Source organism: Oncorhynchus mykiss, chromosome 17 (assembly GCF_057628025.1).
Source record: "Oncorhynchus mykiss isolate SJ-2025 chromosome 17, ASM5762802v1, whole genome shotgun sequence".
NCBI lineage: Eukaryota > Metazoa > Chordata > Actinopteri > Salmoniformes > Salmonidae > Oncorhynchus > Oncorhynchus mykiss.
In genome coordinates this window covers 14,277,443-14,421,621 of record NC_143038.1, presented here as the reverse complement: position 1 = coordinate 14,421,621, position 144,179 = coordinate 14,277,443, and the positions used below count along the sequence as shown (strand labels likewise).

At 42.4% G+C, this 144,179-nt stretch overlaps 4 protein-coding genes across 9 annotated transcripts in view; 2 read left to right on the top strand and 2 right to left on the bottom strand.

The window, feature by feature from the left end:
• LOC110493756 (catalase) overlaps window positions 1-1,851 on the bottom strand; it is a 9,892-nt gene extending 8,041 nt beyond the window's left edge. The window contains exons 1-2 of the mRNA XM_021568213.3: window positions 1,754-1,851; window positions 309-480 (exon numbers count right to left, since the gene is read on the bottom strand). Of these exons, the coding sequence (XP_021423888.3) occupies window positions 309-480; window positions 1,754-1,819 (238 nt within the window). The 5' untranslated portion in view covers window positions 1,820-1,851. The remainder of the gene's footprint in view (window positions 1-308; window positions 481-1,753) is intronic.
• A 14,622-nt stretch (window positions 1,852-16,473) lies between these two features.
• Window positions 16,474-31,293, top strand: LOC110495167 (opsin-5-like). Its single transcript, XM_021570493.3, has 6 exons — window positions 16,474-16,803; window positions 17,810-18,015; window positions 29,343-29,442; window positions 29,588-29,692; window positions 30,024-30,247; window positions 30,553-31,293. The coding sequence occupies exons 1-6, from the start codon at window positions 16,641-16,643 to the stop codon at window positions 31,066-31,068; spliced, it is 1,314 nt and encodes a 437-aa protein (XP_021426168.2). The 5' UTR covers window positions 16,474-16,640; the 3' UTR covers window positions 31,069-31,293.
• A 14,163-nt stretch (window positions 31,294-45,456) lies between these two features.
• Window positions 45,457-130,690, bottom strand: strn (striatin, calmodulin binding protein). 6 transcript variants are annotated; one of them, XM_021568211.3, is made up of 18 exons: window positions 130,293-130,690; window positions 95,291-95,394; window positions 89,703-89,779; window positions 86,049-86,130; window positions 65,753-65,923; window positions 65,302-65,437; window positions 62,710-62,869; window positions 58,366-58,476; window positions 56,457-56,600; window positions 56,027-56,163; window positions 52,816-52,991; window positions 52,310-52,357; window positions 51,934-52,055; window positions 51,414-51,581; window positions 50,182-50,322; window positions 49,636-49,737; window positions 49,371-49,457; window positions 45,457-49,086 (listed from the first exon to the last, which is right to left on the bottom strand). In XM_021568211.3, the coding sequence occupies exons 1-18, from the start codon at window positions 130,512-130,514 to the stop codon at window positions 48,917-48,919; spliced, it is 2,358 nt and encodes a 785-aa protein (XP_021423886.1). In that variant the 5' UTR covers window positions 130,515-130,690; the 3' UTR covers window positions 45,457-48,916. The 6 variants fall into 6 exon arrangements, with proteins under 6 accessions (XP_021423886.1, XP_021423885.1, XP_021423887.1 ...); XM_021568210.3 differs by having other exon boundaries at window positions 89,691-89,779; window positions 130,293-130,683; XM_021568212.3 differs by lacking the exon at window positions 58,366-58,476 and having other exon boundaries at window positions 89,691-89,779; window positions 130,293-130,683.
• A 742-nt stretch (window positions 130,691-131,432) lies between these two features.
• Window positions 131,433-132,534, top strand: map1lc3c (microtubule-associated protein 1 light chain 3 gamma). The gene is made up of 4 exons (XM_021568208.3): window positions 131,433-131,567; window positions 131,650-131,705; window positions 131,795-131,901; window positions 132,160-132,534. Exons 1-4 carry the CDS (start codon window positions 131,507-131,509, stop codon window positions 132,365-132,367), a joined length of 432 nt encoding a protein of 143 aa, XP_021423883.1. The 5' UTR covers window positions 131,433-131,506; the 3' UTR covers window positions 132,368-132,534.
• The last annotated feature ends 11,645 nt before the right edge of the window (window positions 132,535-144,179 follow it).

Sequence of the window (144,179 nt, the reverse complement as noted above, 5' to 3'; positions counted from 1 at the left end):
TTAAAATATGATAGGCCTGTCTAGGGAAGTGTTTCCCCCATACCCTTACTTTGTGAGGGTCCAACAAATCTAGTGGCGTAGATAGTCCCTCCCTTTCAGGGGACCAAAAGTATTTGGGACAAATTCACTTATATGTATATTAAAGTAGTCAAAAGTTTAGTATTTGGTCCCATATTCCTAGCACACAATGATTACGTCAAGCTTGTGACTATACAAAGTTGTTGGATGCAATACGTTTGGAGCTCACTGTATATAGCATAAATGCCAATCAGTTTCGATGAAATGTATTGGTAGTGCTTGACACCCACCGCCTCCCTTGGCATGCACCACCCTCTCTGGGATGCGCTCGCGGTCAAAGTGGGCCATCTCGTCTATGAACGGGGTGTCCTGCACTAGGAGTGGCCCCCGGGGACCCGCTGTTATTATATTCAACTTGTCCCCTATCGGGTGACCAGCCCCAGTGGTCAGGTTGTCTGGCCTCTGAAGGGGAAGAAATGACATAGCCATCATACAGAAGACACTGCACTACAATTTTTTTTATTTACACAGTCATTAGGCCTAGTCTCTCACTTTTCCTTTGGTAACAGAGTAGGTCCTTTCCCTGACTCCACATCAGCTGCACTTACACAGTTTATTAATTTACTTGCTCTCAGGAGACATAACTACACACACATTAAGACTAGGAATGTACAGGAATACTTTGTGCACCTGACACTTAATAGCCTGGGCGCAAGACTCAATGGTCCCATTAGGAATGTGTGATATAGGTACAATTCTGACATTATACAGGTCTAGTGTTTTGTACTTTGAATGATCAAACATCAGCTTCATTGCACAATTGCTCCAATTCAATGTGTGCATTATAAAATAGTCTAAAAGCCACTTAAAAACGGTTCTCATCTCTCATTTGGCCTTGTTTACTTAAAATCTTGCTTAATGTTTACCCGTTAAGCCTACCCTTCCTGCACCAATAATTAGGTAACCATGAGTTGACATGGCTAAAGTCCAGGCTAAACTATAGCAAGACAATGACCAAGATACATTTGCTATCCCAACAAATCAAGGTCCATATATTCCAGTTATTGCAAAGAATCACTGATTATTTTATTCTCAATTTGCAATATTTTCAAGTTAAACCAGCAAAATACACTCAAGCAATCAACTTCTTGGCATTTAAGTGAGGTAATATAGTTGACGCTAAATAAATCAATAAAAAAATAGCTTCTCTGCAGTTGTGTTATTTCAATACATTAGATCAAATTAAAATCACATTTTATTGGTCACATACACTCATAATAACATCTGCTAAACATGTGTAACGAAAGTATGGGAGTAAAAGCTAGCTAAACTTGGAATTCTATTCAACAAATATCAAGAAAGCCCGAACTGCACGGGTTTCCACTAGTTTAAGAAGAAAAATACTAGAAATGTGCGGGGTTATTGACTTTGTGATTGTGGGTGTAGCAGCTAATGAAGACCAGCTGCAAGTGCAAGATAGCTAGCTAATAAGTAGTAATAGGCTAACGTTAGTTGTAGGCTGCATGATCAAAAACAGACACAATTCAAAAACAAATGTGCATTCTTTGGTCGTGGTATTGAACAGTACCATGGTTCTGTAAAGGTGTTGATAACTAGCTATCTAACGTTAGAATTATAGTTAAGTAGTCCAGGAGGAAAAATGCGACCTTGGATGATCGCTCACCATTTCTAAACAGAATTGCACAACACAAACTAAGCATAGAAATAGACAAACCTGAGCGCTTCGGTCCTCTTTCCATAGCTTCAGTTGGTCGGTTGCTTTCCCTCTATCCTCGTCCATCTTGAAGGCAGAAGTTTTAACCACAACTGCGTGGGGGAAAAAAATATTTCTGAGTGCTAACGTTATTTAGCCACTGTACTTTGTACGATTAGGGTCCTCCTGCTTGTTACCCGACTCCTATTCGATGCTGGATCACCAGCTACTTTCGGACCAAAGGGCAAAAAATAATGTACCCCTTGCTGCCACCCATCACACCATTAAAAGGTGGTGTTGCAGAACTAGGCGGTGTTAAACATGTAGCCCGACCCAAGACCCAAAGGTGGGCGGGATATTTCTACGAGTGGTCAATCATTGGTTCACGTTGTCTAGTCGAACTAGAAGCTTGCGATCCAACTCAACCCTCACGTGAGGCAACATACTAAATGCATTTAAACATGTGGAATATGTACATTGCTAGTTGGCCAGTTTGGCAGGGATTCATTTCATATTTATCAGATTATGCTGACCACATTTACTAAAGGTATCACAAGAGCAGTTACTATATATCTGCTGTGTGCACTCATGTTGTGTTGTCACGGAAACATACGCACACAGACAGAGAGATAGCTGTATTCCCTTTTATTAATAGTCTGTAGTCAGTAAATTTATAGAAAATACAAAAATGACTGTTTTACTGCTTGTTGAGATTTGTTAAATTGAGTGGACACAAGGCTATTTAGCCATTTCAATTGGGAGCATAGGTTGTGAAAGGCAGAAAGGGGTGACTGGATGGATATAGGTGGCTTCAAGGGAAGAATCATGGACCTTTTTATTTTAACTCAATATTCACATCCAAAGAACATAAAATAGTCAGGAGGCAGAGTTGAATGTATTAGCTTAATTCTGTGAAAAGTGGGAAGCATACAGTATACTTCTATGTTATTGTAAGAATCCACTGTTCCATGCACTTAGAAAAAAAGGTTCCAAAAGGGTTCTTTGGCTGTCCCCATAGCGGAACCCTTTTTTGGTTCCAGGTAGAACCCTCTGTGGAAAGGGTTTTACATGGAAGCAAAAAGGGTTCTACCTGGAACCAAAAAGTGATTTTGAAAAGGTTCTCCCGTGGGGACACCAGAAGAACCCTATTAGGTTCTAGATAAGACCTTTTTTTCTAAGCATGTAGGTTGCTGAGATGTTACCTCCAACAAAGAATCCACAAAAACCTTTTTGAAAATGAAAGAATAGATGCTAATTGGGATCCTTGCTATGAGCATAACTCTGACCCTAAACTTAACCCCAACCTAACACTTACCTTAACTCTTTTAAATCTGAACTTCAATAGAGTGACGTCATAGATAGGGTATTACAAGCATCCCACTGATAAGGAAATGTATTTTAGTAAATGATTAGAATGTTACAGTCCTGAAACCATATGTCTGAAACCATGTGATTGTATGAAATTAATTTGAATCATTAGATTATTATAATACATGTGTGTAAGTGTTAGACTCATTCAATGATTATATTATAATACTGTGCGTGGTTTTAGTCGGAATCAACGTTTAGGGAACAATGTGTCTAGTGTTTTGAGAACAGACTATCTGTCTGAGCCAGATCCGAGGCGACCTTGGCTGGGACACTGAGTGCTCCCCAGTCCCAGGTCTCTCCCTATCTTAGGGGAGGGTAGGAAGACACTATTCTCACGTACTCCCCTAGGCTTTATTGGCGGGCGGATTTAATGGTTGGTGTGGAAGTATGTGTGTCGCTATAAATTGAAGGTCCTGTACTGTACATGTCAGAACATTCCCGTGAATAAACATTTCACTTTGGTAAACTGGGCTTCTGTCTGTTTTCGTTTCTATCAGTATCTTACAAATACTGATATAACAGACTGAGGGTAACATAATTTAATTGGTAAATGAACAGGAGTATAGAATTCTCCTGACACCCACTTAGCATATTTCCTGCCCCCTCTGGGTGTGTTTGAGGTGATAACTGTTAACAACACCTATTACACAAATGGACAGAAGTGCAAAATCATAAATTTTATTTTTTTCCATTATTCATAGATTTTCAGATATTAAAAACAAAAACAGTACAACCCCAACCCCTCATTCTCCCATCCATCCACCCCCTCCCTCCAAGGTATCTATAAAAGATAAATAGGAAAGAAAAACCAAAACAAACAATGATAGAAACAAAACCAATGGGGGAAAAAAGTTATACAAAAATTATTATCAGCACAAATGGCCACTAGAACAGACATGACTGCTTACCAAACTATGCAAGTTACACTAAGTAATAGACAGACTCTCCACGCACTGTATTAATGGGGACCAGTTTAAGTCAAACTTTTGTTGGGACCCATGACATGATGACATCACCTCCAGATGACATCACCTCCTTAACCCACTGCATAAAGGAGGGCAGCTTTGCAGACTTCCAGTGAAAGAGGACAAGGTGGAGACCTGGCAGTGAGCTAGCAGCGAGGTAGCATTCTGGTCTAGGGGAAGTACCCCAAAAATGGCAGTGACCGGGTTGGGGCTAACAGTTGTATCACACATATGTGAGAATGTCTAAAAAATGGGGTCCCAGAGGCCACAAAGATTGGCATGACCAAAACGTGTCCCACAGTCGCTGTACTCTGGTGGCATCTCAAACACTTGGAGTCAATATTTGGGTATATTTTTGCCAATCTGTCATTTGAGTAATGGAGATGGTGCAAAACCTTAAACTGAATAAGCACATTCCTTATGCAAAATGTTGTGTGGATACGCTCAACACTTTGTTGCCATATCATTTTATAAAATCGCAGCACAAAGGCTTACAGTGTGGAATGAGCCACAGTCTAGGGGATTCTTGTCTTTTTTAAGCAAAACCAAAATAGTTGCCTGGGTAAAGTGTCTGTGGCAGTTTCTGACTAGAAAGGATTTCATTGTACATTGAGCTGAGGATAGGGGATAATTTAGAGGAAAATTCTTTATAAAATTCAATATGGAAGCCATCAGGCCCAGGGGCTTTACCACTCTGCATGGACTGGATTACCAGAGTAGTTTCATCATCACCTATTGAGGCATCCATGTTGGTTTGTTCATCTGAATTGAGTCAGGGTATGTCCAGATGTCTCGTATGCATGCATTTCTAGACTGTGTCATGGAAGAGCATCTGACGAGTAAAGAGCAGAATCAAATTGCTTAAATTGATGGTTGATTTCGTTGGGATTGGTAGAAGTTACATCAGCTGCAACACAGATTTCAGGTATGGTGCTGCTAGCAGCGGATTGTCGAAGCTGATGAGGTAACAACTTACCAACTTTCTCGCCGTGTTCATAGAATTTTTGCCTCAACTTAAACAGAAGCTGCGTCGTTTGTTTGGTGGAAATATTGTCAAATTCCAATTGGTGTAGCAGTCTCTCTTTGTAGAGTTCAGGAGTCAGAAGAGATGCATATCTGTTGTCCACATCTAGAATGAGTTGAGATAGCTCCAATAAGCATTTGGTGCTCTGTTTGTTGTCACACACTATATATGAAATAATTTGGCCCCTTAGTTATACTTTTAACAACTCTCACACAGTAGAGACACGTCAGGGGTGCAGTTTATCTGTAAAAAGACAGCTACGCGTCTTCATTTTGTGCATGGCTTTCTGATGATCAAACAACGAATGTAACGGAGTTTCACGTTTTTGAATAGCCTAAAAACGTAAAATAGACTAATAATGAGGGAGAACAAACAATATCAATAGCCTTTAAAGAAATCGAATGACAAGTTTAATCTTATTAAATGCGAGGTTGAAAATCAAATGGCCAATAACCTCTGTCATGCCTGCTCCAGCTCTTCCCCGGGTGCCAGGCTGCCCTGCATTACGCACACCTGCCTTCCCTCGTCACGCGCATCAGCGCAATTGGACTCACTCAATCTCCTGTTTATTACCTCCCCTATATTTGTCAGTTCCCCAGCTCTGTTCCCCGCTGCTGTCTTTGTGTTTCCCAGTTCTGACGCTGTTCCTGTCCTGTTGCACGTCCTTTCCTAATTAAATGTCAACTCCCTGTACCTACTTCTATTCTCCAGTGTCATTCCTTACAGAATGCCGCAGCCAACACACAAAGCATCGGGGAGTACTTGCGTTCCGGTTGGTGGTGACGCCGGTCCTGGGTCGCCGCTGATGGAACCGGGTGTGCCTAGCCAGCTCATTGGGCTTCCACGCCCTAGCTGGCTCAAGAGGTTTCCTTGCCCCGGTTGGCTCGGAAGGTGCCCATCCCTTGTCGGGCCTCAGCCGGATCATTAGGTCTTGTTCGCCCAGAGGGCCCAGGAGTTTTCTTGTTTTGTTGGTGATGTCGAGCTTGGATTTCGCCGCCGATGGAACCGGGGGTGCCTAAGCCAGCTGGTCGGGCTTCAACATCCTAGCTGACTCGAGAGGTTGGCTCGGCAGGTTCCCATCCCACGTCATGCTCCGCCAGATCTACAGGCTTCCACGCCGCAGCGGGATCGACAGGCGTTCATGCCTCAGCCAGATCGTCAAGCTCCTATGCATCAGCTGGCTCGCCAGGCTCCCACACCCCTGCCGATTTGTGGGGAGTTTACCCCAGCCGGCTTTCCCAGCACCCATGTCTCGGCCCTGCTCGCCCAGGTGGGACGCTGGATGGCGCTCCTAGAGGGGGGTACTGTCACGCCTGCTCCGGCTCTTGTTGCCCTGCATTACGCACTCCTGCCACCATCATTTACGCACATCTACCTTCCCTCGTCAACGCGCATCAGCGATATTGGACTCACCTGGACTCACCCAATCTCTTGTTTATTACCTCCCCTATATTTGTCAGTTCCCCAGCTCCTCGCTGCTGCATTGTTTGTCGTCTATCTTTGTGTTTCCCAGTTCTGACGCTGTTCCTGTCCTGTTACATGTCCATTCCTAATTAAATGTAAACTCAGCGTACCTGCTTCTATTCTCCAGTGTCATTCCTTACACTATCCTCCTATTGGCCAATCGTAAAAGCTTTAAGACAAGTTAAAGTTATGAACAGGAGTTTATTTCCCAAATAATCTATTTTAAGAAAATGTTGTCCTCAAGTTGTGGTTTTCAAAAAGAACAAGGATGCAAGTATATAGCCTAAACAATTCTCAATCACAGAGACTGAGCAAACATCATTTATTTTTCTACTATTTTACGAGGCAAATCAAGAGGGGCGATAGCATCGTGTAGCACAATGTTTTATGGGTACATAATCACGATAGGATAAAGGTTGACATCGCCCAAACCTAGACTGAGTGATAGTCATTGTTTACCCAGGTAGTCAAGGAGCTCAGGGTCCACAGCCTTCAGCAGCAGGCTGAGCTGGAGAAGCTGCTGCTTCATGGCCTCCTGAGACTCCTCAAAGTTCTGGTGCTGAGGGACAGAGAGAGAGAACATTAGAATGTTATGGTTTTAGCAATCTTACAGTACGTGGTAATACATGATTATGTGACAAGAGAGTAAGGTGCTTACCACCATCTCCATAAAGCCTGTCAGACACCAGAAGGACTCCACCTCGGTCTGGGTGATGAACAGGAGAGGAGCCGAGAGGTCACTCATCCCCTGGACATAGCCTGCAGGGAGGGAGAGAGACAATAGGAACCACAAGGTGAGAGGAGAGTCAGGTGTGAGATCTTGAAATGTGATACAATGGGTTTCAACTTTCAAGTTTAAGGCCAAGGGAAGTGGCTTACCCAGATCAAAATTGAACATGCAGTATGTCATCAGCACGTTACCCCATCCTGTACTCCCTGATCACCCATGACTATGTGGCCCCCACGCACGTCTCCAACTCAATCATCAAGTTTGCAGATGACACATAAGTGGTAGGCCTGATTTTCAACAATGTGGGCCTTGGTGGAGTGGTGCAGGGAAAATAACCACAACGTCAACAAAAACGAAAGAGCTGATTGTGGACTTCAGGAGACAGCAGAGGGAGCACCTCCCCCATTGACAGGCCACAGTGGAGAAGGTGAAAAGCTTCAAGTTCCTCAGCATACACACCACTGACAATCTGAAATGGTCCACCCACACACAGTGTGGTGAAGAAGGTGCAACAGTGCCTCTTCAACCTCAGGAGGCTGAAGAAATTTGTCTTGGCCCCTGAGACCCACAAACTTTTACAGATGCACCATTGAGAGCATCCTGTCGGGCTGTATCACCACCTGGTGCAGTCATTACAGGGGCATCAGAGCTGGGACAGAGAGACTGAAAAACAGCTTCTATCTCAAGGCCATCAGACTGTTAAATAGTCACCACTAGCCGGCCTCCGCCTAGTAACCTGCCCTGAATTTTAGTCACTGTCACTAGCCGGCTACCACCTGGTTACTTTACCATCCATCTTAAAGGCTGCTGCAATATGTACATAGTCATGGAACACTGGTCACTTTAATAATGTTTACATACTGTTTTACCCACTTCATATGTATACTGTATTCTAGTCAAGGCCTATCTTGTTTAACTATTGCTGTACATATACTATTCTTCAGCTATACTACATATTCTATCCATATACTGTCCATATTGTCTATACAGTGCATTTGGAAAGTATTCAGACTGCTTGACTTTTCCCACATTTTGTTACATTACAGCCTTATTATAAAATGTATTAAAAACAGGTTATTAGACATGATTGCACATTTATTACAAATAAGTATTCAGACCCTTTACTCCGTACTTTGTTTAAGCCCCTTTGGCAGTGATTACAGCCTTAAGTCTTCTTGGGTATGACGCTACAAGCTTGGCACACCTGTATTTGGGGTGTTTCTTCCATTCTTCTCTGCAGGTCCTCTCAAGCTCGGTCAGATTGGATAGGGAGCGTCGCTGCACAGCTATTTTCAGGTCTCTCCAGAGATGTTCGATCGGGTTCAAGTCCGGGCTCTGGCTGGGCCACTCAAGGACATTCAGAGACTTGTCCTGAAGCAACTCCTGCGTTGTCTTGGCTGTGTTCTTAGGCTTGTTGTACTGTTGGAAGGTGAACCTTTGCGCTACTCTGAGGTCCTGTGTCACACTCTGATCTGTTTCACCTGTCCTTGTGCTTGTCTCTCCCTCCAGGTGTCGCCCATCTTCCCCATTATTCCCTGTGTATTTATTCCTGTGTTTTCTGTCCGTCTGTGCCAGTTCATCTTGTTTGCCAAGTCAATCAGCGTTTTTCTCCTAGCTCCCGTTTTACCCAGTCTCTGATTTTTCTCGTCCTCCTGGTTCTGACCCTTGCCTGTCGTGACTCTGAGCCCGCCTGCCTGACCAATCTGCCTGCCACGTACCTCGAGCCTGCCTGCCGCCCTGTACCATTTTGGACTCTGACATCGTTATGAACTCTTGCCTGTCCCTGACCTTCCTGTTGCCTACCCCTTGGACTATAATAAACAGAGCGAAAATCATCTGCCTCCTATGTCTGCATCTGGGCGCTCTAGAGCAGGTTTTCATCAAGGAGCTCTCTGTACTGTGCTCCATTCATCCTTCCCTCGAGTCTCCTAGTCCCTGCCGCTGAAAAACATCCCCACAGCATGATGCTGCCACCACAATGCTTCACCGAAGGAATGGTGCAAGGTTTCCTCCAGATGTGACGCTTGGCATTCAGGCCAATCGTATTTTCATTACACCAGAGAATCTTGTTTCTCATTGTCTGAGAGTCCTTCAGGTGCCTTTTGGCAAACTCCAAGCGGGCTGTCATGTGCCTTTTACTGAGGAGTGGCTTTCGTCTGTCCACTCTCCATAAAGGCCTGATTGGTGGAGTTCTGCAGAGATGATTATCCATCTGGAATGTTCTCCCATCTCCACATTGGAACTCTGGAGCTTTGTCAGAGTGACCATCAGGCTATTGGTCACCTCCCTGACCAAGGCCTTTCTCCCCCAATTCCTCAGTTTGGCCAGGCGGTCAGCTCTAGGAAGAGTCTTAGTGGTACCAAACTTCTTCCATTCAAGAATGATGATGGAGGCCACTGTGTTCTGGGGGACCATCAATATTGCATACATTTTTTGGTACGCTTCACCAGATCTGTGCCTCGACACAATCCTGTCTTGGAGCTCTACGGACAATTCCTTCAACCTCATGGCTTGGTTTTTGCTCTGACATGCATTGTCAACTGTTGGACCTTATATAGAGAGGTGTGTGCCTTCCCAAATCGGCTTTTTTGGTCCTCCAATAATCGGTATCGGCGTTGAAAAATCATAATCAGTCGACCTCTACTAGCATGGACCATGTTAGTTTGTTTGTGAAGTGTGGACACCAAGGAACTTGAAGCTCTCAACTTGCTCCACTGCAGCCCCTTAGATGAGAATGGGGGTGTGCTCGGTCCTCTTTTTCCTGTCGTCCACAATCATCTCCTTTGTCTTGATCACGTTGAGGGAGAGGTTGTTGTCCTGGCACCACACGGCCAGGTCTCTGGCTTCCTCCCTATAGGCTGTCTCGTCGTTGTCGTGATCAGGCCTACCACTGTTGTGTCATCGGCAAACTTAATTATGGTGTTGGAGTCGTGCCTGGCCGTGCAGTCATGAGTGAACATGGAGTACAGGAGGGGACTGAGCACGCACCCCTGAGGGGCCCCCGTGTTGAGGATCGGCGTGGCGGATGTGTTGTTACCTATCCTTACCACCTGGTGGCAGCCCTTCAGGAAGTCCAGGATCCAGTTGCAGAGGGAGGTGTTTTGTCCCAGAGTCCTTAGCTTGTTGATGAGCTTTGAGGGCACTATGGTGTTGAACGCTGAGCTGTAGTCAATGAATAGCATTCCCACATAGATGTTAATTTTGTCCAGGTGGGAAAGGGCAGTGTGGAGTGCCATAGAGATTGCATTATCTGTGGATCTGTTGGGGCGATATGCAAATTGGAGTGGGTCTAGGATTTCTGGAACAAAGGTGTTGATGTGAGCCATGACCAGCCTTTCAAAGCACTTCATGGCTACAGATGTGAGTGCTACGGGTCAGTAGTCATTTAGGCAGGTTACTTTCGCTTTCTTGGGCACAGGGACTACCTAAAGGTTTCTGCCAAGGAACACAAGCATGTTGACCTTTTCTGGCTTTAATAGACTGCGGAGTGGGGTAACAATATTGCCTGCTGTGGGCCTACTGAAAACACGTTCAGACGGAACGGTACCACCCATCACCATATGCTTGCTTTATATTTATTTATCTGCACACAAGAAAATACAATATTGGTAAGGTGATTTCCACATTGTAGTTGAATGATTCGATTTTAAATTGGTGGTTTGTGCATGACACAGGCTGCATTACACATTGTTTACATCGTTGATATACAATCGTATACCGGCGATGTTGGGACAGGTTGATGGGACGATGTGTCATTCCAGTCTCCACCCAACCCTAATCTACATAATGGGACAGTTCCAAGGACAGACTGGGATGGGATGGGATGGGATTAGAAGCTATTTAATTGTTAAATACGAGACAGCCAGGTTCAACAAACGGCACCGTGAAAAACAAAATTCATCTGGCTGCACACTGGTTGGAGTATGTTCCCAAAACTGCTGTTCTTATTCCATGACAGACAATGGTTTGACCATTGTAATGATAGAAAAATCCCCCCCCCCCAAAAAAAAAAAAAACTTGCCATTGAGAGTAATCCTCTCCACTGCAAAAAAGGCAGTGAGTGTTGACAAAGAGGGGAGAAAATCATGAGTTTCTCCTCGCTCTAAACTTCATTGAAGATTAATTTGAGAGGGAAACAAAATGTCATGTTTAAAATCACAGAGCTACAAGTCATCCATTCACGAACACTTGCTGACATTAGCATAGAGATGGTCGGCTAAACAAATAGGCCCTTGTTGACCACGGTCAAGTGGAGCCCAGAGTATGTATCGTTTTAAGCTGTGTGTGTTTGTGCTAACTGCTTTGATCTCTGTATATCGCGATCACGTTACAAATGTATACTAACATTAAATAACCTTGAAACAACACTTGATTATCAAACACCCCCCTCAGGCTGACAGTCTCTCAGAGTGAGCAGTGTATCTGGGGTTCCCTGTAGAGGCAATCTGCTCATCTGATGCAGTGGTTAAAGTGGAACTGACAGCGTTTTTAACTACTTTACAGTTCTGAAACAAACAGACAATCATAATAGTTAAAAAAAAATATACAATTCCTAGTTTATGCTACAAAACCAACTTCATAAGAGGTTTTTAAAATAGGTTCTATTTGATTAATAAAATCCATGACTTACACTAAGGCATTGTTGGCTGAATAGATGGATGCAAATCAATGCATTATTAATATAATTCACCAATACATTTCTTGGTAATCCAAATAATATTGCTCTCACGTTGTAAATCACAGCTGGCCTGGAACATTGTTTGCTGCCATTCGTGATGCATTGTTTCAGTTTCAATGACTCACTATTTGGAACAAAAAAGGACGACTATAACTCAGGCTGGGAATGTCAATACAATAAAACTAGCAATGTGAATCATAATGTGGCTAATGGGCCCATGTACGTGTCATGGCCGAATAGGACACAAGCGAGTTAACAGTTGAGTCATCTATAAAATTACAGCCTGATGTTCTTGCATAGGTGAATTCAACTTCAATTGGGCTGCTTTTGTTAGTCCCGTTTACAGCGTGCAGCAGAGGGAAAGTGTGTAGACACATGCCACATTCCTGGCTGGTCTACTAAAATGTTGCAGTCTGGCTTCAGTTTTTAAAGCTTGACAATGAATTACCAAAAAAACTAAACCTGCAACAAAACACCATGCAAAGGTGAAACATGTAGGCCTTTACAGCAACATTTGAGCAGTAGTCAAGGCTGAGCTAGCTAGCTGCTGGGAGGATGTCATGTTATTGGAGGAGTGGGTGAGTGACCGACTTCCAAATGGGCAATGACCCCAAGCATACTTCCAAAGTTGTGGCCAAATTGCTTAAGGACAACAAAGTCAAGGTATTGGAGTGGCCATCACAAAGCCCTGACCTCAATCCTATAGAACATTTGTGGGCAGAACTGAAGAAGGGTGTGCGAGCAAGGAGGCCCACAAGCCTGACTCAGTTACACCAGCTCTGTCAGGAGGAATGGGCCAAAATTCACCCAACTTATTGTAGGAAGCTTGTGGAAGGCTACCCGAAACGTTTGACCCAAGTTTAAATTGTTTAAAGGCAATGCAACCAAACACTAATTGAGTGTATGTAAACGTCTGACCCACTGCGAATGTGATGAAAGAAATAAAAGCTGAAATAAATAATTCTCTTTACTATTATTCTGACATTTCACATTCTTAAAATAAAGTGGTGATCCTAACTGACCTAAAACGGGGAATTTTTCCTAGGATTAAATGTCAGGAAGTGTGAAAAACTGAGTTTAAATGTATTTGGCTAAGGTGTATGTACATTTCTGACTTCAACTGTAAGTGCTCACTTGTCATAAAATGTTTTTAACAAGTGTCATATTGTCCCTATGGGTGTGTATGAACAGATTTGAATACGATTTCATGTTGCTAAAATGCTGTCAGTTCCCCTTTAAGCTCTGATCACCTAATGCTATTTGCGCCATTAAATTGACATGGATCCCTGTCCGCCTCCCGACACCCTCAACCCTACGCTTCCTCCCCATACACGCCACAGGAGGGGAGTCATTAACACCCATCGCTAAGGCCAAAAGGCTTCCATTTGCACCCCCATCAGATGGAGAGAGAGGGCAATTCGTATACGACCACATTAGAGGAGAGAAGAACAGATATCCTGTAGTGATACAGTAAAGGTGATACTGTAGAAATAGAATGGAGAGAGGGAGAAAGAGAGTGAGAAGAGAGACAGATGAGCACATTCAACGTGCTTTCAGCTGGATATAACACCTACTCTGACAACTAATGGTGTTACATTTCTCATGTAAAAATGTCTTCGATATAATTGGTTCACAAGCAATGTCCTTTGAGTTGCCATGGTAAAATTAAGCTTTGGAGGAAGCTTCCTAAATTGGCAGCCTAAACGGAGGCATTGTACAGTAGGAAATGCTCTGTACAAGAAAACTGAAAACTCTTTAGGTATTTATGGCCGACAGTGCATTATTTACACTTATGTACACTTGTTCTGCGATTGCACAACTCTCTACTCCAGGTAAAACATATGTAGCCCCAAGGCACAGATCTGGGATCTGTTCACTGTGCCATAGTTTTACGTTAAACATTACACTACAGCAACATGTCTCATTAGCTCAGTAAGCTCCTAATGGGCCTGACCCAAGGAGAGCAGTCTTGACAGTGAAGGGATGACCTATGTACACAGTTTGATGTCTCCCTTTACAGTTCAAGGCAAATAATTTGGAGCGTCTCCCACTATACAAATGTCTACCAGCTACTGCATGTATTAATCCACAAACCGGGCCTTAAATACAGTTGGCATCTTATAATGACACAATTCACAATCAACACAACATAGGCTATTCATGATGGTTTTGTTATTGCACTGAGGTTACCAAAGAAAGGTCAAACTAAACAAAAAGTATGTAGATTGTTTCAGATTTGACATCTTACAGGGGCCAGATGTAAAAAAAAAAAAAGGTTAATTGCAGGGGGTCCGGACATTTTCCATATGCGATTATTCTTCGGAAGAACTGTATAAAAAAAGCAACGCACACACACCAATAAAGCACTTTTCTTCAAATGAAATGTTGCTAAAGTAATTAGGAAAGAAGTGGAGAGTGTTCAACCAACGAGTCGAGGTGCAACCAAAACATTTGATCATCATTGAAAAGGAAAAGGCACAACGCTCGCTCACCATTTTTATTTGATTTGAATAACTATTAAAAGCTTCTTAATTAAAAGTATATCGGTTTTAAAAAGTAAGTCATTTTAAAATCATCTGAAAGCTAAGTATCTCAAATCAGCTAATGTAAAATTCCAGGCTGAAGGAAGTATGCTTTGAATTAAATTTCCCTCAGTCATTTCCCTCACACTCCCTTTTAACGAGTCCTTGTGAGCATCAGAGAGGAAACTAGAAGGCATGTTCCTGAGAGTCATAGCTCTCAGGAATGGGGTCATACTATTTTGTAGCTTAAACTGTTTAAACACTAGAGCCAAATTCATAGGAAGAAAAAATTATCAACATGCCACATAGGTGCTTGAAACCACTAGAAACCACACCATAGACAACGACAATAGTGCTTGTAATTTTGGAACAGAACTTCAGATTTTGGCAGATATTTTTTTGCATTTATTTTATTAATGTTCAATATTGATCAAAGGCCCAGTCTAAATTAATAAACGGTCCGGATCTGGCCAGCTGAATAGCCCTGCTTTATGTCTACCATGTTACATTTAGCTTTTTGAGGATACAATATATACTAAGAAAAAATATAAATGCAACATGTAAAAAAAAAAAAAAGATTTAACAGCATGATCATTACATAAGTGCACCTTGTGCTGGGGACAATAAAAGGCCTCTTTAAAATGTGCAGTTTTGTCACACAACACAATGCCATAGATGTCTCAAGTTTTGTTGGAGCGTGCAACTGGCATGCTGACTGCAGGAATGTCCACCAGAACTGTTGCCAGAGAATTGAACGTTCATTTCTCTACCATAAGCTGGTTCCAACGTTGTTTTAGAGAATGTGTCAATACGTCCAACCGGCCTCAGAACCGCAGATCATGTGTAACCACACCACCCCAGGACCTCCACATCCAGCTTCTTCACCTGCGGGATCATCCGATGGGGGTGCTGAGGACTACTTCTGCCTGTAATAAATCCATTTTGTGGGGAAAAAGTAATTCTGATTGGCTAGGCCTGGCTTCCCAGTGGGTGGGCCTGGCTGCCAAGTGGATGGGTCTATGCCCTCCCAGGCCCACTCAAGGCTGCACCCCTGCCCAGTCATGTGAAATCCATAGAGCTGAATGAATGTATTTCAATTGACTGACGTATATGAACTGTAACTCAGTAAAGTCGTTGAAATTGTTGTATGTTGCGTTTTATATTTTTGTTCAGTCTAATTTATTGTCCATTTAGATGGAAATTCAGCATTCAATTCACACATGCAACAAAATGCATACATGCAGTATAGGAAACTGGAAAGTTAGCACACAAAGTTGAAAATGGAACCTTTAAGAGCACTAAACTAACACAGTTAACACAACATCTAGCAACAAAATTTGTGTAGCACTATCTGTACATTATAAGGCAGTATAATAGCCTATTTTCATCTCCTATAGATAGAAAACTTAATCTGAAAAAGATTATTAATCCATTTTTTTTATATTTAAGCATTCACTTTTAAATACATTTTCTAAAGGCAAAAAGCTAAATTAGACAGACTATTTTAGTAAAATTATTCTAATAGTTCTAATAATAATAGAGTTATAACAATTTTCGCCCAATGCTATAATTACATTTAATAATATATACAAGTGTCAAAAAGTAGGTTAATATGAATAAATGTAGGTTTAATTGACCTGATATGTGCAAGAGCTCTCATTTTCAGCACCCTAGACAGCGGTTTTAGGCTACATGGAAATCCTTGTCTGCAGTCGCTGATTTGCTCTCAATTTGACAGCAGCGCGTCCCTGTAAAACGTGTAGGTTGGCAACTGTACTAAAACTTTTCATTATACATTGGGTTATATTAAATTGGGTTGGTCATGTAGTAAATAAAACCCACGACAACTTGTGCTTAGCCTACAACTTCACCCAAATACAATAACACACAGACGCTTCCTTAGTTGCAAATCAATTTCCTCGAGGAGAAAACAACATAGCTCAAATCAGAAACAACAAGTGATTCCCCCCCGCAGGGTATCAACCTCAGAGCATAATTGGGATTAGCGAAGTACACGTCATCCCTCTCAGGCAACACACTGTGCGCCGACTAATAATATTAGACTGGATTTAGAGAAAGAGGAGTCGGTCAAGTGTTTTCCCAGAGGACGCACCTTTGTGTCTTTGCAAGGCAGAGAGCTGCGCAGCTCCTTGTATGACTCGGCAGCTGGAACGTTCGGACAACAACATGTCAGTCAATAATGCTTTTCAAGTGGCTAACATTCCATGGAGGAATAACAATTTTACCATGTCGAATAAAGACCCACCTTTCTCGGATCAAGGGGAGACCATTATAGGAATATACCTGCTGGTGCTAGGTGGGAGAACTTGTAGTATGTAGTTGGAATGTAATTTCGTTTTTGAAATGCAGCTTTGCTTTTATGCTGCAAATACTTGCTTTAGTTTTGCTTTCATGGCAAAAAAATCTGGAAATATGTCACTAATGGCTTGTTTACCACTTCATCATTTATCTTTTATTACCTAAACGTTAAGGTAAGATGAATGACAGTACATTTGACCAATTGTCAAAATAAAATATTCAGAGTGTAGCCTACATTTATCTTGTTCATTTTTACTCTCCCAAATTTTGGCATCGCAATATACAACAATTGGATGAAGAGTTCGATTGCACTGCAGAATACAAATCACCAATACCAGAAACCTTTGTTATTGCAGTTGTTATACTACTGTTACTGTCATTGTAGTGTATGGGCAACGGTTAGTGGATTTGGTGCTATAAGTAGACCAGGACAAATCTTCTCCTGGTAAAGAGGGGTGGATCCTGCAGTCATTCAGATCCCGCCTAAGCTGTGGAAATCGTCAATCAAGAAGGGATGGCAGCCAGCCAGCCTGACCTTCTTTAAGAGAGGGCAGAAAGACTTGTAATTACCTGTTATTGGGTGCAAATTGATTTAAATTGATCCTGACTTTTGAAACCAATAGGGCGACTGTAATTTTATTTACAGTATAGGTAGGCTACTCAGTGCACCTACTATTAACTCTAAAGGAAATTTAATGAAGGAAGGTTTATGCTCCTTTTGGTATTTGAATATGTAGTGTCTGAAGAGAAGGGCAGTAGGTTAAAATCACCGATGAGGCACTTTGTCACCTCAATGCTTCATGCTGCTTTATGAGCCGCATTTTGTATGGTGTGACTACAATTCCATGACATTTCACAAAACTGACAAGGCCTTTGCTCGTTTGATAGTGTGGGACACGCTGGTGATAGATGGGGTGAGCTTCCATCCACGTAGCGCTTTTAGTGTCTGGAAAAGAGCTATAAAGCCAATCGGTTTGTATGTCAATGGGTTTTCTCCTCGTCAGGTTGGATGTCGTGGTTCGGCAACAGTATCGTGATCTTCGTCCTGTACAAGCAGCGTGTGTCACTGCAGCCCACGGACTATCTGACCTTTAACCTGGCCATCTCCGACGCCAGTATTTCCGTCTTCGGCTACTCCCGGGGGATCCTGGAGATCTTCAATGTGTTCCGGGACAGCGGATACCTGGTTAACTCCATCTGGACATGCCAGGTAGGCAATGAAGATATCTGGTTGGAGGGGGAAAAGTTGTTTTGAGAATTGAGAGGCTTCAAATTAGTTTTGTACGTGAATCCTACTGCAGGATCTGATACTATACACTCACTCACAGCAATACTCACAAGACACAGACATTACCGCCATCCCATAAAACATGATTGGACACGACTTTAGTAGTTCAGGTCTCCTGGAAGGTGATGTCACGGAGAGATGCTAACTTCGCCATCCTTTACACAAATATCAAATACACAAACAAGACAACTTACCTTTGCAATTGCAGATGTGCAAAAACACTGCTCTATGGCTTTGTTTCTATTGCCAGTTCTTTGTCATTTCCTGCTAATTGCCTAGTTAAGAATAGTAATGGTCCACTCAGAATGGAAGCCTAAGTAAACATAACACAATGGAATAGAGCATTGAAATGTGTTGCAACAGATCATTATATTCACTGCACTACAATGGTTCTTTGGGGAGATGGTCATTTTTATTATTACTTGGTTACAAATAGAACATTAACAATGGGTGCACCGGACAGGTGTCACAAAGGTATTATACTGTTAACTACAGCACAGGAGAAACGGTCCTGTAGGCTTTACCTGAAGTAATAGAATTGTAACTATATCTTAGGGGGAAATAAGAATGCTTTAGCCACATCAACAGCCAAACATAGTTGGATGGTTAAGGTCTGGCACATGCTTATAGCATTTGATAAAGAGGAAGCGTGATTTGCACAAGGGCTTGCGTACACGTGATTGACGGGCACTATCGATTACCTTGTTTTGTCGGGGCCTCTTGAAAATATACATTTTAGTTCAAGCCTATCAATCAATTTACATTGGTGCACAATGTGAGAAAATACCACCTTGAAAAAAAGTCCAATGAATGAATGCAATGTCTGTGAAATTACAGTGTTATCCGTGTTCTATTTGTATCAAATGTGTTAGCACAACAACAGTGTGTGTGTTTTAATGTTAATTACAGTTATTTCCCCAAGCAGGTGTTGCTGTTTGTTTGGGACAAATCATAGTTGAATAATGTCCAACTAACACTGAACAATAATATTTTCATTTACTATTGGCCAAAGCTAAATACAATAGGAAAACAACCACATGAAAACTACAGTAAGAAAACAAACTAAAAGGAGAGACAGAAATTATTTTAAAAATACAATAAGTAACAGGGCAGAGAGGGCAGATGAGGAAGAGAGAGGAGAGAGTTTCTTCTGAGAAAGAAAAGTGGTCCTGAGGTCTAGAGACACTGAAAGCTGGATTATAGAATGTATGGGTCAGAGTGAGGGGAGAGTTGTCAAAGATGAGATTGCGGACTATAGTGTACCTATTAAAGCCACCAAAAAGTTTAGACATTTCTAACATATACTTGTCGTAATTGTTGTAGGAAAGGCGGAGATAATATGAAAGATTAATCTCTCATGTTAAATTGTATGACTTGATTTACCCTATTTTTTTTATGTAAGAGAAACATATTTGTTAAAATATGTGGAACATCTGGACTGGGTCCCACCTGTGGGACATTTGAGCTAATATGCGCTAATGCAATTAGCAGGAGGTTGTAAGTAAGAAGAACATTTCCCAGGACACAGACATATCTGATATTGGCAGAAAGCTTAATCTAACTGCACTGTCCAATTTACAGTTTGAGGAGAGTGCACAGTTATGAACTTAAAAAGTTTTTAATAAACCAATTATGCACATTTGGGCAGTCTTGATACAACATTTTGAACAGAAATACAATGGTTCATTGGATCAGTCTAAAACGTTGCACATACACTGCTGCCATCTAGTGGCCAAAATCTAAATTGGGCCTGGGCTGGAATAATACATTATGGCCTTTCTCTTGCATTTAAAAGATGGTACACAAAAATACAGAAAAACGGTTGTTTTTTCTTTGTGTTCTCTTTTACCAGATCTAATGTGTTATATTCTCCTACATTAATTTCACATTTCGAGTCTTTCAAATGGCATCACGAATATGCATATCCTTGCTTCAGGTCCTGAGCTACAGGCAGTTAGATTTGGGTATGTCATTTTAGGCGAAAATTGTGAAAAAGGGTCCGATCCTTAAGAGGTTGGGTACCGAATGTACCTTTTAAGCCCATAGGTGTCCCAAAAAAGCCCACCTCTTAAATAATCAATTTAAATACATTTCCTAATGCTGAAAACTTACAAACTGACATATCTTATGTAAACTTAAATTATAGTAATCAGCCCTTAAGTTCTTAAAATCAACTGATCATTACTATTCATCATGGGTGTAGCACTCATAAAAGTGGGTGTCCAATCATATCCGCAGAGAACAATGCGGGCCCAGGCTTTTGTTCATGCCAACCAGTACATACCTGATTTGACTAATCAACTAGTCATAGACTTCATGTTACGGTGAGTGAATGAGGACCCAAAAGCGAATTAACTTAAACAGAGCTTCTTTAATAACCAAACATAGGTAGGCTCAGATAGACCGGCAGATTCCGACAGGACAGGACAAGGTTACAGCAAACATGACGATAGTCTGGTTCAGGCATGAAACACAACAAACAAGAATCCGACAAAGACAGGAGCAGAAACAGAGAGAGATATAGGGACCTAATCAGAGGGAAAAAGGGAACAGGTGGGAAAAGGGGTGGATGAGGTAGTCAGAGGAGACAAGGAACAGCTGGGGGAAAGCGGGGGAGAAAAGGTAACCTAATACGACCAGCAGAGGGAGACAGGGTGAAAGGAAAGGACAGAAAGACACAACATGACAATACATGACAGTACCCCCCCACTCACCGAGCGCCTCCTGGCGCACTCGAGGAGGAAACCTGGCGGCAACGGAGGAAATCCTCGATCAGCGCACGGTCCAGCACGTCCCGAGAGGGAACCCAACTCCTCTCCTCAGGACCGTACCCCTCCCAATCTACGAGGTACTGGTGACCACGGCCCCGAGGACGCATGTCCAAAATCCTGCGGACCCTGTAGATGGGTGCGCCCTCGACAAGGATGGGGGGGGGGGGGGGAAGACGAGCGGGGGCGCAAAGAACGGGCTTGATACAGGAGACATGGAAGACCGGGTGGACGCGACGAAGGTATCGCGGAAGAAGAAGTCGAACTGCGACAGGATTAATGACCCGAGAAATACGGAACGGACCAATGAACCGCGGGGTCAACTTGCGAGAAGCCGTCTTAAGGGGAAGGTTCTGAGTGGAGAGCCAAACTCTCTGACCGCGACAATATCTAGGACTCTTAGTTCTACGCTTATTAGCAGCCCTCACAGTCTGCGTCCTATAACGGCAAAGTGCAGACCTGACCCTCTTCCAGGTGCGCTCGCAACGTTGGACAAAAGCCTGAGCGGAGGGGACGCTGGACTCGGCGAACTGAGATGAGAACAGCGGAGGCTGGTACCCGAGGCTACTCTGAAAAGGAGATAGCCCGGTCGCAGACGAAGGAAGCGAGTTGTGGGCGTATTCTGCCCAGGGGAGCTGTTCTGACCAAGACGCAGGGTTGCGAAAAGAAAGACTGCGTAAGATGCGACCAATAGTCTGATTGGCCCGTTCTGCTTGACCGTTAGACTGGGGGTGAAAGCCGGAAGAGAGACTGACGGAAGCCCCAATCAAACGGCAAAACTCCCTCCAAAATTGAGACGTGAATTGCGGACCTCTGTCCGAAACGACGTCTGACGGAAGGCCATGAATTCTGAAAACATTCTCGATGATGATTTGTGCCGTCTCTTTAGCAGAAGGAAGCTTAGCAAGGGGAATGAAATGAGCCGCCTTAGAGAACCTATCGACAACCGTAAGAATAACAGTCTTCCCCGCTGACGAAGGCAGTCCGGTGACAAAATCTAAGGCGATGTGAGACCACGGTCGAGAGGGAATGGGAAGCGGCCTGAGACGGCCGGCAGGAGGAGAGTTACCGGACTTAGTCTGCGCGCAGACCGAACAAGCAGCCACGAAACGACGCGTGTCATGCTCCCGGGTGGGCCACCAAAAACGCTGGCGAATGGAAGCAAGCGTACCCCGAACGCCAGGGTGGCCGGCTAACTTGGCAGAGTGAGCCCACTGAAGAACGGCCAGACGAGTAGGAGCGGGAACGAAAAGAAGGTTCCTAGGACAAGCGCGCGGCGACGGAGTGTGAGTGAGCGCTTGCTTTACCTGCCTCTCAATTCCCCAGACAGTCAACCCGACAACACGCCCCTCAGGGAGAATCCCCTCGGGGTCAGTGGAGGCTACTGAAGAACTGAAGAGACGAGATAAAGCATCAGGCTTGGTGTTCTTAGAGCCCGGACGATAAGAAATCACGAACTCGAAACGAGCGAAAAACAGCGCCCAACGCGCCTGACGCGCATTAAGTCGTTTGGCAGAACGGATGTACTCAAGGTTCCTATGGTCAGTCCAAACGACAAAAGGAACGGTCGCCCCCTCCAACCACTGTCGCCATTCGCCTAGGGCTAACCGGATGGCGAGCAGTTCGCGGTTTCCCACATCATAGTTACGTTCCGACGGCGACAGGCGATGAGAAAAATACGCGCATGGGTGGACCTTGTCGTCAGAGAGGGAGCGCTGAGAAAGAATGGCTCCCACGCCCACCTCTGACGCGTCAACCTCGACAACGAACTGTCTAGAGACGTCAGGTGTAACAAGGATAGGAGCGGATGTAAAACGATTCTTGAGGAGATCAAAAGCTCCCTGGGCGGAAACGGACCACTTAAAGCACGTCTTGACAGAAGTAAGGGCTGTGAGAGGAGCTGCCACCTGACCGAAATTACGGATGAAACGACGATAGAAGTTCGCGAAGCCGAGAAAGCGCTGCAGCTCGATGCGTGACTTAGGGGCGGGACAATCAATGACAGCTTGGACCTTAGCGGGATCCATCTTAATGCCTTCAGCGGAAATAACAGAACCGAGAAATGTGACGGAGGAGGCATGAAAAGTGCACTTCTCAGCCTTCACAAAAAGACAATTCTCTAAAAGGCGCTGGAGGACACGTCGAACGTGCTGAACATGAATCTGGAGTGACGGTGAAAAAATCAGGATATCGTCAAGGTAAACGAAAACAAAGATGTTCAGCATGTCTCTCAGGACATCATTGACTAATGCCTGAAAGACAGCTGGAGCGTTAGCGAGGCCGAAAGGAAGAACCCGGTATTCAAAGTGCCCTAACGGAGTGTTAAACGCCGTCTTCCACTCGTCCCCCTCCCTGATGCGCACGAGATGGTAAGCGTTACGAAGGTCCAACTTAGTGAAAAACCTGGCTCCCTGCAGGATCTCGAAGGCTGAAGACATAAGAGGAAGCGGATAACGATTCTTCACTGTTATGTCATTCAGCCCTCGATAATCTATGCAGGGGCGCAGAGACCCGTCCTTCTTCTTGACAAAAAAAAACCCCGCTCCGGCGGGAGAGGAGGAGGGGACTATGGTACCGGCGTCAAGAGCTACAGACAAATAATCCTCGAGAGCCTTACATTCGGGAGCCGACAGAGAGTATAGTCTACCCCGGGGGGGAGTGGTTCCCGGAAGGAGATCAATACTACAATCATACGACCGGTGTGGAGGAAGAGAGGTGGCCCTGGACCGACTGAACACCGTGCGCAGATCGTGATATTCCTCCGGCACCCCTGTCAAATCACCAGGCTCCTCCTGTGAAGAAGAGACAGAGGAAACAGGAGGGATAGCAGACATTAAACATTTCACATGACAAGAGACGTTCCAGGAGAGGATAGAATTACTAGACCAATTAATGGAAGGATTATGACAAACTAGCCAGGGATGGCCCAAAACAACAGGTGTAAAAGGTGAACGAAAAATTAAAAAAGAAATGGTTTCGCTATGATTACCAGAAACAGTGAGGGTTAAAGGTAGCGTCTCACGCTGAATCCTGGGGAGAGGACTACCATCCAGGGCGAACAAGGCCGTGGACTCCCTTAACTGTCTGAGAGGAATGTCATGTTCCCGAGCCCAGGTCTCGTCCATAAAACAGCCCTCCGCCCCAGAGTCTATTAAGGCACTGCAGGAAGCTGACGAACCGGTCCAGCGTAGATGGACCGACAAGGTAGTGCAGGATCTTGAAGGAGAGACAGGAGTAGTAGCGCTCACCAGTAGCCCTCCGCTTACTGATGAGCTCTGGCTTTTACTGGACATGAAGTGACAAAATGACCAGCAGAACCGCAATAGAGACAGAGGCGGTTGGTGATTCTCCGTTCCCTCTCCTTAGTCGAGATGCGGATACCTCCCAGCTGCATAGACTCAGCTCCCGAGCCGGCAGAGGAAGATGGTAGTGATGCGGAGAGGGGGGCAACGGAGAACGCGAGCTCCTTTCCACGAGCTCGGTGACGAAGATCAACCCGTCGCTCAATGCGAATAGCGAGTTCAATCAAGGAATCCACGCTGGAAGGAACCTCCCGGGAGAGAATCTCATCCTTTACCTCTGCGCGGAGACCCTCCAGAAGACGAGCGAGCAAAGCCGGCTCGTTCCAGCCACTGGAGGCAGCAAGAGTGCGAAACTCAATAGAGTAGTCTGTTATGGATCGATTGCCTTGACATAGGGAAGACAGGGCCCTGGAAGCCTCCTCCCCAAAAACAGATCGATCAAAAACCTGTATCATCTCCTCCTTAAAGTCCTGATACTGGTTAGTACACTCAGCCCTTGCCTCCCAGATTGCCGTGCCCCACTCACGAGCCCGTCCAGTAAGGAGAGATATGACGTAGGCGACACGAGCAGTGCTCCTGGCGTAAGTGTTGGGCTGGAGAGAAAACACAATATCACACTGGGTGAGGAACGAGCGGCATTCAGTGGGCTCCCCAGAGTAACACGGCGGGTTATTGATTCTGGGCTCCGGAGATTCGAAAGCCCTGGAAGTGGCCGGTGGATCGAGGCGGAGATGGTGAACCTGTTCTGTGAGGTTGGAGACTTGGGTGGCCAGGGTCTCAACGGCATGTCGAGCAGCAGACAATTCCTGCTCGTGTCTGCCTAGCATCGCTCCCTGGATCCCGACGGCTGAGTGGAGAGGATCCGAAGTCGCTGGGTCCATTCTTGGTCGGATTCTTCTGTTACGGTGAGTGAATGAGGACCCAAAAGCGAATTAACTTAAACAGAGCTTCTTTAATAACCAAACATAGGTAGGCTCAGATAGACCGGCAGATTCCGACAGGACAGGACAAGGTTACAGCAAACATGACGATAGTCTGGTTCAGGCATGAAACACAACAAACAAGAATCCGACAAAGACAGGAGCAGAAACAGAGAGAGATATAGGGACCTAATCAGAGGGAAAAAGGGAACAGGTGGGAAAAGGGGTGGATGAGGTAGTCAGAGGAGACAAGGAACAGCTGGGGGAAAGCGGGGGAGAAAAGGTAACCTAATACGACCAGCAGAGGGAGACAGGGTGAAAGGAAAGGACAGAAAGACACAACATGACAATACATGACACTTCAACCAAGACTTGATAAGTTGAATCAGAGTTACTGCTTGGTAAGAACAAAAACATGTACCCTCACTGGCCCTCTGTGGATAAGACGCCGTGCACAAAGACCATAACACATAACAACTTGTCATGAATTATCTGAAAGCTGGTTCACATTTGGTGTAGTGTTGTTCGTTAGTTCAACTTGTCTTCCTAAAGCCATTCTGAAGACCGTTTAAAATCTCCCTCTCTACTGTTGCATTACAAAGGTTTGTGTGGTGAACCCAAAAATAGAAACACCTGGATGAATGAGGGACAACAATATTGTCACAAGTGTAGAGCGGAGAAGGCGGGAGGCAGTCACAGGTTTAGAACTACGGAATTTAATAAAGCCCCATAGATAAAAGTGGGACAAAACCCCAAAATAATAAAGTACTCAGGAAATAGTACGAGAGATTCCTCTACAGGAAAACAAGCAACAAAATACATATGACAGAGGGAGTATACAGTGGGGCAAAAAAGTATTTAGTCAGCCACCAATTGTGCAAGTTGTCCCACTTAAAAAGATGAGAGAGGCCTGTAATTTTCATCAAAGGTACACTGAGAAAAAAAATCCAGAAAATCACACTGTAGGATTTTTAATGAATTTATTTGCAAATTATGGTGGATTATGGTGGTTATACCCTTTGTTGGCAATGACAGAGGTCAAACATTTTCTGTAAGTCTTTACAAGGTTTTCACACACTGTTGCTGGTATTTTGGCCCATTCCTCCATGCAGATCTCCTCTAGAGCAGTGATATTCTGGGGCTGTTTCTTGGTCACACGGACTTTCAACTCCCTCCAAAGATTTTCTATGGGGTTGAGATCTGGAGACTGGCTAGGCCACTCCAGGACCTTGAAATGCTTCTTACGAAGCCACTCCTTCGTTGCCCGGGCGGTGTGTTTGGGATCACTGTCATGCTGAAAGACCCAGCCACGTTTCATCTTCAATGCCCTTGCTGGTGGAAGGAGGTTTTCACTCAAAATCTCACGATACATGGCCCCATTCATTCTTTCCTTTACACGGATCAGTCATCCTGGTCCCTTTGTAGAAAAACAGCCCCAAAGCATGATGTTTCCACCCCCATGCTTCACAGTAGGTATGGTGTTCTTTGGATGCAACTCAGCATTCTTTGTCCTCCAAACACGACGAGTTGAGTTTTTACCAAAAAGTTATATTTTGGTTTCATCTGACCATATGACATTCTCCCAATCTTCTTCTGGATCATCCAAATGCTCTCTAGCAAACTTCAGACGGGCCTGGACATGTACTGGCTTAAGCAGGGGGACACATCTGGCACTGCAGGATTTGAGTCCCTGGCGGCGTAGTGTGTTACTGATGGTAGGCTTTACTTTGGTCCCAGCTCTCTGCAGGTCATTCACTAGGTCCCCCTGTGTGGTTCTGGGATTTTTGCTCATCGTTCTTGTGATCATTTTGACCCCACGGGGTGAGATCTTGCGTGGAGCCCCAGATCGAGGGAGATTATCAGTGGTCTTGTATGTCTTCCATTTCCGAATAATTGCTCCCACAGTTGATTTATTCAAACCAAGCTGCTTACCTATTGCAGATTCAGTCTTCCCAGCCTGGTGCAGGTCTACAATTTTGTTTCTGGTGTCCTTTGACAGCTCTTTGGTCTTCGCCATGGTGGAGTTTGGAGTGTGACTGTTTGAGGTTGTTGACAGGTGTCTTTTATACTGATAACAAGTTCAAACAGGTGCCATTAATACAGGTAACGAGTTGAGGACAGAGGAGCCTCTTAAAGAAGAAGTTACAGGTCTGTGAGAGCCAGAAATCTTGCTTGTTTGTAGGTGACCAAATACTTATTTTCCACCATAATTTGCAAATAAATTCATAAAAAATCCTACAATGTGATTTTCTGGATTTTTTCCCCTCATTTTGTCTGTCATAGTTGAAGTGCACTTATGGTGAAACCGGCAACACCGAACGCCTGAGCTGGAGAGGAGGGAGAGCCAAAGCGAAGGCTGGTGTGACAAATATGACTAATGCGCCTGGCTCTAACTGCACAAGTAGTCATCCAATAGTCATCTTCATGTCCCTCATTTGTTTCCATGTTTTGTCCTCTACTTGTTGGTCTTCCATCCCTGATACCCTTCAACCCTGATCTTGTTCTTCTCTCTCTGCATCAATGACTACCTGTCCACTCCAAACGTCTTGGGGAGAGTACAGAGGCTTTTAAATGTTCTTAATTGTTTTTAATGTTGGTAAACATAACAATGAATAGATGCATAAATGTAATTTGAGTATTTTAATGAAAATAAATGTGAAGAAAAAACATTTATGCTCAGATTCGTTGAATTTTAGTGATATCATCACACAATCTCCATGTGTTTCAATGCAAACTGGGCTACTGGACTTAATTGGAACAGTGATTTATGGTTAAAATAAAAAAAAATCAGAATAACAAAGTTCAATCATAAAATATTTGGAAACCAATGGTTAAGGGTATAAATATACACGATAGACTACAATATTATGTGATGTTAGTATTGAACAATAGTATTTTATTTTCATTTACATTCTGTTATGTTGCTACTGCATTGACTGACGTGGTACGACCACTAGTATGAAAAATCCATCTTTCCAATTGGCAGGAAATAGGCATTAATACCTATGTAGTATACTATCTTGTGCATATATCAACACATTCATCTCGCAATTTTACATGAAGTGTGATCACATCCGAAAAGGTACAGAAAATGTTTATGTTTTTTTTAAAGTGAGTCACCTCCACACCAAAGTTTTTTTGAAGCTTTGAAATGGACCACTAGTAGGAAACATACACAACTGTCAATAACTTAACTTATTATTTCCAAAACACGTTTTATTCTAAGACAATCAGATGAATTGGTGGAAACATTAAACAGCAGGAAATGTGTTTATTTCTTTTTTTGTCCGAAGATGGAAGTGGGCTTAATGGGTATGTGGGCTTAATAGGTACGCTTACCCTAACAAGCAGCAAGTAAAATGCATGATGGGACATGAACTCTCACATGTAACGTTTTTCCAGCCAGACCTGGGTTCAAATACATGTGTATTTGAGTATCTGGTACTTAAAATACTTTTCTTCTGTGTATTTTAGTTTTTTTTTTTAGATACACAGCCCAAAACAAGTACTTTTATTGAAGTATTTGAACGGTTCTTTGTAAAAACCAAATCTACCAAATTAACTGTATTTGAGAGTATTTTCAAATACTTTCCAAGTATATATCCAAATACATTAACATATTCAACTACTTGCCTTTTCAAATAAACTATATCTGTATACTTACTTTGAATATATGTAAAAAGAATTGAGATATTTGAAATGGCATTTGAACCCAGGTCTGTTTCCAATTATGGAGTAAAGTGAAGGGGCTTGGATGTAAATATATTAGATTAGATTAAGTAATCCGATCAGTCAAAGTACATTTGGTCCTGTCTCTACTAGGAAGAGAAGTTAATTCGGTAGAAGCTGTCGATCTTGATCAGACATACTCACCACTGCTGACCATAGCTGTGATGGACCGATCTTTAACTCCATTCAATGTATCTAGATCAGCTCTTCTGTATTCGGGCTATATAAATGTCCATCAGGGTGAACTGAAAACTGAACAACCAAGAAAAGGAGTTGGCAAAAGTAGAGAGGAGCCCTATTCACACAAAATCAGTAATTGGTTAATGACGGATTTGTCAAGTACATGAGAATCCAGACGACTATTCAATAGCAGAATCATTGTTTTCAACTTGATCTTCTGAGTGATTGGGGTCCTTCAACTTCTGCAAGAAATGTGGATGTCTGTTTTTTCTACTGTATTTGTTTTGAGATTTTCATCCCTGTACGTTTCCCCTCTAAGCTTCCCTAACAGTATTGTTGGTCTTTCCCAGGTGGACGGCTTCTTCACCTTGGTCTTTGGCCTCAGCAGCATCAATACTTTGACTGTCATCAGTGTCACAAGATACATCAAGGGATGCCATCCGAGTAAAGGTAATGCACTGTGACACAACCTTAACCTTTAATCTTCATCTCAATAATTCCAGAAAAATGCCCCCTATAGGCTAGACGTTCTGGTCAGACATAATGTTCTTGTGGGAACCTTTCTTTTAGCTATCAACTCTTTTCCTTTACCTAGCTCACTGCATAACCAACACAACCATGGGCATGAGCCTAATATTCATCTGGTCAGGGGCTGTGTTCTGGTCGGGAGCGCCCCTTCTGGGCTGGGGGAGTTACACAGGTGAGATAAACATGGCTAGTAATCATGTGACATACTATTTGATACAGAGGCACTTACTTGTGTTAGGTTCTTGTAACATTCTGGTTGGGCAACATTTCCAAGATTTGTATGTGGACAATGACGACAAAACAAGAATAGCCCTTAAACAAGTTATCTAAAACGTTAGCAGAAGACAACCTTTAAACGAGAACTGACCATATTGACGTATGCGGACCTTTTTTTTTCACACTTACCCTGACTTTTCTAAGGGTCAAAATACAGGAAATTCTTTGTAAATGTTCAACAATCCTCACATGATCAATGTGTTTGTGTCTCAATCTCCTTCTTTTAGATCGTGGATATGGAACGTGTGAAATCGACTGGGCCAAAGCCAACTACTCCACCGTCTACAAGTCCTACATCGTCTCCATCCTCATCTTCTGCTTCTTCGTCCCCGTGCTGGTCATGCTCTTCACCTACGTGTCCATCATCAACACAGTGAAGAGAGGCAACGCCATGGCCGCTGAGGGAGACCTGACGGACAGGCAGAGGAAGATTGAACGGGACGTCACCATTGTGAGTAGGATTCAAATCACAGCAACGTTTATTGGTCACGTACACAGATTTGCAGGAATTACAGCAGGTGCAACGGAAATGCTCATGTTACTAGCTCCAATAGTGCACTAGAATGTCTTGCAAACACAATACAAACATCTAAAAAAGAAATCAAGAAATGACAGTGTCCAATAAACAATCCAGAGTAGATATATTAGAGTGTGTCAGAATCCAGAAAATAACGTACAAATAATACTACATATAGACCAAGCTTTAAACGAAGGCTTATGATTTAACGGGCAACCTAACTTAGGTCATTCTCCCAGGTATCCATTGTCATCTGCACAGCATTCATCCTGGCGTGGTCGCCGTACGCCGTGGTCTCCATGTGGTCGGCCTGTGGCTTCCACGTACCCAGCCTCACCAGCATCTTCACCCGCCTCTTTGCCAAGTCGGCCAGCTTCTACAACCCGCTCATCTACTTCGGCCTCAGCTCCAAGTTCCGCAAGGACGTCGCCATCTTGCTGCCTTGCACCGGCGATGGCAAGGACACGGTCAAGCTCAAGCGTTTTAAGCCGAAGGGCGAGGCTCACCAGGGCTCCGGAAGAGGCAATGGACTCAAAGCACATCCTCATCACCAGAAGGAGATGAAGGAGATGAAGTATGCCCCTGGAAATCCGTATCTGCTCACGGCGACTAAGGCTGCCCCAAGCCCAGATTCGGGAGTGGGGAGCCCCCCCTGTACTCCTCCCGCCAACAAGGAGATGTACTTTATCGAGGTGCCCCTTATCGAGGTGCCCCATCTGTCTGATGCACCAGAGTGGGAATGTGACAGACTCTAAGAACAATCCGTTTTTTTTCTTCTGTGTTACCTTTTTATTTACAAACACATGGGATTTTACTTGAAAAGTGGCTACTTGAATTTTAGGGGATAATGTTAAGGATAACTATTTTGTATTTGATTTGTGTAAGTGTGTATACCTGTTGATACAGTTTGTTATTTTCTTAATGAATTGTGTTTATACTTGCGAATAAAACTGTTTCCATTCAAAGGGAACAAGTTGAAAGATGTTTGCAATATCAATACTCATATTGTCACTCTTTTGAAATAAATTCCTGTCCAACTCAACCCCATTTAGCAGACATTACAGAAGACATGACAGAAATGTAAGTGTATCTCTTATGAAAATGCTCTGAGATGCTCAGCTCACACATAGGCGACATACCAGTTCTAATGATAACTTTACTTGAGTGAGGCAGGCGTGCCTTCGCGGGCTGACTTGTTTTCGTCCAGTGAAAAAAATCATCCATCTGTTCCCCATAATTCCAAGGAACTTCACACAAACCAACTTTACCTCAGGTAGGACATGTCCCATAAGGAACAGTTGAAGTGAATTAAAGTGCGTTCAACCTTGACAGGCTACAAGTATAAGCGACAATACGCAAGAGAGCTGTATTAAAACAAAACAGAAAGCAGATACTTCTCAAGCCCCTGCAATATGCTCACATGTTGGCCACCTGTGGGTTTGGCACGAAACGATCCATTCCACATGCGCACTCTACTAAAGGCGACTGACTGCAAGGTTGATTGTGCCGATGGTGAAGTTGTAGGCTGCTTTAATAAGTAGTCGAAATCAAGTTGAACATTGGAAAGAAGGAGAAAGAAAAAAAATACATTGAAAGGGTCTTCGACGCCCCACAGGACAACTGGCTGGCAGATTTGATTTATGTTTTCTTTATCTTCATGCTTCCCTCAGCTTATTTCATGATGCATCATACGGGATGATTTCTGTATTTTCCTTCAAGGAGCCTACCGTTACTCCTTCAGGTCCAAGGACCTAGTACACTGAACTAGAATATGTTACAGAGTTACAGCTCATATAAGGAAATCAGTCAATTGAAAAAAATTAATCTATGGATTTCGCATGACTGGGAATACACATTCGCATCTGTTGGTCACAGATACGTTAAAAAAAGGTAGGGGTGTGGATCAGAAAACCAGTCAGTATCTGGTGTGACCACCATTTGCCTCACGCGACACATGTCCTTCGCATAGAGTTGATCAGGCTGTTGACTGTGGCCTGTTGAATGTTGTCCCACCCCTCTTCAATGGCTGTGCAACGTTGCTGGATATTGGCAGGAACTGGAACACGCTGTCGTACACGTCGATCCAGAGCATCCCAAACATGCTCAATGGTGACATGTCTGGAACTGGGACATTTTCAGCTTCCAGGAATTGTGTACAGATCCTCGCAACATGAGGCCGGACCTCAGGAACTCATCCCAGTATCTCTGTGCGTTCAAATCTTCATCAATAAAATGTGATTGTGTTAGCTTATGCCTGCCCATACCATAACCCCATCGCTACCATGGGGCATTCTGTTCACAATGTTGACATCAGCAAACCGCTAGCCCACACGATGCTATACACGTGGTTTGCAGTTGTGAGGCTGCCAATTTCTCTAAAACAGTGTTTGAGGCATTCAATTCTCTGGCAATAGCTCTGGTGGATATTCCTGCTGTCAGCATGCCAATTGCACGCTCCCTCAAAACTTGAGACGTCTGCGGCATTGTGATGTGTGACAAAACTGCACATTTTAGAGCGGTCTTTTATTGTCCCCAGCACCTGTGTAATTATCATGCTGTAATGATTATGCTTAATCATTTTATTTAGACGCCACACCGGTCAGGTGGATTTTCTTGCAAAGGATAAATGCTCAGTAACAGGGATGTAAACAAATGTGTGCTCAACATTTTTGTGCATATGGAACATTTCTAGGATATTTTATTTCAACACTTTAAATGTTGCGTTTATATTTTTGCTCAGTGTTTGATATCTTCGGAGGTAGGTTCTGGCAGCCAAAACAGCCAAATACTCCATCTAAACGTGAATCAATTTTAAATTGCGATACGGTTCTAGAAACATAAAACAATTTACTTTCATACCACATATAAATGCAAAATAAACAGTAACTGTACACTGTTTTAACCTGGCTTCATCACAGTTGCACCCGATAGTATTTTTCAGTGACAACACATTTCTGGTGTTACACACAGGTGTTTGGCGCATGCTAGATAGCTAATTCCGCCTGTCTTCCGTAATCACGCGCTGTAACAAGTACAGTATGGCCGTGTGGGAACACTAACTCTAACCCTATAAAGGTGGGTGTAAATGTATCCTTTTTTTAAAAAGGTTTTTATTATTTCTCGCAGGTATGAAATATAAGGTCCTCCTGTTTCCAAAACCTTACCGCAAGCGATGCGTGTTAACAAAACTCCCACCGAACAGGAGACACCACCGTCCAGTGACTCTTACGTGTAATGCAATTAAACTGAGAGTCATGATCAACGTCTAGCAGGACAAGTGTGGACTTGAGCAGCCCTGTGAAAGCATAGCCTACTGTCAGTGCTTTCCCTGCTTTTCCTTTTTAAAGGAACACCCCCATATAATAAGGCTGCTGTTAGGCCTGTGTTAACTCATTGGATAAAGTAAACATTCCAGTGTGCTTTTGAATCTGGTGAACTCAACATGCTGATTTCCAGCGTGATCTGCTTTGATAGCTCTCCTTTTATGGAAAAGATATAGGGCTACAACTCTTACGTATTTATGCTGACAAAGGAATGATGTTCTATACCAATTGTATTTTATTTTATTATTATTCTTTATTTATTCAGGGAAAACCCATTGAGGCCAGGGTCTTATTCCCAACGGTGCCTTGATCACAACAATACAACGGCCAATACAATGTAAAACAAAACAGCAATCAATACAAAACACAACATTTACGAAAGACTGCTGCTAGGCCCTCAATGAACACCCTAAACTGCCCGAGAGGCACAACATCTAATTGTAATGAGTTCTGCAAATTGCATTAAAACTAAAAATGGATTTACCTAATTCAGTGGAGACCCAAGAAACCTCAAGAGTTAACCAACCCCTGTGAACGGGTTTGGTAACACATGTTTTTATACTTCAACAACGAAGTCCGATAAATCAGAAGCTTGTGTAGTAGAGCTATATAGTGTACGGTAATCTAGGATCGTATTGGTCTTTAGGACACTTGCAAAGACCTACTAGCTTTTTGACAGGAACCAGGGCAGCAGATACAGTACATGGCTGTGTGGCTGTGCCTGATGTCACATGGACTGTTCACCTTGCTTCGGCATGAACATACTGGATCTCATTCACAGTCTCCCTGGCATTCCACAGCAATAGAATCGTACATAAACATACATCTTTAGCAAAATAGCTCCCTGCTTCCAAGATACTGCTTGTCACTGCCATGACGTACGTATCTGCCACCTATAATAACAGTCAGTGTTATCAACAATCTGTGTCCTTACCCTCCATTGGACATGAATATACTTCCATAGGATGGATGCTAAAGTGTATAGTCCGGCTGTGCTCATACATTTTAACAAACTCCCCCAAACCAGGGTATAAATAAAGTTTTTTTTTTGAGTGCTGAAATAACGGTGGGCTGGAAGGCCACCAATATATATTGTTTTGTAACGCTCACCAGGTGCCCATATTCATATCAATGCTTATGGGTGTGGCCACACAACTGGCCACCTCTGTCATTTGAACCCTGTCAAAACTGCCCACCCTGTTGACCCACTAGACTGTTCCTGCTTTCTGTGATTCCTCAGATTGGTAAATAAGTGTGGTCATTACTGCAATTCTTCAAAACTTTCCATTTGTGTACACACACAATGTACATAAACCTGCATAGACTTTATGCCATAATTCAATAGAATGAAAGCAGACTTCAGTCCTCCTCAGGTCTTCAGGGATTATTTATCCTGATATTGGAGCATGCTGTAGTGTCTGCAACAAACAGTTTACTAGTCTAGACCAAGGTTAAATTAAGATTGTTTTTTTGGGGGATATTACATCACTGCCGTCGTGAGTCGTCGTGACATGTTCTTTCTCCAACTGCCCACATGTAGATTCAACTGAAGAGGTTCCAAACAGCTTTGGACCGGTTTCAACTCTGCAGTGGTGATGTACAGGACAGTCCTCAGCTCTGTTTGTGTCTGTAGGTGTCCTTCAAGAAATCACATTACCCTTTTAATCTCCACCATCACCATTCATTACAGATTACAGGACCACACACAGAAAGCTTTGAACCGAATGCGGCCGGTTGAATTGAATTGAGCCTGATCTGTTGGGGGTTCAGTGGGAGTTGAGGCAGGGGATCAACCTGTTTAACTTCTATTAGAGAGAGGAAAAATAGGGCTTATATTGAAGGGTTGTACAGTAACCAGCTGTTACTTAGCATTTTAGGTGAAGCGCCTCTGCCACCTTGGCTATAAATCAACATATTTCACACACAGCATATGATTATAATGGAATTTGCCTTAAAACTCAGTGACAACAGCAGTAATGTGTACATTTAATTTATTTCCAACACATGTAAATAGTCATTGTACATGTTCATGATGGTCCTAAAACCTCCACGTGCATAACTCAAGTTTACTCACAAATATTCCATTGACATTGGTGGATTAAACTGAAATTGCATCCAACTTTCTATGGCTTGTTTTAAAAATAGCAATATTTTGGTAATTATTTCATTTTCAAAGAACTGAAAGTGAGAGATTGTAATCTGAATCAAGGGAAAAAGTCATTCTTGAACATAGGGTGAGACATTCTTACTAATCTACTAGACAACAAGTTTGAATTTAAGTATAACATTTGTATGACTGACACCTTTAGTGAGCGGTATAATGCTTTAATATTCAAGAATTTCAGCCCTCCAAATTCACATTCATTATTTTAATTGGCCCGTTTAATTTTGTCTGGCTTGCCGTTCCAAATAAAATTACATATTTTAATTTAATTACATAATTTAAAAAGCAGGTCGCTACGTGTAGGCCATTAGACCATTAGCAAATAGGTAAACTGGGATATGACTAACGAGTTAATCAAGATGATTTTTCCACAAATAGACAGGCACTTTCCTTTCCATGGTAGCAAGATCTTATCTATTTTTGCTGACTTTATATTAAAATGTATTGTAGTGAGATAATTTCTTTCTTTCAGGATATGTATACTGAGTATCAGAAGTGGGACCAATTCATTGTTTTACAAGTAAGTCTCAAGTCTTAGCACTCAAGTCCCAAATCAAGACAGGTAAGTCCGAGTCAAGTCTCAAGTCAAGAGCGTCAAGTACCAAGGCAAGACCGTCAAGTACCAAGTCAAGTCTCAAATCCTAAACTTTGAGTTTCGAGTCCTAAACAAGTCATAATGTGCTCTTCACCAAATGTAATACCATTTCATATTTTTAACAAGAGTAATAGTTACTATATTACATTTACGCAAATCATGAATACTTTAAAACATATCTATATATTTATTACTTTCAAATTAACGTTATATTTCCATGGAAATACATGGGTAGCCATGAGAAAGACCCCCCCCCCACACACAATAGTGATCGACTATCGAGGATCGCTATGGGGTGCAATCGGGCGATGTAGTCTTGTACACACACACACATACTCTCTCTCTCTCTGTCTGTGGTTGCAGTAGGCTAACATATGTCAATGGTTTAAGGAACAGCAGGCAGGATTTAGGCTACCAACTGCCTAGCCAGTTGTAGCTCAATCTTGGGTGCAATGATCACGTTCCCGCACTGACTGTGTGGAGGCTCATTGATTTAACGTTACGTTAGCCTACATGATACACTAGTAAAGTAATAAAATATATAGCTGTCAGCTATATTAGCCACAACTTACTTCTTGCAGCTTCAAATGTCGAACAAAGTTGGAAATTGCTGTGCATCGATCAGTAATTTCCTTCCGGCCTGTTTTGCAAGTTGCAATCTGTTTTTTGTTGATACAGCATCGTCTTTATATCCGAAAGTAATAATTTGGGGTATCATCTTTCCAAGGGCTCCATCTGAATCCGCCGAAGTTCCTCTGCACTGCCACGCACAACTTTTTCTCAGCTGGCACAATTTGAATGGCTGCTGTCCGATTCAAACTGTAATCCGTTAAATGAATTACTTTTTTTTAATAGCATCATTTTTTATATTCGGGCTTGGGGAGGGTATCAATTCAGGTCGAGTCATAAGGCTCAAGTCCAAGTTAAGTCACGAGTCATTGATGTTAAAGTCAAAGTCGAGTTGCAAGTCATCATATTTGTGACTCGAGTCCACACCTCTGCAGAGTATGTCCACATCACTGTCATACCATTTTACTGGTAACCTACTCGGTAATGTTAAAGTTGTATTTTTTTTTAGATCCAATGAGTAATATAGTACACTTACCATAATTTGGATGTAATGCAGAGAGGTTAGAAAAAGTATCTAGCTATTCTATAAATCTGTGGAGGGATCCAAATTGTGGATTTAAAAGAAAACAAGAACCATCAGCATACATTGATACCTTTGTTTTTAAGCCCTGGGTTTCTAACCCCTTGATATTATTGTTGGATCTAGATATGCCGATAGTGGACAACCTTGTTCTACTCCTCTTGACAGTTTAACACTTTCTGAGAAGTAGACAATTTTTAGTATTTTACTACCAAGGGTTACTGTACATAACTTTAACCTACTTTATAAAAGATTTTCCAAAATATACACTACCAGTCAAAAGTTTTTGAACAGCTACTCATTCAAGGGTTTTTCTTGATGTTACTATTTTATACACTGTAGAATAACAGTGAAGACATCAAATCTATGAAATAACACATATGGAATCATGTAGTAACCAAAAAAGTGGAAAACAAAGGAAAATATATTTGAGATTCTTCAAATAGCCCCCTTTGCCTTGATGACAGCTTTGCACACTCTTGGCATTCTCTCAACCAGCTTCATGAGGTAGTCACCTGGAATAAATTTCAATTAACAGATGTGCATTGTTAAAAGTTAATTTGTGGAATTTCTTTCTTTCTTAATGTGTTAGAGCCAATCAGTTGTGTTGTGACAAGGTAGGGGGGTATACAGAAGATGGTATTTTACCAAATAGGGCTAAGTCCATATTATGGCAAGAACAGCTCAAATAAGCAAAGAGAAATTACAGTCCATTGTCACTTTAAGAGATGAAGGTCAGTCAATACGGAAAATATAAGGAACGTTGAAAGTTTCTTCAAGTGCAGTCGTAAAAACAATCAAGCGCTATGATGAAACTGGCACTCACGAGGACCTCCACAGGAATGGTAGAGTCAGAGGATAAGTTCATTAGAGGTACCAGCCTCAGAAATTGCAGCAAAAATAAATGCTTCACAGAGTTCAAGTAACAGACACGTCTCAACATCAACTGTTCAGAGGAGACCATGTGAATCAGGCCTTCATGGTCGAATTGCTTCAAATTTGTCTTTTGGTCTGGAGTCCAAATTGGAGATTTTTGGTTCCAACCGCCGTGTCTTTGTGAGACGCGGTGTGGGTGAACGGATGATCTCCGCATGTATATTTCCCACCATAAAGCATGGGGGTGGTGGTGTTATGGTGTGGGGGTGCTTTGCTGGTGACACTGTCTGTGATTTATTTAGTATTCAAGGCACACTTAGCCAGCATGACTACCACAGCATTCTGCAACGATACGCCATCCCATCTGGTTTGGGCTTAGTGGGACTATCATTTGTTTTTCAACAGGACAATGACCCAACACACCTCCAGGCTGTGTAAGGGATATTTGACCAAGAATGAGAGTGATGGGGTGCCGCATCAGATGACCTGGCCTCCACAATCCCCCAACCTCAACCAGATTGAGATGGTTTGGGATGAGTCGGACCGCAGAGTGAAGGAAAAGCAGCCAACAAGTGCTCAGCATATGTGGGACCTCCTTCAAGACTGTTGGAAAAGCATTCTAGGTGAATCTGGTTGAGAGAATGCCAAGAGTGAGCAAAGCTGTTATCAAGGCAAAGGGTGGCTATTTGAAGAATCTCAAATATATTTTGATGTGTTTAACAATTTTTTGGTTACTACATGACTCCATATGTGTTGTTTCATAGTTTTGAAGTCTTCACTATGATTCTGCAATGTAAAAAAAAATGAAGAAAAACCCTTGAATGAGTAGATGTTCTAAAACTTTTGACCGGTAGTGTATATAAATTCCAGTCGTACTTAATCAAACGCCTTTTCAAAGTCAGCTGTGAGTACCAGGCCTGGTTTCCCAGATCGTTCATTGTGTTCAGTACTTGTCTTATATTATCTCCACTGTATTGTCCATGTAAAAAACCTTTCTGATTAGGATGAATAATATCCAACAATATATTTTAAATTCTTTGCGCTTTGCATTTAAAAAATAAATACAATTGCATCACAACACTGCAGTATAAAGGGGCCTCCAGTTTTTGAAATGGACTGGATCTTTATATTTACCACTTGGATCCTGTTTCAGTAATAAGGAAATCAGACCTTGTTGAGTATCTGATAATCTACCATTTTTATAGGAGTGGTTAAAACATGCCAATAACGGTCCTCTGAGTATATCAAAAAGGTTTAGTATACCTTCACCGGTATGCCATCCAGCCCTGGATTTCTCCCAGACTTAAATGCTTTAATTGCATCAAGAAGTTCCTCCTCTGTAATTTAGCCTTCACATGAGTCTTTCTGTACAGCTGGTAATTTTACATTCTTATTTTTTTTTTATCCATACAATTAACTTCAGTTAGTGGAGATGGAGGAGACAAACAAAAACATATGCTTAAAGTACTTTTCCTCCTCTGTCAAAACATTGTAATACATGTATCACTAGCCACTTTAACTATGCCACTTTGTTTACATACTCATCTCATATGTATATACTGCACTCAATACCATCTACGGTATCTTGCCTATGCCGCTCTGTACCATCACTCATTCATATATCTTTATGTACATATTCTTTATCCCCTTACACTTGTGTCTATAAGGTAGTAGTTTTGGAATTGTTAGCTAGATTACTTGTTGGTTATTACTGCATTGTCGGAACTAGAAGCACAAGCATTTCGCTACACTCGCATTAACATCTGCTAACCATGTGTATGTGACAAATAAAATTAGATTTGATTTGTTTGGTGAATCATGGATGACTCCATCAGTTCCATCAAATTTCGGTAAATTATCTTTGGTTGCATTTCTATGTTGAAGAAAAACATATATATTTGGCGCATTTTTCCCCATTTCCATCCAGTTCGTATTATTGTTTACAATAGATTACACTTGATCTTTCTTGAATAGGTCCCTCAATTTCTTTTTTCTTCTTCATCTAAATCATTCTGAGTAGGGTAGTTTTTATTGCTATCTGTTCTGTTTGTCATTCCATTTCCTTTGTTAATATGGACTCTTTTGACCGAAATTGCTTTGTTTTAGAGATGAGTACCTGAAATACCCAGCTTCGCACAACTGAACTCGATTACAGTGCTGCAATCACCATAATTACTACAGTATTAGGCTGCAGGTATAAGTCATAGTGGCATCTATAGAGGAAAATAGAGAGAAATGTTAAGTATCTCAAAATATTATTTGTCCCCCCCACCCACTGTGCTGATTACAAACAGTATTTTGGACTTTAAATTAATATATATAACTAGCCACTGTTATAAGTACAGTTTAAACATATTACCTTTATGAGGTATAAGAAAGAGAAGCGGAGTCTGATGGGCAGAAAGGTAAACAAAATACTGGGATAGAGGACAGAACGGGCGGTTGCTATACTGGTTGGAGAAAGGAGGACAGGAAAAGAACAGAATAAGATGGAGCAGAAGAAAGATTGAAAGAGGTAGTGCTAGTTGGCAGATGGGCACTACTAATGCATCCCAAATGGCACCCTATTCCTTACATAACCTTAGTGCACTGCTTTTGACCATGTGCTCTGGTCAAATGTGCACCATGTAGTGAATAGGGTGCCTTTTGGGAAGCACACCAGGCCACTCATCCATCTCCTAGGCTTTGATTGGGTGTCAACATGTCAAAGCTAACTGAAAATGGACTAAGGTAAGGTGCTGCCATGTAGTCGACAAACCACTCGTCATCTGTACAGCACTACTCCCCTTAGGGCAGTCAAACAGACTTAAAACAGAGCCCTATGGGTCCTGGTCAATAGTAGAGCACTACATAGGGATTAGTGTGCCATTTGGAACACACCCCAGGCCTCCTCCTTCACCATCATGCTTAATGAACATCCTAAGAGAGACATTTTTGACAGATGGGAGTGATGGATATTGATGGAGAGAGAGAGAGGGGGAGAGATAATACATGATGTTGTCAGACTTAACTACACTGCCTCCCTTTTCCCCCTCAACTAGAAGAGGACAAGAGAAATGTCAGAACAAGATATTTGATATGGTCATTAGGACATGCGTTCATGCAAACAAAGCAACTCACAGAACTTTGGTCCCGTGTAGCTCAGTTGGTAGAGCATGGCGCTTGCAATGCCAGGGTTGTGGGTTTGATTCACACGGGGGACCAGTATGAAAAATGTAAGTACTCACTACTGTAAGTCGCTCTGGATAAGGCCGTGTGCTAAATTAATTAAATGTATCTATTAACACTGACAGTGACCCATTACTTCAATAACACCCTGGTGTTGCCAGCACCATGGTCTAACACACTCAGCCATCTTGCAATGTAAGAGATATTTGAATTGATTCATTACAATAGGTAGGCATTATTAACTCGGTTCAAATACAGTACCGGTGTGTTCTTCCCAGTGATAGTTTGGACTGAAGGTCCATCTCAACCCCAAGGATCTTAAAATCAGGCTCCCGAGTGGTTTACTTTTGCCAGGCACTGCATTTCAGTGCTTGAGGCGTCACTATGGACACCCTGGAATTCAGGCTGCATCACAACCGGACGTGATTTGGAGTCCCATGGTGCAGCGCACAATTGGCCCAGCGTCGTCCGGGTTTGGCCAGTGTAGGCCGTCAATGTAAATAAGAATTTGTTCAAAACAGACTTGCCTAGTTAAATAAAGAAATAGAAATATAGTGGGGCAAAAAAGTATTTAGTCAGCCACCAATTGTGCAAGTTCTCCCACTTAAAAAGATGAGAGAGGCCTGTAATTTTCATCATAGGTACACTTCAACTATGACAGACAAAATGAGAAAAAAAATCCAGAAAATCACATTGTAGGATTTTTTATGAATTTATTTTCAAATTATGGCTGACTAAATACTTTTTTGCCCCACTGTATAAGGACCTGTGTAGAGCATATCATCCAAAAAGGGGGTCATTCCAATGTGGGTGAGTTGCCACACACAGGATTTTAAATGACTTATTTGACAATTAAAAACACATATAAAGCTGCTCCAGCCAGAGGAACAATACACACATAAAAATATAAACTTGATAAAGCCTTAAGGCTTATTTCCATTGTGTGCAACAGGATGGCAGGCAGGCAAGGTTGACACTCATTGCAACTTAGAAAAACAACATGAATAGTATGGTTTGGGTGGGATGGGTTTCCAGGGATTAGACACAATACGTCTCTTGCAAGAATGATTTAAGATTTGTGTAATCCTACAGACTTTGTTTACTTTGTGAAACAAAGATGATTGACTTCCCCGAGAAACCTTTGATTAAATAGCAGGCTTAATCTAAACAAAGAGGCTTCCATCATCAGCATCTATTTAAAAAACACATGAGAATCTCCATCGAAATCGCTTGAAAAACGACAAAAGAAAATGTACATAAAACTGTATTGTAGATCTACTTAAAATTCATATAGTACACATATACTCATTAAAATCCATGAGTGACACCAAGCCGGGAGCCGGGGGAGTTGAATTGTCTTCAAGCTCATCCCTTCACAGTACTGTGTTTACATTTTTTTGTTGCCTCTCCAACACTCCCTGCTGTTTTAGTTAATGACTGAAATAAGATTCCCTCCAGGATATGCAGCCTCATTAAACAGAGAAAAGGGAGGAAAAAGACTTGGCTCTCTGGTAGTGCTTGCCGTGCGGTAGCAGAGAGAACAGTCTATTACTTTTTTTTATTTTTTATTTTCACCTTTATTTAACCAGGTAGGCTAGTTGAGAACAAGTTCTCATTTGCAACTGCGACCTGGCCAAGATAAAGCATAGCAGTATGAGCAGACAACACAGAGTTACACATGGAGTAAACAATTAACAAGTCAATAACACAGTAGAAAACAAAGGGGGGAGTCTATATACAATGTGTGCAAAAGGCATGAGGAGGTAGGCGAATAATTACAATTTTGCAGATTAGCACTGGTGATAAATGATCAGATGGTCATGTACAGGTAGAGATATTGGTGTGCAAAAGAGCAGAAAAGTAAATAAATAAAAACAGTATGGGGATGAGGTAGGTGAAAATGGGTGGGCTATTTACCAATAGACTATGTACAGCTGCAGCGATCGGTTAGCTGCTCAGATAGCTGATGTTTGAAGTTGGTGAGGGAGATAAAAGTCTCCAACTTCAGCGATTTTTGCAATTCGTTCCAGTCACAGGCAGCAGAGTACTGGAACGAAAGGCGGCCAAATGAGGTGTTAGCTTTAGGGATGATCAGTGAGATACACCTGCTGGAGCGCGTGCTACGGATGGGTGTTGCCATCGTGACCAGTGAGCTGAGATAAGGCGGAGCTTTACCTAGCATGGACTAAGGTGACTGACTAAGGTGACTGGAGTCTTTGACAATTGTTTGGGCCTTCCTCTGACATGCCTAGTATATAGGTCCCGGATGGCAGGAAGCTTGGCCCAGAGATGTACTGGGCTGTACGTACTAGCCTCTATAGCGCCTTACGGTCGGATGCCGAGCAGTTGCCATACCAGGCCGTGATGCAACCGGTCATGATGCCAGTTGGTTCTCCTTACTCTCCCCCTTACGGCCCCTGACGGAACGCGTGTTCCATGCCCCACCTGGTGTGTAGCCGCACCTGCCTCAAATGCCCATGACCTCATCTTCCTAATGGATGGCTCCAGCAGTATGGGCACCGCCCACTTCGCCACCCTACTGAAGTTTGTCGCCAATGTTACGTCGACGTTCGACATCTCCACCATGGACACACGTGGCGCTAGTGCAGTACACAAATGAGCAGAGGTTGGAGATATGCCTTGGGGAATATGGTGGAAAGAAGGAGCTGTTGGATGCCATTTTGGGGATAAGCTACTGGAGCGGGGGGGGGGGGGGGGGGGATCAGCACAGGGGTGGCCATTGCGTTCACCACCCAGGAAGTTTCCAGCCAACCTAACAGAAGTAAGCAGGTCATAGTAGTTATCACTGACGGCATTCATATGACGACATCAGGTCCCCTGCTCTGGCCACTCAACAGTTAGGTAAGTAAGGTGGGGAGGGAGGGTCAAGAGCTGAGTGGCTAAGAGGGAACAATGGGGGGTGGGAAATAATTGTAGCAGGGCAGATGCCACATTTGAAGACTGAAAATACACCTCTCCTACATTTTTATTTGGGTGACTTGAGTGAATGAAAGCAAGGTTTCACTTTCCACATTATTGCTTTCATCCATTTAATCACACCAGAGACAACCTTGATGGAGAAAGGGTTCATTTGAATTTAAGTATTTGAATGGAGCAAGGAACTGATATATGGTGTGTGTATTGTGTGTGTGTGTAAACAGGTATAATTGCCTACTCCATTGGTATTGCTTGGACTTCCCAGGAGCAGCTAGAAGACATAGCCAGTGAGCCAGTCAAGGAGCACTCGTTCTTCATGGAGGACTTTGATGACCTCCATAAGCTGGTGCCCACTATCGTACACAACATCTGTCAAGAGTTCAACTCACAGCCCCAAAACCGAACCCTTAAGTAGAACACACCAAAACGACGGACAGCTGAGCGTACAACAGAGTGCCTCTGACCAGAATATCAAGTCGTATTATCTGGTCATTTTCCAACGATCCTACATGTTAAATTGGCAAAGAAAACAGGCACTGCACCCTATGACCCCACGGCGGAAGTAATTGATGGAACGGCCTACTACTTCGCTCGGGTGACCACCGTTCTGGTGTGTGTGGTCTCTTACACACTGGGAGAAGTACTACATTGTCAACAAATGGTACTTACCAGCTCTATACCAGCTCTATATGTATTTAAATAATATACAAGTTAACATAAAACATGTTTTGAAAAGTATTATTGTTAGGACTTTTGAATGGTATAAACATTGCTATTGGATTAATATGGGGTTACTTAAAGTATTAATCAAATACAAATATATTTTCCTATAGGTAGGTAACCCCATACACTTGAAATGGAAAATGTGTGAATGTTGATGCAATGAAAGGCATTATTCTAAAAGGTGGGAAACAAATACTACATTACCAGTATGATATACAACATATTCCTTTATTGTTGTTATTGATAAATCTGTCACTCTCCCATCTGAGAAAAAATACAATACATCATGAAAAAAAAAGAATAAACTATAATGACAATAATTATATGTACTGTATGTACAGTCCAATTAGCATATTTATCAAATTCACATCTTAAAAGAAATCTCTATACAACTGGAGGTTAAAAGGGGAATTACTTTGATTTACAACAGGCAAACTTGGCTCCGCCCAATGCTTTGTGTTTTGTTTTCCCATTGGTTATTAATAGGTTCTTTGTTTTGTGTGATCTCTTTTCATACACTTTGTAGTGCTTGTAAGCAACACCCCCTGCTGCTCAGAACGGACAAGTGAATTTTAGACGCATATCTATGAGTCACCATTTAGACTAGAGCATTCTGCTTTTACACTGCCTATAACAACACGATAGTTCTTGTCCGACTCCTGGTTCTGGAGGACCACTGTTTGCTTGGTTATTATTATTCCAATTGAGGACCGTATGCAGTCTTGATGGACAAACAGCGAACTAACAGGTCTCAAAAACGACAGCTCAATCAAACTGGTTTGGAGAAAACTAGTATCTAAAGTGGTTCTCCATGACCAAAAACACACACAAAAAGAAACACTAGCTTATGGTCAAGCCCTCACTATTCTATCATTCAAATGGACATAAAGCCCATTAAAAGACATGAAATGTGAGCCAACCTGGTGAAATATGCTTCTTCCACATTGTGAGCAGCAGGGGGCCATATACTAACTCCTCTTTTGTTCAACTACTCAGTGTTGTGATGAGACTACTGTACGTTTACCACGACAAGCGCACCCATACATACTGACTCCATTTCACATCACCATGTTTAGCCACTCAATATACTGTGTTAATAAATATCTTTTTTTTATTTTTTATATATACTTTAAAACTGTACATGTTTTCTGTTCGCTCCCTTACATTGTCTAAAATTACCTGACACCAAAGAAAAATAAAAAGGAAAAAATATCTTTGTACAACGCAAGCACACCGAATTCCCCACAGATTTCGATCCATCCTCGTCATTCAACAGTCCTTATTTTAGAGACCAAAGCATTTGGTAGATAGCGAAATTCTAATCTCTCACATGTTCAACTGCAGATGAGACAATTTTGAGAATAAATGACAAAAATCTTTCTTGTTTTGTAGTGCTCACAACCAAAGGCATACAACTTGTGATAAGACCGGCAAATCTCAAACCATTCCACTACAAAATAAACAAAAGTACACAAATCCCAAGGAATAACTCCTAAATGTTCAAGTAAAACAGAAAATATTCTTTAAAAAAATATTTACCTGTATTTAACAAGGATTTACCTTTTTCACCAACCATGTATAGTAAATAAAAAACTAGTAATTGCTCAAAATAATTTGACAAAATTCTATTTTCAAACAGTTATTACCTAAAGCATTTACCCTGCTTTCTGACCAGAGCTGGTCATATCGCCTAAACACAGGAGCGTAGCTTGTGTGCAGTTGAGTACTGAGAGACCTCAGTTCTGCTGTCAAAAATGGGAGCCAAGGGGCTAACTCAGGACAGGGGCAAGCAGGATATCTATGAAGAAACTATCTTAGCAGTCATAGCCAACTTAGCATTAGCAAAATATCTAACTTAGCATTATAAGCTGAAAGAGCCAACTTCACGGTCGCAGGAAACTTTACATGTGCAGGCTCTCTGTGAAGCATCTTGTCGTTGTAAGACAATACTTGGTTAATTCTTTTGGCTTAAATGACACGGAGGCATAAATAAATACACAGCTCAAATAAAAAAAAAACAAATCAAATGAATAAATTGTTTCACTGCAAACCATTTTTCAGTGCAGTTTGTCAGGTTGCTCAACTATAAATACACGATAAAAGCAGCATGTATTCAAATGAGGTCAAACCACAACATTGATCAATCAATTCCATTAAATTGTGAAACAAAGTTTGAGTAATTTATCTACCGCTAGCAAAGTGTCAAAGGACAGATCTTGTTAAGAGTTAACGCTTCTACTTATGTTGGTACAGTATATTACAATGTTGTTGTCCTATTTATGTAAAGAATGGAACATCCAAACAACAAAAGAGGCACTCCTTGTACCTAGGCGAGCTGAAGCTGGAGCATAAAAGCATTTACAATTGAATTGGAAACTAAATGAAGTTGAAGGATGTGGCCTGGTTAAGTCAGTGTTTTGGCTGTGTACAGGCAATTTGGATTTGACCACTGATTCAACACCCAAGCAAAGCAAGCTGGAATACAAGGATGGCTTACTCACTTAGGTGACAGATTCATATGGGCTAATATGTTAGGAATTTTGTTAGCAAAGTTTCATCACACAACTCAATTATTTTCATGGGGTTGGCTTTTCAAGAGGGTGCAAAGCAAGAGTATGGACAATAGGCACTACTTAAAAAGCTACATTTTTACTTGTTTTAGAGATGAATTAATGGAGTCATTTCCAATGCGTTGTGATTACATACAAAACCACATGGACATATACAAAAGGCTATAATAAATCACACACCAAGGAAATGCAGGCTCATGGCCTTTACTTCAACTTCAAACTGACTTTCAGGTTTCTTTAAACTTATTTACCATTTTTCTTATTCAGGGGGACTCGAGTTCTGCACGCTACTGTATATTTCAGTGGATTGGAGGGCATTGTGGATCTCAACTCACTCGTTCAATAATTTAAACAGTACTGTGACTATTGACCACTAGCCGTATATATGCTGTGTACATCTGATGCAAATATCATTATTTTTAAACTCAGTTTTATGGATCAAATGGAATAGACAATGTCCAGTACTATGTTGGACAATAAATTATAACTTGTTGTTGAACACCCTGCCCACTCCTACTTTGCACACAAACTGTAAAATAACATTGTCTGCAAGACTGACGAAAAAGGCACATTTTCATGAAATCTTTGAAAACGATGACATTGAAGACACAGGCAGTCTTAGGGGTGCCCGGGGAGGGAGGGGGGGGGGGGGGGGGGGGGGGGGGCAGAATACGAGTATTGTGTTTCTGTTAGTTAGGAAAAGAACGCAATGTTTCTAAACGAGAGTACAGGTCTTGAGAATTTCCTGGATATCCGCTTGGTCTTTGTGATGTTTGACCACATCTCCTTCTGGTTTGGCTGTAGCACCCAGGCCCGCCCGGGTGGAAGGATAGTAGAGTAGCCCTCTTTCTCTCAAAACTCTCACGTTCACCCCTTTCAGCCTTCAAACCATCAGGTGTCTAACCATCCCTCTCGACTGCCACTGGTCAAGACTCAGACACCAGTGGCTAGTTACCAATCCACCTCACTACATTTCCTTCCACACTGCCTTTGAGTTGGGCTCCAACTCCCATCTCTCCCTTCAGTTACAACACAACGCCGCCCCTTTTTGATGGTCCTTCGAGCCGGACGCAGCTGTTAGCCATTGGGATTTGCGGTCATACGAAGACCTTGGCGAGCGCGTCGGCCCCGGCGCTGCCGATGTAGCACTTGGTGGGGTGGAACGCCACGTCGTGGATGGCCTCGTCCGACTTCTTGCGGTGCGCTGTGAATTCCTGGATGCACGTCTTGCTCTCCATGTTCCACAGGCGGATGGAGCAGTCGTGGCCTATCAGGGCGGAGGATGGATGAGAACAAAAATATAAAGAAACAGGAACAAAAATATAAAGAAATAGGAAGGTAGAGTGAGAGAGGACGAAAGAGAGCTAGAGGGAAACGTTACAATTCTAAAACTGCCTTTTAGTGAAAGATCGAAGGGGGTTTCTGTGCTCAGATATTTGCCACACTGTCAGTTTGTATCTCCAGTTATGCAAGGAACAATATTGCTGTAATTACATGAAACGCTAACCAACATAAACACTAGTACTTCCCCGTTTCCAGATAAATACTTACTGCCAGACATCAGGTACAAGCCGTTGGGATCCACAGCTAAACTGGTGACTGCGTCCAGGTGGGCTACCATGGAGTGAATACATTTCCCTGTAATAGGAACCCGGGATGAGTACAAAAATCACTGTCCTCAATGTTGTATTTATACCAACTGTTATAAGTACACTTTATATTGTGACAAAATGTGTTTGGCTAACTATGTATACATTTGATTTAAATTTGAATTCCAGCTGGAATGCCGGTTCAAAATGACAGCCTTCTAGCTCACCCGTGTTGTTGTCGAAGAACTGGATGTGTCGGTCCTCCTGGGCCGTGATGGTGATGGGCAGAGTGGGGTGACTCAGCACCTTGTTGATCTTGCACGGGGCTTCTGTGTGTGACAAGACATGGAACTCAATTGAACATTGCCCGATTAACCTTTCTCATTTACATTTAGTCATTTGTCAGAACAACAGGGTAAATGGGAGTTATAACTCGAGACAAACTGATTCTAAAGTAGGGAGTTGAAAGGAGAGCTATAACATACTTGGTGGGCACTAGGGTTATATTGCAGACTGTACTGATATACCAGCTGCTATAGCCTATTGCTAATAAAACAAAGAAATAGCTAGGGAAGCTTTCTGAAGAGAGTACATCAACAAAATAAAAGTATGACTTTTAATGCACAAACAAACATTTATGTTGTGACAAGAGGGGTAAAGGGCGTTGACAGGGAGAGCGCAAGAATAGGCAGTGAGCACATAGTGCACTCAATTACTCTCTTTTGAGTTACAAATCTATACAGTCACTGTGTAGAAATGGCAGCGGAGCTTACCGGGCTCTCCGGTCTGGTCCAGCTTGAGGATCAGCTGCCGAGTCTCCATGTTGAAGAGTCCGATCTCCCCCGTGCTGAACGACGTCACCATGTGGGCCGGCTCACTGCACACCAGGTCCACTGACGTGGGGACGCCCAGTTCTGAAACCGACAGAGTTGGAAAGGTTATGAGCTAATCTTAGAGCAGGAGTTCTGTTGAAGGGGGCAGGATTTGAGTGTGGTGACCATAGAAATAGAATGCCATTCTATACATCTATTTCTATGGTGGTGACCTGGTCCTAGGTCAGACCTTTTTTATGGGGCTGATAGTGTCCTGAATTTAGCTAATTCTAGATCAGTTTCGCTCCGAATCAGACAGAGGTAGAGAGGTTAGGGTTTGGCTGTGGGGACCTGGCTGGTCCTAGGTCAGACCTCTTTTTGGGGCACGTAGAGTTCTGAATTGACTCAGAGGTTCCCATACTTTTTTGACCCGCGACCCCACCATGTAAAAAAAGTTATGTAATCAACAGCCAATGTTTACTTTTTTTAAAATTGGGACTATGACAGTCTATTACAAAATCAGTCACATTATTTTTGACCATTTTTCAATCTGAAGACAGTATGGTTTGAAGTGACTGAAATGCATCAGAAAGGCATTGGGAAGTTCAGAAGATCAGCAGGCAATAATATTGTATGACTTTCTGTGTAGAAAAGAACATCATTGATGATGTTATTTCCCCCCCAGTCTGATTTAGTGCCTGGTCTTGTCAATTCTGTTCTAATGGCCTGTGGGCATAGTAGCATAAACCATTCAAAAGAAGGACACATTTGTAGGAAGAAAACAGAAACCCATCTGATTCTTACAACCGCATCTACCGGGCTACCTTCTATGAACCAAGCGTCAATTTTCTCTCGCGACACCATTTCCCCCCCCCCCCCATCAGGCATGGTCTCGCGACCCCTAGTTTGGGAAATCCCGGAGTAACTCTTTATAGAGCGGATTCTAGGTCATTGTATAGAGTAAAATTACAAATATATTTTATAAGCTGATCCCAGAGCAGTGGTTATGTGGGACAGTCCGTGTAAGAGGGTCAATTAGGTGCTTTGTAAGCTGATTCTAGAGCAGGCACTGTGGAACATTAGGTGAAAAATCTGTTTTATGAACTGATCCTGGGGCAGTGTTTGTATGGGGCAGCCAAAGTAAGTCTATTGGGGGATCATTTCGTCGATCTGATCTGCGTTCAGCTATTCACCTCCTTTCTCGTTGAAGACGGCGAGTGCGGGGGAGGTGTTGGCAGCGTTCCAGAGGCGCACAGTGCCGTCCCCGGAGCAGGAGAGCAGGCGCTGGTGGGCCGAGCTGTAAACCACTCCCCACACTGAGTCAGTGTGACCAAGCAGCGCCCCCCGCAGCACCGAGGGCTCTATGGCAGGAAAGAGAGAAGGAGAGTTAGGAGGGAAAGGGAACCAGAGATGAGGGAGAGATGCAGAATTAAGAGGTGGGGAGAGTTAAGAGGGAGGGGAAAAGGAGAGAGGGAAATGATAGAGAACGAAAGATCATGTGGAGACAGGGGGAGAAAAAAAAGAGTTGGATAAAGAGAAGAGTGAAAGAGGAGGATGAAAGGAGTGTCAGGTGGAAAGTTAGAAGAGAGCAATGTAGTGAAAGGGAAAACAGAGGTAGAGAGAGAAAGAAAGAGTCAAGCGATCAGTGAAGAGATGAAGAGAATATGAAACAAGAGAAATGTGCTAATAATCAGAGGCATCTTGGGGGAGTACCATATGAGTCATAGGGGTCGATATTGGGGTTGGGGGTGTTCCAGCTCTGAATGGTTCCATCCACCCCCCCACTGAAGCACTGCTCCCCTGTAGAGCTCATGGTCACACACAACACCGCACCCCTACAGAACACAGGAAAACTCATCTCATTATTAACTACAACTTGTTTTGGCGAAGACAAAACACAACACCTCACTCCTACAGGAGAAAGTGGCAATACTGTACCTGGCATTATACAATTCAACCATTTTTCTTTCACTTATGCAAAGATACAAAGTTAATTTGCTTGAACAAATGATTCATGTATATAAGAGTATCGGTCCAGCTGTCCATTTCTAAAAAGGTTGGGTTATAGTGGAAAAGGAAGGTTACTCACCGATGGGCCCGGAATGTATAGATGGGCTCCACATCTAGGGCAGCACACCTAGGAAGACAGACAGGGGATATAACTACCTTTTGATGTACATATTCAACGAACATAAGCTAAGTAGAACAAAATGGCCCATTACAGCCATCAGAAATGCATAGGCAGAAAAAGGCATGCTTTAGCTATCGATTGTCTTTTCGCAATAGTGCTCTTAACAATTCCAAATGACTCTTACCCCATTGAAAGTGACCAAGTTACCCACGTTCACTACTTAGGTACCTGCTTAAAAGCATCATTGTCTTTGACTGGCAGCTGGGTCGTATTCATTAGTGCACACCGAGAGTTTCTTTACTACTGTGTATCGCTCTTATCTTGGTCAGGTCGTCATTGTAAAGAGAATGTGTTCTCAATTACTTACCTGGTTAAATAAAGGCAAACATTTGAATTGTTTTGGGTCTAGTAAATACAACCCAGGTGTTTGACTGACAACAGTGTAGGCCTATGTGAGCTCTTACTTCTTGGCGGGGGCGGTCTTCTGGAGGTTCCACAGTTTGAGGGTGTGGTCCTCGGAGGCAGTGACCAGGACGGGCTCCACGGGGTGGAAGGCCAGGCCCCGGATGGAGTCAAAGTGGCTCCGCAGCGTGAACTTGGGGCTCCATGTCTTCCGCAGCGCATCCTGACTGTTGGTCACCTGAGTTAAAATGACAAAGAGTTTCGATATCAATTGGAGATATGCAACAAAATGCAAGTTATGCCCACAGATGTCCCCCTTCTGACCACCTCCTCCCTTTGCTCAAGCCATGTGGTTCCCTCTTGATTGTCTCTCCATCAGTTTGAGGCAACAACTCCGGCTGAAAATCGCAGTCCAGACCTACTGTCTTACAGCTGTTATTTGCTTGGTTTTTGTTTAGCTTTTTCAAGCAAGCACCTATTATTAGGATTCAAGCCTAAGTGCTGTACAATAATGTTTCAGAAGGTATAGCAAGCTAGGGAGTCACTAGTTTTGACTTATTTATTTCAATTTACAAAAAGTAACTTACGTGGTCACGCCACACTTTTAAAAAAAGGGTTGTTCCTGTTTGCAAGGAAAGTTCAGTGGCGCTATGCTCTTCACAGAGTCTGCTAAATATGTCTGCAATGTGCCTCTTGTGCTTGACCCCGGTCACTGCTTATCCTTTTAATTTCCTGCTTGTTAGAGCTGCAACATCTTAGTATGAAAGTTCCATACAAACGTTAATGTTATCTAACGCACACAAATCCATTCCTATTTTGAGACGAGTGTGTCCATCATATAAATATAATTCTAACACTAAGGTGTCCTCCCACACTGGGTCCAACTGAGCAATATGACACTCAGTCTCTTCAACCACAACCTCAATCTGCATGCTAGCTCTCCACAGCAATACAACCGCAGTTCACTTCACATTCAATTGATCTGGAGTGTGTATGTGCACGTATGTGCCTGTGTCTCTGTGTGTGTGTGAGTGTGAGTGTGTGTGTGTGTCAATAAAAGTGAAAGTCAAAGCCCATGCTAATCAGACTAGCCTGATTAAATATTGACATTTTGAAAGCTTTGAAAAATAGTTTGGACCTTTAGATTAATACAGTTCATTCAGAAAGTATTCAGACCCCTTGACTTTTTCCACAAAAATATATGAAATATCACATTCACATAAGTATTCAGACCCTTTACTCAGTACTTTGTGGAAGCATTTTGTCAGCGATTACAGCCTTGAGTCTTCTTGGGTACGACGCTACAAGCTTGGCACACCTGTATTTGGGTATTTTCTGCAGATCCTCTCAAGCTCTGTCAGGTTGGATGGGGAGCATCGCTGCACAGCTATTTTCAGGTCTCTCCAGAGATGTTTGATCAGGTTCAAGTCCGGGCTCTGGCTGGGCCACTCAAGGACATTGAGACTCGTCTCGAAGCCACTCCTGTGTTGTCTTGGCTGCGTGTTTCGGCTCGGTGTCCTGTTGGAAGGTGAACCTGAGCGCTCTGGAGTAGGTTATCAAGTATCTCTCTGTACTGTCCCTCGATGTTGACTAGTCTCCCAGTCCCTGCTGCATGATGCAAAAATGTCTAAAAACCTGTTTTCGCTTTGTCATTATGGGGTATTGTGTGTAGATTGGGATTTTTTATTTATTTAATCCATTTTAGAATAATGTAACAAAATGTAGAAAAGGTCAAGGGGTCTGAATACTTTCCGAAGGCACTGTATATGCCTTTCTACTTAGTGTTCTAGTTTAGAAGCTCAAAGTCTCTAAATCTAGCCAATCAATGTATCTTTTTCTACATGGAAATGTGAAGCAGTAGATATTTGCTGCCCCGAGGGACCTAAGTGCTGAAAGAGTTGTCTATGGGGCTCCACAGGCTTTAGGTCATGTAGATAAATAGCTAATTTACCTGGGTGCGAACACGCCATATTTATATATACAGCAGAAAATGTATTTTGTGAATGCTGCTGCCCGCTGTTTGGTGGTGGTGCCCTTTGATCTGATTAGCTGAATGTTGTACTGTCTGTCAAAATATTGCTTGCCTGTTTTCCTTCATTTTGTTATGATTGCTGTGGTCATCACAACCTCTCCCTCAACGTGATCAAGATAAAGGAGATGATTGTGGACTACAGGAAAAGGAGGACCGAGCACGCCACCATTCTCATCTACGGGGCTGTAGTGGAGCAGATTGAGAGCTTCAAGTTCCTTGGTGTCGACATCACCAACAAACAAACAAACAAACATGGTCCAGACACACCAAGACAGTCGTGAAGAGGGAATGACAAAACCTATTCCCCCACAAGAGACTGAAAATATTTGGCATGGGTCCTCAGATGCTCAAAAGGTTCAACAGCTGCACCATCGAAAGCATCCTGACTGGTTGCATCACTGCTTGGTATGGCAACTGCTCGGCCTCCGACCGCAAGGCACTACGAAGGGCAGTGCGTACGGCCCAGTATGTCACCAAGCTTCCTGCCATCCAGGACCTCTATATCAGGCGGCGTCAGAGGAAGGCCCTAAAATTGTCAAAGACTCCAGCCACGCTAGCTAATAGACTGTTCTCTCTGCTACTGCACGGCAAGCGGTACACGAGCACCAAGTCTAGGTCCAAGAGGCTTCTAAACAGCTTCTACCCCCAAGCCATAAGACTCCTGAACATCAAATAAAATGGTTACCCAGACTATTGGCATTGCCCCCCCCCACCCCCACTTTTACTCTGCTGCTACTCTCTGTTTATTATCTATGCATAGTCACTTTAATAACTCTACCTACATGTACATTTTACCTGAATTACCTCGACTAACCAGTGCCCCTGCACATTGACTTTGTACCGGTAACCCCCTGTATATAACCTCGCTATTGTTATTTTACTGCTGCTCTTTAATTATTTGTTACTTTTATTTCCATTTTTTTAAAAAGGTATTTTCTAAAAACTGCATTGTTGTAAGTATTTGGCGCATGTGACAAATAAAATGTTATATGTAAATAAAATTCCCTTTGGGACAATAAAGTGTGTTGTTTATGTCGTAATAAAGGTTTTAATTAATTTATTAATTCACTGCTAGCTGCCTTGCCATTGCATCTGGCAGTGGTTGGTGCCCAGTGTAAGGATGGACTAACGCAACTCAAATTGTAGACCAGGCTGTCGGCTTTCTTGGCCACGCCCCCCTTACTCCCCCTCACCCTCTCTTCCTTCCTTATCCTCCCTTCCCTGCAGATGTAGGTACTCACGTCGTAGGCCAGGCTGTCTGCCTCATTGGCCACAGTGAGGCCCGCCAGCTCGCCCAGGCCCAGCTCGCTCTCCGCCGCCTCGTCCGGCCCCATAATGAACGACTTCCCTGACGTGGGCGGAAACGTCATGGCCTCCACTGGGATGGATGGACGGACAGTGAGATAGATGGACAGACCAGACAAAATAGGCAGATGGACAGAGCCAGACAAACAAATTACACAGATACCAGAAAAGTAGGGAAAAATTAACAGACGGACAAACAGAAGTCAAAAACACTAAACGACTGTTACTGGTATTTGGGCCTATTAGATATTGTTGTGTAAAATTGTACATTTGTAAATTAAATTATTTACAGTCAATTGTGTATATTTGGAAATTGTGCACTCTGTAAATTCAAACCCTTTGGGGACAATTAAGCTCTCGTCTTACCTTCCTCGGGGTGGCCCACTTCGTGCTCGTTGAGCCTGGGGACGCTGGGCCGGGACGGCGGTGTCACGGGGGGCTGCATGGAGGGGATGTCCTCGGCGTCTCGCAGGTTGGCCAGCATATCCTGCAGTTTGGACCGGTTAGGCCCTGGGAGGAGGAGGAAGATGAGAAGAGGATCATGGAGAAGGAGTAGAGACAAAGAAGGAAAGGAGAGGGAGGAAGGAGGAGGAAGAGGAGAAGTAGCAGTATACAGAGAGGATCAGGAAGGAAAAGAGTCAAAGAAAGAAAGGAGAGGGATAAGGAAGACGAGAAGAGGAGAATGGAAGGTCATCTTCTTAGAGTAGAAGGGCACGCAATCCTCATCTTAAATACCTTTGGGCAGGGGTCACTGGCTCTTTGGAGTTACTGGGTACACAGGGTTTTGTACCAGCCCAGCACTACTAATCAGTTTCAAATAATACACATTTTTCAGTCTGAACCATAATTAGTTGAATCAGGTGCATTAGTGCTGGTCTGGAACAAAAGACTGCACTCCAAGTAGCTCGGAGTTGGAGACCCATGCTGGAAGGCTGATTGAAAAAAATCAAAAATCAAAAAGTGATGCAGAGAATGGACAAGATAACAGGGCCCGTATTCATAAAGCATCACAAAGTAGCAGTGCTGATTAAGGAACAGTTTAGCTTTTTAGATAATCATTTATATGATTTTATGGACAGGGGGAACCTGATCCTAGCTCAGAGCTGCTACTCAGGGGCGGCAGATAACCTAGTGGCTAGAATGTTGGGCCAGTAACTGAAATGTTGCTAGATCGAATCCCCGAGCTGACAAGGTAAAAATCTGTTGTTCTGCCCCTGAACAAGGCAGTTACTCCACTGTTCCTAGGCCATCATTGAAAATAAGAATTTGTTCCTAACTGACTTGCCTAGTTAAATAATGGGACTTTAAAAAATATATTTGTATTTATTTAAATACTCAGAAACTTTATAAGATTGAAGACACAAATAAGCAGATTGAAGAGCAGATCCACGGCTGATGCTTGGCGAAAGACGACTTCGTAGCTTGAACATAGAAATAACTCATAGAACAACAAAAGCTTAAGTTGGGAGGAAAGGAGAGCGTTAAGTCACTGACACCGGCATACTTTCAGAGAAAATAAGAAGTTGGAATGTTTGAAAAGTACAGAGACAGAAAAAAGGAACCAGCACACATACAAAGACACAGGTGTAGCTGATAACCTATGGCATAATAAAGACAGGTACAAACACGACGAAGCGGGATGGAATGTCTCAAGTGTAAGATGGTGCAACCATAGACATAGAATTACTAGAAGGGGCACGCCCATTCAAAACAATGAGGCCATAATGGGTAAGCCATTTCACTCATACTGAGTGTACCCGCGAGGGTGCAGTCAAATTGCTGTGGGCTATGCCCTTTTTAGTAATTATATTTCTATGGATGCAACTTAAAACAGCAATGAGTAAGGTCGACACAGCGAGAGGGTTAGGAATGCAGCACAGTGCACTTTTCTTTTAGTGAATGTGGTTATAGTGATTGATCACTTACAAGAGTGATCAAATTGTCCTGCGCGGTTCTGAGCACTGTGAGGAGAGGCAGTGATTGCAATCCCATAAAAATGTTAACATACAAACATGTACGCGCGGAACCACACACAGAGGCACACACAAACATGGAGAAGGTGGTACTAGATGGCCGAAATAGAGAGCCAAAACGAAGCGATGGGAGGAGTAGTGTATCTAACGTGCTTAACGTGTCTGTTAAATATAATTTTTGCATGTTATAGTTGACCTCAGAGAGAGAGAGAGAGAGAGAGAGAGAGAGAGAAGCTCTTATCACCAGGACAAGGAGAAAGAAAGCAATGACGAGAAAGAAAGGGGAGGCCTGACAGACTTACTCTTCACCCCCTTTTTGCCCTTGCGCTCCTTCCTGTACTGCTCCTTGAGTTGGGCTATGAGGCCCTGGTCCACGTCCCAGGCCTCGGGCATGGGGCACTGCTCTTCCTTCTCTACACCCGAAGGAAGGGGTTGGGGGAAGGGGGGGGGCAGAAACCGAGAAGCCGGTCAGTGTCCAGAACTTTCTATTGAACCAGACCAAACGAAACTCGAATCCAAAGTGTTATGAAATTAAAAGGTGGTTCAAGTAAAGATGGCCTCTTTAATCCTAATATATGTACAGTGCCATGCGAAAGTATTCGGCCCCCTTGAACTTTGCGACCTTTTGCCACATTTCAGGCTTCAAACATAAAGATATAAAACTGTATTTTTTTGTGAAGAATCAACAACAAGTGGGACACAATCATGAAGTGGAACAACATTTATTGGATATTGAAATTTTTTTTAACAAATCAAAAACTGAAAAATTGGGCGTGCAAAATTATTCAGCCCCCTTAAGTTAATACTTTGTAGCGCCACCTTTTGCTGCGATTACAGCTGTAAGTTGCTTGGGGTATGTCTCTATCAGTTTTGCACATCGAGAGACTGACATTTTTTCCCATTCCTCCTTGCAAAACAGCTCGAGCTCAGTGAGGTTGGATGGAGAGCATTTGTGAACAGCAGTTTTCAGTTCATTCCACAGATTCTCGATTGGATTCAGGTCTGGACTTTGACTTGGCCATTCTAACACCTGGATATGTTTATTTTTGAACCATTCCATTGTAGATTTTGCTTTATGTTTTGGATCATTGTCTTGTTGGAAGACAAATCTCCATCCCAGTCTCAGGTCTTTTGCAGACTCCATCAGGTTTTCTTCCAGAATGGTCCTGTATTTGGCTCCATCCATCTTCCCATCAATTTTAACCATCTTCCCTGTCCCTGCTGAAGAAAAGCAGGCCCAAACCATGATGCTGCCACCACCATGTTTGACAGCGGGGATGGTGTGTTCAGCTGTGTTGCTTTTACGCCAAACATAACGTTTTGCATTGTTGCCAAAAAGTTCAATTTTGGTTTCATCTGACCAGAGCACCTTCTTCCACATGTTTGGTGTGTCTCCCAGGTGGCTTGTGGCAAACTTTAAACAACACTTTTTATGGATATCTTTAAGAAATGGCTTTCTTGCCACTCTTCCATAAAGGCCAGATTTGTGCAATATACGACTGATTGTTGTCCTATGGACAGAGTCTCCCACCTCAGCTGTAGATCTCTGCAGTTCATCCAGAGTGATCATGGGCCTCTTGGCTGCATCTCTGATCAGTCTTCTCCTTGTATGAGCTGAAAGTTTAGAGGGACGGCCAGATCTTGGTAGATTTGCAGTGGTCTGATACTCCTTCCATTTCAATATTATCGCTTGCACAGTGCTCCTTGGGATATTTAAAGCTTGGGAAATCTTTTTGTATCCAAATCCGGCTTTAAACTTCTTCACAACAGTATCTCGGACCTGCCTGGTGTGTTCCTTGTTCTTCATGATGCTCTCTGCGCTTTAACGGACCTCTGAGACTATCACAGTGCAGGTGCATTAATACGGAGACTTGATTACACACAGGTGGATTGTATTTATCATCATTAGTCATTTAGGTCAACATTGGATCATTCAGAGATCCTCACTGAACTTCTGGAGAGAGTTTGCTGCACTGAAAGTAAAGGGGCTGAATAATTTTGCACGCCCAATTTTTCAGTTTTTGATTTGTTAAAAAAGTTTGAAATATCCAATAAATGTCGTTCCACTTCATGATTGTGTCCCACTTGTTGTTGATTCTTCACAAAAAAATACAGTTTTATATCTTTATGTTTGAAGCCTGAAATGTGGCAAAAGGTTGCAAAGTTCAAGGGGGCCGAATACTTTCGCAAGGCACTGTATATATAGCCTGTAAAATGTATTGCAGAGACACTTGCCTACAACCCTATTGGAGCAGTGGTTAGCGAGTTTGCCTACGGGCAGGGAGATCTGGGTTTGAGACCGGCAATGTATAGTATGTTGCATTATTGCCATTTGTTGCAGTATGTCAAAAAGTGTGTGATGGAAATTCTTCCTGTAATACACTCCCCCCCCCCCCACCACCACCACCACCACCACCACCACCACCGAGAACCCCAAGTTTATGTTTTCTACAGGCCTTCGGACCTCTCTCAAAGCACATATAGGGAGGGGGTGGTGATGTCAACACATAGGGGTCAGTCAGGAAGAGAATCGGTCAAATTCTCCTCATATGACAACAGACAGGGATGGAACAGGAGAATAGAGTCATGCCACTCGATATGGAAACACAAATGCACAAAACTGCCATTAAACAAAGGATTCGGGGAGGGGGAGTTGTAGTAAAGAGCCAGATTGGCTTCCGACAAAAAAAAAAATACAGCTGACATCAAATGCTGAATTTGATAGCCGGCAGCAATCCTGTTTTTTTTTTGCGTTAATGTATTCAAAAATATTCATGTCAAAGAAAGCTGTGTCCAGCCAAATAAGGTGACAACAAAGCATATGGTGAACAGCCGTCATGCCTCACTCAGTCTCTGCAAGGCTTTGTCCTTTGTGCCGTAACGTCAACAACAGCATAACATGCTAATGTTAAGACAATGCAAATAACATTCAATACCCCCCCCCCCCCCACACAAAATAATGCAACGCCATTCAACAATACTCCATCATGTTGTGAAATGTTCTTTATATCAAAAGCAGCAACCATGTAGGTTTTATAGTGTGAGCTGGCTAAAGAACTAAAAACACAACATATAATGTATTTCAACAAAAAATGTCAAATTATGTGGGGGACCTGTATCTATACCTATAAGCATATCACTATTCCTAATTTCAGATGCAGGCATGATCATACATGGTCCATAGGGCTCAGATCAAAAATAGTGCACCATATAGGGAATAGGGTGCCATTAGGACATACCCTCTTGTTCTTTTGCACCCCAGTATCTCTACTTGCAAATCATCATCTGCATAACTATCACTCCAGTATTAATGCTAAACTGTAATTATTTTCATCTTTATGGCCTATTTATTGCCTACCTCCCTACATTTGCACACACTGTAATAGATCTTTCTAATTTTATTTTCTGTTGTGTTATTGACTGTACGTTTGTTTCTGTTTAACTCTGTGTTGTTGTTTGTTGCACTGCTTTGCTTTTTGGCCAGGTCGCAGTTGTAAATGAGAACTTGTTCTCAACTGGCCTACCTGGTTAAATAAAGATGAAAAATATATATATATATATATCTGTAGTGGCAGTGTGTGGGATCAAGCGGAGGAGATGAACACTGGAGAGCACAGAGCTGCTGATGACAACTCTGTTTCATAACTGATCAGCAAAGCGCCTCGCTGCCGCTTGACCTTTTAATTACCATCCATCCATCCATCCATCTAGCCGTCCTTTGCTGTGTGTTCAGCTCATGGCTTCAATTATGGTTAACAGAGGAAATGCAAACAACTCAGTTTCGCATGCAAGCTGACCTAATTATCCCAATAACACAAGAATAGTCTTTAAAAAAAGATTGTGTCACCATTATTTACATGAACTACTATTGAATTACAGTATTTATAAAAATAACTGGATTGTCAACATCTAGTCAGTGGGTCAATGGATCACAGACAATTGGTCATTTGTTGTGGCTGTGTTCTAATGTCTACACTAGCAACTACTACCTTCAACTGGATCCCTCTGGCTTCCTCTGTCACACAACCAGCAACGCCACATCATCTGTTCCTCTTTGGCTGTGCAACTCAACTGACTGCTGCCTGACCTGTGACAAGCGGACTCACTGATTGCGTGGGAATGCCCTTGGTCATTGAGTGGAGATAAACACAAGGCATTGCTAGGTGATGGGAGTGAAGGGGCTCCCTGTTAGCTAAAGGGGATAATGGAGCCACAGTAGCCAGGTGGCCAGCTGTGTCTTTGAGTGAAGACTAGGACAGAGAATACAGGGTTCTGTGTGAGTGGGCGATTGAGGGATGGGTAGGTCCCCTCAGTGGGGACTGTTCTGTGGAGCTAGAGCAGGAAACCGAGTTACACTCAATGTTCTCTTGACCCAACTGTCCCTGCTATGGCCCACTCGTCCTCCCTTTGGTCTACTGTCCTCTTTCTATGGCCCTCCTGTCCCTTTTGTGCTCTCGTGTCCTGAGAATAAATGCCAGTCCCCACTTACTTGCACACTATGGTCCTACTATGGCCAACATTTCCCCTTCACTGTTGACTAGGCCTACTAATAGACCCACTGCCCCCAATAAGTTCCTTTGGCCCACATGTAAACGTTACCATTATAGTTTGAGTGTTCATCAAACAACCAACCAAGCCCCCCTCACCCCAGTCTCCTCGGTCTTCGGCACTCCGGACATCGGGCGAGCCGTCCATCTCATCTGGGCTGGCCAGGAAGTCAAAGCCCTTCAGGGCCTCCTCCGTGTCCTGGTCGTCACTCATGTCCGAGGATGAGGAGGGGGACGAAGACGTCTTCTTCCTCACCATCTGTGGAAGACAGAGAGGGTTGAAGAGACGGAGAGGGGGTCTGAGTGACTGAATGAGTTGAGTGAAAGTGTAGGTTTGAATGAGTAGTGTCCAATCAAAAACGGGTCAAAAACGAAGGAAATTGCATTGCATAAACTAGGCTGGATTCTGAGCAAGAATTAAGGCTACAGGCTACCTAACAACTCACTTTCCCGTTGAACTTGGCATCATATTTCTTCAATCCGCAGGACAAAAAACAATATATACAGTTGAAGTCAGAAGTTTACATACACCTTAGCCAAATACATTTAAACACAGTTTGACAATTCCTGACATTAAATCCTAGTAAAAATTCCCTGACTTAGGTCAGTTAGGATCACCACTTTATTTTAAGAACGTGAAATGTCAGAATAATAGTAGAGATAATGATTTATTTCAGCTTTTATTTCTTTCATCACATTCCCAGTGAGTCAGAAGTTTACATACACTCAATTAGTATTTGGTAGCATTGCCTTTAAATTGTTTAACTTGGGTCAAATGTTTTGGGTATCCTTCCACAAACTTCCCACAATAAATTGGGTGAATTTTGGCCCATTCCTCCTGACAGAGCTGATGTAACTGAGTCAGGTTTGTATGCCTCCTTACTCGCACACGCCTTTTCAGATCTGCCCACACATTTTCTATGGGATTGAGGTCAGGGCTTTGTGATGGCCACTCCAATACCTTGACTTGTTTTCCTTTTGTTGCCATTTTGCCACAACTTTGGAAGTATGCTTGTCCATTTGGAAGACCCATTTGCGACCAAGCTTTAACTTCCTGACTCATGTCTTCAATATATCCACATAATTTTCCATCCTCATGATGCCATCCATTTTGTGAAGTGCACCAGTCCCTCCTGCAGCAAAGCACCCCCACAACATGATGCTACCACACCCGTGCTTCACGGTTGGGATGGTGTTCTTCAGCTTGCAAGCATCCCCCTTTTTCCTCCAAACATAACGATGGTCATTATGGCCAAACAGTTCTATTTTTGTTTCATCAGACCAGAGGACATTTCTACAAAATGTCCCCATGTGCAGTTGCAAACCGTAGACTGGCTTTTTTATGGCTGTTTTGGAGCAGTGGCTTCTTCCTTGCTGGGCGGCCTTTCAGGTTATGTCGATATAGGACTCATTTTACTGAAAATATAGATACTTTTGTTCCCGTTTCCTCCAGCATCTTCACAAGATCCTTTGCTGTTGTTCTGGGATTGATTTGCACTTTTCGCACCAAAGTATGTTCATCTCCAGGAGACAGAACGCATCTCCTTCCTGAGCGGTGTGACGGCTGCGTGGTCCCATGGTGTTTATACTTGCATACTATTGTTTGTGCAGATGAACATGGTACCTTCAGGCGTTTGGAAATTGCTCCCAAGGATAAACCAGACTTGTGGAGGTCTACAAAAAAATTTCCAGAGGCCTTAGCTGATTTCTTTTGATTTTCCCATGATGTCAAGCAAAGATGCACTGAGTTTGAAGGTAGGCCTTGAAATACATCCACAGGTACCTCCAGTTGACTCAAATTATGTCAATTAGCCTATCAGAAGCTTCTAAAGCCATGAAAAATTACTTGTGTCATGCACAAAGTAGATGTCCTAACCGACTTACCAAAATTATAGTTTGTTAACAAGAAATGTGTTGTGTGGTTGAAAATCTAGTGTTAATGACTCCAACCTAAGTGTATTTAAACTTCCGACTTCAACTGTAGGTAAGATGTATATCGATTTTGAGACATGACATGTAGTATTTTCATATTGTAATATACGCTTTCGTATTCATTTGAAATTCCTGTTCATTTTTAAAGATGTCTCACAAAAACTAGCTTCTCTGAAATGTCAATGGAGCTTATACCAAGCCTTTTCTTTTAAAAGCCTTTTACATTTAATTCAGCACGTGTCATGGTAACTTCGCTTTTTGTAACCCACAGAAAGAACTTAGGAAATGACGACCACAAAATGTAAAATCCTCAAAAGTTAAGAGAAACCTGCACCACTATGTCAACTATGATTGGTGCTTATTATCGGATGTATTCGGATACGAACTCTAACTTTTTGAATAGAATGTTAATATATTAGAGAAAAACCCACTGAATGATTCAGAACATGAATCATATTTTTCTTGGTAAAATGTATTTTGTAACATAAGTGAAATTGTATCACTTAATTTCATCACCACCCTAGAATGAAGTACAAGGAATGAGCCAACATAGCTTGTGACTGCTACTGGTTCTCCTTGACTGTTATTGCTGCCTGTCGCTAATTCAATAGGGTTCCGGCTGTTACTCTATTGTTGTAGCCATTGCTAATGATATCGCTAATGGCTAATTAGAATTGCCCCACGAAGAAGCCCAAGTCACATCATGAATGTGTGTGTGTGTGTGTGTGTGTATAAGAGTGTTTGTGTGTCCTTGCTTACAGTGGCCAAGTTCATAATGGTCTTGTCCCTCCCTTCGCTGTCTTCGTCGTCCTCCTCGTCGCTAAACTCGGCGGCGGCGCTTTCTATGAACTTGAAGGCCTCAAGGACTGTGGCCGAGTCAGACATGTCAGGTTTACTGATGGAGAGAACAGAGAGAAAGATATACAGATGTTAGTGAGAACACAAAAACAATGCAGGACTTCTACACTTGCAGTTTCTTACTGGATTTCCTTGAAGAATGCTAGTTATCCATTAGTGATAGCATTAGCAATGGCTATGTCAATAGCATTAGCTACAACAGCAATAGCTACAACAACAGCATTAGCAATAGATATAACAATAGCATTAGCAATAGCTACAACAATAGCATTAGTGATAGCAATACATTTAGGCCAACTACAACAACAGCATTTAGCAATAACAATAGTAATAGTCATTAGCAGTTGCTCACCTGATCATGCCGCTGTCCTTCAGCAAAGATGGCTCAGTGCCGTTCACCATGGGTTCCGGTTTCCTGTCCGACGGCCTCTCTCCGGAGTCTCCAGCCAGGCCCAGCAGTGCTCTGACCCTCTGGGACTTCACATCCAAGATGGTGTCCGTGTAGCCCACCTCCTGAAGGTACCTGGAGGAGTGGAGAAAGTAAGGCCCGACTGAATGTTACGGGAGAGATTGGCTAATAATTTGGAGATTTTGTGCGTAGAGGGATAACTGTCTTTAAGCACTGATCTAGGACCAGCTCTAAATCCTAGGTGCAACTTCCATCTTCTCTAGTTTTCACATAACATTGCAGAAGCGACATGACTATATTATATATTAGTCATATTTTTACAACTGCTTATGATATATGGTGTGTCACGCTAATCACTGTGAATTAGGTTTCAAAACAGACGATGAGAGTCCAGATTAAAGGGATAAAATTACACTTGAAAGTGTTTCTAAAACTATTTTCATTAATATTTAAGTAGTTATTTGGAGTTAACTGTATTTAAAGTGGAGTTCCTGGTGTGTTAGTCAGACGGAATAGAGCAGGACATTGACCATTTCAGGAGCCAGATGTACTGGATTAGACAACAAAGACAAAATCTTGGAGAAAATAAAGTTTTGTTAAAGGCAAACAAGCTAGAACTAATCAATATGGCCTACTTTATTGGATACAATTTCTGAAGAAAACAAACATGTTCCTTTATATACCATAGTGTCCAAAGAAAGCAATTGACTGAAACTATTCCCCTCCGAGCAAGAAAAAAAAATCAGTTTTCAGTCACTGCACAACAAGGGAATGAAACAGTATTGGATAATGGAACCAATTAAAACCACACATGAATAGAATCTTAAGCCAACTTACAAACAACTTAATAAGATCAAATGCAACATTTCATTAAAGCTCTCCAAAACCACAACATACCTCACTTGGTAGGTAAAACCAAAATCAAGATGACACCCTTCTATCCTGATTCCTTCAAGACGCGCTTAAGTTTTGATGCTGATGCTCCAAGGTCGGAGGTTTTGATAAAACAGCGTCTTGTGCAAGCTTTAACAGAACGAGGGAAGGGGGGGGGGGGAGAAAAAAAGTTCCTCTCCGTCTCTTGCTGTACCAGCCTCTTCAGTTGCAGGAGCCCTGAATGCCCTGACACAATCCTCCATTCATGGGCTAACACCATCTCTGTCTCGGACACTGTGCTTCGTTACACAGACACACACCAGAGACAATACACACACAACACACACACTTCCTCTCAATGAGACGCTGCATTCACATTCCTTCATCCAAGCACGTCATCCAAGGATAATACAATTTAGTGCCCAGATTTATTGCTTGATCTATTTTGGCAATAAGCACATATTCTTGCTAACATAAGGCCTTAAATGCTGTAGGTATTGGAGCTATGTGCAACTTCTCAATGGGTAAAACTGCTCATAACATGCACAGAGGAACGCAAATGAGCCAATACCTCGTATTTAATATTAAAACAAGTTTAAGTTCAATTGTTGAGAAAACGTCAAATATTTTAGTGATAGAAGTCAAGAATACGTGTAACAATGAATGCTGGACTCTGATCAAGTGTCTGAACTTTACTTAGTCTATTTTATTATTTTAACTGTCTTTAGACTAGCTGCACTCCATGATTCCCTGCTCTGCCCTCTTCCCATCGCTCTTCTCTATTTCCCCCCCCTATTCTTTCCCTCTTCTCTCTGTCAGGTAAGGTTCAGTGAGTTCATGGTTCTGATGGGGGGAGTGAGGGACCCTGTCCCTTGAGTGGTTCAGTGCCTGCCTGTAGCTGCCGCTCATGTCACTGTTTGTAACACACACAAGCAGACAGATACAACATACACACAAAGATATATACACACACACATCCTCTCTCTTATCCCATTTGAGGGCTTGGTTGCCATTTTGACACACATACACACATGGACTGACACACACACAGATTTTATATATTATATATATATAATACATACATACATACATACATACATACATACATACATACATACATACGGGGAAAAAGGATTTAGTCAGCCACCAATTGTGCAAGTTCTCCCACTTAAAAAGATGAGAGGCCTGTAATTTTCATCATAGGTACACTTCAACTATGACAGATAAAACGAGAAAAGAAAATCCAGAAAATCACATTGTAGGATTTTTAATGAATTTATTTGCAAATTATGGTGGAAAATAAGTATTTGGTCACCTACAAACAAGCAAGATTTCTGGCTCTCACAGACCTGTAACTTCTTCTTTAAGAGGCTCCACTGTCCTCCACTCGTTACCTGTATTAATGGCACCTGTTTGAACTTGTTATCAGTATAAAAGACACCTGTCCACAACCTCAAACAGTCACACTCCAAACTCCACTATGGCCAAGACCAAAGAGCTGTCAAAGGACACCAGAAACTAAATTGCAGACCTGCACCAGGCTGGGAAAACTGAACCTGCAATAGGTAAGTAGAGTGGTTTGACGAAATCAACTGTGGGAGCAATTATTAGGAAATGGAAGACATATAAGACCACTGATAATCTCCCTCGAGTCAAAATGATCCCAAGAACGGTGAGCAAAAATCCCAGAACCACACGGGGGGACCTAGTGAATGACCTGCAGAGAGCTGGGACCAAAGTAACAAAGCCTACCATCAGTAACACACTACGCCACCAGGGACTCAAATCCTGCAGTGACAGACGTGTTCCTCTGCTTAAGCCAGTACATGTCCAGGCCAGTCTGAAGTTTGCTAGAGAGCATTTGGATGATCCAGAAGAAGATTGGGAGAATGCCATATGGTCAGATGAAACCAAAATATAACTTTTTGGTAAAAACTCAACTCGTCGTGTTTGGAGGACACAGAATGCTGAGTTGCATCCAAAGAACACCATACCTACTGTGAAGCATGGGGGTGGAAACATCATGCTTTGGGGCTGTTTTTCTGCAAAGGGACCAGGACGACTGATCCGTGTAAAGGAAAGAATGAATGGGGCCATGTATCGTGAGATTCTGAGTGAAAACCTCCTTCCACCAGCAAGGGCATTGAAGATGAAACGTGGCTGGGTCTTTCAGCATGTAAGAAGCATTTCAAGGTCCTGGAGTGGCCTAGCCAGTCTCCAGATCTCAACCCCATAGAAAATATTTTGGAGGGAGTTGAACGTCCGTGTTGCCCAGCAACAGCCCAAAAACATCACTGCTCTAGAGGAGATCTGCATGGAGGAATGGGCCAAAATACCAGCAACAGTGTGTGAAAACCTTGTGAAGACTTACAGAAAACGCTTGACCTCTGTCATTGCCAACAAAGGGTATATAACAAAGTATTGAGTTAAACTTTTGTTATTGACCAAATACTTATTTTCCACCATAATTTGCAAATAAATTCATTAAAAATCCTACAATGTGAGTTTCTGGATTTTTTTTCTAATTTTGTCTGTCATAGTTGAAATGCACCTATGATGAAAATTACAGGCCTCTCTCATATTTTTAAGTGGGAGAACTTGCACAATTGGTGGCTGACTAAATACACACACAGTCGTGGCCAAAGGTTTTGAGAATGACACAAATATTAATTTTCAAAGTCTGCTGCCTCAGTTTGTATGATGGCAATTATACTCCAGAATGTTATGAAGAGTGATCAGATGAATTGCAATTAATTGCAAAGTCCCTCTTTGCTATGCAAATGATCTGAATCCCCCAAAAACATTTCCACTGCATTTCAGCCCTGCCACAAAAGGACCAGCTGACATCATGTCAGTGATTCTCTCGTTAACACAGGTGTGAGTGTTGACGAGGACAAGGCTGGAGATTACTCTGTCATACTGATTGAGTTTGAATAACAGACTGGAAGCTACAAAAGGAGGGTGGTGCTTGGAATCATTGTTCTCCCTCTGTCAATCATGGTTACCTGCAAGGAAACACGTGACGTCATCATTGCTTTGCACAAAAAGGGCTTCACATGCAAGGATATTGCTGCCAGTAAGATTGCACCTAAATCAAACATTTTAACAGATCATCAAGAACTTGAGCGGTTCAATAGTTGTGATAAAGGCTTCAGGGCGCCCAAGAAAGTCCAGCAAGCGCCAGGACTGTCTCCTAAAGTTGATTCAGCTGCGGGATCGGGGCACCATCAGTACAGAGCTTGCTCAGGAATAGCAGCAGGCAGGTGTAAGTGCATCTGCACGCACAGTGAGGCAAAGACTTTTGGAGGATGGCCTGGTGTCAAGGAGGGTAGCAAAGAAGCCACTTCTCGCCAGGAAAAACATCAGGGACAGACTGATATTCTGCAAAAGGTACAGGGATTGGACTGCTGAGGACTGGTGTAAAGTCATTTTCTCTGAGGAATCCCCTTTCCGATTGTTTGGGGCATCCGGAAAAAGCTTGTCCGGAGTAGACAAGGTGAGCGCTATCATCAGTCCTGTGTCATGCCAACAGTAAAGCATCCTGAGACCATTCATGTGTGGGGTTGCTTCTCAGCCAAGGGAGTGGGCTCACTCACAATTTTGCCTAAAAACACAGCCATGAATAAAGAATGGTACAAACACATCCTCCGATAGAAACTTCTCCCAACCATCCAGGAACAGTTTGGTGACGAACATGCCTTTTCCAGCATGATGGAGCACCTTGCCATAAGGCAAAAGTGATAACTAAGTGGCTCGGGGAACAAAACATGGATATTTTGGGTCCATGGCCAGGAAACTCCCCAGACCTTGAGAACTTGTGGTTAAGCCTCAAGAGGAGGGTGGACAAACAAAACCCCACAAATTCTGACAAACTCCAAGCATTGATTATGCAAGAATGGGCTGCCATAAGTCAGGATGTGGTCCAGAAGTTAATTGACAGCATGCCAGGGCAGATTGCAGAGGTCTTGAATAAGAAGGGTCAATACTGCAAATATTGACTCTTTGCATCAACTTCATGTAATTGTCAATAAAAAAGCCTTTGACACTTATGAAATGCTTGTAATTATACTTCAGTATTCCATAGTAACATCTGACAAAAATATCTAGCAGCAAACTTTGTGGAAATTAATATTTGTGTCATTCTCAAAACTTCTGGCCACGACTGTACACGGTTTGTTCTGCAGCCCATGTCAGTGAGACCGGAGAAATATCGACAAGAAGAACCCTGTTACATAGCGTGGGCTGGCGAGATGAGATTAGGGTTGGGGGCTGCGTGGACTATCTGCTGTGCTGTATGTGAGTGTCTGTGTGTAACAGTGCTCCGACATGTGGAACCGAGATGTGGCCACGCCATGTGTGCTGCTGCTGTTGGTGTGCTCTACGAGTTGTGTGAATCATGAAAAGGCATAGCAGAGAGAGCTAGATAGAGGATTGTGTGTGTGTGTAGTCACTGTGTTAGGAGTTGCAGTGCTAACCCTAGTCTGTACATTCCATAGATTGTACTGTGTGTGGATAGCTGGAATAATACAAGTGGATGATTCTGCAATGGATGAGCAAAGACACACACACTTCTCTCATTGCTCCATCACAGTATTGTCTGTTTATTCCTTTTTCTCTATATGTCTCACTCCTATGCATGCACGCACACACACGCATGCATGCATGCACCCGCACTGTGACAGAAACATTACATATTTACCTGGTTTGTTTGATATTAATAGTTAGCAATTAATACTTAACAAATAGGACATTTCTGTTCTGTTTAATTCTGTGTTTCTGTAAAGAGCTGGTTTCCACTCTAGTTCCCTGCAGATAATCTGGGCGTATGGTCACTGGAGATGGCTTGAGCTGACAAATGAGTAAATGACTGCATTACAGAGACAATGCGTTTTACTAGAGATAGTTAAGGAGTAGAACATTGTCTCAAAATAATCCTTGCATCTGGGAAACTAAGCCAGATTGGGGATAAGACAACAACCCATGTGGAGATAACGACAGGATGAACCCAGAGTGGCTTATGATGCTCCTTGGTCTGCATGAGGGGGGTTGAACCAACCCTAACTGAGCATTGTTAGTGTCAGCTATATATAGAACTCTGCATTTGTGTAAAGGTTAGGTTAACTCGGTCCAACACTTAAGAGTGTGGAGGGTGTCGACCAGCCTCATTATTGCAATAATTAATCAATACTAAATAAAGATGATTGTTTGAAGAAATGACCAAGTCTCTCTCAGTACTGAATTTCCACACCATTTTTAGCGATGAGGATGGGATCTCTGCAACTTCAACTGCTCCTGAAGATCTGGGTAAACTGTGCACAGGGGATCAGAAATTGGGATCTCAGGGAAAAACCACACTCATTATTGAGCAGCTGTACCCTCCTATGATCTGAAAGGTAGTGGGCATGGGTGGATACCAGAGTTCGGAGAGAGGTTGGCTTGGTCAATGTATCAATAAGCAAAAAATAATAATTAATAAATAAAAGCCCCTGTTGAGGGTACGCTCAGAGCGAGTTCTTCCTTACGAGGGCCACAGCTTAGGTAACTAGCAGGACTGAGTTGCGTTGATAAGAATGTTCTTAAGTGAGGTATCCTTGGGAATGGTTATTAAATAGCCAGTTGAGGGCAACCAAAAGTCCAGCCCGTAGTACTGAATTGATCACAGTAGGACTGGTGAGGTTTGTGGGAACGAGGGACCAGAGCCTGGTGACACCCTGCGGGGGCACTAGTGCTGGCGGAGTTCTATTAGACGAGGGACCTGCGCCCAGTGACACCTGAAAGAACACTGGCCCTGGCGAAGTCTAATTAGAACGTGTTGTGTTAGTTATGTGTTTTTTAGTGTGTTAACAGGTATGCCCCGGGTTACTATTTTTAGGTGTTTTGATCATTTTCCTCGTCTGTCTCATTCCCCTCTGTGTTTTTTTGTTTGTGTTTTCTGTGAATGTGATACGAGTGTGTGTGAGGGAAGTATGTTTTGGGAACAGTACTGTGTGAATGTGAATTAGAGTGTGTGAGGGCAGAAATAAGTGTTAATCTTACATTAAGATAAGATATGTAGCGTTATCTTGGGGTCCGTTCAACACTGCCCATCATAGAATATCAGGGGGTGGTTTATTAAGTGCTAGATGTTATTTTAGAAAATAGCTGCAAACCTATAATATCTGGAAGTCTAGGAACCGTTGAGGATACGTGTAGAGCATTATTCCCATAAAGGTCCGGGAAATTAATAATACAAGGCTACAACAGCAATGGATCAAAGTTTGGGGTGGTAAGAGGCTATAGTATTGTGCCCACCTTTATGTTTTTTCCTTAAGAATTGGCTGATGTATGTTTACATTTGGGCATTACAAGTTCATCTTAAAATAACAGATGTTTAATGAGTGTGAAGCAGAGGTTGGTATTCATTTTGTTTAGTAATATTGATAAGGAGGAAGGAGGAGCTCCCCAAACAGGTCAGCGACAAAGCTGTGGAGAAGGACAGAAGGACAGATCAGGGTTGGGTTATAAAAGAATATCATATAAAAAAATATCAGAAACTTTGAACATCCTATGGAGCACCATTAAATCCATTATTGACTCTTTGCAAACTGGAATCCATTTATCCGGAGGCTGCATTCATTGTAGGTGGGGATTTTAACAAGGCTAATCTGAAAACAAGACTCCCTAAATTTGATCAGCATATCGATTGCGCAACCATGGCTGGAAAAACCTTGGATCACTGCTATTCTAACTTCCGCGACGCATATAAGGCCCTGCCCCGCCCTCCTTTCGGAAAAGCTGACCACGACTCCATTTTGTTGATCCCTGCCTACAGACAGAAACTAAAACAAGAAGCTCCCTGTTGAGGTCTGTTCAACGCTGGTCCGACCAATCTGATTCCACACTCCAGACTGCTTCCATCACGTGGACTGGGATATGTTTCGTATTGCGTCAGACAAGAACATTGACGAATACGCTGATTCGGTGAGCGAGTTCATTAGAACGTGCGTTGAAGATGTCGTTCCCATAGCAACGATTAAAACATTCCCAAACCAGAAACCGCGGATTGATGGCAGCATTCGCGTGAAACTGAAAGCCCGAACCACTGCTTTTAATCAGGGCAAGGTGACCGGAAACATGACCGAATACAAACAGTGTAACTATTCCCTCCGCAAGGCAATCAAACAAGCTAAGCGTCAGTATAGAGACAAAGTAGAATCTCAATTCAACGGCTCAGACACAAGAGGTATGTGGCAGGGTCTACAGTCAATCACGGATTACAAAAAGAAAACCAGCCCCGTCACGGACCAGGATGTCTTGCTCCCAGGCAGACTAAATCACTTTTTTGCCCGCTTTGAGGACAATACAGTGCCACTGACACGGCCCGCAACTAAAACATGCGGACTCTCCTTCACTGCAGCCGACGTGAGGAAAACATTTAAATGTGTTAACCCTTGCAAGGCTGCAGGCCCAGACGGCATCCCCAGCCATGCCCTCAGAGCATGCGCAGACCAGCTGGCTGGTGTGTTTACGGACATATTCAATCAATCCCTATCCCAGTCTGTTGTTCCCACATGCTTCAAGAGGGCCACCATTGTTCCCTTTCCCAAGAAAGCTAAGGTAACTGAGCTAAACGACTACCGCCCCGTAGCACTCACTTCCGTCATCATGAAGTGCTTTGAGAGACTAGTCAAGGACCATATCACCTCCACCATACCTGACACCCTAGACCCACTCCAATTTGCTTACCGCCCAAAGAGGTCCACAGACGATGCAATCTCAACCACACTGCCCTAACCCATCTGGACAAGAGGAATACCTATGTGAGAATGCTGTTCATCGACTACAGCTCGGCATTTAACACCATAGTGCCCTCCAAGCTCGTCATCAAGCTCGAGACCCTGGGTCTCGACCCCGCCCTGTGCAACTGGGTACTGGACTTCCTGACGTGCCGCCCCCAGGTGGTGAGGGTAGGCAACAACATTTCCACCCCGCTGATCCTCAACACTGGGGCCCCACAAGGGTGCGTTCTGAGCCCTCTCCTGTACTCCCTGTTCACCCATGACTGCGTGGCCATGCACGCCTCCAACTCAATCATCAAGTTTGCGGACGACACAACAGTGGTAGGCTTGATTACCAACAACGACGAGACGGCCTACAGGGAGGAGGTGAGGGCCCTCGGAGTGTGGTGTCAGGAAAATAACCTCACACTCAACGTCAACAAAACTAAGGAGATGATTGTGGACTTCAGGAAACAGCAGAGGGAACACCCCCCCTATCCACATCGATGGAACAGTAGTGGAGAGGGTAGTAAGTTTTAAGTTCCTCGGCGTACACATCACAGACAAACTGAATTGGTCCACCCACACAGACAGCATCGTGAAGAAGGCGCAGCAGCGCCTCTTCAACCTCAGGAGGCTGAAGAAATTCGGCTTGTCACCAAAAGCACTCAAACTTCTACAGATGCACAATCGAGAGCATCCTGTCGGGCTGTATCACCGCCTGGTACGGCAACTGCTCCGCCCACAACCGTAAGGCTCTCCAGAGGGTAGTGAGGTCTGCACAACGCATCACCGGGGGCAAACTACCTGCCCTCCAGGACACCTACACCACCCGATGTCACAGGAAGGCCATAAAGATCATCAAGGACAACAACCACCCGAGCCACTGCCTGTTCACCCCGCTATCATCCAGAAGGCGAGGTCAGTACAGGTGCATCAAAGCTGGGACCGAGAGACTGAAAAACAGCTTCTATCTCAAGGCCATCAGACTGTTAAACAGCCACCACTAACATTGAGTGGCTGCTGCCAACACACTGACTCAACTCCAGCCACTTTAAAATTTGGGAATTGATGGGAAATGTAAAATATATCACTAGCCACTTTAAACAATGCTACCTAATATAATGTTTACATACCCTACATTATTCATCTCATATGTATATGTATATACTGTACTCTATATCATCTACTGCATCTTTATGTAATTCATGTATCACTAGCCACTTTAACTATGCCACTTTGTTTACATACTCATCTCATATGTATATACTGCACTCAATACCATCTACTGTATCTTGCTTATGCTGCTCTGTACCATCACTCATTCATATATCTTTATGTACATATTCTTTATCCCCTTACACTTGTGTCTATAAGGTAGTAGTTTTGGAATTGTTAGCTAGATTACTTGTTGGTTATTACTGCATTGTCGGAACTAGAAGCACAAGCATTTCGCTACACTCGCATTAACATCTGCTAACCATGTGTATGTGACAAATAAAATTTGATTTGATTTTATTAAAAGATGAAAAGAATAAGGCACCACAACAAACCTGCCAAGAGAGGGCCACCCACCAAAACTCAAGGATCACGCATTAATCAGAGAGGCAACAAAGAGACCAAAGATAACCCTGAAGGAGCTGCAAAGCTCCACAGCGGAGATTGGAGTATCTATCCATAGGACAACTTTAAGCCGTACACTCCACAGTGCTGGGCTTTACGGAAGAGTGGCCAGAAAAAAGTCTTTGCTTAAAATAAAAAAAATAAGCAAACACATTTGGTGTTCACCAAAAGGCATGTGGGAGACTCCCCAAACATATGGAAGAAGGTACTCTGGTGAGATGAGACTAAAATTTAGCTATTTGGCCATTAAGGAAAATACAATGTCTGGCACAAACCTAACACCTCTCATAACCCCGAGAATACCATCCATGTTTTTCATCAACAGGGACTGGAAAACTGGTCAGACTTGAAGGAATGATTGGATGGCGCTAAATACAGGGAAATTCTTGAAGGAAACCCGTTTCAGTCTTGCAGAGATTTGATACTGCTAAAGCAACACTCAAGTGGTTTAAGGGGAAACATTTTAATGTCTTGGAATAGTCAAAGAACAGACCTTAATCAAATTGAGAATCTGTGGTATGAATTAAAGATTGCTGTTCACCAGCGGAACCCATCCAACCTGAAGGAGCTGAAGCAGTTTTGCCTTGAAGAAATCCCAGTGGCTAGATGTGCCAAGATTAGAGAGACATACCCCAAGAGACTTCCAGCTGTAATTGCTGCAAAATGTGGCTGTACAAAGTATCGACTTTGGGGGGGTGAATAGTTATGCACACTCAAGTTAATTTTTTTTTGTCTTATTTCTTGTTTGTTTCACAATAAAATATATTTTGCATCTTCAAAGTGGTAGGCATGTTGTGTAAATCAAATCATACAACCCCCCCCCCCAAATATCCATTTTAATTCCAGGTTGTTAGGCAACAAAATAAGAAAAAATGCCAAGGGGGTTGGGGGGTGAATACTTTCGCAAGCCACTGTAGGTTATTAGTGGGGGTTTTATAGCACTCTAATGAGGTGACATTTTAGTAATAAAAAGGTACAAGGTTAAATGAGGAGTAGAGGGATTGAGCCTTGAGATCATAAAACAAATTAGCTGTGGTTGAAAGTGAGCAGGCAGTGGCACATTTGAAGTAGAGGTATGAGTAACATTCTTTGACCGTTTCTGATGATTGTTTCTTGGTTTTGTAGTTTTGGTGACACCAGTGAATTTGAGCAGGAAGTTAATGTATTCTATAATGATCATCTGTTTCCATTACATGGAAAGTAATTAAAGTAGATTGAAATAAGTATTGAATATTAAGCTGATAAGACAGCACCAACTTTTTGAAGGTTCTACATTTGTTGAACAGTTTTCTATTATACTAAATTAATGCAACAGGTTAAATTGATAGGATTACTGGAAAGGGGCTCTGGGATTGTTTATTTTAGACGGGTCGATTCCACTTAATGGAACACGGTATTATCTGATGTGTCTTGAATTGGATTCTTGCTTCCAGGACAAAAGGAAGTCCAATACAGTATTATGTTAATTAAGGGAGACGTGGAGACCACGTCTCAAACAACTTTTTATTAGATGCCTGTGATCAAATATGATTGATTCCTTACGCTGAGATATTGACTACTATGGTGGAAAAAATGCAAGATTATGTTATAATACTTTTATGGCATGAAATGGTTGTTTTATGCAACAGAATAGAGTATTCTATATATTGTGTGTGTTCTACTGAGGATGGCCCTCTGGGAAATAATACTGACAGGAGATTTAAGATGTCTTTTGGGTGATAAAACCTAAAGAGCATTTCAGAGCGTGAGTTAATGTTTCTGTTCTATACTGTATCAGGGAGAGATGGTTCCAGTTTGGAGTCGGAGGGCCAGACACTGGCCAGACACAATGAAAACTGTTGACACAGCAGATACTGTCTGCTATGTATTATAGGTATATTTCATACATATCTTAACCTTGTGACACATTCTATATATCGGTTGTTCGTCTTGTAGGTTGAAAGGGGTGCATCTTGGCTAGACCTTTGTACTTTTGTCTCGGGGCTCTCAACGAATCTTCTGAGCGTGACCAGCCATGACCAGCCATCATTATCGTAGAGCACTCAAACGATTCACTTTATGTGTGTGCGTTGTATTGACCTGCTCCCTTATTAATTGTGATTAAATATTTAGTTTAAATATTAAGTATAACTCTGACTTGTGTGATAAGTTTGTCTCCTCATTTGATAGTAAAGAAATGAACCACCACACTACATTTGCAACAGAAAAAAGTATTATATTTAGAGTGGTAACAGGAACAATCTATGGCGAAACAGCTGTCACATATGTTGTTGGACATTGGTCTAGTAACGACACCAGGATAAGTTTACATGGTTATGAATGGAGAGACCAGTAAAATAATACAATATGGGAGTGAATTGTCAGACTCGTTGGCGAGATACGTTGCATGCTAAATTAAGCGCACATAAACATTGGGGTACATTAACCTCTCTAGGGTAGGGGGCAGCATTTGGAATTTTGGATGAAAAGCATGCCCAAATTAAACGGCCTGCTACTCAGGCCCAGAAGATATGATATGCATATAACTGGTAGATTTGGATAGAAAACACTCTAAAGTTTTCCAAAACTGTTAAAATAGTGTCTGTGAGCATAACAGAACTGATTTGGCAGGCGAAAACCTGAGAATAATTCATTCAGGAAGTATTTTTTTTTTTTTTTTGTAGTTTTCTATTCAATGCTATTACAGTATCCATTGACTTAGGACTCAATTTGCAGTTCCTATGCCTTCCACTAGATGTCAACAGTCTTTAGAAATTGTTTCATGCTTTTATTCTTATAAATGAGGGAGTAAGACCAGTCTGAATGAGTGGACCCTGACGTGTCACAGAGCTTTTTCATGCGCAATCCCGAGAGTGCATTTCTTGTTTACCTTTTATATTGACGACGTTATTGTCCAGTTTAAATATTATAGATCATTTAGGCTAAAAAAACAACCTGAGGATTGAATGTAAACATCGTTTGACATGTTTCTATGAACTTTACGGATACAATTTGGATTTTTTTCTGCCTGTTTTGACTGCGTTTGAGCATGTGGATTACTGAAGAAAACACGCAGGTTTTTGGATATAAAGAGACTATCGAACAAAAGGAACATTTATTGAGTAAATGAATGTCTTCTGAGTGCCACCATATGAAGATAATCAAGGTAAGGGATTAACTTCTGCTTGGCTGGTTACTGTTTGTAATAATTTGTCAACTGGGCTATGTTCTCAAATAATCGTAAGGTATGCTTTCGCCGTAAAGCATTTAAAAAATCTGACACCTTGTGAATCCAACCACGAAGTTAATCTTTAAATATAAAATAAGTTTTGTTTTCTGAATTTTTATAAATTAGTATTTCTGTATTTGAATTTGGCGCTCTGCAATCTCACTGGATGTTGGCCAGATGGGACGCTAGCATCCCACATACCCTAGAGGTTAAAACAAATGATTAATGATTTGAGGGAGTACAATGGACTTATGTTTTGTTTGTAGTTAAAACATTTGGGTTGCTGATTATGATATTAGTATAGTGAATGCTAAAGAAAGACACTTTCGCTTCCAGGAGAAAGAGGTAAACATTTCTCTCTCACTTTTAAATGTCTTGGGAGAGGGGTGAGTGAAATTCAGCAGTTTTATAGATAAAGGTATCCGCATCCGGTGGTTAAGAGGAGTTAAATTAAATAGGGCCTGGCCTGTTTTTACCATAGGGTTTGCAGGGACCCACACACACAACACGCTTGCTATGAATATTTGTTTGTCATTTTAAAAACGACTATGTCTGATTTATTGTGAGTGATCTATTTTATTTGGGTATCTTAAAAAGGGACATGCATATACACAGAATTTTCTAAAGTTTTTATTTTTTGAGTTTTAATTGAACATGTGAATTATTCTGATAATTAAAAAATGTTTTGAAGAAACTTACTGTGAACCTGGAAATAGAAATGTATGAAATGTTTTGACTGTTTTTACATAATTAATCTAATATAGACAGAAACACTTCTTTGAAGGGTTTGAATGACCTCAGCCCCGACTTTCTAGTGTGGTTTGATCGCCCTCACTGGAAAGCCGAGAGATGATTGGATGATGATTTAAAGGTCATATTTAATACTGATTTGAATACTGATAATAACGGATAAGTTTTATAACTAATAGGACCACGAGAAGGATAGACCTGTCTCTAGTCTATTTGTACTATAAAGTTATAGGTACAAATGTTTATTTTTTTGTTATTAAGGGTAGTAATTCCAATTTGATTTGCAGTGATGTTGTTTTTATGGCGAGTCACTATGGCGAGTCATGTGTCAAAATGGGGGAATTACCAGTCATTTTGGGGGTTTTTGGATTGAAATTTACACACCTTGAGTGATATGTAGGGATGCATCGAGTGATATATGAATGAGTGTATTGTTGCGTTGTTTGTTCTGTTTTGAAAATCTCACCAGATTGGGTCTGCTGGATGATCAGGATAACTTCCTGTGATAAGGGGAGTATAAACCAATATGGGAATATTGTTTCAACAGAATGTGATGTTATTTTTTGTGGTGTTATTTATTTGTATTTTTTTATGTACATGTGTTTTAAACATTGGATAAAGAATATTGGTAGTAGTAATAATTTGTCATACGGTAGATCATTTGTTTGGATTTCTTTCCTGAATCGGAAATGAACTGAACCAGAGTTGAAGTCGGAAGATTTCATACACTTAGGTTGGAGTCATTACAAATCGTTTTTCAACCACTCCACACATTTCTTGTTAAAATTAACAAACCCAAGTTAAACAATTTAAAAGGCAACGCTACCAAATACGAATTGAGTATATGTAAACTTCTGACCCACTGGGAATGTGATGAAAGAAATACAAGCTGAAATAAATCACTCTACTATTATTCTGACATTTCACATTCTTAAAAGTAAAGCAGTGATTCTAACTGACACAAGAAAGGGATTTTTTTACTAGGATTAAAATGTCAGGAATTTTGAAAAACTGAGTTTAAATGTTTTTGGCTAAGGTGTATGTAAACTTCCGACTTTATCTTTAAACATTTTTTTTGATCTGTCCTTTCTCAAGATTATGGATTGTGACTACAGATGGCAGCTTGATGTACGGAAGGGAATTTGACCAAACAGGGTGTGGACCTCAAAACCCCCTCTAACCGGCTCAAGAAATGGCGTTCACTACGGCCCTGTCCTGCACCACTTCTATCGAGAGACCGAGTCCGTGCGAGAAACTGGTGTACAGTATCCAGTTGAAGCTATCTGAAGAAGAAATGCCAGAAGATTGAGTGCCGGGATAGGAAGGGGGTTGGTCAACTGTGCCTGTAATTGATTTAGACTTGTCCGAAATTGTTATTTTGGGGTATCAGGTTGATTGAGGTTTATACACTGCTACATTTATAGAAATTTAGGCTAAGAATGCATTGAGATACTGACCTGCAATTATAACCCTGACGAGAAACTTAATACTAGAAGTATTAGTTTAATATATAGTCTAGTAATATAAATGTACATTCTACCAGTGTTGATGTATGTTAAATTGACGGTTTTAATTTTGAGTGTTAGAATCAATGTGAATCACTGAGCAAGGCCATTCAAAATGTTGGTTTGAGAATTAATTGGGTTTTGAATTATGATTTGGAAACTGAATGATTGATTTGAGTAAGTTTTAGTATGTTAAAAACTATATGAGTGGAGCAATTCATGTTTTATGGATTGATTGTTTTTATTATTCTTATGCTAATGATGACATTGGTAAAGAAGTTGTGTACTATGTTGAGACTATTCTCAGCATGCCTTGGTGAATGGAGGGGTGAACTCTGATCCCGAGAGTGAAACTGATCCTAATCTATTTGATTTATATTCATTACCAAATTGAAATGTTTAATTATAATGGGGCAGCAGGTAGCCTAGTGGTTAGAGTGTTGGGCCAGTAACCGAAAGGTTGGAAGATCGAATCCCCGAGCTGACAAGGTAAAAATCTGTTGTTCTACCCCTGAACAAGGCAGTTATCCCACTGTCAAAGTAAATAAGAATTTGTTCTTAACTGACTTGCCTAGTTAAATAAAGGTTAAATAAAATTTAAATAAACCTCAGGAACTATAGCAGGTTTATGCTAATGACACCATAGATTCCATAGGCGATGCCTCATACACAGTGGGATCATGATGCTTGTCCAGGGTCATGTTCATTAGGCACTAAACGGAATACATTTTTAAACCTTAAAGGTTAAGTTGAGAGAATTCTCAAAATGGGGGAATATGATAGAAACATCACATATTTACCTGGTTTGTTTGATATTAATAGTTAGCAATTAATACTTAAATAGGACATTTCTGTTGTGTTTAATCCTGTGTTTCTGTAAAGAGATGGTTTCCACTAGTTTCTTGCAGCTCATCTGGGTGTATGGTCACTGGAGATGGCTTGAGCTGACAAATGAGTCAAAGACTGCATTACATAGACAAGAATGTGTTTTACTAGAGATATCTTAGGAGTAAAACAATCCCTCATTGTCTCAAAATCATCCTTGCATCTGGGAAACTAAGCCAGAGTGGGGATAAGACAACAACCTATGTGCAGATAACAACAGGATGAACCCAGAGTGGCATATGATGCCCCAATCTGCATGAGGGGGTTTGAACCAACCATGACTGAGCATTGTTAGTGTCAGTTATATATAGAACTCTGCATTTGTGTAAAGGTTAGGTTACTTGGTCCAACACTTGGGGGGGGGGGGGGGGGGTTGACCAGCCTCATTATTGCAATAATTAATCGATATTAAATAAAGATGATTGTTTGAAGAAATGACCAAATTTCTCAGTACTGAATTATCACGACAACGCCCACGCACACTTGTGCATGCACACAAACTCTCACGCAAGCAAGCATAGGCACAAGCACGCACAGACACGCACACACAGACACACACAAGTCCGTGCGCAAGCACACACACAGACACAAGCCCACGCGCACGCACACACACAGGCCCGCGCACACACAAGCATGCACACTCTCTGTATCCCCCTTTCGCTCATTCTACGTCCTGACTACTTTTGACACCCAGAGGGCACCAAAGCACAAACCTTTAACAGCTTTCACACCCCTTTGCATTCACATGATAGGAGTAACACACAGTATGTGTGTGTGTGTGTGTCTGCATGTGTGTGTCAGTCAGTCTTTGTGTATGTATGTGTCTCAGACTGTGGGTGTGAGCATGTGTCTAAGTGTGTGCGCATATTTGACTGTGTGTGTGTTACTCTATAGGTCTCTGTGTGTGCGTGCGTGCATGCGTGTCTAACGATCCACACATCCCACCAGTCTCAGTGGGATTACTCCCTTATTCTATTCATACCGAGGCTCTTAATCCCCATTCAGAAGATTTTTCTCCCTTTGATGGCTTTTTGTCTTAAGACAGACACTTGCAGCCGATGGTGGTGCCCTATGACTACAGCCACACACACACAGATGGTCAATAGAAACACAAGCACACACAGACAGTCCGGTGGCATACAGTAAACCACTCCCAGAGGACTTCCCTACTGAGTCAGTGGTTGTTGTGACAACCCAGATGCAGGATACACACATCTCACAGCTAGAAATGACATGCTGGAGAGTTTCACACAGCTGCACAGACATAAAAACACACTGCTAAAAAGATTATAAATGATTGCATTTAAAAAGGCCCAATGCAACCATTTCTATATCAATATAAAATTGTTTCTGGGTAACAATTATACTGAACAAAAACAAATGCACCATGCAACAACGTGACCACCATTTGCCTCATGCAGTGTGACATCTCCTTCGCATAGAGTTGATCAGGCTGTTGATTGTGGCCTGTGGAATGTTGTCCCACTCCTCTTCAATGGCTGTGCGACGTTGCTGGATATTGACTGGAACTGGAACACGCTGTCAAACACGTCGATCCAGAGCATCCCAAACATGCTCAACGGGTGACATGTCTGGTGAATATGCAGACCATTTTGGGACATTTTGGGACATTTTCTGCTTCTAGAAATTGTGTACAGATCCTTGCGACGTGGGGCCGCTGTGCATTATCATGCTGAAACATAAGTTGATGGCGGCGGATGAAGGGCACGACAGCGGACCTCAGGATCTCGTCACGGTATCTCTGCATTCAAATTGCCAATGATAAAATGCAATTGTGTTGGTTGTCCGTAGCTTATGCCTGCCCATACATAACCCCACTGCCACCATGGGGCACTCTGTTCACAACATTGACATCAGCAAACCGCTCACCCACACGATGCCATACCGTGGTCGGCAGTTGTGAGGCTGGTTGGATGTACTGCCATATTCTTTAAAACAACTAATAGAAATTAACATTCAATCATCTGGCAACAGCTCTGGTGGACAGTCCTGCAGTCAGCATGACAATTGCATGCTCCTTCAAACCTTGAGACATCGAAGGCATTGTGATGTGACAAAACTACACATTTTAAAGTGGCCTTTTATTTATTGTCCCCAGCTCAAGGTGCACCTGTATAATAATCATGCTGTTTAATCAGCTTCTTGATATCCCACACCGGTCAGGTGGATGGATTGTGGGCACAACACGGTTGTGCCGTGGCGGAGATCTTTGTGGGCTATACTCGGCCTCATATACTTTGTGGGCTATACTCGGTATCATCATCGTATGGGGCCACGGTGTCTCCTGACCTCTCCTGCCTACAGTATTTATGCTGCAGTAGTTTATGTGTCTGTGGGCTAGGGTCAGTTTGTTATATCTGGAGTACTTCTCCTGTCTTATCCGGTGTCCTGTGTGAATTTTAATCTTTTAATCTCTCTCTCTCTCTCTCTCTCTCTCTCTCTCTCTCTCTCTCTCTCTCTCTCTCTCTCTCTCTCTCTCTCTCTCTCTCTCTCTCTCTCTCTCTCTCTCTCTCTCTCTCTCTCTCTCTCTCTCTCTCTCTCTCTCTCTCTCTCTCTCTCTCTCTCTCTCTCTCTCTCTCTCTCTCTCTCTCTCTCTCTCTCTCTCTCTCTCTCTCTCTCTCTCTCTCTCTCTCTCTCTCTCTCTCTCTCTCTCTCTCTCTCTCTCTCTCTCTCTCTCTCTCTCTCTCTCTCTCTCTCTCTCTCTCTCTCTCTCTCTCTCTCTCTCTCTCTTTTTGAGCCATAGGACCATGCCTCAGGACTACCTGGCATGATGACTCCTTGCTGTCCCCAGTCCACCTGGCCGTGCTGCTGCTCCAGTTTCAACTGTTCTGCCTGCCGCTATGGAATCCTGACCTGTTCACCGGACGTGCTACCTGTCCCAGACCTATTATTTGACCATGCTGGTCATTTATGAACATTTGAACATCTTGGCCATGCTGTTATAATTTCCACCCGGCACAGCCAGAAGACGACTGGCCACCCCACCATAGCCTTGTTCCTCTCTAGGTTTCTTCCTAGGTTTTGGCCTTTCTAGGGAGTTTTTCCTAACCACCGTGCTTCAACACCCGCATTGCTTGCTGTTTGGGGTTTTAGGCTGGGTTTCTGTACAGCACTTTTGAGATATCAGCTGATGTACGAAGGGCTATATAAATACATTTGATTTGATTATCTCGGCAAAGGAGAAATGGTCACTAACAGGGATGTAAATACATTTGTACGCTTTTTCTGTGTATGGAAAATGTAGGGGATCTTTTATTTCAGCTCATGAAACATGGGACCAAAACCTTACAAGTTGTTCAGTGTAAGTACCTATTGTAGTGGATTTCCATAAAATTCGGCAAAAAACTATTTCTCCAGCAAGAACTTTGCTAGGACTGTCTGGGAGTGGTCTGAGTGGGGAGGGGAAAACTGAAAACTGGCTTTTATTGGCAGAGAGGTTTGGAACGCTCTTTATTATTGGTCTATTAGCCAATATTCCACATGGTGATGTCACCGTGGTTAAGCCGAATCTCCCGACCATGCAAACCTGCTGATCAGAAGGCCACCAGGTCTCAAAGTTAAAAGTGTACAGCCATAGGGCACAATTAAGACAAAAAAGGTGTGCGTGTTGCACTCACTGTCTGAGTAGCTGCCGTCCCTGTTTCCAACCCAGCTGACTACTGTTTGGGGGGCTCGGGACCTCGTTTTCATTCCCTTCATCTGATGGAGAGAGAGGGGAAACAAGAATGAGACACACAGACAGAGACAGATGCACCGTGTTATTAAGGCTCCACTCACAGTCTTGAAGCATGGACTGACATACAGTATTTGTGCTGCATTCAATTTCATTCCAAAATTCCAATTGAAACATAGTCTAACCTGGATTGCACCATGTGTCCTGACCTATCAGAATACATAAAGTACATATGAACAAAACATGTCAGTATTGTGACATTTGACATGCACAAATGTGACTCGTTTCAGGAAACTAGGCATATGTCGCACGTCACTTCTTCACAGTAGAGCCATTTGAACATAAACAAGAATTTTTTTAATGAAAATGTGAGATTTTTTGGCAGAAAGGCCTTCATGCGCTTTAATAACAAACTTGTATTCCATCCGTAAATACAAATATAGGGCCCTATGTTTTCCGCGATGTGGAAAACGGATGGAATCGCGGAATTTGGTAATAAAAATGGAATCAACTGTAAATATGGAATATTGCAGAATTTTCCATAATCTGTCTGAAATTGCTTAAAGCAAATCCAAAGTAGGCCTAGTTATTGTTGTAACCTATATGATTTCATAATTGTAAAATTACAGACGATTAGGCCTAGGGAAATAATTCCGGGGGGGGGGGGTCGTGCGTGAGACTCCTACCTCACAACTTGGCTGTCATTTTGAGAAACATGTCGAAATCATCAAAAAAACATAAATGTGATGCTAACCCCTAAATTCAGAGCTGAGCAATACCCAAAGGACTATTATGAGTCAAGCGATGAGCTGCTTTGCAAATTCTGTGAACATACTATTGACTGTTCCTAGGCCGTCATTGAAAATAAGAATTTGTTCTTAACTGACTTGCCTAGTTAAATAAAGGTAAAATAAAATAAAAATTGGACCTGTAAAAATACGTATGATCACCACTTAAGGTCCAAAGCCCATGTGAAGAACAAGGAAAAGCACCGTGTTAGCCAGAGCATGCCTCTTCAAACGGCCATTACTAGTGCAAGCGCATCAGCAGATTCAAGACGAGAATTTATTCAGGACTTTGTGGCCGAGTGCGCCGAGTCCGACATCCCCTTAGAAAAGCTAAGAAAGCTACGGCCATTTCTTGTGAAGAATTGCAAATAAGGGAGGGCCTGAAAATGAGAGCAGCCTCTGTCAAATTCACCTGCCCCTGCCGTTCTACAGAAGATCCGTGGGAAGAAGTTTGCGGTGGTTGTTGACGAGACAACAGATGCAAAGGATTGCAGCATTCATCATTGGTGAATTAATTTAACAGCCTATTAATATACCGTTGCAATAGCCTACATTTACATTCTGCAATATGAATTGTCCGCATGCAAATTGTGATATTCCAAACGATGAGCTACCATGGTGAAATATAACGATGCATAATGTCAATAGCTGTCTGCCTCTCCATCTAGCTAACTATCGCTGTATCTAGATTGTGCAGGCCTTCACTGTTAAGCTAACCTTCATCTCTGAGGGCTGCTCCAAACTGATGACAGATCTGTCAATCCTGGAGGGAACCCACCGTCCCACAGCAGTGTCGGCATACAATTGCAGGATTGTAGGATCTTGCCGAGTCAATGGAACGGCAAAAACATGTGGGTATGGTGCCAAAACAGATGAGCTACTGAGAAAGATGGGGTTTGGAGAGAGGTGCTTGACCAACTCCATGATGCATCCACTTGGCCTTCACAAAGTTCTCAAAGCACTGGGACACACATCCAGCCAGAGAGGTCTACAGGCTGGCTAGAGTGTTCGATCCGAGGTAGGCTCCAGCAATGGAAAAGAAGATTGAAGCCTACACAACTGAAACCCATGGCAAGCCCATCAACAGAGCTCAGTGAATAATGGATTGCCTATCAGCACTGTGTGTCCAGTGAGCCCTCACCTGCTTTGGAGCTTGCTGATTACTGGAGGGGCCTGAGTGAGAGATTCCCAAGAGTTGCAGAAGTGGCTGTGCCCTACATCTACTTCCCAGTCAGCTCAGTCGACTGTGAGAGGAGTTTCAGCAAATGCAACACTCTACTCACAAACAAGCGCAAGGCACTCACCGAGCTCAACACAAAGAGGCTGACAATCATGTACTTCAATGGAGAGGTCCGTGATAGATGGAAAACATACAATGGACAGACATAGGAGCTCATAAGGTAGTTCCATAGGTTTTGCCTATTGCTGCATTAATGCATGAATATATACTGTTTTACTATTTATGATGAAACAATTATGTGAAGCACAATTTTGTTTTATTTTTACATAAGTATAACTCTAAGTTTTGCCTATTGCTTGTTGCCTAGATTCTTGCATTACTTTTATTCATTTATAATGAAACACTTAGTAGAACTCTGTATTGAAGCACCTGCCTTGATAAAAAAAACAGTGCAATGTTGTGTTGCATCATTTCAAATTTACTGTTATATCTTATTAAATTGTTAACGTTTTATTAATTTTTAAATTATTAGACACTCTTTCTGATGATAAAATTAGTGTAAATCGTAAAACACAGAATTCAGAAACATTCAAACGGAAAAAAATGAATTTGGGAAAAAATAAAAAAACTGATTTCATAGGGCCCTAAACATAAAATTGTTAAAATTACGAGCCTAGTTGGTTTGGCCACGGAAAATGACAGTAACCTTCCCGCTAGCCATGATTGGTTGAGATTATGCATGTGCTGGACATGCCGGGAGATGAGTTTGGATTGGTCTGCCATGTAGCATGCTTCTGTCTATTACATTAACTGCTCAGTATGTGTTGATAATCATTTCTACTGCGCCATTTTTGAAAGATATAACGTTAACTTTTGTAGTTCTCAATGGCTTTGATACTTTTCTCAACAACATTGAGGCACTGAATTTAACAGGCGCTATCGACAGATCAGTTGGAAAAAGTGATGGGCTACTTTCTGCACATGCCACGGTCAGTGTGAACCAGAGTGACTCGACAACACTGGCCAAACAAAATGTAGCTACAAACAAAACAGAGTTAAATGGTTCCAGTTTGTCGTGCAGAGTTCATCCATGTATACAGGTAAGAGTCTAACTACATTTTCAGATATTATGTTTCTAATTTTGTCAGAAAGTCATTTTCATTGCAAGTTAAAGTGTACTGTTTGCTAGCTAGCGAACGTTAGCTTGCTAGCTAAATTTACGTACATGATTAGTGTAGTAATATTACTCGAATCAGAAATCCATTTACATTGCAAGTTATAGCCTAATGTTAGCTAGCTAACATTGAACCTAGTTGGTTAGCTCTTTAGCTGCATGCAGATTCATACTACAGCTATGACAATGTTTTTTATTGGTAGTAGTAGGAGTTGAGATTATTCTGGTTCATTGTTTAGCTAGCTACCTACATGTCTAAACAAAAAGACTCCACGTCGCCAGCTGATTACATGACCCATCAAGTCAGCCAGGTGTGTCTGGGGGCGATTACAGCCATCGATTGTATTTCATGAATATGTGTACTTGTTAAGACAACAGTGACCCATCCACTTAGCTAGATGTGGCTGTGGAGTGGTTATAGCATTTCCTTCACATAATCCATACATTTAGATTTACCAGAATCATCGTAGCTGGGAGGTTTCATGTCTCCTTGGTTCAACTCTGTTCCATATTTGAGCTTGTGGTATTTTGACCTGAGGGTGAAAGGAAAAGAGAAAAAGAGAGGGATAGAGAGAGAGAGGAGAAAGAGATAAATAAAAAGCTTTAATGACAAGGCAGCCACAGTGACAGCTTTAACAGCTCATTAATGATCTAACAGAAGATAACCATCTCACTGTTGATTGTATCTGTATCTGTAAATTAACTGGCTTCACACATACATTTGAAGAAGTGTCTTGTAAATGGCATATATTATATTAAGAACAGGTGGGAGGGCTGGGGTAAGAAATGCATTTGTTAATTCACTGGGTTGATATTAAATCTAAACTTAATGGTGGATATTAAACCATTCGAGTTGTTTGTCCTTCCATGCCCAAATAGCACACAAACTATATACTACATATGTTATAGGTCGGCCAGAGGAGTGTGTGATATCTTGGTCTTTACTCATAAAGCGTCTCAGAGTACGAGTGTTGATCTAGGATCAAGTCCTTGCCCTATCCGTTCCTTATAATCTAAAACACAAAACTGATCCCAGATCAGCACTCCTACTATGATAGGCTTCATGAATTCAGGCCCTGGATGGGTACTGTCTTGTGAAGGAAGATGCACTTAAATGTAAACTTAAACTTGCTTAGCTAGACTGCGACTTGACGTCACTCAAACATCTAAATCACTACAAACAAAGGTCACGAGGAGAGAGGATTAGGTGAGTGGAGTGCTTGTAATTCTATAAGAGGATAAGACACAGAGGATGATGGATCACTTCACCACCATCATCATTGTCCTCATCAATATCATCATCATCGTAATTTAACTCATTTGTTTTTCTAATCGTTTACATAGGGATTTATAATTAAATAATTGACACATTGAATGTAAAACAGTCAAGTGCATCACACCCTAGCTTTTGCTAATTTCCAGTGATTCTTATCATCATCACTAATTGTCAGCCCCAAAAACTAAAAGGTCAGTAACAGTACTACCAGGAGAGGTCATTCAAAACAAAATGCTGATCTTGGGTCACATTTGCACTTCCCCTACTAATGGTTAAGGTACAGTGCCTTGCGAAAGTATTCGGCCCCCTTGAACTTTGCGACCTTTTGCCACATTTCAGGCTTCAAACATAAAGATATAAAACTGTATTTTTTTGTGAAGAATCAACAACAAGTGGGACACAACCATGAAGTGGAACGACATTTATTGGATATTTCAAACTTTTTTAACAAATCAAAAACTGAAAAATTGGGCGTGCAAAATTATTAGTAGTAGTAGTCTGGTTCCCAAGCCTTCCCGGAGGTCTCGCGATGTTGCATTTCATTTGTTGGTTTGTTTAAATTATCTTGTGTGACCACAGATGATCCATTATATCGACCAGATACTTAAGTGGCTGCTCTAACAATGAATATAAAATGTCTTGAAAAAAAATGGAAGGCAGTTAGCCGGTGTACCAGTCTCTTGAACTAATCCACTCCCTGTACCCCATGTCATGTGCAAAAGACTGCAATTCCAACCACAAAACGTCTTATACAACAACTTGCCCAGCTAACAGCTAAATGTTTGTTTTTGACTATTTGAGGCTCCACGTGTTGTCATGGAAACATGTTGAGTGAACAACAACCAATGAGCTACTCCGTCGTAAATCCAGCGCATATTGAACATAGAGATCGCCGAAAGGGCAGTCTCTTTGGCAATGACAAGGAGTGGCATGTTAGCTAAAGAGACTGGTACTCAGACTAGAAGGCAGTCAGGAAGAGACAAGATCAGGTGGGACCATTCTAGCCAATGACAGGGCAGATACGCGTGTGAACAACAAGCACAACTCCGATCAAGTTTTTTCCCCCTCACAGTTATCTACTTATCAGTACACTCATAACAACCTAACAAAACATATATTCTATGCCTTTGTCCATAGATGCCACATATCAAGTTTCCTACAGATCGGTCATTCGGTGCCAGAAGAGCAGCGTTTTTCACAAAATTCAAAATGGCGGAACATCCGTCATGGCAGACCTTATGGGTCCCTGAGGCAAATGTGTTCCTTGTGAGGTGGGACCAATGTAGCGAATTGCATGACTATAGGTCAAACGGGGTGATGGATCATTACCCGTTTCGTCAAAATCGGGCTAGTGCTGTCTGAGATATCGCATGTGACTAACGGACGGACACACATCCACAGTCCCCTCCCCGATTTCATTGTGGGGGACAACTAAAAATAAACCCTTCTTGCAAACCATGGGGGTGACCTTGCCTGCATCCCAAATGGCACCCTAATCCCTAGTGTACTACTTTTGACCAGGGCCCTTAGGATTCTGGTCAAAAGTAATGCACAATGTAAGGAATAGGGTGCCATTTGGGACGCAGTCCTTGACTTTGCCACAGTCCAGGAGTTATAGCCCAGTCCCAGATCTGTTTGTGCAGTCTTGCCAACTCCCATGATTTGACATGACAGTGACCATAGGAGTTGGCAAGACAGCACAAACAGATCTTGGACCAGGCTACAGGAGTGGATCTTAGTAGTCTAATGTAGTTTCCTCGACTCATCTCCTCCATCTGCACTGATTTCTACACGGGTGAACGTAATATTGTGGATGCTTCTCTCAAACTAGTCATTATTTTTTAAACTCTAGTTCTTTCATTTTAGTGTCGAATGCAGATGAAGGAAATTACACAACTGAAGAAGTATTTCGGCATAAATCAATAAATGCCAACACTAAGCACAGTAGGTGCAAACTGATAAAGATGCACAATGAAATGTTAGCGTTCCAATATCAACGGACAGACCGTTTGATTTGAAATAGACTGAAGGTTGGATGCTCAAGGTTTCTCCTACATGGAAAGGCAAAAACAGAAACATATAATACCAGTCGGAACGCAGAACGATGCAGAATGACTCATGCTCAATTGAGTGGGAGCGAGCGAGAGAAAAAGAGGGAGAGAGAGTGGGAGTGAGGGAGAGATAGAGAGAGAGTGGGAGCGAGGAAGAGAAAAGGAAAGTGTGCAAAAGGGAAGAGATGGAGAACAGAAAGGCAAGGAAAAGAGGGCAGAGAAAGTGAAACAGACAGGAGACGGGCAAGGTCAGAGAGGGGAAAGGATGGACAAGAGAGAGAGTGAGTGATAAGGACAGAAAGAGAAACAGAATGAGAACAAGAGGGAAAGAGAGAATGAGACCGTGAACGTGAGCAAGAAAAGGGTAGCTGAGTGACGTGGAGTTGCCGGGAACATTTTGTTCCGAGGCTATAATCACATGGCGGCAAGTGGCGGAGGTTCTCAGAAAGACCATGTCATTCAGGTTCTTCATTCCTTCATCCACCCTACCAGACTCTGTAGGTTTAAGACTCAGAGTGAGGTTCTAGCTAGCCTGGACTCCAAACTGGCATATTCTGTTTCACCAGTGATTCCTTCCTAGCCTGGAATTCAAAATGAAGCAGAGCATATGAGACTTTGGATTCCAGGCTAGGTTTTAGCCATCCAAACCACATGACCAGTCAGAGTCTCCCATGTAGTCAGTCTAGTCTAATCCGCAGGTCGCCTAGTAGTGTGTAACAGAGAAAGATCCTATTAAATTATTCTAAATGTGCTACATACAATTATATAATAGGGGTGTGACGCCATGCTGCATTACCCATGATAAGGTGTGAGCAGCACATGACAGTGGGAATGTTGTTATAGGGGACAGGGCGCCGCCTCGGTGCTGCGTTTTCCCACAATGTATGTGTGCGTATTTAACATGGGACATAATCCTGTGTAGGGGACAAGGGGTCACGATATGGCACCACAGGGCGTGAGTGTGTGTTTAAGTGTGTGTACATGTGTAAGTGTGCATGAGTAGCAGGTTATCCTGTTTGTATGGTACAGTGCCTTCATAAAGTATTCATACCCTTTGACTTATTCCATAATTTGTTGAGTTAGTTACAGCCTGAATTCAAAATTAATTAAATATAATTTCTCACCCCCATCTATAACACAATAGCCCAAAATGATAAATGAAAAGATGCTTTTAGAAATGTATTGAAAATAAAATATAGAAATATCTCATTTAAATAAGTATTCACACCAGAGTCAATAATTTGTAGAAACACCTTTGGCAGCAACTTTGAGTCGTCTTGAGTCTGTATGTGCAAAGCTGATCTGGATTTGAGGATTTTCTCCTATTCTTCCTTGCAGATTTTGCAAAGATCTGTTAGACTAGATGGGGAGCAGTGTCGAACAGCAATCTTCAAGTCTTTCCACAGATTTTTAAATGGGATTCAAGTCAGGGCAATGGCTGGAACACTCAAGGACTTTCACATTCTTGGTTCTGAAGCCATTCCAGCGTTGCTTTGGCTGTATGTTTGGGGTCATTATCGGGTTGGAAAGTAAATCTTCACCCCAGTCTAAGGTCATTTGCACTCTGAAGCTCCATTCATTGTTCCCAGTCTCAATTTAATCAATTTTAACACAACAACATGTTGAAAAAGTCAAGGGGTTTGAATACGTTCTGAAGGCACAGTATGTGATGGCATAAAATAGTAATGTCCCAATGCTAATATTTCCACAGTGTGTGTGCGCTACTGGGCAGTGTCTCTATTCTGGTCCTGAGAAACCACCGTGTTGGATTTCCCTCCAGTAAGACATCAATTTACAGTATAGCAGCCTTTTGTTGTGGAGAAAAATATTGAGTGAGAGATGAGTCCCCCTGGAGTTTTTTGTTGTTGTTGTTGTATTTTACCCCCTTTTCGTGGTATCCAATTGTTAGTAGTTACTATCTTGTCTCATCGCTACAACTCCCGTACGGGCTCGGGAGAGACAAAGGTCGAAAGCCATGCGTCCTCCGAAACACAACCATGCCGCACTGCTTCTTAACACACCGCGCATCCAATCCGGAAGCCAGCCGCATCAATGTGTTGGAGGAAATACTGTGCACCTGGCGACCTGGTTAGCGCGCGCTGCGCCCGGCCCGCCACAGGAGTCGCTGGTGCGAGATAAGACAAGGATATCCCTACCGGCCAAACCCTCCCTAACCCGGATGACGCTAGGCCAATTGTGCGTCGCTCCACGGACCTTCCGGTCGCGGCCGGCTGCGACAGAGCCTGGGCGCGAACCCAGAGTCTCTGGTGGCACAGTGCCCTAGACCACTGCGCCACCCGGGAGGATCATAGCTAGCGTACCGCTGTTACATGCTTAAAAAATTACAACGCACCTACAACGCACTTTTGTTTGGCATGCAGTTTGTCACGTGTAGCTATGTTGACATATTCGGGACAGTGTGAAGGGACTGGCACTCCCTTCACACTACTGAGCTGAATTGAGCCAAGTTGACCTGTACTGCGCTGGCCTGGTTACGTATCCACCGCAGTTCTGGAACAGTACTGCACAGGACAATGTGTAAGGGAAATACTCAAGCCAGCATAGTACGGTTCAGCATGATAGTGTGAAAAGGGTACAAGTGTGGGCAAAATACAAAAATCAACCAGCAGACACTGACTCAGCCCCCCTAGAAGAGTTGCCCATCCTTAGCGTAAAGAATTAAGGTGTGGTATAGTTTAGTGTAATGTGGTCCTCACCTCTCCTGTTTGAGTGCGTACTCCAGCATCTTGATCCTCCTGACCAGGTCCTTCTTCAGGTTCTCCTGGCCCTTTCTCTCGCCCTGCAGGAAGGCTATCTGGGCCTGGAGGAAAGAAGAGCGAAAAGGTCAATTTCCTGAAGAAAAATGTGTGTGTTTGCATCTTTTTATGGCAGTGTAAGTAGTAGTGATTGCAATGGTAATGTTAGTAGTACAGTAGTAGAGGAGTAGTACAGTAGCAGTAGAGTAGTAGTACAGTAGTAGTAGAGTAGTTGTAATACAGTAGTACCAGTAGTAGTGCAGTAGCAGTAGCAGCAGTAGTAGCAGAAGTGACTGTAGGTGTTTAACTCAAGGTGAACATTAGACCAGGAGAGACAAAATAAGGTACGTAAAGCCATCAGTACAAACAAAGTGAACAAACATCAAACAAAAGTCCACAGGAGCAGGGTGAAACAAAGACCAGCAAAAGAAGAGACATACCTGCACATTATTTAGCTAGGTGCTCATTTAGTTGTGCTGATTGTGGCTTTAAAGCTGACAACGTCCACAATCTCAACAGTCTGACACAAATGGCACCCAAATGGCACCCTGACCAAGACCCGTAGGGCTTAAGTGCACTATATACGGAATAGGGTGCCATTTGGGACGAACACAAGTCATAAGCTACTCAACTGTGATACATTTCCTGTTTGTTTTGATCTGGATTATTTTAACTGCTTCCAGGCATCGTAGCTGGTCAGCTGATTCGTGACATATGGTTGACTGATGGACTAACTGAGTGGGTGTTTGTGAAAGTTGCATTTAAATAGGACAGATCCGGACCAGTCTTGTTTATCCCCTCGTAATAGTTAAGGTTAGGATAGGCAGAACTGATCCGTCACTGGTGTGAACGGGCTAATTGTGCCAGGCCACACAGGGACAGAACTCTAAATTGCAACTAATACGATTAAGGATAAACACAAAAATAAATAGTTTTCTCCCCAATAACACACACACACACAGTCTTCTAGGACTAGCATCGGGCCGTATCGCGATACTGAGCAAAGTAAGATACCCCCCCCCCCAAAACAGCCTATTTTCTTCTCTGTATATTGTACAACAAAATGAAAGTTGCTTTAAATACTTCATGTTATTAATTAGTAATAACTTTGAATTAGTAGAACATGTGTCTAATTAGAATAATAGGCACTAATATTTAACACTTCAGTTGAAGTGAGACTGTATATAATAGGCTACAAAACACACAGTATACTGCACGCACACAGTTTACTACACACACACAGTATACTACACACACACAGTATACTACACACACACAGTATACTACACACACACACACAGTATACTACACACACAGTATAATACACACACAGTATACTACACACACAGTATACTACACACACAGTATACTACACACACAGTATACTACACACACAGTATACTACACACACAGTATACTACACACACTGATCAAACCCTGTCTCGTAAAAACCTCACTCCAAACCAAAATCAGAATGACCTTTACACTCCCCAACATCTACAGTGAACTCCAGTTACCCAGTTGCTGATGGCAAGGGTTGACCATGGTATCTGTGCTATTCATCTCCAAAATGGCCATCTACTTGTCTCTCCACACATTCCTGTTGGTTTGTAGAGAACCGCAGGGCTTTCAACCCCCACGTAACCCATGAACACCGGAATGCCCTGACATACCAAGCACTTCGGCCAAAACCAGCCACCTTTGGTCCAAAAACTCAAACCAGGTCAAGACTATGCATCCTTCTAAGCCATTTAAACTTTGTAGAGCTCATAATTGATGTATTTTGAGTAACAGCAAAAACATTTAAACTAAACTTTAAATTAGGCCTTTGTGGGGTTGAATGGTCTTGAGTTTTGCAACTTTATTCTCAGGCTGGACTATTAGAGTAAATTCTCTGAACACTAGCTACAAACGTTAACTAGCGAAGTCTAAATATTAGCCTACCTAGCCTATCAATGGCCCGATTTGATTTAAACTTACTCAACATGAGTTAACATGCTACAAATCTGTACCAAGAATCACATTCAGCTAATAGAACACATTTAGCGAACTTGTATACTAAAACATATGCTCAGATCAATGAACTAGCCTGATTTTAGCTTAACTAACATGAGTTAGCATAGCTCAAATATGTTACGCTGTACATTCAAATCAGACGTTTATTGGTCAAAAACACAGATGTACAGATGTTTGTTTGTTTATATTCCCATCTGACATTGCTTGTTCTGATATATTTCTTAATTTCTTTATTTTTAGGGATTGGGTATTGTCAGTTTTGTTTATGTACAGTACCAGTCAAAAGTTTGGACACTTGTTTTACTCCTCTTGACAGTTTAACACTTTCTGCAAAGTTGCCATTTTTTTACTATTTTACCCAGGGTTACTATACATAACTTTAACCTATTTTATAAGAGATTTTCCAAAACATACACTACTGGTCAAAAGTTTTAGAACAGCTACTCATTCAAGGGTTTTTCTTTATTTTACTATTTTATACACTGTAGAATAATAGTGAAGACATCAATTGATATGAAATAACACATATAGAATCATGTAGAAACCAAAAAAGTGTTAAACAAATAATATATATAACAAAATATATTTGAGATTTTTCAAAGTAGCCACCCTTTGCTTTGATGGCAACTTTGCACACTCTTGGCATTCTCTCAACCAGCTTCACCTGGAATGCTTTTCCAACAGCCTTGAAGGAGTTCCCACATATGCTGAGCACTTGTTGGCTGCTACACTCTGCAGTGCAACTCATCCCAATTGGGTTGAGGTCAGCTGATTGTGGAGGCCAGGTAATCTGATGCAGCACTCCATCACTCTCATTCTTGGTCAAATAGCCCTTACACAGGTGTGTTGAGTCATTGTCCTGCTGAAAAATAAATAGTCCAACTAAGCACAATCTGGGGATGGGATGGCGTATATCTGCAGAATGCTGTGGTAGCCATGCTAGTTAGGTGTGCCTTGAATTCCAAACAAATCACTGAGTATCACCAGCAAAGCACACCATCACACCTCCTCCATTCTTCATGGTGGGAACCACACATGCAGAGATTATTTGTTCACCACCTCTGCGTTTCAAAGACACGGCGGTTGGAACCAAAAATCTGGACTCAACAGACTGGTCTAATGTCCATTGCTCGTGTTTCATGGCCCAAGCAAGTATCTTCTTATTGGTGTCCTTTAGTAGTAGTTTCTTTGCAGCAATTCGACCATGAATGCCTGATTCACGTAGTCTCCTCTGAACAGTTGATGTTGAGATGTGTCTGTTACTTGAACTCTGTGAAGCACTTATTTGGGCTGCAATTTCTGTTAACACTGATGAACCTATCCTCTGCAGCAGAGTTAACTCTGGGTCTTGTGGTGGTCCTCATGAGAGCCAGTTTTATCATAGCGCTAGATGGTTTTTGCGACTGCACTGGGAGAAACTTTCAAAGTTCTTGAAATATTTCCGGATTGACTGACATTCATGTCTTAACTTCTTTGGGACTGGGGGGCAGTATTGAGTAGCTTGGATAAAAAGGTGCCCAGAGTAAACTGCCTGCTACTCAGGCCTAAAATCTAGAATATGCATATAATTAGTAGAATTGGATAGAAATCAATGAAGTTTCTAAAACTGTTTGAATGATGTCTGTGAGTATAACAGAACTCATATGGCAGGCAAAAACCTGAGAAAAAAATCAAACCAGGAAGTGAGAAATCTGAGGTTTGTGTGAAAGTGCAGGGCGCCAAATTCAAAACAACAGAAATCTCATAATTAAAATTCCTCAAACATACATGTATCTTATACCGTTTTAAAAGGGAATCTTGTTGTTAATCCTACCACAAAGTCTGATTTTAAATTGGCTTTATAGCGAAAGCACCACAAACGATTATGTTAGGTCACCACCAACTCACAGAAAAACAGCCATTTTCCAGCCAAAGAGAGGAGTCACAAAAAGCACAAATGGGCACCTTTCATCCAAGCTATTCAATACTGCCCTTGCAGCCATAAGAAGTTAAGGGTGGCTACTTTGAAGAATCTCAAATATAAAATGTATAACACTTTAACACTTTTTTGGTTACTATATGATTCCATATGTGTTATGTCATAGTTTTCATGTGTCCACTATTATTCTACAATGTAGAAAATAGTAAAAAGAAAAAGACTAGGTGTGTGACTGGTACTGTATATGCTGTACATGTAATGGTGTGTAAGGACATGAATAGAAAAAGGTGTGACCAGCAGCAGTTATACAGGATGAGTCATGAGTAGAATACGGTATATATAGTGCATTCGGAAAGTTTAAACTTTTTTAAAAGTTACACCCTTATTCTAAAAATTGATTAAATAGTTTTTTCCCCTTCAATATTTGCAAATTTAATACAAATAAAAACACTGAAATATCACATTTACATAAGTACTCAGACCCTTTACTCAGTACTTTGTTGAAGCACCTTTGGCAGTGATTACAGCCTCGAGTCTTCTTGGGTATGACGCTACAAGCTTGGCATACCTGTATTTGGAGAGTTTCTCCCATTCTTCTCTGCAGATAATTTCAAGCTCTGTCAGGTTGGATGGGGAGCGTCGCTGCACAGCTATTTTCAGGTATCTCCAGAAATGTTCGATCGGGTGCAAGTCCGGGCTCTGGCTGGGCCACTCGAGGACATTCAGAGACTTGGCCCAAAGCCACTCCTGCATTATCTTCGCTGTGTGCTTAGGGTTGTTGTCCTGTTGGAAAGTGAACCTTCACCCCAGTCTGAGGTCCTGAGCAGTCTGCAGGTTTTCATCAAGGATCTCTGCACTTTGCTTCATTCATCTTTCCCTCGATCCTGACAAGTATCCCAGTCCCTGAAAAACATCCCCACACCATGGATGCTGCCACCCTCATGCTACACCGTAGGGATGGTGCCAGGTTTCCTCCAGACTTGACGCTTGGCATTCAGGCCAAAGAGTTCAATCTTAGTTCATCAGACCACAGAATCTTGTTTCTCACAGTCTGAGAGTCTTTAGGTGCCTTTAGGCAAACTCCAAGCAGGCGGTCATGTGCCTTTTACTGAGGAGTTGCTTCAGTCTGGCGACTCTACCATAAAGGCCTGATTGGTGGAGTGCTGCAGAGATGGTTGTCCTTCTGGAAGGTTCTCCCATCTCCACAGAGGAAGCTCTGTCAGAGTGACCATTGGGTGATTGGTAACCTCCTTGACCAAGGCCCTTCTCCCCCGATTTCTCAGTTTGGCCAGGAAGCCAGCTCTAGGAAGTCTTGGTGGTTCCAAACGTATTACATTTAAGAAGAATGATGGAGGCCACTGTGTTCTTGGAAACCTTCAATGCTGAACCTTCAAACCCGTCCCCAGCTCTGTGCCTCGACACAATCCTGTCTCGGAGCTCTACGAACAGTTCCTTCAACCTCATGGCATGGTTTTTTTCTCTGACACGCACTGCCAACTGTGGGACCTTATATAGACAGGTGTGTGCCTTTCCAAATCATGTCCAATCAATTGAATTTAACACAGGTGGACTCCAAGTTGTAGAAACATCAAGGATGATCAATTGACAGGATGCACCGGAGCTCAATTTCAAGTCTCATAGCAAAGGGTCTGAATACTTATGTAAATAAGGTATGTTTATTTGTAAAAAAATAGCAAAAATGTCTAAAAACCCATTTTTGCTTCATCATTACGGGGTATTGTGTGTAGATTGATGAGGATATATTTTTTTAATACATTTTAGAATACGGCAGTGGAAAAAATTCAGGGGTCTGAAAACTTCCAAATGCAATGTGGGTAAAACAGTGTGTAAACATTATGCAAGTGACCAGTTTTCAATGACTATGTACATAGGGCAGCCGTCTCTAAGGTGCAGGGTAGAGTAACCGGGCGGTAGCCGGCTAGAAACAATGACTAATGTTCAAGGCAGAGTACTGGGCGGAGGTCAGCTAGTGGTGACTGTTTAACAGTCTGATGGCCTGGAGATAGAAGCCGTTTCCCAGTCTCTCGGTCCCAGCTTTGATGCACCAGTACTGTCTCCGCCTTCTAGTTGGTCGTGGCTCGGGTGGCCGGGTACACCTTCAGTTAACAGGGCAAATATAGCCTGTGTGTGGGTGTGCACACAACAAACCGATATTTAGTAATCAAGACATAAATACCAGTGACTCACTCAATACAGAAGAGGTCAGATGACGCGGATGCTATACTACAGGACTATTTTGCTAGCAGACTGGAATATGTTCCGGGATTCATCCAATGGCATTGAGGAGTATACTACCTCAGTCAACGGCGTCATCGATAAGTGCATAGCCAACGTCGTCCCAACAGTGACCATACATATAGATCCCAACCAGAAGCTATGGATTACAGGCAACATCCGCACCAAGTTAAAGGCTAATGCTGCCGCTTTCAATGAGCGGGACACTAATTCGGATGTTTATAAGACATTCCCCTATGCCCACAGATGAACCATCAAACCGTCAATAGAGGACTAAGATTGAATCCTACTATATTGGCTCTGATGCTCGTCAGATGTGGAAGGACATGCAAACTATTGCGTACTACTAAGGGAAACCCAGCCACGAGCTGCACAGTTACACTAGCCTACAAGACTAACTAAATGCAAGTAACACTGAAGCATGCATGAGAGCACCAAATGTTCCGGGCGACTGTGTGATCACGCTCTCCGTAGCCAATGTGAGGAAGACCTTTAAACAGGTCAACATTCACAAGGCCGCAGACGGATTACCAGGACTCGTACTCAGAGCATGCATGGACCAAATGGCAAGTGTCTTCACTGACATTTTTAACCTCTCCCTGACCAATTCTAATACCTACATGTTTCAAGCAGACCACCATTGTCCCTGTGCCCATGAAAGCCAAGGTAACCTGCATAAATGACAATGCTCAGTAGCACTCATGTCTGTATCCATGAAGTGCTTTGAAAGGCTGGCCATGGATTACATCAATATCATCATCCCGGAAACCCTAGACCCACTCCAATTCGCATACCGCCCAAACAGAGCCACAGATGATGCAATCTCAATTACACTCCACATTGCCCTTTCCCACCTGGACAAATGGAACAACTATTTGAGAATGCTGTTCATTGACTACAGCTCAGCATTCAACACCATAGTGCCCACAGAGCTCATCACTAAGCAAAGGACCCTGGGACTAAACACCTCACTCTGCAACTGGATCCTGGACTTCGGGATGGGCTGCCCCCAGGTGGTAAGGGTAGGCAACAACACATCTGCCACGCTGATCCTCAAAACGGGGGCCCCACAGGGGTGCGTGCTTAGAACTCCACTCCCTGTTCACCCACGACAGCGTGGCCAAGCACGACTCCAACACCATCATTAAGCCTGGTATGGCAACTGCTCGGTAAGGCGCTACAGAGGGTAGTGCAGTTAGCCCAGTACATCACTGGGGCCAAGCTTCCTGCCAGGACCTATATACTAGGAGGTGTCAGAGGAAGGCCCCCAAAAATTGCCTAAGACTCCAGTCACCCAAGTCATAGACTGTTCTTTCTGCTACTGCACGGCAAGCGGTACTGTAGCACCAAGTCTAGGACCAAAACGCTCCTTAACAGCTGTGAGAGCAAAATTGCAAGATTGTTATAATACTGTAATTGCATCAAATGGTTGTTCCATGCAATAGAATAGGGGGTTCTTAGAACACTAATCTGTGTGTGTTCTGAGAATGGGTCTCTGGGGGCTTAATGCTGACAGAAGATTTACACTGCCTTGGGTGATAAACCTAACAAGACCACAGTCCATAGCATGAGTTGGTGTTTCTGTACTGAGGTAACCGGGTGGAGAGGGTTCCAGTATGGACAATTATGAGAGGAACTTTGTTTTGGGGGCCAGATCCTGGTTTCTACCGTCTTTACAGGAGATACGGTCTGCTGTGAATTATTAGTATCTTTCATATGAGTCCTAACCTTGTGACCCATTCCATACATATGTTTGTCATGAACATTCAGGAGGATGTACTTTGCTATAAAATTCTGTGGCTCAAATCCGCTCGTTGTACTCTCAACGAATCACCTAGAGGTTTATTAGAATTTCCACGACACCGCTTCTACCCCCAAGCCATAAGACAGCTGAACAATTCATCAAAAACGGCCACCCGGACAATTTTTATTGACACTGCTGCTTCCCGCTGTTTATTATCTATCCATAATCGCTTTATCCCTACCTACAGCTACAAATTACCTCGAATAACCTGTACCCCCGCACATTGACTCTGTACCGGTACCCCTTGTACAGGGCCCAATTATGTCATTTTCTTGTGTTACTTTATTTTATTTTTAAAAATGTATTTTTTACTTCAGTTTATTTAAATATTTTCATAACCAACAATGCAGTTCCAGAAATAGAGGTAAGGGCTTGTAAGTAAGCATTTCACAGTAAGGTCTACCTGTTGTATTCGGCGCATGTGACAAACACACTTTTATTTTATTTAATCTAACTTCAATAACAACAGGCCATGAATCATATCCCGAGCAGAGCCCTGTTCACACTAGCCTGATCCCAGATATTTGTTTGTGCTGTCTGGCCAACTTGGAACAAACTGATTTGGGACCAGGCTATATTTGTGCCAGGGTCATGCCTCTAAAGCACTGAGGCTTGTGTATATTTAGCCTGCGCGGCTGAGTCCCCACATACCCCCGTCTTTGCTGGCATGGTGGTGAGAATGCAGACGAGACTCTTGTTAATTAGGTGATAAATGTCTGCCCTGGTCAGTGTCAAGCCAGACTGAGCCTTCCTCTTTCTCTCTACCACTCTTTCCCAATAGCGCTCTCTCGGTCTCCCAGTGTGTCTCTGGATCCCGCCCTCTCCCACTCGCTTTCCCTCTCTGTCTCACTCTTTAGCCATTCCGTTTCTATCTTTCTCTATCCGCCTGGCTCACTCGGTCTCTCCCCATCTCCGCGTATCTCAAGTCAGCCCTCTCTGTCTCTTTCCCCAACTCTCTCCCTCGACCTCTTTCTCTTGATCTTTTGCAGTCTCTCAGCCTCTCCATCTCTTGCTTTAAGACTTCTGGCCTGATTCTAGGCATCCCAGATAGCACAAGCCACCTGGGAAAAGGAGGAGGGGAGGGGGGATTCCACATATCTAAAACCCGGGCTGGCTCCACTCGTCGAGGACGTGCGCTGACTGCGCACTCGTGACTCGTTAATGAGAGACAGCTTCAAATTCTCAGTCTGTTGATCCAATTTAACTTCAAAAGTGACATGTCAAAATGGTGTTCACTGACTGATGTGACATACGACACTAGCTTAGCTGTGGGAAGAAAAAATAAACGTGAATGATCTTAATATAGCGGCTAAAAAGGGACTTAACCGCCGATGCAATTCTGCGCCAGTGAACACATTCTAGTAAAATGCCATTTAGCAGACGCTTTCATCCAAAGCAACTAAGTCATGTGTGCATACAATGGACATATTGGTGGCCCCGGGAATCGAACCCATAATCCTGGCATTGCAAGCGCCAAGCTCTACCAACTGAGCCACACAGGACCAGATAGTAAGGAGAGGCTGGATTGGTTGGAGCATATGGGCCAATAACACATTATAAAAGTGACGGTGTTGCGTCAACATGACATACTGAGGTGTACCGGTGGGTAAAAGTACTGTACCTGCCATAGGCATTGCGATTCAGCTTTTGTAGAAACAACATTTTCCCCGTATGCTTTGCTCCCTTTCCCCAATATCTGCTCCTACGCTTCTCTTCTCCAGTTTCCTCCACGCTTAAGAGTACACTCATCTTCCAATGCCTGAAGCTCCTCTCTCTTGCTGCCAGTTTTTGTTTGCGAGACACCCACAGTTTCCAAATGGAGCGCTATGATGCGGCCAGCTCACTCGCATCCAAACACAAACCGCAGCGGGGAATGCCACCCCTACCCACCACCCACCCTCCTTAGCCCCATGGACACGGCCCAGAATGAAACAATGCCCTGCTTTTCCTTTCTCCAAGCAGTCACTGTCAATTTCCCTTGTTAAACAACTCCTCAAGACGGAGCGTTAGCCACTCCACGTAACCGCTAACGTAGCTGCATTACCCGCTCTCATTTCAAGTCACCGTTTCAACTAAACTCATTGATTTTCTGTGTGGTGGGTGATGGGAGTTTCCCCACCCTTACTCTGTAAAGTGCTTTCAGCTCTGGAGAAGCACTATATAAATCCAATCAATTCTAATGAATTATTATGCAGTTAGGAAGTCAGTAGTCTCAGTCTCAGGTCTTTTGCAGACTCCATCAGGTTTTCCAGAATGGTCCTGTATTTGGCTCCATCCATCTTCCCATCAATTTTAACCATCTTCCATGTCCCTGCTGAAGAAAAGCAGGCCCAAACCATGATGCTGCCACCACCATGTTTGACAGTGGGGATGGTGTGTTCAGCTGTGTTGCTTTTACGCCAAACATAACGTTTTGCATTGTTGCCAAAAAGTTCAATTTTGGTTTCATCTGACCAGAGCACCTTCTTCCACATGTTTGGTGTGTCTCCCAGGTGGCTTGTGGCAAACTTTGAACAACACTTTTTATGGATATCTTTAAGAAATGGCTTTCTTCTTGCCACTCTTCCATAAAGGCCAGATTTGTGCAATATACGACTGATTGTTGTCCTATGGACAGAGTCTCCCACCTCAGCTGTAGATCTCTGCAGTTCATCCAGAGTGATCATGGGCCTCTTGGCTGCATCTCTGATCAGTCTTCTCCTTGTATGAGCTGAAAGTTTAGAGGGACGGCCAGGTCTTGGTAGATTTGCAGTGGTCTGATACTCCTTCCATTTCAATATTATCGCTTGCACAGTGCTCCTTGGGATGTTTAAAGCTTGGGAAATCTTTTTGTATCCAAATCCGGCTTTAAACTTCTTCACAACAGTATCTCGGACCTGCCTGGTGTGTTCCTTGTTCTTCATGATGCTCTCTGCGCTTTTAACGGACCTCTGAGACTATCACAGTGCAGGTGCATTTATACGGAGACTTGATTACACACAGGTGGATTGTATTTATCATCATTAGTCATTTAGGTCAACATTGGATCATTCAGAGATCCTCACTGAACTTCTGGAGAGAGTTTGCTGGACTGAAAGTAAAGGGGCTGAATAATTTTGCACGCCCAATTTTTCAGTTTTTGATTTGTTAAAAAAGTTTGAAATATCCAATAAATGTCGTTTCACTTCATGATTGTGTCCCACTTGTTGTTGATTCTTCACAAAAAAATACAGTTTTATATCTTTATGTTTGAAGCCTGAAATGTGGCAAAAGGTCGCAAAGTTCAAGGGGGCCGAATACTTTCGCAAGGCACTGTAGAGGGAATCTGCTGTGCCTTTGAGCACACTGATCCGTTGTCAAAGTGCATTTCCAGGCGATTACGTGCTTCGACTGAAAAATGCTAAGTGAATGATTTTTCGGGGGGCAAACTGTACTAGTCACCCAAATGCTATCTAGGCATAGAGAATTCCAAATTATATAGAAAAAGACAGTAATGATTGGCACATTACTTTCAGGAAAAGTGAGCTCTTTCAACATTGTATTGAGCAACTATTGTGAGAAATAAAACAATATCCTATAGCCATTATGCAGTTAGTGAGTCTTGTGATGTTACAGCTTCTTGCCAGTAACCATGGCTGCTCAGAAACATTGCACAGCTAATAATTCTGATCATCCCCCAGTTTATAGAGATGTTCTTATACAATGTTTATATAGTGTACAAAACATTAGGAACACCTTCCTAATATTGAGTTGCACCCCCCTTTGCCCTCAGAACAGCCTCAATGAGTCAGGGCATGGAGTCTACAAGATGTCAAAAGCGTTCCACAGGGATGCTGACCTATGTTGATGCCAATGCTTCCCACATTTGTGTCAAGATGGCTGGATTTCCTTTGGGTGGTAGACCATTCTTGATACACATGGGGAAACTGTTGAGTGAAAAACCCATCAGCGTTGCAGTTCTTGACACACTCAAACCGATGCGCCTGGCACCAACTACCATGCCCCGTTCAAAGGCACATCTTTTGTCTTGCCCATTCACCCTTAGAATGGCACACATACACAGTCCATGTCTCAATTGCCTCAAGGCTTAAAAATCCTTCATTAACCGGTCTCCTTCCCTTCATCTCCACTAATTGAAGTGGATTTAACAAGTGACATCAATAAGGGATCATAGCGTTCACCTGGTCAGTCTGTCATGGAAAGAGCAGGTGTTCCTAACGTTCTCTGTGTATGATGCTTCATCCACTAATAGAAAAAGGGCCCAAATTTCAACTTCACCCACATGATGACGCTAAGCCTGCCTCTCTGGCAGTCTAATGTGCAAGGTTACCAAGGCAACTGACACGGTTTTCTGGTCGAGGCAGAGGCACAAGGCAAACGGGCAGAGAGCAGGTCTTCCAATGATGAGCCACCGTCTCTCCATCACCCCTGCACTAGGAACAAGTCGATACAGAAACAGATTCAAAAATATCTCATTATGTCATAGTTGAGTCACTGATCTAGTTAGACGACTTTGCTAGAAAACAGTAACCCAGAACATTAAATCCTTGGGCACATGCTTCTGCTCTGTATGGATTCAGGAAGCCCATTTGTTGAGACCTTAGTATTCTAGTTATTTTCAAGTGACTAGAGAAAAAGCCATCCTAAGGCCGCCTTCTTCTTGATTAATACATTAGACTAGAGGTCGACCGATTATGATTTTTTCAACGCCGATACTGATACCGATTATTGGAAGACCAAAAAAGCCGATACCGATTAATCAGACAATTTTTTTTTTTTTGTGATAATGACAATTACAACAATACTGAATTAACACTTATTTTAACTTAATATAAAACATCAATCAAATCAATGTAGCCTCAAATAAATAATGAAACATGTTCAATTTGGTTTAAATAATGCAAAAACAAAGTGTTGGAGAAGAAAGTAATATGTGCCATGTAAAATATGTGCCATGTAAAAAAGCTAACATTTAAGTTCCTTGCTCAGAACATGAGAACATATGAAAGCTGGTGGTTCCTTTTAACATGAGACTTCAATATTCCAATGTAAGAGGTTTTAGGTTGTAGTTAATATAGTATTTATAGGACTATTTCTCTCTATATCATTTGTATTTCATATACCTTTGACTATTGGATGTTCTTATAGGCACTATAGTATTGCCAGTGTTACAGTATAGCTTCCGTCCCCCTCCTCGCCCCTACCTGGGCTCGAACCAGGAACACATCGACAACAGCCACACTCGAAGCATCGTTATCCATCGCTCCACAAAAGCAGCAACACTAGCAGCGCAAGGGGATTAACTACTCCAAATCTAAAAGCGAGTGACGTTTGAAACAGTATTAGCACACACCCAGCTAACTAGCTAGCCATATCACATTGGTTACACCAGCCATTAGGCTGATAGGCTTGAAGTCATAAACAGCACTGTGCTTGCGAAGAGCTGCTGGCAAAACGCACGAAAGTGCTGTTTGAATGAATGATTACGGGCCTGCTGCAGACTGCTCTATCAAATCAGACTCAATTATAACATAATAACACACAGAAATACGAGCCTTTGCTCATTAATATGATCGAATCTGGAAACTATCATTTAGAAAACAAAGCGTTTATTATTTCAGTGAAATACAGAACCGTTCTGTATTTTATCCAACGGGTGGCATCCCTAAGTATAAATATTCTTGTTACATTGCACAATCTTCAATGTATGTCATAATTACGTACAATTCTGGCAAATTATTTCGCAATTAGCCAGGCAGCTCAAACTGTTGCATATACCCTGACTCTGCGTGCAATGAACGCAAGAGAAATGACACAATTTCACCTGGTTAATATTGCCTGCTAAACTGGATTAGTAGTTATAACTAGTGATTATGATTGATTGTTATTTTTATAAGATAAGTTTAATGCTAGCTATCAATTTACCTTGGCTTCTACTGCATTTGTGTAACAGGCAGGCTACTCGTGGAGTGCAATGGTTAGAGCGTTGGACTAGTTAACTGTGCGGTTGCAAGATTGGAACCCCTGAGCTGCAAGGTGAAAATCTGTCGTTCTGTCCCTGAACAAGGCAGTTAACCCACAGCTCCTAGGCAGTCATTGAAAATAAGAATGTGTTCTTAACTGACTTGCCTGGTTAAATAAAAAGGTCTAAAACATTTTGTTTTATTATATATAAATCGGAAATCGGCGCCCAAAAATACAAATTTTCCGATTGTTATGAAAACTTGAAATCGGCCCCAATTAATCGACCATTCCAATTAATCGGTCGACCTCTACATTAGACTTAAATTAAGAAACCTAGTTTACTGCTCCTAAAAAGTGTTATATTAAACGTTTGCCTCTGGGGGTGGTCTACCAAGAGGGTCCTCTAAATGGAGAGATATATTATCCAGAAAGTACCACATCTCCCCACACCCATGAGTTAAAGCATATAGCTATGCTCTGAAAGTAGGAAAATGTAGTCCTGAAAAATCTCTCTTAGCCCCAGGGGACTTGTACGGGCTATGTCTGGTCTTAAAAAAAAAAAATTGTATGTTGGCAGTGGGGCCTTCATGTGGAGGTGCCGTCGGCTACATGCAGGAAAACTGGGTAACCCACTTGTTAAAAAATCCCTTCGTCTAGTCTTTAGGAGTTGCTGCTCTACATGAAGGGACGGAAGTAGAAAAAATTTGACTGACAGTCTCTGATTCATAGCCTTCCAACAGAGTCTTTGTGCCTTCTGACAACATTACATTTAAATGAAAAGAAAGAGAGACTGTTCCGACTCCGCAGAGCAGTGTTACAGTTTCTACTTGACGTGTTTCTTTCTGCGTTATTCCTCGTAAGGAAATGTGTGAACATGTGTATGGTGTCTAAAAGCTGACCTACATGCCTTGGAAAATAGCCAAAATCATAGAAGATCTTGGACTGGGGCTGGATGCATAGTTGATGACGGAGGACACAGAGTAAATGGGCACCGACTAGTGTCCCTCTTATGAATATCACCAGACATACAGAGTGAATCCCAGGAGAATCATGACATTTCTGCTGTCGTATGGGTTACGAAATATCCCCAGGGTAATTTCCAGCTGAACACCTGTCGTAACCTGTTATAACCAGCATGTCAGCCCCACCTCCTGTGTGTGGAGTGCAAGACGAGCCCCTTCAGGTTGAATCAGGTGCCGAGGCAGTACAAGGCAGCCCAATAATCCAGTTTGCCTAATAAGTCATCCAAACCTCAATTATTCTACAACCAAACTTCAAACTGGTGGCAATGAGTAACCCATCTGCCACATTTCTATCCCAGAAAGTCAGGGAATTTCGGGATATAAAGTGAGCAGCAACAGATTCCTTGAGGGGGAATGTCCCCTCGTCAAAATCTGGAGCAGCACAGCGATGATTCATCAAGAGAGTGGGGAAGGAGGGAGGAAAAAAAAGAGAACTAGAGGGGAACGAAAGGATGTGCTGAGCAAGAGAGGGAACGGTGCATGACAAACAGTAGCTTACTCAGAGCACCAGCTCTGACTCGGAGGCAAAGCCATCACATTCAGTTTTAGTATTGCAGGAGGTGCAAAAAGCGTATGCCAAAAGGACCATGGCTGAATTCGTACAGTCTGTATACAAAGTGATATCTATAGGCCTACATGTGTTCAGTCCAAACTAGAATTTAAGTTAAACCATTTGGCAGTGAGCTGAGGACCAGTAACCTTAGGGACATTCCATGGTAAGGGAAATACGCTTTGACTCAGTTTGTTCTCTTTCAAAATGTATGTCAAACAAAAACCATTGATTTCAAAAGGTTAACCAATCATACAACGCTATACAAAATGACTACTTTTAACAATTTAAAACTGAAGAATTTACAAAAACTAATTTAGTGGAAGAACTGTGCAGACGCAAACTTTGTTAATGGAATTAGGGTCAAATCTCCCTCAGTTTTGTATTCGACCACGTTTTCCAAAAACTTAAATATCTGCTCCGAATACACGGTAACGAAATTACATCATGGGTCCCTGAACTGTACTACACAGAAATGCATTATGTATATGAATGTCATTCTCATGCTTCACAAGTTTGGACATCACAGAGCAGCACAGCAGAGTAGATATATATGGTTAGTTACATATCTGGATATTATATCCATTTGACAACATTGCACTTTTTTTTTGCGCTACTTGGATGTATCTGCACAAACACTTTTTCCTTTATTGCGTGTTCCCCATCTTTTTAAATAGGGAGCCAATTTCTTTTCGGCACTTACTTCCATGACTGATTAAAACTGATCCTCATGGCTCCCTCTTGTCCCTCTGCAGCAGACAATGGTAAGCAATATGGTTGAAACGCAATAAAAATCACAGTATCGAATCGCAATACACAAAGAATAGTGAGAATCACAATATAAAAAGTTGAAGTCGGAAGTTTACATACACCTTAGCCAAATACATTTAAACTCAGTTTCACAATTCCTGACATTTAATCCTAGTAAAAATAAATCCCTGTTTTAGGTCAGTTAGGATCAACACATTATTTTAAGAATGTGAAATGTCAGAATAATAGTAAAGAGAATGATTAATTTCAGCTTTTATTTCTTTCAACACATTCCCAGTGGGTCAGAAGTTTACATATACTCAATTAGTATTTGGTAGCATTGTCTTTAAAATTGTTTAACTTGGGTCAAATGTTTCTTGTAGCCTTACATAAGCTTCCCACAATACGTCGAGTGAATTCTGGCCCATTACTCCTGACAGAGTTGGTGTAACGGAGTTAGGTTTGTAGGCCTCCTTGCTTGCACACGCTTTTTCAGTCTTGGCCACAAATCTTCTATAGGATAGAGGTCAGTGCTTTGTGATGGCCCTCCAATACCTCGACTTTGTTGTCCTTTTGTTGCCATTTTGCCACAACTTTGGAAGTATGCTTGGGGTCATTGTCCATTTGGAAGACCCATTTGCGACCAAGCTTTAACTTTCTGACTGATGTCTTGAGATGTTCTTCAATAAAGCCACATAATTTCCCTTCCTCGTGATGCTATCTATTTTGTGAAGTGCACCAGTCCCTCCTGCAGCAAAGCACCCCCACAACATGATGCTGCCACCCCTGTGCTTCATGGTTGGGCTGGTGTTCTTCGGCTTGCAAGCCTCCCCCTTTTTCCTCCAAACATAACGATGGTCACTATGGCCAAACAGTTCCATTTTTTGTTTCATCAGACCAGAGGACATTTCTCCAAAAAGTACGATCTTTGTCCCCATGTGCAGTTGCAAACCGTAGTCTGGCTTTTTTATGGTGGTTTTGGAGCAGTGGCTTCTTCCTTGCTGAGCGGCCTTTCAGGTTATGACGATAGAGGACTCGTTTTACTGTGGATACAGATACTTCGTACCGGTTTCCTCCAGCATCTTCACAAGGTCCTTTGCTGTTGTTCTGGGATTGATTTGCACTTCTCGCACCAAAGTACGTTCATCTCCAGGAGACAGAACGTGTCTCCTTCCTGAGCGGTACAACGGCTGTGTGGTCCCATGGTGTTTATACTTGCATACTATTGTTTGTACAGATGAACGTGGTACCTTCAGGCGTTTGGAAATTGCTCCCAAGGATGAACCAGACTTCTGTAGGTCTACATTTTATTTTCGGAGGTCCTGTTTTCCTTTTGATTTTCCCATGATGTCAAGCAAAGAGGCACTGAGTTTGAAAGGACAGTGGGGCAAAAAAGTATTTAGTCAGCCACCAATTGTGCAAGTTCTCCCACTTAAAAAGATGAGAGGCCTGTAATTTTCATCATAGGTACACTTCAACTATGACAGACAAAATGAGGGAAAAAAAACAATTTGTTAATTCTGTTACCAATTTGGTAATGGAATTACGGGATTTAATCACCTAATAATAAATGAACAAAATTGATATCAGTAAAATCAATATAATTCATTGGTAGGTCTACCATCACTTGTTACTTCTGTGAACTTTCATCATCCTCCCTCCTCATGAGGGAGAGAAATTAGAAAATATCTTAAAGATATGTGGAGTTTTGGTAACAGAATGACAAGACACTGGGCAATATTTCTTAAACTTACAGAAGGTAAACAATCTCCAAAACAAATTAATAAGCGTTGTTATTAGTTGGCAGAGATCTTCGCATCAACATTGTGTTTTGATGTATTTCTGATACTTTTTCCTGGTAGATGTTTTCTAATACCCACTTTTCCATCCGTTTACCCAGAAATCAAATCCTTTACTTATGCCTGTTTAAGATACATTTTTATCTATGGCTTTATTTCCACAAAAAATATTGAGACTCTTAGCTTTCGTTTGACACCCAATTCGATATGCTCCTATGACCTTCATGCTTGTACTTATGAGTCTTTTGATAGAAATGCTAAATCTAGGTAACCGTAGAAACCTGAAAACACCGACACCAAACGCTATCAGCTCTGGTAACTCAAAATGTACGAAGAACACAGCGACTATTTCATTCGTTCATACTAGGGAGGGAATGCACGTCTTCAGTATTTCCTCTACAGGTTTGTTTTGTAATAACAGATGTGTTTTGCGAGATCTGCCTGATTAGATCCATTGTACTAGATCCTGATCTCTGCTCTAGACAGTGTGGATGGTCTGCATTCCCGTAAACCAGCCGTGGTTACACCGGAGTGATGCAAAGTATCTCTATGCTAAAATGTTGGAGCGTCAGAGGAAACAGAGAGAAACCCTCCCCCCCAGGGGGAGAATAAATAACAAATAATATTTTACTCTCTCACTCACACACGCACACCACCTTCAGTTGGATACCCACAGCACTGGCATAGTGATGAACCCAAATTCCCCAGCGCCACAGTAACCGCTACTAATAGATAGGAGGAGGAAGGGAGGAGTGGAGAGTAAACTCAACAAAGCCTTTTGCGTTCAGCTCAGATAGAAGGTAAGAGCTGGGCTTCTGGAATGGTATGAACAACGGCGTGACGCAGCAGCCCTGGGGTGAGCGCTGACATGAGAACACTTCTGAGGGCAACAGCTCTTTAATTAGAACAGCGAAACTCTGGGAGCCCGGGGCAGGGAGAAGAGGGGAGGGGGAGCCCTTGCAGATTGTGTGTGTTTGAGTTCAGAAAGAGTATATAGAGCAAAGACTAGGCCTACATTTAAATATGCACAACTTACAAGCCGCTCACTGAACAAACTAAGTAAATCCAGGCAGCTTTTCGTTTGCTGACGTTCTTTGGCTGTAGACTTTTATTGAGTGGACTATCTGAGTTGGAGGCAAGTAGATAAGTGAAAGGAAGGAGTGAACTGACTACACTATGATGCCAGACAGTCTGCGCCCACTGATGTTCTGACCTTTTAAGCTCACGTGTCGCTTGTTCCCTCTGCCTTACACACGAGAGAGGCTTGAGAAAAACCCTGCAATTTAGTCCTGTGATGTGCAGTACAGCATTGCACAGAACAGAAGGACCAACTGACGAGTGGGAACCAATCATCATGACAGTGGAGAAAATGTGTAACCCCATTACATGCAAGTCGGTTGCGTCCCAATCCTCTACACTTCTGCCCAAGTGTGCATATGCTTACTTCCCTTCATGGATTTAAAAAGGTAGAATAAATACAGTGGAATGCTTTCAAATGCATGGGGAGAAGTCCACAAGTATACAGTTACTAGAGAATTTAGACAGCAGGGAAGGTCTGTAAATTGTACACAGTCGCTGATCCACTAAGCTGTGGCTGGAGCATGGAGGCAATGTCAGAGGGGGTGGAGTTGGGCTTGGGTAGAGTGGGGTGGGGTTTGTGTGTCGCCCCAATCACATATAAGTCAGGGTCTTTCATTGCCGATCCTCTCTGTCCCACTAAGCTGCAGGGGAAAGAGTTTTGAGGCGGAGAGGAATGAAAGGGGGAAGGGTTAGAAATGCCTGAGACATGACGTAAGGTCTGGTTCAGTGGGACCATGATGTTTACGGGACTAAAGCCCCCGCTCCCTGGCCAGTTCGCCCAGCTTTGCGGGCACCGCCATATTAGCATTAAATTGGTCCCGGCCGCACTTGTAAACACGTGTACTCAAATACTCCCCTTTGATGTGCGAAAACAGCAAGGCCCTCGGGAAAAGGAGCAGCTATGCTGACATAAGGAACTGAATGCTTGTTAAAACAGTACGTTCTGTTTTTTTCCTTGATGCTTGAGAAGCTCAGTGGAGTGTATGCCTGAAATGCATGAAAACAAACACACACACACACACACAACTAGTATAGGTAGCTGATATAGCCTATCCTGTAAGGCTTTTAAAAGCTATGCCTTTGTATTGTTGTCTTTGGCATTTCCAAAATAAGTCAATGTTAAGGACATTCATTACCTACAATACAAAAGAGCAGACAGAGTTTATGAGGAAATATGATTTAGGCTCCTACAAAGAGTGTAAGGTGTTACAACATATGGTGCAGTAGTAGGGAGGAGGAAATCCAACACACTAACTGTCAGACAATTATTAATCCATTACACTAAATGACAACACCCAAAATTAACTGTTGAAGGACTGCCTTGTAGAGTGGGACTTCATTTTCCTCTATGTTCAGTAACCTCAGCAGCTCATGGCAGAAGAATCAGAGCAATTAGTACATTCTGGTTCTAACAGACTCCATAAAGCATTCATACACTAGGCTACACCTGGCCCAAATTGAGATTATACACTGCTTATACACCCAGATGGTATTGAGGCAACAAATACAGGTCTTTCTGCCTGAGAGAGCAGCCAGGACTCACAGATTGAACGCAACATTGCAGTGCTAGCTCGCTATGCTAACACAGGAAGTGGCTGTGGGCGACGGTATGTGGGCGAGCTTAACCAGAGTTACATAGTGGCTCACATAGGCACAAAGCGCCCGTTGTACCTTTGATTCGCAGCGGCTGACAAGAGTCAACTCCCAAGGATTACGGGGCATTGAGCGGCGGCCGTTACGAGGTGGTTAAGTGAGTAAGAACGAGAAGATGAAAGTTGTGGTTAGAGTGGTTAGCTGATCACAGCCAGCCAGTCGGGGTTAGCTCTACAGTGAAGTCTTGCACAGGTTGTGTTGAAATAAAACAAAGCGGTCGTGTCTACGGAAGCAGTCTGATTATCCCGCCAAAAACATCAGCCAATCAATGGCGAGGCATTGCAGAGTCCAAAAAGCTTCTCTAGTGTCAGTCACACAGCAGAAGCCAACAAAACTGTTGCGTTTAACTTATTGTGCCACATTTATGCACACGGTCCATAGACAGTCCACAATTCAAGTAAACAAGCCACAAAATGTATTTCAACCGTTAAAAGTTTCAGAGCTGCTTAGTTCAAGCAATGCCGCCGCCATTATGTTGACTGATATATCATTAGTATAATGTAACACTTGGTTTCATGGCTTAGTAAGAGACTAAACTCATCTGGAAGTAATAGAATACTACATAATGACTATGGAGTTGTCAAGCTATAGCTCAATTCAAAACCATGCTCAATTTCAACGACCTAAAGGTCTTTGTGGAATACTGAATGTGACAATATGACTGACAGGACGCGGGCCTGTGGGAGAATATACATAGAGGGCACGGCCAAATCAGTATTGCCCTCCATGTCACAATAGAGTAGCGGGGAGCACCGGGGTTAGGGATTAGAAGAGCGTGTGTGATGTACACACACACACACACACACACACAAACAGCTTTGACAGATAAGAGGTGCTGTAAGGCAAACGGAAAGTGGTCACTCACGAGTGGCTGTATTTAGAGGACTAAAAAACAAAACCTCAACAGCTTTAAGATACCAGGGGCCGTATGTATCAAGCATCTCAGCATGAGAGTGCTGATCTAGGATCAGCTGCCCCCATCCATGCAACCTTATTCATAAGGCAAAACTGATCCCAAATCAGCACTCCTACCTCTGAGACGCTTGATACATACAGGACCTGAACAAGGTTTTACTATTACTGTATTTCACCTCCCTGGCACAAGGCGATCCTGAATTCTCCTCTCTGGTCGGTCCTTCAGCACAGCTTAACGAAGCGGACGCTCATTGACAAGCCACAGCGCAAAAGTGTCTCAATTCATTTTGTTTAATAACCTGGATAAGAGCATCCCGCGGGCCATTTCTGTGCCACGCGGCAGCAATTGGAGCCGACAAGGCCAACAGGGAGAGGAGTAACGGCCAAGGATTCTTGCGGAGTTAACAGTGCACTCTCAGGGAGAAGTTCAAGTGCATTTGGCAACTGCAGCCTGACTGACCTACAAATCCCCCGGCATCCTAAATGACGACTCCGTGTGATCTGTAGATCGGTCGGTCTGCAAGACAAAGACTCGATCCCAAACTCCTACTGTATGTAACTCTAGGGCTTGTAGTTACCGTCAAAACATCTACAAAGTGATTACAGGTACATTGGATAGGCATTTGAATAGGCAGTCTTTTAATGACAATGCAGCTGTTTTATTTACAAAGGAGTGCCAAGATGAAGAGCTAATCAGCGTTCCTAGTTTATGTATCCCCTGTCCCTTGATGCCTGCTATGCCCTTTTCACACCATTGTGACGATCCAAAGCCAACCGTGCCGGCTCGGGTATTTTATTTTCACATTGTGAAGCAGTTACAGCAGCAACGCTGGATACATAACCAGGTCAGCTCTGTGCAGTTTGACTCAGTAGTGTGAAAATCCCTCTATAGGTAGCCTGCTAGATGAAGTCTTGAGAGAGCACCGACTTTCCCAATACAAAACAAGAAACATGACAGCCAACAGCAGACTTTGCCAAAGTGGTATTAACGTCGGCTCGGTCTCTCTCCAGTGCTGAACCTTAATTCAGATGAATACCGAAACGGCTGGAGCAGTCCCCTGGCACGCTCTGTCTGAACTAAGGACACACACACACACACACACACAGAGTGTAAACACCAACGCTGTGTGTGGAGACTGCGGACCACAAGAGTAGGTGGTGTCCCCGAGGCACACACACACACACGTTGTCTGCTCAGATTCCTTTTAATCTGGCAGCCGACATTGAAGAGCATCTGGAGGATAGAGCACGCATACGCCTGTGTGATTACTTAACTCAAAAGGAAACATTTGTGTTTAATGGTATGGTTAATTCAATACACCCAGATCCATTTTATATTGCTCGACAGTCTCTAGAAATGATGTCAATAAAACATCAGAAACAAAAATGTATCAAAACAATTTCCTAAGGAGAAGGACCAACCAGGGGCTTTGACAAACTGAGGAGATTTTTTGGGAGACTAGGAAAGCCGCGGGTGTTTTGTTTTTAGTCCTCTTGTTTACATCAAAATGGAAATTACAGGATTCATAATCCCCTTTTGGTTTTCGGTTTCCCCTGAGGGGCACGAAGAAGGGAGTAGGAAGGAAGTACTTTCTGTCTGGAGAACGCCACAGGGCCCTCTCTTCCATCTCGCTCTGTGGTGCGAGCCTGACGACTTCTCACCCTCCTCTCATGTTCTCGCTCTATGCCTCGCTCTCAGCCTGTTGTCATCTGGTCCACACGCTTGAGGACCAGATGACAACTGCCATATGAGTTGTAACCCATGGATAATATCACAAGGGCCAGAAAGAAGTTAACAGTGCCGACTAGTGAGAACTGACGACTCCACGTGAAGTGAAGTCTCTTTTAGTCTCTCTCTTGCTTCCACATCCTTTTCTTCTACCACGTCAGTTGTCCTTGCTATGTACTGCAGGGGTGGCAGGGTCTCCCACTCTACCCAAAGCCCTTTCTTAAAGCAACAGCAAGCCCCCCAGAAAGATCTAGGACCTGTATGCATGATTGTGTGTCCAACACGGCTACTGAGCTGGAGCACTTGGCTAAGTGGAGCAACCAGTTAGTTCTCGGAGGGCTATCTAACTGAATCTTGAAATCAGGTCACCAGTCCAATCTCATCCATCACTAATGTGTCATCGCTGCTGCCATTATCACATGATCCAGGTTATAAGAATCAACTGATTATCGTGGTCAAAAACAGTACTATACTTACATGGTAAATCAGTTGGACTGATGACCTGTAATTCATGTGATTCATATATAAAAAATACATTTAAAAAAAAGAGTATAGTAAGATAAATACTGCATCTCTATACATTCATTAGGCATACATCAGGTTTACAATGCACAGGGATGCCAGAACTCACATCTGCTCTTGCACAAACCCAAAGTCACTCTTACACACTCACGGGCCCGGAACACATTGTAAGATGGACGCCTCAGTGCCACTCTCCAGAGCGTTGTCTGCCAGGCACCTCCTGTTGTTGACGATAATAGTAAAGTGCTTATGGTGCTTAGGCGTGACCCAGGGTGTGGTGCATTTGGCTCCGCTGTTTGCATTACATGGCAAAACAAGCAGGTGTGCATACCATTCCTTACAAGGGAGCCTCTGAATGACGTCAAAGGGAAGAAGTATAAACCTGGGCTTTGCTTTGGCCTGTGTTGCAGAAGCGAGAGAGTGCTCGTGTGATGCATCATTGCTTAAGAAGCATGCGTTGTCTCAATCCCACGCATCCACCCAAGAATACCCCCAACAAGTGGTCCTGTGTGGCTCAGATGGTAGGGCATGGCGCTTGCAACGTCGGGGTTGTGGGTTCAATTCCCACGGGGGACCAGTACGAAACAGTATGCACTCACTACTTGAAGTCACTCTGCTAAATTACTAAAATATAAGTTACATTATTTAGACAACGCATCATGGGGTATAAACCTGAAAACCCCAGTCAGCAGCATTACTGCCACAGACTGGGTGGTATTGCTAATGGCAATTGTGAAATGACGCGTGGGAGCCTGCTGTGATTTCCACATGACAAGAGCAGTGTGCATTCACCTGTCCAGACACGTGAGGAAGCCCGCACTCCCTCCATCTCCAATGTCAGGAGACAAATCTATGGAGAATGTGACACTAACTGCTGGCAGGGCTCTTCCGTGATCACACTGCTGCAGTAATATTATACCTGACATTGTCAGCACTTCAGCTCCACCGCTACAGCGAAGACGCCAAGGTGACGTGAGACATTAGGCCACAGATACTCCATTAGAACAGCAAGTGGACCAAGAAAAGCTAAACAAATTCCAAGGCGCTCCTGTACAATTCTGAAAAGCCTTTTTGGTGTTGGCATGTCTTCAAAGAAAGGGTTAAAAACAATAGCCACCTGCACTCTCCCAGAATAGCAAAAGGGATTTTTTTTTACTGGTTAAAAAAAAAACCCACTGATCTCAAAAGCCTCCTGTGCGTGCTAGAAACCTATCCACCAATAAACGTTAGACAATAACCAGGTTTCCATCCAACCATATTAACTTGGATGAATTAGCTGACGCATAAATCAACTCCAGAACAATGCAGCCCGCCTGGTTGTCAACCATCCCAAGTCACATGATACTTTTTTGGCCGGTGAAATAGATTATGCTACAATTGCATTGGAAGCGTTTTATGAGTGAATATTGAGATAATAACCATTATGTCGAGGTGAACTTGGAGCCACGAGAGGACAAGTTGTGTTGTCCTCCCACCATGACGTGGAAAAGCATGAATAGTTTACTAGGAAGATCAAATCGTATTTGTTACATGCGCCGAACACAACAGGTGTAGGTAGACCTTACACTGAAACTCTTACTTACCAGCCCTTAACCAACAATGAAGATAAGAAAAATACATGTTAAGAACGTTTTTAGTAAAATGAACTTAAATTAAAAAAAAGAGGGAAATAACAAATAATTAAAGAGCAACATTACAATAACAGTAGCGAGGCTATATACAGGGGGCATCGATACAGTCAACGTGCAGGGGCATAGGTTAGTCGAGGTTATATGTACATGTAAAGTTACTACGCACAGACGAAATAGGAGTCATGATGAACTTCACAATGGTAGTTTAGTGCACGGTGATGAAATTAATGCAAATTTCAAATAGATCCAGGTTATTATTTGTAGGCTGAAGACATGATGATCGGTGCTTGGCTGACTATTATAAAATAAAATAAATGATCTTATCTTTGTCTCATCATACAACATACCCTGTCCACTTTACCAGCGAACTGTTGTCTAGAGCAGTGGTCCCCAAACTTTTACTGTTCCGGGGACCACCAAATCATTGTTAAAAGCTCGAGGACCACCATTTGCAGAGTCACATTTTGAAACAAAATATCTTGCTGGTCGAACTTAGTCAATTATAGCAGTGAATGTAACAACTTAAAATGACTATTATTATTATTATTATTATAAACAATTAGCATTGTGAAAAGTAATGTAAAATTGCTTATAATACCCTTAATACTCCCAACTGTTATTATTTTTGAAAAAAATAAAAATAAAGACTACATTTGCAGACCACCTGCAGTACAGGTTGGCAACCACTGGTCTAGAGAGCACGCACCAAAAACAGCTTGGGAAAGTTAGCTATTTATCAAATAAGTTTTTGTAACAAAAGCATCAGCAGAGTAAAAAAAATACTAATAATATTCGGTACATGAAAACGTAAGCCTAGAAAAAGCTTTTTAATTTGCACTACATAACTCACAGCCTTCTATCCACAACAAGTCAGTTTGATGGAAAACCACCTCTGCTGGGAAAATGCAGATCTTACAATATTCACGTGGAAAATCTGTCGCCAATTGAATGGAAACCTAGCTAATTTGGATTATTTCTAGTCTGTCATGCTTTGGAGGTGAGGTACCATTCGTACTGTCACACTTTTAGGATACAAATGGCAGGAGAATATATTTCCAAATTTTAAAATTGGTTTATGAGATGTATTTATGCCTGCCAAATGTTGTGGCAGGGCCAAGTGTTTCTGGAGCTGCTAGACGAGTTCTAATGGAGTAGACCGTCAGCCTCTGGGGGCGCTCGGTCTCAATTCGCCCCCTCCGCCATCGATCCAGAGGTCAGAGAGACTGCTTATAGACGCACTATCCCCAGTCTGATGGACTCCACGCCTTCTCCCCAGAGTGGGAAAATTGCTGCCTGGGTGTCAATTGATCTCCTGAACATATGGTGGCGAGTATACCGATTTGTGTCATGTCATCAAAACATGGTGGATGTGCAAATTCTGAGCAAATAAACGTACCTCAGACAGCAGAAGGAGAATAGTCTGGTCTTATGATAAACTACCTCATTACATGGGATGATGACGGGAAGCCATAAAAACAGCGATCTGGAATTTGACATATGCGCTGCAATGACAGCAAGGTCCAGTTTTTGCCTTGACCAGTAGTCAGTTATGCATAATCCCAGGCATACTGTCTACCCACAGCTACGGCTATTGCACATCGGTTTCTTGACGATGTCATTTAATTAGTGAGATGAAAATAGGTCTAAAAAAAAAGAATACTTAAAAAGATAAAGGGCATTGGAATTACACACCAAAGCAGTAATACTTTAAATAGTAGCCTGCAGGCCTTATTCCCCCCCATAGCCTATCTCCATTTACATAACTTTGCATAATTTAAGTGTCATGATATGATGGCACACACACTGAAAGCATGGTGGTATGCAAATCATTAAAGTATAAAAAGGTGTTATTCAGTAAAACATTTACATTATGCAGAGTTAGAATTGAGATTGCAGAGTTGGTTTGATGTCGCCTTTTCTAACTATTGGCCCGTGACCTCTTACCGTTTTGAATAAACAGCTCCGTCTTACTGAGTATCCACGCACAGAGGGAGGTCTGAAACTGAAGTAAAAAGTTATTCATGTCGTGAAACAAGTCGTGAAGTATAATCTCTAAATCATCTAAAGGCTTTGTGGAATAAAAAAAACAAGTATGAATACTGCAGTGTTGTCCACAGTGCCAGACAGTGCCAGACAGTGCCAGACAGTCCCTTCCGGTATAAACACCTGTAAAACACAGTGATGGTGTTCATAGGGCTAGCAGGGTGGCCTCTTGTTAGAATACCAGACATGGTTACTCATAGACTGGAGGTGCCGAGCTACTGTAAACCCAACTGCCTGAGAGAACGCTCTCTGGCTACCTTCCAAATGGCACCCTATTCCCTTTAAAAGGAATAGGGTGCAAAAGCTATCTGGTCAAAAGTAGTGCACTAAATAGGGAATGGAGTGCCATTGGAGACAAGCACACACTCTCCTTCAGAGAGGACTTTCTCACACTCCCACATTCACAAATGGACATACTGTTCCAGGGCGGTCGAAGGGAGTCATTGGAATAAACACTTGTGGGGAAATGACAAAATGTGATGACCCAGAAAAGGCCTAGGAAGTAATAATATCTTGAGTATGCGTAACACATCGACTAGTATACTAGTCAGTGTGGCGGAATATGTACACACAAAAAAAGCCCTCTCACACCTCACCAGCACTGGGTAGTAGCTACCTGAGATTCAGCCTGGAGCTTGCTTCTGTGAAAAACACCGGGCTCCGTTTTAACGACGGGGCAGGGAGCCACGACACCCGCGGTGTCAGCTCTGTGGCATGACTCACTTGAAGTCAAAATTCATACTGGTTGTTATGGGTCATTGGGTCACACGCGGAAGCCGACAAGCCGTGAGATCCGAAAGATCCCAACGACGCGGGCCGCCTCTGGGCCGCCCTCTCGACGACAAACGTCTCTGAACAAGGAAAAAAATGACTATTATTCAAATGTCGGAGGGAGTTGAATACCAAACACTGACAAGCAGCTCAGATGGGGGGGGGGGGGCTCCCAAGTGCAAGCCAAGGCAAAGAAATAGTCTGAACAGGCCCATGTACTGTTTCCTCAGAGACCCAGCACTTACATTAAGTGTGGGTTATGCAGAAAAAAAAAAGCGAGAGAAAAAAAAACAGATCTCCCAACATGCTGGTGAGTATTGGTCGGTTCTTTCTCCCATTGGTTGTTTCTTCCTGCACCCACTCCCGTCTTCGCCTACTCTGCAATGTATTTATAGTGCGGGGAAGGAGGGAAGGAAAAGTGGTGATGATGCCAGACATCCTCTTGGGCAAAGGAGGAGCAGAGGCAGAGAGAGGCTCACAGTGATTCTTTAACACACTCACACTCAATGTGATGTCATGGATTCCCAGTGTTGTGCAACAGCAGTACTTCTGGGTCAAAATGCTAGGCCAGTGCCTGTCAGTGATCGTCCAACTCCGACAGCAATGGTCACGAAGGCGCCCATTTTGAAAAGTACCCAGCCCAGAGATACAAAAGTATCTCTAGTGTATGTGGACACCCCTTCAAATTAGCAGTTTTGGCTATTTCAGCTACACCCGTTGCTGACAGGTGTATAAAATTGAACACACAGCCATGCAATCGCCATAGACAAACATTGGCAGTAGAATGGCCTTATTGAAGAGCTCAGTGACTTTCAACATGGCACTGTCATAGGATGGCACCTTTCCAACAAGTAAGTTTGTCATATTTCTGCCCTGCTAGAGCTGCCCCTGTAAGTGTTGCTATTGTGAAGTGGAAACATCAATGGCTCAGCCGCGAAGTGGTAGGCCACACAAGCTCACAGAACCGGACCGGCGATTGCTGAAGCGCGTAAGAATTGTCTGTTCTCGGTTGCAACACTCACTACAGAGTTCCAAATGGCCTCTGGGAGCAACGCCAGCACAATAACTTTTTGTTTCCATGGCCGAGCAGCCACACACAAGCCTGAGAATACCATGCACAATACCAAGCGTTGACTGGAGTGGTGTGAAACTCGCCGCCATTGGACTCTGGAGCGGTGTAAACATGTTCTCTGGAGTGATGAATCACGCTTCACCATCTGGCAGTCTGACGGACAAATCTAGGTTTGGTGGACACCAGGAGAATGCTACCTGCCCCAATGCATAGTGTCAACTGTAAAGTTTGGTGGAGGAGGAATAATGGTCTGGGGCTGTTTTTCATGGTTCGGGCTAGGCCTCTTAGTTCCAGTGAAGGGAAATCTTAGTAATACAGCATACAATGACATTCTAGACGATTCTGTGCTTCCAATTTTGTGGCAACAGTTTAGGGAAAGCATTTTCCTGTTTCAGTATGACAATGTCCACATGCCCAAAGTGAGGTCCATACAGAAATGAGTTGTCGAGATCGGTCTGGAAGAACTTGACTGGCCTGCACAGAGCCCTGACCTCAACCCCATCGAACACCTTTTGGATGAATTGGAACGCCGACTGCAAGTCAGGCCTAATCGCCTAACATCAGTGCCCGACCTCACGAATGCTCTTTTGGTCATTTAGTGTTTTATACAAAATAGGTGATGGACATCCACAAATTAATACAAACCATACAAAACGTAACATATCATACTAAATATAGTGTTGAGGATTACTTACAGAATAATACGAAATGCTCTGAGACCAGGTTGGTGTGTCACAACACTCCTGCACAAGGATATGGAAACAGGGAGTGGGTTGACCACCGGTGTTCACATACTAGCGACTAACGTACGTTGAAAAACATTTTTTTAAAGCTCTGTGCCATCAATGTTGAGCACTCTGTGGGACCATTCCCCACCAACATGTTGTTTTAACGCAGGCACTTCCAGGTCAGCTTGTTGAGTAGGGCATTAATGAAGGTTCAGAATCTCCATCTGCTCAATTACATTTTTCTCCAGTAGTTTCCAGAAGGGAAAAGCTTTTGTTGCAGAGTGAAACCCTACAGTCACACCCCTTGACTTTTCCCACATTTAGCAGTGTTACAAATTGGGACTAATTTCATTGTTTTTTGTTATTAACAGTCTGCACAAAATACAGTAAAGTCAATGTGAAAGAACATTTAAAAAGATGATTTAAAAGATGAAAAATAAAACACTAATATATCTTGATTGAAGTATTCTAAGAGCTTTGCACACCTGGATTTTACAATATTTTCCCATTATTATTTTTTAACTAACTAACTTTAACTTGCACTGTCAAGTTGGTTGCTGATTAGTGGTTGTTGATCAAGTCTTGCCATAGATTTTCAAGCTGATTTAAGTCAAAACTGTATCTAGGCCACTCAGGAACATTCAGTGTACATTTGGCATTGTGTTTTAGGTTATTGTCCACCTGAAAGATAAATGTCTCTTTCGGTGTCTGTTGGAAAGCAGACAAACAGGTTTTCCTCTAGGATTTTGTGCTTAGCTCGATTGTTTTTTTTTATTATTAAAAAACACCCTAGTCCTTCAGATGATGAGCATACCCATAACATGATGCAGCCAACACCATGCTTGAAAATATGACGAGTGGTACTCAGTGTTGTGTTTGCCCCAAACATAAAGTTAATGTCTTGTTTGCAGTATTACTTTAGTGCTTTATTGCAAACAGGACGCATGTTGTGGAATATTTTTTATTCTGCACTGACTTCCTTCTTTTACTTTGTCATTTAGGTTAGTATTGTGCAGTAACTACAATGTTGTTGATCCATCCTCAGTTTTCTCCTATCACAACCATTCAACTGTAACCGTTTTAAAATCACCATTGGCCTCATGGTGAAATCCCTAGGCGGTTTCCTTCCTCTCCAGCAACGGAGTTAGGAAGTACACCTGTATCTTTGTAGTGACTGGGTGTATTGATACACTATCCAAAGTGTAATTAATATATTCCCCTTGCTGAAAGAGATATTTAGTGTCTGCTTTTTTATTTACCCATCTACCAATAGGTGTTCTTCTTTGTGAGGTATTAGAAAAGCTCCCTGGTCTTTGTGGTTGAATCTGTGCTTGAAATTCTGTACTCAATTGAGGGACCTTACATAGAATTGCAAGTGTGGGGTAAAACCAGAGATTGGATAATTATTCAAAAATTGTTAAGAACTAAACTGAACAAAAACATGTAAAAGTGCTGGTCCGATGTTTCACGAGCGGAAAAACACGATTCCAGAAATGTTCCATACAAACTAAAAGCTTATTTCTCTCAAATGTTGTGCACAAATGTGTTTACATTCCTGTTAGTGAGCATTTGGTGCTGAGGAGTCTGTCTGTCTGTAATAAAGCCCTTTTGTGGGTAAAAACAAATTCTGATTGGCTAGGCCTGGCTCCCCAGTGGATGGATAATAAAAAAAAAAAATCAAATGACTGATTTCCTTATATTAAACTGTAACTCAGCAACATCTTTGAAATGGCTGCATACTGCATTTACATTTTGTTCAGTATATTATTGCACAAAGAGTGAGTCCATTCAACTATGCAACTTATTATGGTACTTGTTAAGCACATGTTTTGTCCTGAACATATTTAGGCTTGCCATAATACTTATTGACTCAAAGACATTTCAGCTTTTAATTTGTTATTAATTATTTTGAAAACAAAATTCCACTTTGACATTGTGGGGTTGTGTGTGTAGATCAGTGGCACACAATCTCAATTCATTCAATTTTAAATTCAGGCTGTAACAACAACAACATGTGGGAAAGGTCAAGGGGTGTGAATACTTTCTGAAGGCACTGTATATCCGGTCAATTCGATTTTTACATTTGCTCAGCTAAGACTTTAACCGAATGCAGGGTCGCTACTACACTATATAGTGGCACGGCAGCAGAACAAATGCATTAAGATATTAAATTGCTTTCTGCTCATTGCCAGTGGAGCGATTCTGACACTCATTTGTCACTTGCCAATGAGCTCCCTCTACTACTGATAAGCACTAGAAGTAAATGGGGAGGAAAATTAAAAAAAAATAAAAAACTCCGGAATCAGGAGGGTAAACTTCGACATCTAGGTCTATTCGATCTCCTTCTTCCAGGCATAATAAGAAATGAAAGTCTGAAAATGTCCTGCCTCAATCAAAACAAAGTAAATGATGCACATAGTTCATTTAGAATCTGATCAAGCATTGCCCTTTAAAAAATGCCTATTTTGTCTAGCTTTAATGGCTAGAAGGCAGAATTTTAGGGGGAATATAAGCATACTTTCTTTATGAAACAATTTTACACCACCATTTTCAATTCTGGATGTTGCACACCCTTGGCTGAACACGGTGTACATCCTAAATTGTCTGAAAATCCAAAATGGTTGGTGGAAAATTGTGTTTCATGAAGAAAGTATGCATATTTTTTATTTTTCTCCACCTTCTCGCCATTAAAGCTAGTTAAGTAGGAAAATTATGTCTTTGCGGCCTGAATAGAGGAAGCTTCATGTACGAGCCGGTCTACGGGGACACATGCATTCCCGTTAATACAAACATCAAGCCTTGACGATAGTGCATGGGCGCTACGTTAGATCTGCACAATCGGTTGCCTAGCCTAGCACTTGGCACTGGCCTTGGTTAGCAATGTTCGGAGGCACTCATGTACACTGAACAAAAATGTAAAAACGCAACATGTGAAGTGTTGGTCCCCTGTTTCATGAGCTGAAAAACAAGATCCCAGATATGTTCCATATGCACTAAAAGCTTATTTCTCAAATGTTGTGAACCATTTTTTGTTTTTACATCCCTGTTAGTGAGCATTTCTACTGTGCTAAGATAAAAAGTGTGGCATATCAAGAAGCTGATTAAACAACATGATCATTAAACAGGTGCACCTTGTGCTGGGGACAATGAAAGGCCAGTCTAAAAAATGTGAAGTTTTGTCACAACACAATGCCACAGATGTCTCAAGTTGAGGGAGCATGCAATTGGCATGCTGGCTGCAGGAAATGTCCACCAGAGCTGTTGCCAGAGAATTGAACATTCATTTCTCTACCCATGTTGTATAAGAGAATTTGGCAGTACGTCCGACAGGTCTCACAACCGCAGACCACAACAGATGCCCCATGGTGTTGGTGGGGTTATGGTATTAGCAGGCATAAACTACAGACAACAAACACAATTGCATTTTATCAATGGTGTGACGAGGCCCATTATTGTGCCATTCATCCGCCGCCAACACCTTGTGTTTTCGCAGGATAATGCACGGCACCATTTCGCAAGGATCTGTATACAATTCCTTGAATCTGAAAATGTCCCAGTTCTTCCATAGCCTGCACACTCACCATGTCACCCATTTTGAGCATGTTTGGGATGCTCTGGATCGACATGTACGACAGCGTGGTTCAGTTCCCGCCAATATTCATAAACTTCGCACAGCCACTGAAGAGGAGTGGGACAACATTCCACTGGCCACAATCAACAGCCTGATCAACTCCATGCAAGTAGATCTATTGCGCTGCAAGTGGCGGTCACACCAGTTACTGACACCCCTACTTTTTTTAAAGGTATGTGTATTCCCGGTCTTGTGAAATCCATAGATTTATTTATTTCAATTGACTGGATTACTTACATTGTGTAGACCTTGAGTGAGTTGTAGCTCCCAAATATATAAAATATAAATATATATATTTGGGAACTACAACTCACTCAAGGCCTACACAATATGCTAATAGCCTTACCTCTGATAGATTTAAGACAAGTCGTAAGGCACAAAAACTAATGTCACTGCCTACTGAGTGTATGAGTCAACTGTGCTGTTCATAAGGATAACTGTCAATTATTCAACAGACTTAAACTGGACATGCCATTGCACTTCACAGGTGAACTCAGCTTTCAATAACATGAAGTGTGTGTGTAGGCCTAATGAGTTGCTTGTTCAATACACTTGTGCTTGACATTTCGACAACCAATATTATTGAGAATGGGATGTAGATCTTTGGACTGCATCGTGCAATGTTTCTTTGCATTCCAAGACGTATGTATTCATCGAGGACAGACAGGTCATTGGGTCTGCCTGACCACATTTGGATAGCCTTCTATCATTTAAAAACAATGGTAGTGAATAATTTGCACACAGAAGGCTACACTTGGAAATTAAAAGTTGTGTACAGTACAATACAGGCAAGGTCCCCCGTTTTGTGTTATGCCCTAGCACTACACAACTGATTTACATTTAATCAAAGCTTGATGTGTTGGTTATTTGAATAAGCTGTGTTGTGGTGTGGTAGAAACCAAAACGTGCACACAGTGGGGGCCCTGGGCCGAGTTTGGGAAACCCTGTGCTATAGTGACTAATGTCATCCGACCAAGACTACTCTAGTAGCTACGTAGCTCGAGCAGTTCACGCCACAAAAGACCGTAGCGCGCGAGTAGGCTTCCTGACACAAATGTCAATCTTCCTAGAGCGGACTCAGCACCGTAAACCCCCACCAAAAATAAGCGGGACATTTTGACGTGGTTTACCTGCAATTCGGCTCGCTCCACCTCCCATTGCGCTCTATCCACCTCGAAGCGGGCCCATTCGTGTTGCAGAAAGTGCAATATCCCCGGAATGTTGTAATGAGCCCTGGCCGCCTCTCCGCCACCGACGTCGCCAGGCTGATGCGGTCCTTTGCCAGCGCCAGGCAAACCAGAGTTGTTGTTGTTGTTGTTAAAGAACACGCCGGGCCCTGCCTGTTCGTCCATGCCCAGGCCAGGTGTGTGGATTCGGTTCGCGCAAACTGGCACGACCGTGCTCAGACGAATGGGTTTTCCTTTAGCCGCCCCTGTGATATGAAAGGAAATAGCTACCTATAGCTCTCTCTACTGGGCAGGCACACTCACTTCTGAGCAGCCAGTTGTCAATTGGTGACGTTCACACTGAGCTCCCACCCACATCCAGAGTTTTCTTTACCCATTGGTCGATTTCAACGATTCACACTGGAATAAGCCAATCGAAAATATATGCGCGTGGTGTTGACAACTGCCGTATCCTACGCATAATGGAATTTGAAGTTCAAAGAAGATTAGAGCTGCATTTTCACACTAAAATGCGCCTGTTCTCTTTTGCTGTCTTTTTCTTTAGTTGTTTGTATCTGAAATTGGAAAGGTCATAATGTATGCTACAGAAGTGTATCTGTGGTAGCCATATTCCATATATTATAGCACATTCCATTCATTTATCGATGCATTCCATAGAGCCATTCATCCAGTTGTTTACATAGCACACACACACACGCCTATCACCCACGACCCCCTGACTGAAGTTCATGCCCTTTGAAATCCAAGAAAATACATGAAACTAAATGTTGCCTACACATGATAGGGCGTACTTTAGTGTGAGAATATTATAAGGCCTCTATGTATGATTTGTGTGTAAGATATTTGAATTACCAAATTACCTCTATATAATGTTTAGTAATTCAAAATGTATTGTTTTTTTCAAACATATATTACATGAAACATTACATTCAGGTATTTCATTAGATCTTAAGCATTTGGATTGGTTTTACACACTTCCGACTCATTAATGAACGGTCAATTCATTAGCCATATGATGCGTGCTGACACAACCCCATGGTAATCATGTGATACGTCACTGCAACCACACTATTTAATTTCAGTTCGCCGATCAGCGTGGTCAAATCTTATAGTCTAGATCAGACAGCAGGAATTGAAGAGAGGAGTCACTTGCCCACATGATGCCGCCATTTGAGAAACCACAGCACCCCAAGTCCTTCAAGCAGAGAAAAAGCTTTGGTGATTAATTTTATGTAATGATTTGCATGTGTTAGGCTATGCAGTGCTTTATAATCTCAACCACGTTTTCCATCCCAAACAGCCACGAGAAAACAGGAGGTCGCGGGGATCCGAACGAAGTTTCCAACTAAAATCCCGGTAAATTCGCTTATTTCTAAAACGTTATTCTACCCTGAAGTTCCATTGAATTTGCACCTTCTAAAAGTGATCTTTCCAACCATACACAGGTTATAATTGAACGGTATCAACGGGAGAAGTACTTGCCGCCTCTTGATAAAACGAAATTCCTGGTCCCACAAGAACTTTCCATGACTCAGTTTGTTACCATTATAAGGTGTGTCTCGATGTGTTTTGCTGTGAATGTTTAACTTGTTAAGCGTGGATTATCATGACTGAAATTGACCTAAATCATCATGTTTTTGGTTGGGAGAACTCGTGCGTAATTTCAAACTTGGTAATCACCTGATCTGAATCGGCCACGAGTGCCGCGCGACTGTCACTTTTCTTAAATGAATCATAATAACTTGCGTTTGTGCGTGAATTTCTACATTTGATTAGACTTGTCAATACTTGCTGCACGTTCTCGTTTCAGAAATCGTATGTCTCTGATGCAGAGTCAAGCATTCTACCTGCTCATCAATAATAGCGGCCTGGCCAGCATGTCTCTTACCATGGCGCAAGTCTACAAGGACCACAAAGATGACGATGGATTTCTCTACATGACATATGCTTCTCAAGAAATGTTTGGTTATTGTGTTGAAATCCACGAAGAGTCAGTGCCAATTGCTGGGAATGTTTGAGAAGATCTAAATTGCAGGATTGGATAATGTGAGGCCTCAGCTTTTGGCAGGCCCAATAACTGAACTTCGTGTATAGATATGAAATGCAATTTATATATAAGGTTATTTAATATTACTCTGGAAATGTTTTTGTATTGTTTTTAAGGTAATAAATGTTTCAAACTTTATTGAGGATCATGCTCTGATTTATATGACTTTGGCCAGATTAATTTAAGCGGAAATGTGTAACCTTTTGGGCGATCAATCAAATTCGCAAAGAAATAGTTGTAGATTTGTCATTCTCGTTCAAAGCATGTATAATAAGCGGTAGATCTGTTCTGTGTGCTATTCCTGAGTTGTTTTTTTTCAACTTTTTTGTTTGTAAGCCAGCTTCAAACAGCTGAAGGCAAATTTAGCACTTCAAACGACGTTGCGCAGCGATATCCGCAACAATAAATATTGTCACTCAAATGCTCATTTTTAATTTAATTTCTCTGACGTGTGTAGACTTGGACATTGCCTTCAATAGCAACTCTGAGGCATCAGTTATAAAGGAAGGACCTGTTGACAGGTTGCACAAATCGACTCCTATACTACCTCAAGGTACTTGTACATATCTGATTGGTCGAAAGATCCGAATTGGGTTGCCAGTGTTAACGCAGAACTATTCATATTCAATCCAGTATGGGTCCCCTTTTGCCATATAGGGATCAGACCTCTATAGTACTATTTGAAATCTGTGCTTGACTAAACTTGTTTTGCTTAATGAACCAATAGAGGGTTTGGGGACTATTCTACCTGCCAATCCAGGCAGGCTAGATGACACATTTGAACCAAGGTCTGAAGATTGAAGTGTCAGGACTGCATTCAAAGGGGAACTTCCCAACTAGGAACAATCCTCCTGAAATTGTCTGTTTCACTATCTTAAATCGGTATGGTTTTTGATTTGGGATCTTTTAAGGCTGAAGTTCTTGTTTTTAATAGTCTGCATAATGTACTGGTAAAATAACCATTCCAACTTCTAGAAAACAATTTTGGTAGTGTATCTTAACCTAGCATTTGACTGGACTGATGTATTTCAAACAGGAATACTTGGTGTTCATGTTCATTGTGGAGTGGACCCTGTAGCACCTTCACTGACTTACTGAGGTCCTATTGATCTTAGGGGACCACTTTGTCAGGAACATAAAATGCCTTGATGTCACTTCCTGGATGTAATCAAGCCAAAGCGCAATTAGACCATGCATCATCCTAATTTAATTTGTGTGCTTTTAGTCTTGGGCCTACAAATAGGATGAATGGGGCCCAATGTAGACTGACTCCGTGACAATGGGGCCGTATGGCAATGAAGTATGAGCAATACTACTGAAGCACAAAGTTTCAAAATCAATGTGAGGTTAATATGACTCTGAGGTCCTATTGAGATGTGTAGAATGCATAGGGTATTAAAATTGTCAATCCACTTTCTATCATGTGGAATAAAATGAGGAATCCCAGATTATGCACAAGTCTGTATGCAGTGCCTAAGGCTGCATTTACTTAGGCATCCAAATTCTGATATTTTGTCCTATTGGCAAAATAACTAATGATTGGTCAAAATACCAGTTTGTGGGAAAAGATCAGAGTTGGGCTGCCTGTGTAATCTCAACCTAATTGTTGCAACTTGACTGGACATGTTCCTTGACAGGGCAGGGAGCTGGGTTAACCCAGAGATGTGGCTCACTTTCTGAATTCCAAATCAACCGCTAGCCCCTATTTCTAAGTCACTCCAGATCTAAGAGGATTGAGTTGCGTTTTATTCTGGGTTAAATAATACATCCATTTGATACCAGGGTATAGGCCTAATCACTTGAAACACATTTCCAAAATGGTCCTCGAGGGGTCATAGTGACATGAACAAGTTAATTTTCCTTGTAGAATAAAGGTGTCCCCCCCCCCCCAGCTGTGTATTTCAGGTACATTTGTATTACTTTCTGAATATTAGTGAATATTGATTTCAAGCATTGTATGTGAATAGTTTCACGTACAAGGCACAAAGCTTAAGTTACAAAGTATTACAAGGCATTATCCTAAACATGGTCAGAGAGAGAGAGAGAGAGCAAGAAATCCGCCTGAAAAACCATGCCCCAAAAGTCCATTGGGTGTCCAGAGAAAGAAAGAGTATCTCACCACAGCAGATCAGGAACAAAAAAAAAAGAGAGAGAGCAATGAATCTAAGACCCATTTCTAAGCATCTGAGTTGTTTGGATCCAAAAATCTGAGTTGTTGACCAATGGTATTACTGTAAAGTTAACCTCCGATCCGATATCAGACCTACATGATGTAACCTCTGGACAATGGGGGTCGGAGACATCAACACAGAGAATGCTGAATTCCTATGACGACACAGAGGAAATTCTCGCATACAGTTGATAAAAAGAGTCACTTCAAGGGCTGCCCTACAATACAGAAATGGATGTGCTTCTTTCTGCATGGAGACATTTAAGTGACTATATCACTGACCACAAGGGGGAGCCCAAGATCCATAGAATATGTTGAGCTGCTGTGACGGTTAAAGAAGTTCAATATCAGTCAGCACTGCAGCGCACCTGATATTTAGTCCCAAAATGTGGAAAGAATGGTTTCTTATTTTTCTAAATGTACAGCCATATTGGATTTCACACGTGAATCAGACTACATTACATTATTGCTTTCATCTTTGAAGACTTTGTAGAGAACACTCCTCCCAGTGCTGCATTGTCGAAGTCCAGGACATTGGATAGGCAGCATAAAGTTTTATGGTCCATTAACCGTAATGCGACTAACCAAGTGTATTACGTCCCAACGATATCGACCATCTCATTCTGACCGGGGAGCAGGAGATTTGAATTTCCCTTAGTCATGCCCATGACTTTATTGAATGGCTTTTCTTTGCAACATTAAAACATCTCGTTGTGACATTTAGCCATGGATGCTACCAACTGTTGACGGTGGTTAAAAAAAAATTGAGACAAAGCTCTGTGGAATATAATCCGAAAGAACTCAGAGGAGCATTCAACAAATACAGTAGTTGGAGAGACAGAAGAGGTACAATTGTCTTTCCTCGTGTCCTCTCTCCTGGCCTTCCTCTCAAAACGCATTGGAGGAGAGGATCCAAGGTTCGTTCCCTCTGACCTTCTCCTCCAATGCGTGTTGAGAAATTTGAGAGGGAGAGAGAGAGAACCCTGGTGGACGGATGTTTGAGAGAGCGAATGAGAGAACCCTGGTGGACGGATGTTTGAGAGAGCGAATGAGAGAACCCTGGTGGACGGATGTTTGAGAGAGCGAATGAGAGAACCCTGGTGGACGGATGTTTGAGAGAGCGAATGAGAGAACCCTGGTGGACGGATGTTTGAGAGAGCGAATGAGAGAACCCTGGTGGACGGATGTTTGAGAGAGCGAATGAGAGAACCCTGGTGGACGGATGTAGAGAAGGAGAGTGGGAGGGGGCCATCGAGAGAGAAAATGAGAGGACCACTTGATTCTCTGCAATCAGGACCACTCTATATTATAGTTGTCATTTTTATTCAAGTGGTGCTTTTGTGCATTACCAAATTACATTGATTCATTAGGGGACAAAGAACACACTCTCGCACACACTGTTCATCACAAACCCCCTTTTTCCAATTCCTGCCTTTTTATCGGTGACTGGGGAAGCGAGTACATCCTTTTCCGCTTTAAAGGAGGGGACGAGGGAGACATTCAGACCTATTTGTTTAATGGCATAAAGATCCCGGCTTAATGTGCCACCGCAATCAGCAAGCAAACATACCTTTTGGAGCGCCAATACTGAAAGTTAATGGGGCCTGTTGTTCAACTGAAGAGCTTTAATGTTCCACACTAAACTTTACAAAGTCTCATTTGTCGGATTTGCCAGACCCTTTGTTTTGGCAAATGTTTTAATGTAAGTGTTCCCGGTTATATTGGTCATCATACAAAAAGCAGTGTGCTTCGCTAAGAGCAGTCAAAGGATCGTTACATACATTGCCACCTGCACGAGCGCCCATATGCACGTACACGCACCAAGTCTGACTGTCCTACTGTCTGTCCTCATCATTGAGTTGTTAGAGGGCTATATGTCAGTACAAAATTCTAGTCTTCTAGAAACACGGTAGGATTTCAGGATATTGGGCTCAGTTACCCCATGTCCTTCAGACTCTTTATACTGCTGTTTGGTTATGACCTAGCACAGCAGACAGGTCATGGAGAGAACTGTGACAGGTGACAGGCATCCTGCTGGTGTGTGTGTGTTTAATTGTCCTAAAATGCTCGGTAGCCCAGGAGGTGTACACACACACACACACACACACACACACACACACACACACACACACACACACACACACACACACACACACACACACACACACACACAGTGTAATTAGCAAGCTGCCATAGCATTAATAGCAACCCTTCAGCAGGCCAAAGGGAGCCTGCTGTGTGGGGAGAAAGTAGGCGAAGCAGCATCTGGAGGAGAGAAAAGGGTTGCTTCTCAAGGTCGGAAAAGTCATCCAAAAACTTTGCTAACTTTGTGATCAGGGCTTTGCCTCCCCCTCTTTAGGCTGTTGTTGTGAAAACTCTATTTGTGATGTGTCATGTGACTTACATATGTAGGCTCTTCATTTGATCACTCTTTTGTTGCTCAGAATGTTCCTGCACAGCAGGAAATGCAAACTTGTAGTGTATTAGTTTGTTATTTCCACTTTAACATTTCAGACTTGATCTGCTGAAAAATAAACAATTCATCAACCCCTACAAAAAATGTCCATTAATTATAATCCACATAATAATTCACATTTTCTGTTGCTGCGGGATTATCTTCCTGCTGTAGCAAACTGGCTCATATTAAGATCATACATCTATAGATTATAGGGGGTAGCAAAACAGTCACTGTTTTCCGTGTCTCCTTTTCTGTCTGACCACTGATCTAAATAGCCTTGAAACAGTAGGTGTAAGAAATATGGTTATACCCAGATCCATATACTGAATGCTCTAGTGAAATCTATTCCGTTTTTTCAGTTATTTGTGGTCATGGGGGAGAGGACTCAGGAACATTTCTTAGTATTTGCCCAATGTCATTTTATAATAAATAAAAATAAGCATCACTCATGTACAGTTCACCTGGCACTTTTTAATAAACCGCAAACACAATATAATCAGAGCTAATTAATATACTAGTTTAATTAGCCGTAATGACATGCACGAAAAAGTGTTTCACAAGGTCTCAAAGTGCTTCAATAATTACTACACTGTTACGATCATAATCTGGCTTCAGGAAAACCTGACGTGTCATCAAGGTATGATCTTAAGGGACCACTTTTTGGCAGGAACATGAAATGCCTTGACTTCACTTCATGAATGTAATCAAGCCAAAGACCAAATAGAATATGCATCATCGTAATTGAGTTTTCGTGGTTGTCATAGTCAAAGTGGGGAAAGGGGCCTAATGCAGACTGACTCAGTGACTACCGGGTCATATGGCAATGATGAAGTATGAGCACTACTACTAAAACACCAAGTAAAAGTTCCAAAATCAATGTGAGGTTAATATTCATGACCCTTTTTCTAGAAGTGTAAATTACTTCGTTTTTTTTTTTTTGCATCAGAAGATTTGCTCTACTTGAATGACAACCTGCACCTGTTGACATTCTCAGTGGTACACAGTGGAATTCCTAACCTGTAGTTGTTGACATTTATACATTGTGTGTACGTGAGATTGTGGGTCTATCCATAAATGTGCGCACGGGGGGGTGTCCTAAAGTGAATGCATTCATCATAAGTGTCTCTCTATAATGTTATGTTGTAAGCTCCTGCCAAAGGCAAGCTATGTAGACATCCATTTTAGTCCAGACATTCCCACAGACAGTCTACTGAGTAGACTGCTAGTCTGCATCCCAAATGGTACTCTGGCCAGAGCCCTAGTCAAAAGTATTGCACTCTATCAGGAAATGGGTGCCATTTGAGATGAAACTCTAGACTCTGCTGCATTCAAGTCATACATTATTATGTGATGTCAGTCTGGAGTCTAGACTCCTTGCTGGCTCTGATTTTCAGTCCCAAGTATGATCGATCAGAAGGATGACAACATAACCAAGCAAATCTGCCCTCTGGCCAGGAAGCGATGAATTAATACTGCACAATGACATCATACAGGTCAGGTCAGTTGGGCTATAGGTGTGTCCCAAATGGCACCCTATCCCCTGTATAGTGCACAACTCTAGACCAGCTCTGGTCAATAGTAGTGCACTATAAAGAGAATAGGGTGCCATTTGGGAAGCAAACTATACAGTATATTGTGCTATAAGCATTGTCTGTCCCATATAGCTACATACTGTAGAGTTGATAATCCAGAATATTTAATTTTTGCCTCCATACTTGTAACATGTCTTATTATCTGAGTAAACAAACACAACATACCACAGTAATGTATCAGTTTGTCTTGTGTCTTCTTCTCCAAACTCATTGGAGATATCCAGCTACTCTTCACCATACCTATCTCTTATATCCAAAACATCAGACACTGCATGCAAATGCATCAGTTTGGCTATTCTTTACTAAACTCTCTATCCATATGTGACTTCCATATCAACCACAGACACTGCCATGTGATCTCAACCTGACCACCTGACCCTTGACTCCTAATGATCCCCAGTGTGTGGGCGAACATCTTTTAAAAAAGGATGAGGACCCTGAAGGCCTGGAAGCTTACGTGGAGGTGAGTTCTGGAGTGATACATTTTTCAACCTCTCTCTCTCTTTTAAAGACAGCTAGCTGTGACATCACTTCTCCCAGCATGCTATTGGCCCCATCAGAGGTGGCTGTGGCTTCAGGAAAGAGGGAGAGAATGAGAAAGGGGAGAGATAGAGAAACGGGAGATGGGAGGAGAGAGCAAGAGAGAAAGGAAAGTAGATATTGTGAATGAGGGAGAGAAAAAGGAGCGAGAGCAATGTAGGAAGGGAAAGTGACAAGGTCAGTGAGAGAGGGATATCTACATTTTTTTTGTTCTATTTTTGTGTGTGAATCTTTCTCAGAGCATGATAAATATTTCATAACTGTCCCTGCGTGCCAAACCACACCCTATTCCCTATATAGTGCACTTTTACTTTTGTGTGGGTGCCGTTTTGGGACACAGACCATATATTCCCAGAGAGCCGTAAAAGGAATACATGAAATTTTAATAAGAGCTCAGGTTAAACAAGACATTATATGTCCATAAATGGTTCATCGACGGATGGCTAAATGTTTGGTGAATAGCAGTACGGTAAAGCGAGGCATCACACACACAGGGATGGGCAAACATGACAAAACACCAGATCAATGTATCAAAATAAACATACCAAAATGAACTGCAGTGCACACTGGGTATTATTATTGGTCCTTGTTTCGGGGCAGAGCAGAGTGTACAAAACATTATGGACACCTGCTCTTTCCATGATATAGACTGACCAGGTGAATACTGGTGGAGGCTATGATCCCTTATTGATGTCATTTGTTAAACCCACTTCAATCAGTGTAGATGAAGGGGAGGAGACGGGTTAAATTATTTTTAAGCCTTGAGACAATTGAGACATGGATTGTGTATGTGTGCCATTCTGAGGGTGAATGGACAAGCCAAAAGATGTGCCTTTGAACGGCGTATGGTAGTTGGTCCCAGGCACACCAGCTTGTGTCAAGTACTGCAACACTGCTGGGTTTTTAACACTCAACAGTTTCGCATGTGTATCAAGAATGGTCCAGCATCCAAAGGACATCTAGCCAACTTGACACAACTATGGGAAGCATTGGAGTCAACATGGGCCAGCATCCCTGTGGAACTCTTTCGACACCTTGTAGAGTCCATGCCTTGACAAATTGAGGCTGTTCTGAGGGCAAAGTTGTTTTGTACAATCAGTATACATTTATGCTTAGTTAATTTAGCACACACTCTTTTCACACCATAGTGCCATCAGACTTCTGATTCCAATGCAGGGTGAAAGGGGGCCACAAAATGTGAACCGCTATAAAAAATAAATAAAAAATGGTTTAGAAAAGTATTTTGTATTTTGAAAATACAAATCATAGCTCTCGAAAGTATCTTGTAACAAAATACAAAGTGTAGTTCAGCTCAGTGTAATACAAAACACTCAGAAGTAATTCAAATACATATTTCAAATACTCATAACAGAAATGCTGCACATCTCAACACACACACACAAACACATTACACTGCCACTCACTGTATGCATATTATCCCTTGAGGTTTTGTACAGTTGTTTCCTATTATTTCGCGACGGCAGGTAGCCTAGTGGTTAGAGCGTTGGGCCAGTATCCGATAGGTTGCTAGATTGAATCCCTGAGCTGACAATGTAAAAATCTGTCGTTCTGCCCCTGAACAATGCAGTTAACCCACTGTTCCTAGGCCGTCATTGTAAATAAGAATTTGTTCTTAACTGACTTGCCTAGTTAAATAAAGGTTAAATAAAAAATAACAAATTGTGGATCCCAAAAGGTCAACATAAGAAAGATAAGTAATGAAAAGATTTGTACTGTAACCAAAGAAGTGACAGGTGTGTCCCCTGGGTTGTAAACACTATGTTAAAGTGGGGGTGTGTGTGTACCTGCACATGTGTGTGCATGAGTGTTTACACACAGTATATCAATGTTTGTGTCAGAGGAGAGGGAAGTACAGTGCCTTCAGAAAGTATTCACACCGCTTGACTTTTTCCACATTTTGTTGTGTTAGTTTGAATTTAAAATGGATTCAATTGAGATTTTTTTGGTCGCTGGCCTACATAAAATATCCCTTAATGTCAAAATAGAATTATGTTTTTCTAAATGTTTACAAAAATGTATTAAAAGCTGAAATGTCTTGGGTCAATAAATATTCAACCCATTTGTCATGGCAAGCCTGAATACGTTCAGGAGTAAGAATCTGCTTAACAAGTCACATAATAAGTTGCATGGACTCACTTTTGAATGATCTCTGTACCCCACACATACAATCTGTAAGGTCCCTCATTTGAGCAGTGAATATAAAACAGATTCAACCAAAAAGACCAGGGAGGTTTTCCAATGCCTTTCAAAGAAGGGCACCTATTGGTAGATGGGTAAAAAAAAGAGGGGGAAAAAGCAGACATTGAATATCCCACTGGCTCCAGGTCATCTACAAGTCTCTGCTAGGTAAAGCCCCGCCTTATCTCAACTCACTGGTCACGATAGCAGCACGCACCGGTAGCATGCGCTCCAGCAGGTATATCTCACTGGTCACCGCCAAAGCCAATTCTTCCTTTGGCCGCCTTTCCTACCAGTTCTCTGCTGCTGGAACGAACTGCAAAAATCACTAAAGCTGGAGACTCTTACCTCCCTCCCTAGCTTTAAGCACCAGCTGTCAGAGCAGCTCACAGATCACTGCACCTGTACATAGCTCAACTGTAAATAGCCCATCCAATCTACCTCATCCCCATACTGTATGTATTTATTTATCTTGCTCCTTTGCACCCCAGTATCTCTACTTGCACATTCATCTTCTGCACATTCTACCATCCCAGTGTTTAATTGCTATATTGTAATTACTTCGCCACCATGGCCTATTTATTGCCTTACCTCTCTTATCCTACCTCATTTGCACATGCTGTATATAGATTTTTCTACTGTATTATTGATTGTATGTTTGTTTATTCCATGTGTAACTCTGTGTTGTTGTATGTGTCGAACTGCTTTGCTTTATCTCGGCCAGGTCGCAGTTGCAAATGAGAACTTGTTCTCAACTAGCCTACCTGGTTAAAAATATATATACAGTGCCTTGAACTTTGCGACCTTTTGCCACATTTCAGGCTTCAAACATAAAGATATAAAACTGTATTTTTTTGTGAAGAATCAACAACAAGTGGGACACAATCATGAAGTGGAACGACATTTATTGGATATTTCAAACTTTTTTAACAAATCAAAAACTGAAAAATTGGGCGTGCAAAATTATTCAGCCCCCTTAAGTTAATACTTTGTAGCGCCACCTTTTGCTGCGATTACAGCTGTAAGTCGCTTGGGGTATGTCTCTATCAGTTTTGCACATCGAGAGACTGACATTTTTTCCCATTCCTCCTTGCAAAACAGCTCAAGCTCAGTGAGGTTGGATGGAGAGCATTTGTGAACAGCAGTTTTCAGTTCTTTCCACGATTGGATTCAGGTCTGGACTTTGACTTGGCCATTCTAACACCTGGATATGTTTATTTTTGAACCATTCCATTGTAGATTTTGCTTTATGTTTTGGATCATTGTCTTGTTGGAAGACAAATCTCCGTCCCAGTCTCAGGTCTTTTGCAGACTCCATCAGGTTTTCTTCCAGAATGGTCCTGTATTTGGCTCCATCCATCTTCCCATCAATTTTAACCATCTTCCCTGTCCCTGCTGAAGAAAAGCAGGCCCAAGCCATGATGCTGCCACCACCATGTTTGACAGTGGGGATGGTGTGTTCAGCTGTGTTGCTTTTACGCCAAACATAACGTTTTGCATTGTTGCCAAAAAGTTCAATTTTGGTTTCATCTGACCAGAGCACCTTCTTCCACATGTTTGGTGTGTCTCCCAGGTGGCTTGTGGCAAACTTTAAACGACACTTTTTATGGATATCTTTAAGAAATGGCTTTCTTCTTGCCACTCTTCCATAAAGGCCAGATTTTTGCAATATACGACTGATTGTTGTCCTATGGACAGAGTCTCCCACCTCAGCTGTAGATCTCTGCAGTTCATCCAGAGTGATCATGGGCCTCTTGGCTGCATCTCTGATCAGTCTTCTCCTTGAATGAGCTGAAAGTTTAGAGGGACGGCCAGGTGTTGGTAGATTTGCAGTGGTCTAATACTCCTTCCATTTCAATATTATCGCTTGCACAGTGCTCCTTGGGATGTTTAAACTTTGGGAAATCTTTTTGTATCCAAATCCGGCTTTAAACTTCTTCACAACAGTATCTCGGACCTACCTGGTGTGTTCCTTGTTCTTCATGATGCTCTCTGCGCTTTTAACGGACCTCTGAGACTATCACAGTGCAGGTGCATTTATACAGAGACTTGATTACACACAGGTGGATTGTATTTATCATCATTAGTCATTTAGGTCAACATTGGATCATTCAGAGATCCTCACTGAACTTTTGGAGAGAGTTTGCTGCACTGAAAGTAAAGGGGCTGAATAATTTTGCACGCCCAATTTTTCAGTTTTTGATTTGTTAAAAAAGTTTGAAATATCCAATAAATATCGTTCCACTTCATGATTGTGTCCCACTTGTTGTTGATTCTTCACAAAAAAATACAGTTTTATATCTTTATCTTTGAAGCCTGAAATGTGGCAAAAGGTCGCATAGTTCAAGGGGGCCGAATACTTTCGCAAGGCACTGTATATATATAAAATATATATATTTATATATATGTATTCCAAAACATGCATCCTGTTTGCAACAAGGCACTAAAGTAATACTGCAAAAAATGGCCTGAATACAGAGTGTTATGTTTTGGGCAAATCCAATACAACACATTAATGAGTACCACTCTCCATATTTTCAAGCGTGGTGGTGACTGCAATATGTTATGGGTATGCTTGTAATCGTTAAAGGCTGGGGAGTTTTTCAGGTTAAAAAATAAACGTAATGGAGCTAAGCACAGGCAAAATACAAGAGGAAAACCTGGTTCAGTCTGCTTTCCACCAGACATTGGGAGATTAACTCATCTTTCAGCAGGACAATAACCTAAAACACAAGGCCAAATCTACACTGAGTGGACGAATTGCAGTTTTGACTTAACCCATAATTCCTTGTACTCCTGTATTTAACTCTTGTGTTGTCCATGT

Bases quoted from the DNA above. Each gene is read 5' to 3' on its own strand.
- LOC110495167 (XM_021570493.3), top strand. From the start codon at position 16,641: ATGACTCGGCAGCTGGAACGTTCGGACAACAACATGTCAGTCAATAAT. The intron at 18,016-29,342 runs GTAGGCAATGAA...GGTCTTTCCCAG, and splicing joins ACTCCATCTGGACATGCCAG to GTGGACGGCTTCTTCACCTT. The intron at 30,248-30,552 runs GTGAGTAGGATT...TCATTCTCCCAG, and splicing joins TTGAACGGGACGTCACCATT to GTATCCATTGTCATCTGCAC.
- strn (XM_021568210.3), bottom strand. From the start codon at position 130,514: ATGGACGAACAGGCAGGGCCCGGCGTGTTCTTTAACAACAACAACAAC. The intron at 65,924-86,048 runs GTGAGTGCAACA...CCACTCCTCCAG, and splicing joins GGACGGCAGCTACTCAGACA to GTACCTTCAGGAGGTGGGCT. The intron at 52,358-52,815 runs GTAAGAGCTCAC...CTGTCTTCCTAG, and splicing joins AAGACCGCCCCCGCCAAGAA to GTGTGCTGCCCTAGATGTGG.
- map1lc3c (XM_021568208.3), top strand. From the start codon at position 131,507: ATGATGCCGCCATTTGAGAAACCACAGCACCCCAAGTCCTTCAAGCAG. The intron at 131,568-131,649 runs GTGATTAATTTT...CATCCCAAACAG, and splicing joins CAAGCAGAGAAAAAGCTTTG to CCACGAGAAAACAGGAGGTC. The intron at 131,902-132,159 runs GTGTGTCTCGAT...TTCTCGTTTCAG, and splicing joins CAGTTTGTTACCATTATAAG to AAATCGTATGTCTCTGATGC.